The sequence below is a fragment of the Lontra canadensis genome, unplaced genomic scaffold (genome assembly GCF_010015895.1).
Source record: "Lontra canadensis isolate GAN:19392208 unplaced genomic scaffold, GSC_riverotter_1.0 scaffold219, whole genome shotgun sequence".
Taxonomy (NCBI): domain Eukaryota; kingdom Metazoa; phylum Chordata; class Mammalia; order Carnivora; family Mustelidae; genus Lontra; species Lontra canadensis.
This window is the reverse complement of record NW_022631213.1, coordinates 279,648-408,249: the sequence shown is the minus strand read 5'-3', so window position 1 is coordinate 408,249 and position 128,602 is coordinate 279,648. Positions and strand designations below refer to the sequence as shown.

General features: G+C 55.4%; 3 protein-coding genes across 6 annotated transcripts; 2 read left to right on the top strand and 1 right to left on the bottom strand.

The window, feature by feature from the left end:
- The first annotated feature begins 12,487 nt into the window (after positions 1-12,487).
- IP6K3 (inositol hexakisphosphate kinase 3) lies at positions 12,488-31,445 on the top strand. Its single transcript, XM_032849140.1, has 6 exons — positions 12,488-12,553; positions 20,497-20,831; positions 26,192-26,396; positions 27,590-27,765; positions 28,923-29,098; positions 30,845-31,445. The coding sequence occupies exons 2-6, from the start codon at positions 20,633-20,635 to the stop codon at positions 31,274-31,276; spliced, it is 1,188 nt and encodes a 395-aa protein (XP_032705031.1). The 5' UTR covers positions 12,488-12,553; positions 20,497-20,632; the 3' UTR covers positions 31,277-31,445.
- Positions 31,446-39,875: 8,430 nt separating this feature from the next.
- LOC116862065 (ubiquinol-cytochrome-c reductase complex assembly factor 2) lies at positions 39,876-53,507 on the top strand. The gene is made up of 4 exons (XM_032849141.1): positions 39,876-40,049; positions 49,613-49,687; positions 50,526-50,595; positions 53,322-53,507. The coding sequence occupies exons 1-4, from the start codon at positions 39,912-39,914 to the stop codon at positions 53,447-53,449; spliced, it is 411 nt and encodes a 136-aa protein (XP_032705032.1). The 5' UTR covers positions 39,876-39,911; the 3' UTR covers positions 53,450-53,507.
- A 1,656-nt stretch (positions 53,508-55,163) lies between these two features.
- Positions 55,164-120,465, bottom strand: ITPR3 (inositol 1,4,5-trisphosphate receptor type 3). 4 transcript variants are annotated; one of them, XM_032849136.1, is made up of 58 exons: positions 120,154-120,443; positions 104,874-104,944; positions 94,182-94,303; positions 92,161-92,247; positions 91,415-91,573; positions 91,138-91,236; positions 90,742-90,825; positions 88,436-88,582; positions 88,125-88,220; positions 87,495-87,545; positions 87,177-87,319; positions 86,081-86,180; positions 85,825-85,985; positions 85,092-85,233; positions 82,965-83,126; positions 82,242-82,414; positions 81,811-81,930; positions 81,273-81,455; positions 80,176-80,427; positions 79,942-80,086; positions 79,294-79,435; positions 78,466-78,665; positions 77,192-77,321; positions 76,618-76,675; positions 75,385-75,550; positions 74,327-74,491; positions 74,164-74,238; positions 73,593-73,718; positions 72,363-72,485; positions 72,058-72,258; positions 70,960-71,211; positions 70,595-70,720; positions 70,340-70,465; positions 69,026-69,146; positions 68,270-68,460; positions 67,538-67,686; positions 67,265-67,373; positions 67,038-67,128; positions 66,740-66,909; positions 65,021-65,195; positions 64,718-64,902; positions 64,354-64,554; positions 64,093-64,203; positions 63,567-63,662; positions 63,344-63,445; positions 63,172-63,258; positions 62,503-62,613; positions 62,211-62,403; positions 61,833-61,958; positions 61,204-61,376; positions 60,306-60,470; positions 59,945-60,137; positions 59,346-59,450; positions 59,131-59,258; positions 58,101-58,266; positions 57,303-57,463; positions 56,030-56,191; positions 55,164-55,357 (listed from the first exon to the last, which is right to left on the bottom strand). In XM_032849136.1, exons 1-58 carry the CDS (start codon positions 120,240-120,242, stop codon positions 55,289-55,291), a joined length of 8,016 nt encoding a protein of 2,671 aa, XP_032705027.1. In that variant the 5' UTR covers positions 120,243-120,443; the 3' UTR covers positions 55,164-55,288. The 4 variants fall into 4 exon arrangements, 3 of the variants coding, with proteins under 3 accessions (XP_032705027.1, XP_032705028.1, XP_032705029.1); XM_032849137.1 differs by having other exon boundaries at positions 87,177-87,310; XM_032849138.1 differs by lacking the exons at positions 55,164-55,357; positions 56,030-56,191; positions 57,303-57,463; ... (1 more) ...; positions 59,131-59,258; positions 59,346-59,450 and having other exon boundaries at positions 60,067-60,171; positions 120,154-120,461.
- Between the last annotated feature and the right edge of the window lie 8,137 nt (positions 120,466-128,602).

Sequence of the window (128,602 nt, the reverse complement as noted above, 5' to 3'; positions counted from 1 at the left end):
CTTTCCTTTCCTATGGCCAGGACACCCCTAGGGCAGCCTCTCCTTCAAACTCTTCAGCAAATAAAATGGTCACTCACTCCAAACATCATCAGGGGGAGGGTTAGGGGGATTCTGAGGCTTTGAGAGTGGAAGCCTCAGAGAGACAAAGCTCAGCTCTGTAGGAGAAAGAAGGTCCTCACTATTTTGAGCCTTGGGCTGCCTGGAAAGGTAGTGAGCCTCATGTCACTGGAGGTATGTAAGCAGAGGCTGCCTTAGCACTCAGCAGATATGCTAGCATGGAATGAATGGATGGAACTAGAGTAGTCTGAAAGTGTTGTTCTACCTTGAGATGCTTTTGGTTAAAGTTTGATGAGTTTTTCACCCATGGGAATCCTTCTGAAATCAGGGCTGTTCCTTGTGGTCTCAACAGTGAGACTGGAAAATGGAAGGAGCTTAAGGTGGCACCAGAGAGGAGAGTGCCTGAGCATGATCGAGGGCACTGAGGCCATGGAAGATGGCCAGAGGTCGTCAAAGGAAGGGGGAGAATCCAGAGCCCTGGTAACTAGAGTGTCCTGTGTCCCACTCCCACACCTGTGCAGCTTCTCACCCTGCAAGGGCTGGCTAAACTGAGGAAGCCTCTCCATGCCCCCTCCCAGCTCCTTGTCCTTTGAGAGTCCAGGAATTCTGCACTCCCAGCCCTGCCCTCAAGCACTGACCCACAGAACCTCATGTACCAGGCAGGGAGAGGCCACCCCCATTGCCACCAACCCTGCCGTCCTGCCAAGGGTCCATATGAGACCAGGCCCAGGCAGGCCTCCCAAATGTGGACTCCTGAGGTCTGGCCAGGCACCAAGTAGGTCCTTGACCAAATCTGGCCTAGAGGGGAGAGGAGCTGTAGGAACAGACCCCCTAACTGTGTCACCACAGACTCAGCCACATAGACACGGGCTCCCTATCTCCTTCCCTCCCCTCCCCTCCTCTCACTGTGAGAAGATGCCTAGGGAAGAAGTCTCCTTCCTTACTCCTTTGCTGTCCAGGAGGGCTTCCTGGAGGAGGAGTGAATCTACTTCAGGTTCTTGGGGGAAGGTGGGAGCTTATGTGGGAGAGCAGGGGTTTGTGGAAAAGCAACAACAAGATGGAGCCAACCGGGAGGTGGGGTGAGCTGGGGAGATCCCTGGCTGGCAAGGGCATGGGCTCTGGATTTGAAACCCAGGTTCTGTATCTGCTTGGCTTTGTGACCCACTTAGAAGACATGCTTCCTCTGGACCTCAGGTTTCCCATCTATATAATGGGGATGACACAGGTACCAACCTCACAGGTGTTGGATGGGTTAAATGACATGTTGCACTGAGCCTGGATGCGGGTACTGCACGATGATGAGAATTTACCCATGGCATGTTACTATAAGTAAACAGATGGCTGCCACCAAGTATTCAGACTTCGGCTAACACAAAGAACTTTCCTAAGAAACAAAGCACCTCTGCCTGGAACAGGCTCCTGCATGAGGTGGTGAGCCCCCTGTCTCTGGGAGCATTCAAGCACTAGGGCTCTGTGGAGGGCTACCTGTGTAGGAAGGGGTGTGTGGAGATGGCCAGCAGGGGTCAGCAACACAGCAGGACAGAGGGAGGTATGGCCAGTAAACTTCCCTACCCCCTCCCACACCCCCAGCTCTCTGGGGATAGTAGTGAGAACTGGCTCAGGCTGCCTTGCTTCCAGGCAGACAGGATCCACAGGACCTGGCCCAGTCTGTGGCATGTCCTGCAGGGTCAGGCCAGAGTCCTGACACCCAGTGGGGCTGGGCTGAGGTGATGGGAAAGGCAAGCTCTGAGACTTCCAGTGAGGGGCCCTGAAGCTGAGGTCTGAGCCGATTGGGGAGGTCAGAACACAGTGCTGGCACCCTAGGATCTGAAATTCTAAGTACAGGCCTTCAGAAGGGTCCCTCGGGTGGTCAGAACTGGGGCCTTCTTCCCTTCTGATCTCCACAGCAAGGGCTGACAGGGTCCGTACTGAGCCCTCCCTTAGCTCCACCAGGGGCCTCCCAGGGCCAGGAGACTGAGGATGAGGGGATGGGCCGAGAGGGCCAGGGACTCAGCCGTGTCCCCAGACCCTGCCCCAACTGGTACAGCCAGAGATCCCTACAGATGGTGCTGCTTGGGGAGCCTGGGTGGCTCAGTGGGTTAAGTGTCTGAATTCTGGATTTTGGCTCATATCGCGATCTTGGGGTTGTGAGATGGAGCCCTGGCTTACATTCAGCAGGGAGTCTGCTTGGGATTCTCCCTCTTCCTCCAACCCTTCCCCAAAATAAATAAATAAATACAGCTTTTAAAAGAAAAAAAAAAAGATGGCACTTCTCCCTCTTCCCACTCCTGACTCCCAGAGTGGCAGGGAGGGTGTGCCAGGGCAGGTGGGAAAGGGACAGGCTGAAGGCAGGAGCAGAAAGTGGATTTTCTCCCGCTGGGGGCCCATTCAGAGCCAGAGGGAGCTACTAATCCCCACCCTACCCCCAAATGCTCTGGCAAGTGATGGAGAAAGTGACTTGACCAAAGGTGTCTAGGAGGGAGCCTGGAACAGCAGGGTGGCTCTGGGGACACAGGGAAGCTTCCCTGACAAAATCAAACCAAAGCTAAAACAAATAAAACCTCTCCTAAGTGGAAGAGGTCTGAAATTCCACCATTAAAGATTCATTCCTTTAGCTTAACACTTTGTCCTTTTTAAAAATGCAGACCTATCAGAGCCTCACCTACAAGTAGGTTTGTCAGAGGAAAGAAAAGGGAAAATGCATACTATCCCCTATGAAGAAACACCCGTGAGGAGGCCAGCGGGGAGAGCAGCAGCGGGGGACACTGTGAGGAGGTCAGTGAAAAGGGCAGCAACCGGGGCGGATTTCCCAGGATTTACTTCACCTGCTACACAGCTTTGGCCAAGGGCCAGCTCTAAAGGCACCTGCATGGGAAGGAAGCTGAGTCTCCTGGTGCTGTTCCTGTGTTCAGGGAGTGAGACTGGACAGAACAGACTCCCAACACGCCAACCAAAGACACCATTCACACATGCACCCCACCCCCACCCCGGTACGTGGGAACATGTGTACTCAGGCACTTCTGAGAGACTCCACAGGCAAACATGACCCCGACTCCCACCACCACTCCCACCCTCCAGGTTCTGTACCTGACTTGGAATCCAGAAACCAAGAGGACTCTGGGCCCAGACCACTCCCCACCCACCCCCCCTCTCTGCCCAGCACCTCTCCAGGGTGGTCACCGGGAGCTGTATCCCCACCTGGAGTTACTTTCTGGTTTGGGCTCAAAGCTCTCAGCCAGTGAATATTTACGAAGAGTTTGCAGGAAGCTGCGGAAAGACGCTTGTGACATCTGAGAGGCGCCGCGAAGAACCCATTTGAGGAACCCATTACCAAGGGTGAGTTTTCCACAATCACAGGGGCCTGGGACCTCCCTCGGTGCCCCTCCTGTCCTCCCTGCCCTCTCCAAGCTCAGCCAGATTCCCCTGCACTGAAACTCCTGCCCACGGCTATTTCTTTGTGGGCTTCAGCAGGGAAGTGGGGAGGAGGGAAGGGAGTGGGGCAGGGGGAGGCCCACTTTAGTGCACTGGGCCAATGTACTGGACTCCTTTTCCTTCTTTTTTCTTTTTTAATTGTGGTGAAACACCCTCCCCTTCCTTTGAAGTAAGTTCAATTTTTACAAAAATAACCCAGGGGAATCATTTTTTTTTTTTTAAGATTTTTTTTTTTTTTTTTTTTTTTGACAGAGAGAGAGAGAGAGAGAGCACAAGTAGGCAGAGAGGCAGGCAGAGAGAGGGGGAAGCAGGCTCACTGCCGAGCAGAGAACCCGATGCGGGGCTCGATCCCAGGACCCCGAGATCACGACCCGAGCCGAAGGCAGAGGCTTAACCCACTGAGCCACCCAGGTTAAGTCAAATAGTGTTTCACAGATGGTACATAACATGTGTCCCATGAATGAATAAATGAATGAATGAATGAATGAATGAATTGAATGAATGAATAAGGAGCCCCTCCTGATAGCTCTCCAGCTCCTTATGACAGGGTCACCCAGAGAAAGTGGCAGGGAGCAGTCACATCTTGCTTCACAAGGAAGGAAACTGAGGCCCGGGCTGCCTTGAGTGTTGTTGGATAACATGCAGCAGCCCAGGGACTTGCCTAAGGTCCGTTTCACTTTGGGTCTAGACCCAAGCCCACCCCTGCTCTGGCTGCCAGTGGGCCCCGGGCTGCCTTCCTGGGCCTTGCCCTAGGGCCCCTGTGGCTGCCCAGCCTGGGAAGGTGGACTGGCTTCTCACGTTGCAGGTCTAATTTTATCCACTTCTTCAGAAGGGCCGGGCCAGGCGCCAGAGGACGCAAGGCCAGAGGGCCAGAGCTCTGGTGGCTAGGCTGGTCCAGGGCTGCAAGGGCCTCCTTTAGCCCCAGAACTTGGGGGCCAGGCTTCTAACCTGGTCTTCCCTAGAGGGGGCAGGCAGTCGGGGGCCAAGCGGCTGAAAAGGAGGTGAGAGAGAATGCTTGCTGGGCCCTGCAGGAGCCATCTGGCCAGGTCCTCACTGCATCTCAGCTGGATCATCGCTGTACCCCCAGAACCCCAGTGCCTCCCAGGAGCTTCACAAGGAGAAGTGCCCTGACTCACGAGCCAGGGCCTCAGTCTCCTCATCCCTGAAACGGAGATAATAATGGTGCTTCCATCTCAGCGTGACTGGAGGCTTAACGAAGTTGAGAGAATTCGTGTCTACAACAGTGCCTGGCACCTAACAAGGGCTTCCCATGTACCCGCTGAAGTTGCTGTTACAGACCTCATGATTTGAGCCCCTTCCCTCCCGCACCAGACCACCAGCCTCCCCCGGAGCTCCCAGGTCCTTCCAGCCCCCCTCAATGTCTGCACCAGCTTCTGGGGTTTTCTCCTGGGGCAGAAAAGGGGGCACAGGGAGTGGCCTGCCCAGAGGACAAACTCCCTGACCGCCAACGCCCCTGGGCCCTGCCTGTATAGGGACCTGGGGACGGCTGCCAGGGGATGGGGCGGGGGCAGACCAAGGACGGATCGCTGCTCCAGCCCTGCTTGCCCGACTCAGCAGAAAGCCAGGCCGGCGGTAATGGGCTGGCGGCCCCCGGCTACAACCAACTTCATTTTCTGTCACAATTAAATGATCGCTCGAGTTTGCTCACGCTCACTTATTCAATTACCTCCGCGGCCCTGAAGGACTCACAGAGAAACAGCCATAAATAACCTGCATCAGCTGCCCCCCCAGGCCATCATCCCTGCGCATCAATCACCGGCCCGGGCCGGACTTGCCTGGGAGCACGGGGCCATCGCTGTGGGCAGCCCTGTCTCCTGAGTCAGTCCTCCTCAGCTCCCCCACCCACATCTGGAAGCGAGCCCTGGACGCAGAGCTAGGAGATCTGGTTCCTTGTGGCTCTGGCTGCCCAGCTGTGCACCTCTGGGGGGCCGCATCCTCCGGCAGGCCTCTGGCTCCTCATCTGTGAAATGACAGAACATTCTGTGGGAGCTGGGAGTGTTGCCCTTGCAAAAAGCTATGGACTTGGCTTCGCGGTCAGAACGTGGGCAGGGTCAAGGCAGGGTCAAGGGTGAGACAAGGTGTCTTCCCTACCTGCCTCACCCTCACCTCCACTCCAGGCTTCCAGAAATTCCCTGCTCTTCTAGCCTGCAGGCCTTTGTGGATGCTACCGCCCTTGCTGTTCCCTTTCTTCACTTCCCAGCCTGGGGACTCTCGGCCCCCTTTAAGGTCCAGCTCAGACGCCACATCCCCGGCGGGCTGGAGGTCTGCCCCCCACGGCTAGCGTGTTGACATCTCCCTCCTCAGGCTCCCACAGCATGCTACGTGCCTCTGTGGTTCCTACAGGTTCTGCATTTGGGAGACAGTCCCAGGATCAAATATTCTGGGCCACCGTCCCCATAACCATGTCAGGGCATGAATCTTAATTTGAGAAGTGTAGCCACTGTGGTGTCCTCCCTGACAGTCCCATCTGTGTGAGGTCTTGCTGGCCACTTATAATGGCACAAATAGCCAGTATCGCGGAGGCCTGGGGTCACACACTGTGCTAAATGGTTTTCACCGGCATTTTGTCATTACAGTATTATATTCACCCTAAGAAAATTAATCCGGCTTTAAAGAGGAGGAAATGGAGGCTCGGTAAGGGTAAGATGCTGGTCCAACATCACATCACCGGGGAGCAGCAGGGTGGGGACTCCACACCCACAGGCCAGGCTCTGTGCCTGCCTCTCCCTGGTGGGGGAGAGGGAACTAGTAGTCTTAGGACATGGGTTCAAGTGTGGCTCTTCTACTGGCCTCCACACGGCTCCAGGCCTCCCTCTAACTCTTCCCTGCTGTGAAATGAAAAGATGGTAACAGGTGGCTTCTGAGGGACCCTCCAGCGCCGATGTTCTGGAATTCTGTTTCTTTCTGTAAAGCACGGCTCAGACTAGTGGGACCCACAAAGCTGGAATGGTGGGTTCGTCTCCTGGGGAATGTTCTGGAGCAGAGCCCTGCCAGTGGCCCTGCCCGTAGGCCGGGAAAGCAGGTGGCAGCCTGTTCTGTCAAGGACGGCAGCTCCTGAATCTAGTGGTGGGGGCAAAGTCCTCTGGGCATTTGTGAGCAGGGCAGGGTCCTTCCTCTGGTGGCCTTTGATGGTGGCTGCTGTTACCGTGACTGTGTGGGGACAGAGGAGCCTCGCACTGCGGTACTGACAGCTGGAACCAGGCTCTCTGTGACACACGTCGGCGGCTTCTCCTGGGAGCTGTCTGGGGAAGGCGCCCTCTCCGCGCCTCAGCCAGACATGAGCTGGGGTACTCGGCCAGTAAGCCCAGGCCGCAGGGAAAACCAGTCCCAGGCCGGGGTCCCCAGATGTGTCCACACATGCGCGCAGAAGAGCCAACACCTCACTCCTGCCACCAACCATGCCCAGGGCTGGCCTGTGGGCTTGACTGGGCAAGTGGAGGGATCACCCTCGGCTTTCCCCTGGGGTGTGGGGCTGTGTGCTTGCATCAGCATGTGTCTGGGGGGCTGTCCGGGGAGTGAAATAGTCGTTAGGAATGAGGACCCTGGGTTCAAGTCCCTGCTCTGCCACTGAATAGCTGTGTGACCAGAGGCCTCTCTGAGCCTCCATTTCTCCGCTGTAGAAAGAGAGTAATAGAGGCCCCTCCCTCACAAGGCTCTTGTGAGAATCTTGTGTGTGTGTGTGTGTGTGTGTATAAAGAACAGGGGGCCACAAAATATGTCAATGTTAGCTGCCCCCGTGGAATGATAACCCTGTGGGGGTCTGTGGAGGCTCCCTTGGAGCCCCCCACGATGCTGAGCCAGCACCCTGACCCCCCAGCACCTGGCTGGTGTCTTGGGGGCTCCTGATGCTTCTCCCGAGCTCGTTGATGACATGACCACTGCTTCTTAGACAAGGGAGTCCATTGGACGTACAGAGGGTGTCCTGCCTGCCCAACTGTGTACTGTCTCCTCAGATTCCGGGCTTCCAGGAGGCAGGAGGAGGTCAGTAAGGGGGAAGTGGCTGCCATGGCCGGTGCCCCTCCCCCCTGGGGGGGGTCTCTGAGCATCAGCCATTTGGGAGTCCAGCACAGGTCCAGGCAGGCTCCGGGATGGGATCCTAATGCCCAGGCTAGAAGTTCCCAGGTGGGGCCACTTGCTGGGCGCCGGGTCGGGCCAGCACGCACGCAATCCTCTGCGAGTGGCCAGACGCCAACCTTGAGCTCTCCACCGATGCCAAGGGGCTGGACAGTGGCCTCGCTCTGTGTGTGCTGTATCCTGGGCTTTCCAGGGAATGGGGTGGCCGCTGATGTGGGGGGCCCAGCTCACCGTCATCTGGGGAGGCTCTGGATGACTGGTGGGCAGGTGAGACCAACGTGTCAACCATGAAAGAAGCTAAGGGCCTCCATGCCAGCCGCCTTGCTCTGGGATTCCCTTCAAGGCACCCAGGGCCTGGGTGAGGCCCCCTGGCGCCCAGGTTTCTGGGCAGAAGCTCATAGCCCTGCCCTCCCCAGGGCTCCCATTCCCAAAAGCCCACTAATGAGGACATACTTGTTCAGCCCAATGGGCTCTACCACCTCGAGACCCTCACGCACCCACATGAGGCCTGAACACAGCAGAGTAGAACAGGAAGTACCAGCAGAAACAGAAAAGGTGACAAGACAATGTGAGAGAAAAAAGGAAAACCAGAGACAGAAAAGGCCAGGACAGCACAGGAAATAACCCACAGAAAGGCAAAAGGAGGAAGAAAGGAGATTGTAGAGGGAATTGCAAGATTGAGGTGCTTTCCCTCTCTGAGCCTCAACATGCTGGCCTATAAAATGGGCTCCTCACACAGAGTGGACACGTGGGAGGGCCGTGAAGGGGGCGGTGGACACACTGGGCTTAGAGCGCCCGACCCAGCCAGAGAGCAGAAGAGGGGAAGGAAGGGGAGGGCGGCATGCCAAGCTGGGGTGCAGCAAGAGGGGCCCAGCACAGGGCAGGACTTCTGTGGGAGCCCAGGTGGGTCAGCAGCAACCACGACAGCCATGATGTTTATGCCTCGAGAAGGGGGTGACGACATGTCCTGGAACATGTTGTTGTCTCCAGAGCAAGAAAACTGGGTCATGGGGGCAGTGGAGGGGGAGGCAGAGGGGGAAGGGTGTCCCAGGTCACAGTGACCAGGCAGGGCCTCCACACCTGAGGCCAGGAAGAGAAAAGGAACCCCTGGAGACCAGCTCATGATCCCACACACCCCCAGCTGTGAAAGTCAGGGGCATCAAGAGGCTAGAAAGGGAAGCTGTAGACCCAGAATGAGTTCATACATTTATTCCTTCGTTCAGCCACCAAACAGGTACCAGGCAGTTGGCGCTATGCTACATGCCCAGGGACCCAGTGTTAAGCACAATGATCCAGGTCACCGCCCTCATGGAAGGAAAACATGCAGGGAGCAAATAGTCATACAAGTACAAACTCAACTCTGTCTGAGATCAGTGCTTCTAAAGAAAGGTCTTGGGTAGCAGACCAGGTCCAAGAGGCCAGGGAGGGCTTCTTGGAGGAGGTGACACTTGAGCTAGTGTTTGAAGTGTGAAGAGGAATTAGCCATGCAGAGAGGTGAGGGAAGGGTGTTCTAAGCAGAAGGGACAGCAGGTACAAAGGCCCCCCACAAGGTGTGGTAGACCACAGAAGGTGAAGAGGCACCCCTGGAGATCAGGCTGGGAAGGTGGGCAGGGCTGGGCCCTAGGGAGGGCTTTGGACTTTATTCTAAGGACAGGGAGCCCCTGAAGAGAATTAAGCAGGTAAGTGACATGACCTGAATTGTCTCAAAGCATTGCTCTGGGGAGGCTGGACTGTAGGAGCAGAGGTGTGATGAGAAGGGAAGATGCCATGAGGACCCACTGAAGCCATCCATGTGGGAGATGGCAGGGTGGTGGGCCAGGCTGGTGGCCGTGGAGATGGAGTAAAGGAGTCCAGTTTGGGACTTGAAATTCACAGGATGTGGTGATGGGTAAATTGCCCAGGAATGCAGCAATGAAGGTGGCGGGGGGGGGGGTGTCCTAAAAGTTCAGTTGGGTGGGGAGGGCTGAAGGGGGAACACCCCTGTGCCTTGAGCCAGCAGGCTGGCCCCCAAATAGGTAGCTGTGTGCTTATGAGCCCCAGGCATTTTCTGTCTCCAAATGGTGGCATCCAGGAGCTGGCCTGGAATGGCATGTCCACAGACAAGCCTCATGGGTCTGGGCTGATTGCTTAGAGGAGAGGCAGGATAAGGCCCAGAGGGAGAGCGAGTTGGGAGTTGGTGCAGAGCTGGTCCCAGCCATGGCTGTAGAAGGAGGCTTAGTTGCAGGTATCTGGCAGGGAAAGCTGAGCTTTGGAAAAATGACCAGGAAGAGAACTTGGCCACAGTGGGGAAACAGAGTGGCTCAGGTGATTGCATAATGGAAAGCACCACATCACTGGCTCTGTGACCACAGGGCCCTGTGTGTTTTGTTTACTGCTGTGCGTCTCGAGAGGATCACATAGTAGGGGCTCAAAAATGACATTCAATAAATAGATGTGTCAGAAGTCAGTTTGCAACTTTGCTCTTTACAACAACAAAAGGACACCAGAAAGCAAGTACTGGAATGTGGTTCCACCCTCCTGAGGCCCTGGGTTCAGCCACTCACAGGCCAAATGGCTCTGATGGGAGGTCCCTTCTCCTCCGCCCTGAAGGGCCTGGGCTCAGCCCTGTGTTGATTCAAGGTTTCCCAGAACAGAGCTTTGAGTCCCCCAGGTGGGAATGAGGAGGTGGGGGAGGGCTGGGGGGAAAGGAGGTCACACCCTCTCTTCCAGGGCCTGGTAACCAGAGCCCATCACATAGCTGGGCAGCATGAGAGACCAAGGACACAGGAGGCTCCCAGAACAGCCTGAGCATCCGCCTGTCCCAGTGAAATGCGATCCCCTGCCCTGGGGAGCAAGCAGGGGCATGGGATCCTCAGCCCATTAAACCAACAGCCTCAGGGTGCCCAGGAATCCCTGTCATGCCTGCAGGGCTCTACTCTGTCTGGGTGTGGGGAAGACTCAGGGTGGGGACCGGAAAGGAGGCTGGCCACAGGAAGGGCAGCTGCTGACAGCCCCCAAGGCTGCCGTGGCCTTGCCGTGACACTGTTTTCTGCTGCTAACACATCTGTCGGGCAGCTGGTGATAAGCCAGACCCCAGAGTGGGCGCAGAGCACCCAGAGCACACAGTGACCATGGGACCTCTGGGACAAGGGCCAGGAGACCTGCGTTCCAGTCCTGTCTCACCTCCCACTTCGGCTCCTATCAAAGCCCAGGGCTCATGCGCTCTGTGCTTGAGCAGTGAGGGCGGACAGGCTGTCTGTGCGGAAGGAGTTCTCCACAGACACATGGAAACGGTGGGGTGAGGGGATGGAAAAGCCATCGTGGCTCTCAGTGCTGCAGCAGTAAATCTGGGGGAGCCCTGTTAAAACCAGGAGACAGGTGAGGGCACCCTGAGGGACGCAGGGATCTGGGGGAAGTGGCCCAGAGTCAGAAGAAGGCTGGACCAGACCAAGGGGCCCGGGGAAGAGCCTGTGGCCAGAGAGAAGGCTGAGCCCCAGAGCCGAACTGTAGCCTCAGGGGCCGAGTGCCCACCTTTGGAGAAGCCCGGGAAGGGGCAGGCTGGGGGCCTCAGGCTAGTGGGGCATCCAGGGCCCAAGGGAACTACAACCAGAAGTCTGGGGCAGCAGACTTCAGACCTAATACTTGGTCCAGAGTTGCTGAGACCCGAAGCCTGGCATTGATGAGCCTCTATCTTTTGCCCACACCACATCTCTCCCCATTTACATGTCCCCAGACCTTGTGGAGCCTGTCTCAACATCTCAGGAACTCACCATTCCCTTCCACTCCACTGCTTCAGCCCTGCCACCAGGCTGGGCTCACCTGGAGGACAGCACCTGGCAGCCTCCTAACCTGCCTGCCCATCTTTGACCTGATCTACTCTCCCCAAAACAGAGTGGATGTGCTCAAAATGCCAATCTGGGCCTGGCCCTTCCTGATAGAAAGCCCTTCGGTTTTTCCTGAGAAGCCAAGAGACTTTTGAGGCCCGCATCTCCTACCTCAGGCTCTTCTGTCATCACTCCCCACCTCTCGCATGCTCTGGGCACTCTGAGTGGCTCCACCTCCTGGACTACCCTCTTCCCCACTGCCTCTGGGCCTTTGCACATGCTCTTCCCTTAGCTAGCATGCTCTTCCCACCACCCTCTCTCCCCACCCCAACCTGGATGATCCTGTTTGTCCTTCAGGTCTCTGATGGCTGCTTCCTCCAGGATGCCTTCTCTGCTCCCCCCAGGCTGGGCAAGGTGTCCCCTGCCCCAAGCTCCATGTTTGCCCACGAAATACACTGGGATTGCCCTTCGACTTGATAAACACCCCTTCCTCCGCCCTCACCGTAATTCCCTGACAACCATCACTGGTCAGACAGGTTCCTGGGTCAGCTCAGCTGAGCAAGGAGCAAGTCCAGAACACATAAGGGTCTCAAAAACTACTTGACTGTCTTTAAGCTGATTGTTGACTGGCTGTCTTCTTGCATGACTTTCTCTCTGGCGACAACAGCTTGGGGCAAACTGACAGTAAAATTATGGGGGAACAGGGTGGGGGGAGGGAGAACAAGACTCCCTAGCCTACCCTTACCTCAAGGCATCAAAAACCCACCAGGGGCCTGACGCACTGGGCCCTGGGTGCGCTGGGCCTGACATCCATCCAGGCAGCGGAGCTGACCGCTTCTCCCCTTCAGACCTCTCCTCCTCTGCCTCCTCTTCATTCCCCTCCCTCCTAGGCCCTCAGGCCCTGCTCAGGGCAGCCATACACCAGCTGACAGCTGGACGTGCCAGCCCCTGCCAGCCCTTCCCCAGGGTCAGGTGACCTCCCTATCCAGGCCCGTGGGCAGACCGGAGTCTAGGCAGACCTCTCCAGCGGCACTGCAGTAGACAGTGGGTTCTCGGTGCTGGGACGCTGGGAAGGGCCTGCCATCAACAGGCACAGAACAAGATCACGTCCCCCTGGACCTTCCCTTCCACACGCTCCCTGCCATCCTTCCAGGAAGAAGGCCCTGGTGAGTGCCGCCCCAGGGGCGATAGGGCAGGGAGGGCCTTGCTGAGCCCTTCATGGTGCTGGAGTGAGGGTCCACCCAGGATGGGATGACCCCACTCCTCAACAAGGGGCACACCCTGTGGAGGGGCCAGTCTTTCTGGGGGTGCCCGTACCTCCGTGTGCACCTATGTGTCTGGGGGTGCTGCTGGGTTAGCTCAGGAACACAGAGATTCTGTCGTTCACTTGTCTCCCATCTCTACCCCCTACCCCTGGAGTGATTCCAACCCTTCCTAGGGCGTCCCCGGGTCTCTAACCTCGGCTCCTGCACGGAGGCAGGGCCGGTTCTGGGGAGCTGGGACTGCAGAGGAAGCTGTGTACAGGGGCTGGAGCCAGTGATTCGCACTGTTTAACCCTTCACAGGGGCAGCTGTCCCAGGAGACGTGGACAGCAACCCTGGGGCTCCAGGAACGGCGTGTCCTGTCCTGGCAGCCCCACCCTTCCGCCAGGGGGAGGGGTGCACCAGGCTGGGGTGACGTCAGCTCCTGTGACCAGCCGTCCATGGCCTGGGTACGGGGCGCCCCCATGCAGGGCTGGTAGACCACGGTCACTACCAAGGACCCCTGCCCTGAGCAGCGGCAGAGTTTTGGGGGGCCTCCTCTCTCTGGGCTCTTCTTGGCCCTCAGTAAACCTGAGACCCAAACCTGTCTGAGCCTGGCACGGTCCTTGGGACCCTGGGAATCTAAAAACCTCCATGCCAGATTCCTTCCCCAGAGATTCAGATCCAGTGGGGCAGGACCCAGGCTTCTGCGTTTTTTAAAAGCTACCAGTTTATATCTGAACCTTTTTTACCATGAAAAATGTTAAGCCCACAGGAAAAAGTAGAGGGAGTGATATCACGAACGCTTGCATATCCTACCCCAGGATTTACACGGTTGTTTGACCTTTGCCATACGCTTCATTGACTGCTCTAAGGCTAAAGTATTTGAAGTAATTTTGGGACATCATAGCGTTTCCCCCCAAAGTACCTCAGGAAGCTCTCACATAACCCCAATGCCATTATCCCACTAACAAAACTAACAGCTCCTGAAGAATGGCCACATGGAGTTCATATTCAAATTTCCCCAGTGGCCCCCTGGATGTTTTTTATCGCTTTGTTTAGACCAGGATCCAATCAAGGTATATGGGTCAGTATGTCTTTTAAGTCCCTTTCAATCCAAAAGTGTCTCTTCCAACCACCTCTCTCCATACCCCTGCCCACCACACTGACTTCCTGAATTAAAGGGCCAGCTGTCCCACAGGAGGGTGAGAATATGGCTGAGTCAGACAGCTCTCAGTACAGAAAGGGAAACTGAGGCCCAGAGAGAAAGGGACAGGGAATCTGAGGCAGAACCAGGTCTCCTGGCCCCCTCCTGTGCTGTGCTCCCCCAGAGCCAGTTCCTTATCAGGGATCTGAGAAGCTCGTCCATTGCAAAGGGCCTGTGGCCCCTGGGACCCTGCCAGTGTGCTCTGGGGTGGCAGGCCAGGCTGAGCCAACCCGTGTCTCCCCCTGCATTCTTCTGCTCTGAGCCGGGCACCTGAATAAATTCTTTACGTATGGTTGCTATCTTGTTCACCAGCAGCCACAGGGAACAGCAATCACGTTTATGAGCATTGGTTTGTTCTGGGAAGTGAGATGAGAGGCTGGGAGGAGTCCAGGAATAGGGAACGCAGGGGATCACTGAACGCCATTACTGTTCCTTATCCAGCAGGGCTGGGACTGTGGGGTCCAGCTGCCACGGGGAGGGAGTGATTGAGTCGGGTTGTGGAGGACCATGTTCCCCTCAGCTCGGATGTGCCCTCCAGCTCATACGCCTTGTCCCCTCTTTGGCAAGACCTGTCCCTGGCTTTGGGGTTCCCTCATACTGTGAATGGGGCCAGGCACCCCACTCCTCAGAACATGCCTCCCCTTGACGCCAGCCAGACACTCCTCAGAAAAAGTAGGGTATGGTAAGAGGAGAAGAGAGAGGGACATCAACCTCGACGGTAACTTCTTTTTTTTTTTTTTAAAGATTTTATTTATTTATTTATTTATTTGACAGACAGAGATCACAAGTAGGCAAGACGCAGGCAGAGAGAGAGAGAGAGAGAGGTGGAAACATGCTCCCTGCCGAGCAGAGAGCCCAATGCGGGGCTCGATCCCATCACCCTGGGATCATGACCTGAGCTGAAGGCAGAGGCTTTAAGCCACTAAGCCACCCAGGCGCCCCGCAATGGTAACTTCTGAGCTCTTGAAAAACTGCCCCTCGGAAAGGCAGCGTCCCCCAAGCCACCGTCCTGGGCTCTATGAGGGCAGGCCTGGCCAAGCCAGGTCCCGAATGTGTTCCCTGTCGGGACCAGGGCTGGCCAGCTGTGGGGTTTGGGCCAGGGACTCCTGCTCAGGGCAGTTCTGGCCCGTCTGCTGCTGCCCTCTGCTGGGGGAAGGCCCGCTCGCCTTCTCCCTGAACAGGCGGGCTCCTCGGAGTTGGCCAGTTGCAGCCCGTGGTGTGAAGGACCAGGACCACATGCTCGCACGCACGCACGCACGCATGCACTCAGCTGCATGCTCACACGTCTGCTCCACCCATGACTGCATTTTGACCTTAAAAGGCTGTTTCCTCCTGCAGCCATGAAGTTGCCATGCTAACCACTGCCAAAACCTTCTGTCTCTGGCTCAAAGACCTCTTACGTAAGGCAGGTGGCTGCTGACCGCAGTGCTTAGAGAAAGGTGGGGAGGTGCGGGGAAGGGGGTCAGAGGTTGGGAAACGTGCACGTCTGGATGGTTAGCGGTATCCAAGATCCTGGATGCAGCTTCAAGGGGGTGAGGTCCTGAGGGAGTTGGGCAATGCTGCTGGAGCCATTATTAGCCATGCCCAAGGTCCCCAAGGACCTGGGGTGCTGTTATGAGGTCAAGACAAGGTAAGGGTCAGGGAGGGAGAAGTCTCCAGCCTCTGCCTCACCTGGAGTAGCCCTTCCAGTGGCGCTGGGATTCTGGAGTCATCTTTGCCCCATGTGTCTCCTGCCCTGACAGCAAGCTCAGAACATTGCTGCTGCTGCTGCTGCTGCTGCTGCTGCCGCCGCTAAGGACATTTGTCAGTGGCTGAAGGGCTTCTAAACTAATAATCGCTGTATTAAAATCGCATTTGGTCCTCAAACTGGAAGAACATTGGGAGATTTTAAATGTTAAGAGAAAAGGAGAGAGACAAAAGAAATCTCTCAAAGGATAAAATAAGCCCCAAAAGAAGTCTGTGTGATGGAGGAATATGAATCATTGCTCTGGGGTTGGGGATCAAGCCTTCCCTGGGGAACACTTTGCCAAGCCACATATCTCAGCCACGGCTGAGAAGGTGAGCTGTGACGTCCGCCAGGGCTCGGTATTGATCCTGTTGGGCCGGGAGGGTGGGGAGTGGCCACGCACACAGAGGGCCCACCATTCCACGGCCCTTGAGTCATTTTTAGAATGGATTTTAAAACATGGCTCCCCCTCCCCAGGAAATAATCTCATGCTTTCCCAGCCTGGATGGCCCCAGATGATACACAGGCCTCTGCCACATGAGAAACTCCAAAATCCTCCTGCCCATTATGACCTAAGCAGTTTTAAATGGTTTTTTGGTCCTCTCCTCTTGAATAGATCTAAAAAAATGCTCCCTCGGGCATCGCAAAGACATTGAATGGTACTTGTACCAAACCTCTGGCTCCAGCAGGCCTGCAACATGCACGATAGGACTTCAGAGGCGAGAGGGCAGGCCATAAACCATGCGGCCTTTGAATCTGCAGCCGACCCTGCCTATACGGCAGTCTTCTTTTGATACAAGCTGCTTCTTAATTATCTCTTCCCCAGAACACTTCCCAGCACCCCCCTCACCCCATCAGATTTACTGGGATGAGATGCTGAAGGCTTCCTTCCACACCTCACCCTCTCAGGCAACCCCCTCCTCCCTGGCCTGAGCAGGAGCCAGACAAGCTGGGCAACCCGGGTCTATGTGGCCAGGCCCCCTCTAGGCACCCCCGGTCTATGTGGCCAGGCCCCCTCTAGGCCCACGAGTGAAGCAGGCCAGGCTTACCCCCGCTCACAGCCTTCCCTCTGGTCTCCTGGCTGGCCCAGGCCACTTTCTGCTGCTCCACCCCCACCGGAGACAGCCCCTCCTCAGGCCCTGATGGCCTACCCCCCCGCCAAGACTCCATCCAGAACCCGTGACACCACGCCCACCTTAGGAGACAGCAGTACCTCTGCTAAACTTTTTAGCTAGGACTCCATTTCAGCATAATTTGTTCCCTACGCGTCCCCCTGTGATACTCATTATACTTGTAGTATCCACTGATTGAGAAAATGGATGAGGATTAAAACTACTAGAAGCTCAATAGTGCCTTGAAATGAATTTGTATTTTGGTAATCACAGAAGTGTTCCTGTACATGTGAGAGGCTATCATGCTCTGAGGGTCCTACTGCTCTGGTCTGAGGATGACGCTTGCGGTGGTATAGCGTTAGGAAGGTCGTGAGGGGCCCACGGGTGGGAGCCCTTCACCCTTGGCTCCGTGAACCCACACTACTGAGTGGCCCTCTGGACCCTGTCCACCGGGTGAGCTCCAGGGAGGCAGGCCACAGCGGCACAAAGAGTGGAGAGGGCCTCGGATGGGACCCTGGCCCTGAGGCCTTTAGAGGAGAGAGAATGTTCTCTAGCTCCCAAGTGTGCCAGTGGCCTTTGCCATCTCAGCCCCTCAGTTTCTCCACCAGAGATGGGGACTTCAGAAACAGAGATGGGGACTGCAGAGCCTGTGACCCCAGGATATGCTTCAGAGGAGCGGCTCGCGTCATACAGGGTGCATTTCTGCAGGAAGTCTTTGAGTGCCTGGTTCCAGTGGGGTCCCTTGCAACTTCCAGGCTCCCTGCTGGGCATCCAGCTGTGGGCACGAGGCCGCCAGCCTCACAAACCAGCCCCGAGTCGCAGCGGCCTCTGAGAGCAGAGATGTACCTGTCAGGCTACATACATATCCAGCACGATCCAAGGCAGGCCAGGGAGAGAGGACGCAGCAACGGCTTGCCCTCCAGGCTCCCACAGGCAGTGGCACAGGGCGCTCCCATCCGCATTATGTCAGCAGAAGCAAGTCATGGGGCCGCGCCTACCTTCCAAGGGCAAGGGAAGTGCAATCACACCACATCCCCTAAGGAAAACCCGAGTGTTTGTGAACAGCCCCGACAAGGACCACGGTCAGCCAGCTTGTTTCCAGATTACAGGGAGCTGACAGGATTTCGTAAGACCAGGTTCATGACGAACTTAGTCTAAGTTGGAGCCGGTAGAAATCTGATTGGTGGCCTCATCTGCCATCTTGCCTAAAATGCGAGCAGCAAGCTGGAACAGGGGCTTATCTTCTATAATTTCTAATGAACTCGGGTTCAGCCTGGGGCAAAAGATGACATACACACAGATTCTCAGGGAAGAAAAGGTGCCAGCTGCTAGTGATAAGCCGGAGGCACTCATCCACTTTGGCCTGGTGGCCTCTGTCCCTGTGTCTGGCATCACTGATACCATCATCTGTGCCCACTCTGGAAGCCAAACACAACTGCAGGCCCTGCTGTCCGCGACCTTCCTTTCAGAACAAGGGCAGGCTGGCTGTCACCCGGGCCCCGTGGGGCTGCACAGACACAGACAGCCCCATGGGGCCTCATTCAACCACCAGCTGGACAATGGGGCCCATCAGAAATTTCAGCCCTTGAGTCTCCTGGAGTGAGCCCAGAGTTATTTCATTCAGGATACAAGCCAGTGACAGGATAGGATGTGGGGCCCTGGGCCATTTGTCCATGACTCCTGGGGAAGGGGGCTTCTAGCTGAGCTCTTCTGGCTGGGGGCATCTCACTCTCTCCCCTCCCTCCCTCGCTCTCTCCCTCTTCTCCCTCCCATGGAACACCAGGGCAGGATGCTGAGTGAGGGTCCAGCTGTGGGGCTATGGAGGGAAGTGTGGGCTGGAGAGAGGACATTTGTCTCCCTCTGACGCACTGAAGGGAGACCAGTGTACTTAGTGAGGGTGTCAGAGGGGGCGTAAGGTCCTGTCTCAGGCAGGCACCTCACCTGCCTTCCCAGCACCAGAGCTGAGTCAGTCCTGAGAATAACCCACGCAGTGACAAGACTCAAAGGGTGGGGATGCTTGGGAAAAGGACTCCACAAAGGAATGCTGTGCGTTCTGTCATCTGACAGAGCATCATGACAAGGCTGTGGCAGTGGGTGGGAAACCAAGACTCAGACGAGCATTACCAAGTTCATCCCAGGGGCCTCAGCAAGCTAGGCCACCTGGGTTTTTCTCTCCTACCTTCCTTCTTGCCTTCACCACATCTGCCAAGTACGACTTGGTTTGCCAAGCCACTGGGCTACCTTGTCCTGTATCAGCTTGTTCCTGCACTGATTTCAGATTTGCCTCTGCATCTAGATGCCTCCTACTGACTTCTCAGCTCGTGGAACAGGCTCCAAGTGGGGCTCCCTCCGTGCTATCTGGGAGCAGACTCGGGGTGAGGCCGAGCCTGCTGCGTCAGCACAGCCCCTCGCCATTAGGCCTCAGGCTCCCCCCGCCCTGGCTGCCTGGCCCAGCCACGCTAACCTCCCCCGTCCTGCTCTGGCCACACGTGCAGCTCTCAGAAGCCTCGTCCCGCACCCAGCAGAGCAAATGCACACACCAGGCAAAACACCTCCCCTTTCTAGAGGGGCACTCTGTGGCCTGAAAAACAGTAGCCAGTGAGAGAGAGAGAGAGAGAGAGAAACCCCTGGGGGGCAGCAGGGGGTCTCTCTGAGCTGGGGTCCTGAACAAACTGATAGGCACTCCACGCATGGAGCTGGCTGGCCATGCTCATGGTCTGCACTGAAGGTCATTTAGAGCATTAATCATGTCCAGGGCTGCCTAGCTTGGTGGCATCTTTGGCCGGGAGTCCAGCGGAGGAGAGAGTATTAATAACTTGGCGGTGATGGGCACCCCTGTGGCAATGTCCTCTCAGACAGGACGGGACGAATGTGGCCAGAAGAGCCTCCCCTCACAGTGTCTCCTTGGGCACTCTCCTGAGACAAAGTCAGGGTGTCTTTTGGGGATGTATTCCCAACCCAGGGTTCCAGCAAGCCTGACCTTAGGGAGGAAAAGGGAGCGGCAGGTCGTAAGGAATGAGGCCCCAAGACCAGCAGTCCCCACTTTCCTCCTGCCTTGCCCCTGGCCTGCACCAGAGCCCAGTCAAGGCAGTGCAGGCCCCACTTCCCTCTTGTGCAAAGTGGCGGTGAGAAACACGGCCTTTCTTCCAACCCAGAGCTGTTGGGAAAATATGACCACCAAGGCAATAAGGCTAGAAATAATTACGACAAATCACATTTATTGAGGACTTAGCTCTGGGCCCTCAGCCAACCTTTTCATGGGCTTTATCTCAATGTTGTCCTATGTCCATAAAGTACTATTTCACTTTACAGATGGGGAAACTGAGGCCCAAAGAGGTTTGGTAACTTCTCAGAGTCACATGGCAATTATGTTGTGAAGACGTGACGCAGACAGGTGTGCACAGCTGTGCTGACAAAACCCAAGCTTTGCTGTGCACCCCAGGCCCCTGCGAGAGGCCAAGCACCCTGACACCCTGACACCTCTCCTTGGGCCTGCGACCAATGTTCCCCAAAGCAGGCAGGAAACACGATATGAGGAGTTAAACACAATCTCGGCACTCTGGAAGCCTATGGTTGTGTGTGTTATTTGATTTTTCAAAAAATGTTAAACAGGACGGATTCAGAGAAGTCTATCTCTCATCCTGGCTCCCCAGAGCAACCACAGTACCAGTTTCTTGTAATGGATTACTCTAGAAGTGACGGAAGCCTTTGTACAGTCTTGTTCAACTACCAGTGGGTCGTGGCTGGGAACTGCGGGTCCTTCCACTCCTCCCAGGACCTTGTCTCCCTCACACCATTTCTACCTTCCTCCTCTGCTTTCCAGGGGCCCCCTCCCAGGCCAACAGACAGAGGGACAGTTGCGCTATGACGGGGATCAAGGCCACTAAGGAGACAGCTGAGCCCCACTGACGGCCCCGCCCCCTGTCTGGGAGCTGCCCAGGCCTTCCTCTCGTGGACACATGGTTGTGCAGGACAGCACAGATGCTGGGGAGGCCAGAGTGGGCGTGCGGCTAGAGCCCTTCCTGCACCAGGTTGGGGGGCACCTGAGCGTGATGAAGTACGATGAGCACACCGTGTGCAAGCCCCTCATCTCCCGGGAGCAGAGGTTCTACGAGTCTCTGCCTCTGGCCATGAAGGGCTTCACACCGCAGTACAAAGGTGAGTGTCCCTGACGGCCGGCTGCGGCTCTGTGCGCCATCGTGCTGCCGTCGCAGGCCAGGCTCCTGGACGCCCCCCGCATCCCCCACCGCCTCCCCAGGTTGCCATGGAGACAGGCCCCCTCCCCACAGCTGGCTGGCCCTCGATGTCCTAGTTTCTCTGAACTCTTCAAGCCTCCAGGCCTGGAGTCTAATACCATTTGGCATCCCTAAAAACGAGCTCAAGCTACTAGGCTTCGAGGAATTGAGCGTGGAGTGAAATGATACCCCAGCCCCACCCTGCTCTTCTAGGGAGTCTGCTCTGTGCTTCAGGGGTGCCATGGCTGGGTCCTGTAACTGGGGCTGGGGAAGACAGGGCGGGCCAAAGCCTCCTGCCCCTCCGTGGAGCCTCAGGCCTGGGTCAGGGAGTGAAGGAGCAGGGACCTGACATGTTTAGGAAACGAGAATTCCTCATTCTCACCTAATGGCCAAGCCAGGGCCATGGGCTGCCCTCCAGGTAGAGCTGGGGAAGCGGGGCACGGAGCTGTGTGTGTTCTAGATCTGAGTACAAGGTGGGTTCAGGGGGGTGAAGGCTGGCTGGGGAGGGCCGCCACCTGTGGGGCCCTCTGGGCAGCTGGCCAGCATCCACGAGGCAGGCTTTTTGTCCACACCCAGCCTTCAGTAAATGCGGCTCACAGGGCTCAGGGCAAGACTGCCAGCTGCGAACCCCTCAATGGGACAAGTCCCCAGAGAAAAGATCTCTTTTAAAGGTTTTTAAATGTTGTGACTACAAGCTTCTGCCCTCGAATATGCATCTGCAGTAAAAGTAATGATAATATCCAAATAAGTCAGTCAAAAACTTACTCGCATTTCAATGACCAAAATAACCAGGAAAAATGGGGCCTAGCTCTGTGGGTGTTTCTTAGAGTGTGCTCTGGGACTGACCAAGGCTGGTGTAGGGGTTCACATGCAGATTCCCAGGCTCCCTTCTACCCCTGTGAACCAGAACCCTTGGGGGCAGGGCCCAAGAATCTGTATCCAGCATTCAGACTGAGACCCATTGCTGGGGGCCAAGGACTTGAGCCCCAAGCACCGCTTCAGTGCCAGCTTGCCAAGACCTTCTGAGAGTCTGAGATGAGGCCTGTGAGCACCACACGCTGGGAGAGAGGGGGGCGGGTAACTGGTGTGCTGCCTGTACAGGCCTCCCCTGGGGCCTCTGGGGCCACAGGCCGGGGTTGCCCATCTGTTGTGGGTCACTGCCCATGTCGTCAGAGCACCCACTGGAATGAATGTCCTTTCACAACGGAACTCAACCTAGCAAAGGGGTGGCAGGACCCTGCTTGGGGGGGCCTCTTGCCAGCAGCATTTCATGCCTGTTGGACATGGCTCTGGAGCTGAGACAGATGGCTGGGGCGGCCACAGGCAGAGCAGGAAAGTGAAAGAGGCTGCTTGGTCTCCAGGACCCCATCCCGACGCCCTCCCTGGGTCCTGTCTACAAGTGCCCATTCCTCTGCGGGAGGAGGGGGAGAACAGCACCCCTCCTGGGCACTCTTGGGCACTAGTCTACTGTCCGGACCCCTACTCTAGCCTGCCTCTCAGGCTAGGTCAGGGGGTCATCTAGCCCAATAAGGAGGGGATGTGCCTTGCCCAGAGTCACTCAATGAGTGACCTCAGGTCAGGGGGACTTGAATGCCCACAAGGCTGCCACAGGGGGTTTCCCCCAGAGAGGGGCTGTTTCTGTAGTGGCCACTGTGTGCCATGGAGCACAGCCTCTCCCTTCTCACTGCCCTGCACTGTGATGAAATCAGAGAGCGCTGGGCAGGGACGTCACTCCCAAGGCTAGCCTCCCCATGCCAGGAGCTTGCCCGGACCTTTTGCTGGGCTCCTCGGGCAGGACAACATTTTGGACCTGCATCTCTCTGACTCCCAGTGTACCTGTCAGCTTTGGGTGAGCAAAGACATACTCCTAAGTCTGGCTGGTTAACAGACGAGCCAGATTCATCTTATACACGCCGGCAAATAAATGCTCTCATGAGCTTAAAAATAAATACATGACAGAACATTCCCAGAGGCTGGGGAAGCTGCTTGGCCAAGCCGAAATTGCTGAGATGCTCTGGGCATGGCAATTGTGGCAGTAAGCACTCTTGTCTGCCCGGCTGGTGTGACTGCAGGCAAAGCTCTGGCTGTCCCCCGCTACCCCCGGCCAGGCAGAGGCGGCAGAGTGTGGGGGGCCCATGTCCCTCCAGGCCTAGCTCCCATGGACACACAAAGCAAGCCGGAAGGCAGGCTGGGACCAACACAATCTTGACTAAAAACCAAGCCGAGCCCCAAGGCGTCTGGATTCCACTGACCGGCTGCTTCGGTTTAGAGAAGACAACCTGAGATCATCTGCAAGGCAGAGATCTGCTATGCGTCTTGGGCTTCAGAGCAAAGTCTGGGCTGAGCTGGAGAGAGATGTGGGAGAGGGAGGAAGACAGATAGGTGGAGACACAGAACCAGAGGCGTGAAGGAAGACGAGAGGCAGGGACACGAAGTCTGGCTGGGTAGCTCTGACAATATGAGAAATAGAAATGATTTTTGGATTTTATTGGTTTTTGGTTATTTTGCACCTCTCCTCGCCTCCATTTATTGAGACAGTCAGATCTGATGAGATCAGACAAGAGCTGGAGCCTAGAGAAGCAGGAGAAAGTCACGTTTCTTGTCCTTCCAGGGAGGCCTCCTGGGGCCGGGGCTCCCCAAGACAGTGGTTTCTGGTGAGCGTGTCCCAATCCCACAGTCCCACAGCAGAAAAGGCCAGAGGGTGAGCCGAACTTTACAAAAGACCGAAAAGGGCCATGCCCTTGGCTTGCGCACGGTCCTGGGCTCCCCAGCAGCCATGAGGCTCCAAGCTCCCCAAGGACAAGCACAGAGGCTAGCGCGCTCTCCTTTCCCCACGGTGGAGGGGTGGACTCTGGGGCCAGTGCTGGCTTCCAGGTTGGCCCTCCCCGGAGCAAGCAGAGTGGCCCTCCTGCCTGAGGAAAGAGGAACGGCAAGGGAAACACCATGTCCTTGGGCTTCTTGGCACTCCCACCCCTCTGAACCAATGACCCTCTCAAAACAGGTTTCTCTGTTCGCTCCCATGGAACAGAAGGGCCGAATCAAATGTGATGAGGACACAGCAGGAGCGTTCCTCATCCACACACAAGTAAACACAGCACGACAACGCTGGAGTTTCCCATTAAGTCCCTGGCTCCGTGTTACAGCTTGTTCCCTCTTCCATAGCCATGTCCCCTGTGGCCTTTCTCAGAGCTCCGCCCCTTACTGTGTGACCTTGGGCAAGTCATTCCATCTCCCCAAGTCCCCATGACCACGGGCAAGGGCCTCACAGGCTTGCTGTCACTCAGTGGTAACAGACGAACACGACACTGATTAGCACTACTGCAGTTCCTCCCCCAACCTGCCATCAGCCCCCCATTCTCCCAGGCGGAACCCCGGGGTTCAGGTAAACGACAAAATTCCAGGTTCAAGGACAGTATTATTAGTCGTATCATTATTAATTCACAAGATTCAGGGGCCTGAGATGAGCTGAGGCAACGCAGAATTTTTTTAAGGAGCTGGAAAGAACTGAATGTCACTCTCGGGCTGCGAAATTAGGGCACCGGGAATCTGAGATGACAGGACTAGCCCAGAGAGGCCGCTGAGCTAGGCACAGATGGCCCTGAAGAGCGACTTGCAGAATTAGAGAGCAGCCCTGTAAATGAGCGTCTGCACTGACCAGCCTGGGCAGGGACGCAAGCAGGGAAATCAGCTGCCTTGAGCGCTGGTTCAGCAAAAATTACCACTCGCGCTGAGAAAGTGACCAAGTGGCAGGGGAGAAAATAAATACCTGAGGGGGACCTGATCACATGCAGCCCACCCAGGTCAGAGTCCCAGCAGGCAATGAGCGGTGTGCCCAACGGGCTTTAAATGAAGAGGGTTTTCAAAAGGACGGCTCGTAGACATGCACGTGGGATTAAGGGAACTGGGGGCGATGAGGCACGCAGGGACCAGCGCCCCTGAAAGGCTGTGACCACTCCTAGGCCTGAAGGGAATGGGGTCACGGACCCAGTGAGAGGGAGGCCACAGAGGGACAGGATCATGCTGAGGCAGGGAAGAAACCAGTGGGATAAACACCTCAATCTTTCTCTGGCCCCAGGCCATCTCCTGCCGACATCCTTCATTGGCCCAGCCCCTGGGAAATCAGGGGTGCAGAAGCCACTGGTGCACTTCACAGGGTCAGCCTGGCAGGCACAAAGCAGGGTGGAGACAGGTGCAGGGTGGCCTGGAGGGAGAAGGAGCCACTGGAACAGTCAGGGATCAGCTGCAGGAAGAACAGGGAACCGAGGACTCCAAAGCCACCTGCGGGGCTATCTCCCCTGCCACCGCCAAGAGCATAGCTCCACCTCCAGCAGAACTTGGGTGAGGCCGGGCACCCATTTAGAGCGGATGCTGAGCCCTATGGGGGAAGGCCTGGACTGTGCCGCCAGAGCAAGAAATCCAACAGGGGTGACCACGGAGCCGCTGACACGCGTGCCAGACCTAATTACCCAACCTGGCCCCTGTCCCGGAGAAGCCAATTAGTACGTTTGTTCACTGGGTCTCCTCACACTCTCCACGCTCACAAGCAGCGACCGGAGCGGGCTGCTGTGCCTTGATTACAAACACGATGGGCAGGAGTTACCGTAGCTGGAGAAATCCCACCAGCCTCCTGTTTTCTATCAGAGAACCATGTTCCGTCAGTAATATTCATGGGCTGTGGGTCTAACTGAAGGAGATGGCGGGCATCCGTGTTGAAGCCAGGATGGTGGGTAGGGGAGAGGTCTAAAGGATGGGGACAGAGAGGCTGAGCCCAGGAAGGGTGTCTGAGGCAGGCTTCCTGGAAGAAGCTGGTCAGAAAGAACAGGAAGGGAGAGAAAGGATGATGAAAGAGGCACAGGGAAGTTATGGGATGGACCCCAACTTCCCTCACGGCCTCCCTGCGGAAGACCGGCTCTGATAACCCCGGGTTGGACCCCACTGGAACAGCTTTGTTGTGCCTGGGAAGGTGCCAGTGTGTACCAAGGCACCAGAAGGTGAGAACAAAATGTACGGGACTGGCTTTGTTCAAAGCTTGAAAGGGCAGAGAGATTCAGGGAAGGAGAGCTAACGCCGACCAGCCCACGGCTATTTTCTGTAGGCTCCGCGGCCCTGGGCTCATTTTGGAACAGTCCCCGTAGCTCTTCCTTGAGAGAGCAGTTAGGGAAGGGGGGGGGGTTGATCAGTGCCCTTAAACCGCAATTCAGAAGGATGTCACCCCTTGCAACATGTCCACCAGGTAAATTCCATCTGGTTTCCCCCCTTCCCCTCCCCCCGTGTACTCTGCAGGCACCATCACGGTGCACCTCCAAAAAGACAGCCGAGGCCATCTCAGCCTGGTGGCCACCCCGCTGAAGGAGAACCGGGGGCCCTTCAAGGTCTCCACGGAATCGGCGGCAGTGGCAATATGGCAGACGCTCCAGCAGACCACCGGCAGCAGTGGTGGCGTCCACCCCCTCGTCCAGTGGCAGCTGGCTCACTCACTCGAGGAGAGGTGAGGGCCGCATGGTAGGATGACAGCTAACCTAGCAGGGACCAGCTCTGCTCCCACCTGTGCCAAGGTCCACAGCTTCCTGACAGGGCCGAGGACATGACACATTCCCAGGAAATCTCCTTCTAGAAACATCCAGGCGACCAAAGGAGGGCATGAGTTTTCCTTTATGCAGTTTCAGAGGGAGGATTCCACAATGTCTCAGAAGCTGCCACATATGCAGGGTCCTATAGGGAACAGACATTTCAGCACATACTTGTTTAATTAAATACTTATTTTACGGAGACCGTGCAGTGTCTCCGGGTGGGGGTGGGGGAATACAGAAACCCCAAAAAGTTGACGCAAGGGAGAAATGGCTAATGGCAGTCCGAAGTCACCTTTCCCCAGCAGTCAAGAAGGGACGAGGAGAGAGGTCAACACAATCCCCCTGCACCCCCCACCCCCACCGTGGGATCTCAGAGACCAGGCAGCTCAGGGCACCCAAGTTCCCAGAGAGGTCTCCAGAACCTCTCTGATAATGTTAGCTGACCTTCCTCAGATGAAAAGGACCCCTGGGGACTTATAAAACATTTATAGGAAACAAAAGGGAGCTAATACAATGAAAGTGCCTCCTTTCCCCAAGGAGCACAGCAGATCTAATTACGTCTCTTGGCTCTGCATCAGGAAGCAGGTACATATTATCTCCATTTCACAGATGGGGAAGCTGAGATGCAGAGGACTGGAGAGAGGGCAGACCAAAGATCCAGGATTCCCGGCCCTAAGGGCATTTTGAGGTCTCAAGGAAATAGTGCCACAACACACTCACAGCCTAAAATCCCAGCCTTCTGATTCCAGGCAGGGTTGTGGTCCCCACACTGCATCGCCTTGAGAGTGCAAGAGGAATCCAGATCACTTACAAGTGAACTTAAACCACCTCAGCCCTCTGAGGAGGCGCCAGGCTCTAATGAATTCTTCTGGGGTTTGGAGAGACGTCCTGCCAGGGCTGCAGTGTGGCCTGATCTGGTGCCCAAGGCCTGAATGGGGCAGCAAGGGCACTCTAAGGCCCTGTAGGCAGCGTGGAGAGCAGCCAGGGGCTGTCCCCATCAGAGCCCAGCCCAGGAGAGCCCTGTCCCAGGGACGGGCACCTACCCCCAGCCCTCTGGCCACGGCTGCTGGCCATGGCTGCTCTGACTGCCGTGTGCTTCCCTCTCCCACAGCCCGGCCACGTCGCTCTCGAGGTCCGAGTTCTGTCTCAATGCCCCAGTCTCCAAGCTCGTGGAAGACGCTAAAGGGAACCAGGCCGAGAGGAGGAGCTTTAACCCGTGGGGACTGCAGTGCCACCAGGCCCACCTGACCCGCCTATGCACCGAGTACCCGGAGAACCAGAGGCACCGTATCCTTGCCGGCACTCCCTGCTGCCTGTCAGAGGCCGAGGCGGCGGGGGAAAGTGGGTGACAAAGACAGGCAGACATGGGAGCAGGGGCGGGAGGGGGAGACACAGACATGGGTGCCAGGACAGGGGTGGGCAGGGAGAGACCAGTGCAAGGAAGACATCGAGGCACAAGCCCTCAAATCTGGGACCTAGAAGACATCTGATCCCTCCAAAAAATAAAAAAAGAAAGAAAAAAGAAAAAGAAAATCAGAGATTATGGGGGAAGTCGGACTGGGAATTAAGCTGAACACAGTGCCCATGGCCAGGCCGCTGGCTATGTCGCTGCTCCCACCTGGGCAGAGGGGCTGGGCTGAGGGTGTCTGTTGGCAGACAGGAATGATGACAGCCATGCTGGGTGGGGGTGGCAGGAGGCTCAGAGGGCTGGGTGGGTTCCCCACACCCCAGCCTCCCTTCTAGCCCTCCAAATTCTCCCCGCAGATGTCTCCCTGTGGAGCTAATGGGGTTGGGGGTGCAGTGCCCACTCAGGGCAGTGCCTGAGAGGGAGAATCTTAGGGGAGGCACTCCCCCCACCACTTCAGGCTGCCATGTTCTCAGTGAGTACATTTAGGCTTGAAATACCCCTTTGTCAATGCTAGGCTCCTTCCTGCAAACGGGTGACTGGTTCCACAGTATTTACTAAGACACATCTGCAACCCTAATCCCTAAGAAGCTTTTGCAGGATAATTACTCCACTGAAATTAATATCCCTGCAACTCATCTCCAAAGCTAACATCAACCCACTTCTCCCAAAAGGTACTGGCCCATTCAGTGACTCGAGGTTTTAGCCTTATGATTTTCTGCTGTAAAATGTAAATTGGGCATGGCCTGCCAGGGATTTCGCGCCTGCATTTAAATTTCAACCTCGGAGCAGAAAGGAAAAGGAGAAGAAGCTCCCGGAGTCATAAACTCCCCCTAAATAAATGGACTTTTTAAAGCAGCCTGCTAGGCTAATACTTTGCATTCCTAAGAGGGGCGATGGGCTTGTCCGTGCGGAGCAGGGGGAGAAGGAACGGCACTCCGGAAAGGGGGTCCCGGGCAGTCATGGGGCCGTGCAATCTGCCTCCATGGGGGCCGCAGCCTCCCAGTCCACAGAGCCTTCCTGAACTTAGCCTGAACAGGGTTTCTGCTGCTGGAAAATGTCGTGTCACAGTACAAGCACCCCTGTATCCTGGACCTGAAGATGGGGACCCGGCAGCACGGAGATGACGCGTCAGAGGAGAAGAAGGCCCGTCACATGCACAAGTGCGCACAGAGCACCTCGGCCTGCCTGGGTGTGCGCATCTGTGGGATGCAGGTAGGCGGCAGAGGGTCCGTCGTGGGGCTGGGGGTCCTGGCGTGTCCACTGCGGACACCGCCACCCACAAAGCCAGCCACACAGGAGGGTTTGCGGTAGGTGGAATTTCCCAGGGGCCACGTGGGGCCTGTCCACATGGAGAGCAGACCTCTGGTGACAGTGTGTGAGCAGGGGCTGGGGAGAGAACAGAAAAAGAGCTTCTCTGTGCACTCCGTGGCTTCCTTGGTCTCTGGAAGGGTAGAGCTGAACACTCTCCTTCTCAGGGGCCATAAGGCACTCTGCTCTTCGAATTCCTACTCCATGTCTTCTGGAGTTTTTTTTGCTGTCTGTTCTGGTTAAAGAAGTGGGAAGGTCGTAGCCTGCTCAGCTGAGGCAAAGGAACAGTTAATTTTTTTTTATTGCCCAGACTCTACCCCATTTTTGCAGCTGACGTGGCTCATGGCAGGGGCTGCAGAACTGGAAGAAATCAACTTTCCCCCACTCGTTCGCTCTTACCGTCTATCTCCTCAAAGCAAAACCAGACACTGATTTGATGGTACACGTTGAGGCTTTCCTTAATTGAAACTGCCACCCCTTGAAGCTGGAAGTGGAGTCTATAAATTTGTTGCACAGATGTCCCTCGGAAGGCTTGGAATGCAGTCCTCAAGAGAATGGAGTGTGATGATTCGGGGTGTAAACGGAATCTCTCTCCGGACCTCCAATCTTCTGAAAACGATCTGATTTATTTAGACAGTGACAACTGTCATGTGTTTATGATGGCTAATTTAACAGCCCATCTCCCACCCTCCAAAGCAAGTCTATCATAGCTTTCTGATTTTTTTTTCCTACACTGGTTTTCCATACACATACCATGTAATCTGAAGGCGGGAAAGACTTGAGAAACTGTCTTGGCCACGTATGGGCTGCCCTTCCCAGGTGTGCCAGACAGAAGTAAGCCAAGTCATGGCCACGCCAGCCACTGGCCTCAGTACAGCCTCTGAATGAATGGGAGCAGCTGCCACTGTCCCCCCCATCAGCATCTTCTCCATCTGCTTCCTTCTGGTGGCCAAGACATGACAGGGGAGTTGGGGGGAGAGGAGCTGGTGCCAAGTAGGAGCCACCAGCCCCACAGAGCTGCTGCGAGCCTCCTCCCTATTCCATCCAGGCTCCCCTCAGTGGCACTGGCTGCTGGAAAACCCCATCCCTTCCTCATCCAGCCTATCTTCTTATTGTTTTATCTTCAGTCAACCCTGCTCTACCCCAAAAGCCGTGACGGTTTCCTTAGAATCTGCAGAGAAAGGACTTTACAAACTTTACTGGGGAAAATTGAATCTAGTTGGCTTTCCAAGGCCATTGGCTGCGATCTCAGATTCCTGCTAAAGCGTTCTAGCTTGGGTTTGCTAATATTTGAATTGAAGGAGGCCAGGAGCCAGGGTTTAAATCACGATTTGGAGGATGACACTGGAAATTCACAGCAAAGGCGATCCAGAGCTTTTCGTTATGGGTGGAGGGTCACCTTCATGGGGTGAAGGATATGTAGACCTTGGATTCCTATTAAGGGCTTGCAGAGAAAGCATTTTAAAATGTGAAAGTTCCCCTGGCGCTTGATGGAAGATCATCCTTCCATTCATTTCAGCCATTCCTGCCCTGCATCTCCCAGAAATCTGTTTATATATCACGCTAGCTTGTAACCCTGCAACTACAGCAGTGGCAAGCTTTCTCTTGAGTTGGCAATTTTTCACGTTTTCTTTCTTTTTTTATTATCAGGTTTATCAAGTTGATAAGAAGCACTTTCTCTGCAAAGACAAGTACTACGGAAGAAAACTCTCTGTCGAGGGCTTCCGACAGGCCCTCCATCAGTTCCTGCATAATGGAACCCGCCTCCGGACGGAGCTCCTGGAGCCCATCCAGTGCCAGCTCCGTGCCCTCCTCTCGGTCATTAGGAGCCAGAGTTCCTACCGGTTCTACTCCAGCTCTCTCCTCATCATCTATGATGGGCAGGAGCCACCAGAAAGGACGGCCCATGGCAGCTCTTCTGGAGGTGTCAGCAAAGTTGACATCCGGATGATCGACTTTGCCCACACAACATACAAAGGCTCCTGGGATGAGCACACCTCTTACGACGGACCAGATCCAGGCTATATTTTTGGCCTAGAGAACCTCATCCAGATCCTGCAGGATATTCAAGAGGGAGAATGAGGCTTGTTGGGCCTATCTGTATTTTTCTAGAGTATAGTTCTCACAAGGGACCTAGTGGTAGCCAGGGTACTCCAGACACGGTCAGACGTCTTTTTGTGATAATGCTAGCCACATTCAAGAGCCACACAGGGCAGAGGATATTAATGGTTGCTACAGAAACCAGCTCTGGAGGTAATTTCACATCCGCTGGCATCTTCTGCTAATGCCGGTCATCCAAGGCTGGACAGCCAGAGTGAAATGGCACCATCGTGGAGTACACTGGAGGGCTGTGGCATGAGGGAGAAGCCAGCGTTACAGTATGATTCTAGAGAATTTGCGTTGAAAAATGCTTTTTTGTTGTTGCGCTGACGTCTTGGCAAGCTGTGAGGCAAAAAACTCTACTTGAAGAAGACCAGAAGAGTGAGGTCATGAGTGTATGTTTTTTTTCTGCTCACACAGGCAGCCCACCCCAAGAGCAGACAGAGCTCACGAATGACTGTCTCTTATCTTCCTAGGAGGCATTTCGGTGGGGCGGGAACACATGGGACTGATCTGCCCGTCTCGCCAGCTTCCTACCCAGGGTCTGAATGGGCAAGGGCAAACCACACACAGTCCTGGCAAATCAAGCCCCTGGGTTCTCCATTTCTGCCCGAGGAGATGAGGGTATCTTTCTAGACTTCCGGTACCTATTGGAAGTGATGCCTCTGTCCAATTCTGGCCACAAACCAGCTCTAACCATAAACCGCAGTTCTGGTGGGGAGGGGGCTGCTGAAAGGATGAGCCATGCTGTTAAATCACACTGTCCGCTTTCTATTTATTTATTTTGGGGGTGGGTTGGGGAGTCGGGAGAGAGAAGCCTGAAGGGCCAAGCAATCCAGGCGCAATGTTTACAAGACTGGTGGACAAGTGTAAATATGGAACAAAGAGCAAACAGTTCCAATTAATTCCTTCTTCTGCAGTGTGGAAACCTATTACAATGCCCTTGAGTCGAGCACTAAGATATGTTACCCAATTAGGGAAATAAATTTGTTAATAAAATTGCTGAGGTCACCAGTGATTATTTGGTGTACCTTATTACCCTTTCTGTTTGTTTATTCTGATCATCACACTGTATGGCATTTCCACTTTACGGGTGACTAGAACAGTTCACCGATCTCCTGCAATCCTTTGGGGATCCCGGGGGGAAATGGGAGCTAATCAAATATTTCCATGTATCTACAAGGCAGGTACCAGACCTCATAAGTTGTCCTTTTATCTGAACTTTCTACAATGCAAAGTCAAATAATTTTTATATTCTCCTGGCTAATTACAATCAACCTTCGAAAAAGCCACACTTACAGAAGGAAAGAGTCCTGAATTTAAAAAAAAAAAAAATTTTTTTTTTTTTTTGTTTAATTGTAGGATACATTATATGGATTTCGAAGCAAGTTAACTTCCCTAATTATGTTTGGCTGAGGTAACGGCATGATTAATTTGCATGTTCTGCACCCATGATGGGAGAACTGAGTCAAAGTATGTTGGGTGGCAAAAAGGAAGTCAGCCGAAAACTAAGTATTTGCTAATGACAAAATGGAGCCCTAAATATTGCTTTTACTAGGCTACTTCCTTGCTTGAAAATCTGCTTCAACTAAGTCCAAAGCTTCTGCTTCCTGGCCCCGTTCTCAGCCCTGGGTGCTGTGGGACCTACCTGAGGATGGGGGTGGGGGGCAGCGGGGGGCAGGGACGAGCGTCAGCTAGAATGGAAGTCTTTTAGGGCTGGCTGGCCCATGTCCCTAACTGTGCCACACTCACTCTCCTGGCCCCATCCATGTGACCCATCTTCGCTCAGCCCCTCCTTTATCCAACAACGCCCTTCACAGGAGCCCTTCTCCCCACTCTGCCAATCCCTCCAGGCCCAGACCAAACCCCCACATGCCCCAGAGGATTTCGCCAACAAAAGTGCAGTTTGCTACGAGGCGCAAAGCTGGTTCTAGGCTGTGCTTCCCAGACCCCTGGGCTCAGAGGGGTTGCTGCTGTCTGGAAATGTGCACAAGGTTTTCCTGACTCAGCTGAATGAGTCCACCCAAGCACTGCAAACCCAGGCCGAGGGGGAAGAACAGAGAGGTACGAGAAGAAGAGAAGATGGCAGGCATGGATGTATTTGATCTTCAGAGAGAGTTCACGTTCAAATGGCAAAAGAGGTGAGGGGGCCCTAAATATCCAGCACCCGGCAAGTATACACCGAACTAGGCAGCTCTCCCCTGCTGATCTTTTTGCCAAGCACTGGCGAAGATCCAGCACTTGGGAGTGAAGATTCTAGGCAAGGAGGCAAAGGTTCCACACATGATCTGATAACAAACCACACAGAGACAGTACCCTGGGATACAGAGGACTCATCTGTGTGGTACAGAGGATCAGTCCCACACGCAGAAGAGGTCGGCCCACAGCCAACAGAGAAATGCACATCGCCTGACAGCCAACCCTCATCACAGAAACTGTTGGAGGAGGTGAGACTTCACTTAGGCCCTGAACAGTGACAAGAATGGAGAAGGGGCTGGCTGAGCGGAGGGAAGGAGAAGCCCAGCCTGCTCAGGAGTCTGTAGACAGACCAACCCACCCAGAACGGGCGTTTGGTGGCTGGGAGTAGTAGAGCAAAGAAGAGAGAAACAGAGTGAGCCCAGAGGGTGGAGACACTTGAAAATCTGGCCGAGGAGCTCATGTGTTTGTGATTACGTTAATCTGTCCTTCCTTCCCTCCATTCATCCAACCAAGGAATATTCTCCGAGCGCGTGGTACATATGGCCCAGTGCTGGGACCTAGGCAAGAAACAAGGAAGGGTGAGGGTCAGGTCATTATCCTGAAAAAACCTTATGACTTAATGAGAAGATGAAGACCCTCATGTGAAAATATCAGAGGTGCTTCAACAAGGCCTGGGGGCCATTTGCTCAGCCATCCAGAGTGCTGGCCAGGAGAGACAGTGAGGGCTCAGTGCCACATGGGGAGATCACAGAGGCGGTGTCTGAGCTGTGCCTTGAAAGGGAGGCAAGACTGAGAGGTGATCAAGAAGGCGAGCATTAGGGACAAGCACAGCAAAAGGAATCAAGTATTTTGCTCAGGGAACAGCGGGGTCGGGACTGGCCGCAGGTGTTGATGTGAAGAGGCACCAGGAGAGATTAAGATGAAAATGGAGAAAGCCCAGCACTGAGGACTGTCAGGGACCTCCGAACCTTCCGCTTCTACCACTCCCTCTTGTCTGGAAGCCTGGAAGGGCCTCCTCCCGCCTGGCCTTCCTTCCCCCAAACTGGGGAGCTCTCTTCTGAACTAAGAAACACAAGGGTGTTAGTCAGGGTGGGCTAATTGTTACAACAAACAATCCCCAAGCAACAGTAGCTTTGTATTCCCGTCGGGTTGGTCAGCAGAGAAAGAGCCTCAGCTCTGCACGGTCCCCCACGGACCTTCCATCTCGTGACTCCAGCACCTCCAGTCAACCACGAGGCCTGAAAGTCAGACGGCACTCAGGAGGCACACCCCCATTCCAGAGGCAAGAACCAGCCATGGGCCCTGCCCAGATGCCAGCAGGCTGAGATGTCGTTTAACCATATGCCTGGAAAAGGAAATGGGTTTGATGAGAAGCTAGCCAGTCTGTTATAACCTCCTAAATCCTCAAGTCAAATCGATACCTGATTTAAGGAGGGAGAAGGAGAGACATAAAGAGTGAGTGGGGACGTGGAGGGGCAGAAGCAAGGGCCTGCCAGTGCCAGGGCTGTGGGCTCTGACGCAGATCCTTCCCCTTCAGCTGTGTCCTTTGACGTTCCGCGTGAGTCCAGAGAGCTGAGAGACTTCTTCCCGTCTCCCCACCTCAGTTGCCCCATCTGCCCCCCAGGAACTCTCACTTGGTCCCTAAGACAGGTGCTGAAGAGCGGCAACCGCTCCTGCCCTCCCCAGCAGGGAGGCCAAGGACAGCCAGGGAGACAGTCACCCAGGCCTGCCTCCCTCCCTCTGGTGCTCCCGATTCGAGGGAAAAGGAGGCTGGAGAGCAGAATGTTATTACAGCTTTTCCATGACGCAATGTCATCAGGAAGCCCTGGGCCTCTGGGCAGCACCCTAGCAGGTCCCATCACTCTTCCCAGCTGCACGGAGCCTTGTAGCCCATGCTGGAAAGGGCAGGAAGCGGACTCATAAAACAAATGGCAAGGCAGGACCACTCATCAGCAGCTCTTCAAAATGATCTAAACTCTGACTTTTGATTTAAATCTGCATCCACTGTGGCCAAAAACATAAAATAGAAGATGAGGGAAAGAACTAGAATGAAGGCTTGGGTGCCAAGAACTAGAGGGGAGGGAGGGAGGCATAGACAGTCCTGGGACAATACCAAGTTGAGTGCCAGCCAGGCGGGCTGACTTGCAGCCAGGTTGGGTCCTTTTCATTATGCATCGCTCAGAACGTCTCCCTTCTGTTACTAGGCTGCCGTAAAATGGGACAGGAGCTTCGAGAGCTAATCCGAGGACCAAATCCAGACATCTACCTGCTCCTGATGGCCCTTCACCTTTCTCCCTCAGACCTCTAGAGAGGAGTGTCTCACGGGGGCAGGTGGGGAGACCCGGGTCCAGACTCTGACGTGACCTGTTCTCTTCAGAGGCATTTAGTGGGAAAGCCTCTGTCAGGGCCTGTTGTCAGAGAGTGGCGAGTGTTCTACAGGGACCCAGAGTGGCAGGGCCACTCCTTGAAATGGGTGACAGGGAAGGCCTCTCTGAAGGGACATCCACTAGAGCGAAAGGAGCGAGGCAGGGCCTAAGGCAGATGACAGATGTCTCCAACAAGTGTCGGGGCTTTGGGTACGCTGGGCTGAGCTTTAGGCCACTGTGAGCCTAATAGGTTCACTGGGATACCGTGAACACCTGTGAGTCTTGAAAAACAGCTCCCCTCCAGACAAAGGCAGCTATCTCCCACCGGCCTGCTCCTTCCGGTTCAACTTTATGCAGGGGCATGAACCTAACTTCTCCCTCACCAAGTCCAGGCCCACTTTTTATGGTAACATAGCTGGGATGGGCAGCCGATCATTTCCTCCGGTTGAATAAGTTGAAAGAAGAAAAATCGGGCAGTCGTGCCCCACAATACAGCTAAGTATTTAATTCGTTTTGAATGTTTACATTATTAACACCAGCATTACAAAACGGTATTTTTACTTTCAATGTGCAATGATTTAAATGTGCAATTCAGTGTCTCAATTACTGGGATCGTTAGAACTTGAAACACTGAAGCCGTGCTCCCTCCCCGAGGTGCCTGTTTCTATAAAGAGCTACCAGAGGACTCCGCGGAGCTGAAATACCCGCCCTGTTCCAAATGGATCCGGAGGTACAGCCCTGGTGGGGGTTTTCAAGAAGCCGGGGGAGCTTGCATTCAGTGTAGAATGAGTGACAGTCAGCAGGTGGGTGTTAAATGGTCATCAACTCCCTGGGGACTGGCCCCGCCAAGTCATATTCCAGGCGGTGCCTATTAATGTGTCCAGAAGGGCACTGGGTGACTGACAAGCCAGTGGGCCCGGACTCTGGCTCAAAACACCCACACACATGAAAAGGTGGGGGGGCACAGGTAACACAAGACTGGAGAGGACCCTAGAGCCCCTTAGGAAACTATAATGCATCCCAAAAGACGCCATGCACGCAGCTCCTGTGATAATACTGAAGGGGCATCCTGATGGCGGGGGTGAGAGTATAGGCTCTGGAGTCAGTTGGCTGGGGTTCGAGTCCAGGTTCCGCCACTTACCAGCTAGTGACCTTGGCAAGTCCGCATCCTCTCTGTACCTGAGTCATCACCTCTGTAAAATGGGGATAATAGCAGTCCTTCTCTCTGAGAGCCATTCCAAGCACGAATGAGTTACTACTGTATGAGGCATTTAGAACAGAGTCTGACACAGAGCAAATAGTCAGGTGTCACTTTATCATTAGAATGCCTGTTTTTTAAGACGAAGAACTGAAGATCAGAGAGATTAAATTACCTATCATATGCTGGCTGTTCTGAAGGCTTCTGTTCTGCCAGGAAGCCACTCTTGCCCCTTCTGTGACTAGGGTCTCTCTCATACACAGGCCTCCTCCAGACCACCCAGAACCACCCCTGCCCCAATCGCTGTGGACCCAGCACCCTGCTTTGAATCTCTCCCTAGCACTTATTGTACCCGAAATTATCTTACTCATTTACTAAATGACTTAATATATATAAAACATTGTTATTATCATTATTACATGTCTGTTCAGTTGTTGTCCGTCTCCACCCACTTACATGTAAACCCCACAAGATCAGGGCCCTCGCCTGTCCTGTCCACCACTGGGAAGGAGCTCAGGGGCTGCTTCATGGGTGTGTAACCTCTGCAGTCACACAGGGCCCTGAACTCCAAAGAGCCCCATACTTGGCTTAATGCTCCATGGTTACTGTCTCAAATTCCTTTTTTTTTTTTTTAAGAGATTTTATTTATTTGAGAGAGAGAGCACGCAAGAGAGCACAAGTTGGGGGGGGCGCGGTGCGCAAAGGAAGTGGGAGAGGGAGAAGCAGACTCCACGCTGACCAGGGAGCTCTACGCAGGGCTCAATCCCAGGACACCAAGATCGTGACCTGAGCCAAAGGCAGACGTTTAACTGACCAAGCCATCCAGGTGCCCCTGTCTTGAAATTCTTACTATTTTAACAAGGAGCTTTCTATTTTCACCTTCTACTGGGCCTCCACAAATTACACAGATAGTGTAACCAATGAATGGATGAAGGAATGAATGAATGAATGGGCAAGCCCACATTCCAACCCAGGTCTGTAAGACTCCAAGGCCTCACTCCTGAACCACCAAACCAAACTAGCCTCCAGTGGAGATAAGAGAGGTGGGCAGGGCAGTCTGAACCAGGAACAAACACAACCCACCTAGAAGAAGCTGTTCTGGGGAGGGGAGAGCCTTAGAAGGAGACACTGATTTGAGTTTCCTGGATGTCTAGTTGTTATTCTCAACCTCTCATTCCACTTGCGCCTCAAGTGGGGTAAAGACCATTTGCTGCCACCTCACGATACTCTTCCTCTCACTGAAGACAGAGGGACCTCAGTCCCTGCGTCCTAGGGACACTGTCAGCCAACCAGGTGCTCTTCAAAGCCACAGCTGTGGTCAGGCCTCAAGCAAATGACAAGGCCTCTAGGCACTCAGCACAGCCCTAGGCGCCTGGAACTTGACAGTAAACAGATATAATCCTTGACCTTTAGGTCTCATGGCAGCCATCAAAACTCTGTGGCTAAATAGACAGCTGATGAGGAGGATAGAGCTGGGAGGTACTGCTGGACTGGGAACGAAGGGGGGGGCCCCAAAAGCCTCATTTTCCACTCCTCCTGAGCTCTCCTAACCTCAGGCAGGCACTCCCTGAACTCATTTACCTCAAGTGGACATTGCACACCCCAGATCCCCAGAGGTTCTCATTCAATAATAGGTCTTTACTCTTACCACCTTCAGAACACTTCAAAGCTGATCCTTGTTAAAACCACCCATTTATCTTTCCTCAGATTAAACCCCTTCCTCCTCTTCTCTCTCCCATTCCTCCCCCAGGCCTGGCTCTTGCTGCTCAGGAACCTTTCATTCCCACTTATCCAGATCCTAACCATCCTTCATGGTCTGGCTCAAATGCCATCTCCTGCAGAAGCCATCTCTGATCTTTCTCCCCTTATTCCCCTGAGCAGCTAGAAGTAGTATTTCTTTCTCCAAACTCCCCAGCATTCTCTGACATTTCCATTAAAGTCCCTGTCAGTTTGAACTTGTATTCGGGTTGTGTACACTACTCAACAGTCCACTCCTTGAAGGCAAGAGTCTCCTGGATTTACCTTTACAAAGTAGGCGGGTGAGAAGGAAGAGGTTTGGGGGAAGCTGGGTGTTGTATGCATGGGATGGTCCTGGCTCAATGCAGGATCCTGAAGACAGAGCCCGGCTCAGCTTAAGGAAACTGGTGGGGGTATCTTGAAAAGAAAAATGATGACATCCCACATGATGCTGCAGCTGGAGATGTATAAGAAAAGAATTGGTAAAACAAGTTTCCCAGGCTGAATCAACCCAGCTGACTTTGCTCAAGCTGGGAAATCTGTGCCTCCCAGGGACACGTGCCCGGTGTGGGGAGGGGAGCTCTGAAATGATACTAAAGGGCTGGGGACAGAGGAGCTAGAGCTAAGGAGCAGTACCTAGTGCTAATGACAAGCACAGAGGCTGCGATAGGAGATGGGGAGGCGAACAACTTGCGCGTGCTATGTGATTAAATTCATACATATCTTCATCGAATAACAACCTGTATTTACATGCAAATGTATTCGTTTATGTAAATTAGCAGAGGTCTCGGAGGAAGTTTGTTAGTCTGGAGCTCGTGCAAGCATTGAAAAAAGAGAAGCAAACCTGTCCCTGGGGTACACCGCGTCTGACGGGCCCCTGGGAGATGAGCGGGTTCCAGGAGGAGGAACACTGAACTAGCTCGGCTCGAAGAGACAGGAGAGCAGCGCCCCACTCCGGAGAGCAGCGCCCCACTCCGGACAGCGCGCGGGCGCCCGCGAACTCGCGCATGCTCACTCCTCCCTTCCCTCTTCCCCGGGAAACTGGCGAGCCTATGTGCGCAAGCGCCAACTTTCGCGCCAACTCCTCCCTCAAGGGCGGGGACAAACGGGGCCCAAAATGGCGGCCAGCCGCTACCGGCGTTTCCTTAAGCTCTGTGAGGAATGGCCAGTGGACGAGACCAAACGGGGCCGGGACTTGGGCGCTTACCTGCGGCAGCGGGTAGCACAGGCCTTTCGGGAGGGAGAGAACACCCAGGTGACCGGACTGTGGGGTCCGCCTGCAGCGGGGTGGCGGTTGGGGCGAGGGGCGGAAAGGACGAGGCACGGGCGGGGCCGACGAGCGGGCGAGCAGTGGGGTCCACGCATGCGCGAGCCTTCCCTCCCTGGCCGCACGTGCGCGCGGACCCTCCTGTACCCCACCACCCCTCCCGGAACTGCAGAGAGCGACGACCCAGCATTTTATTCAGTGCTCTTCTCTGGCTGCACTTTGGAATTACTGAAGACGCTTTTTAAAAATCTAGGTGTCCGGAACCGTACAGCCTTATTGAATTAGAACCTCTGGGGTTGGGGCCTTGGCCTCATATTTGGTAACTTTCACCAGATGATTCTGGGTGCAGCCAGAGTTGAGATGGCGTCAGTTACAGGCTTAGAGCTTCCCTGACATGGTGCTGTTACCTCGCAGTGTTGTGCAGTGACTGAGCCGAACCTCAAGGACCTCTGCAGGGCCCCAGCTAAGCCTTTGTGTGCTCTCTGGGCCCCTGTAAGTCCATGCAGCAGGTTTGGACCTCAATCCCCGCCCCTGTGTGAGTCATAGACCCTACCTTCTTGCTCTCCTCCAGGTTGGTGCTAGGGCGGCTGTGGGGCTCAATCATATACAGCTCATACTCATCGATCACCCACCATGTGCTGGGAACTGTGCCAGGTGCTGGGGGAGACAGCAGTGAATTAGACAGAAGAGGTCGTGTCCTCTTCTGTCCTCTTCAACTTCAACTGAAGTTGGAAGTTTACATTCTCGTCTGGGACACAGTAAGCAAGTAGACAGTGGTAAGATAGTCCAGGTCAGTCCTGTGTTGGATGTCAAATAGAGTAGCATGATAGAAGGGTAATACTGGTTCTGATACAGAAGGCCTGGCCCAGAAGGTGACACATAGATGAGACCTAAGGGAAGAAGATGAGCTGGCTGTAAACGTGGTGGGAAGGGCATTCCAGGCAAAGGTCCTAGGCAGGAAGCAGACTGGCGTGTTAAGGAACAGAAAGGAAGCCAGAGTGGCTGAAGGGGAGTGAGTGAGATGGAGTTGCTAAGAGTTGAGGTCAGAGGAGGACAAGGGCCAGGCGCAGTAGGGTGTTAACAGGCTCTGGTTAGGAGTTGGCTTTTATCGTAAGGGCAGTGAGAAGCCATTGGGGAGGTTTGTGAAAACTGACGTGACCTAATTTATTTGTTTTAAAAGATCATTCTGGTTGCATATGCTGAATGGATTATAGCCGGCAAGGATAGGAACAAGGCAGCTGGAGAAAAGGCTACTCTGGCAAGAAATAATGGTGGTTTGGATGAGGGAGGCAGCACAGGAGACGGAGTGGTGCACTGTGAAGGTTGCTTCAGTGAGACTTGCTAATATAGTGGATGTGACGTAAAGGGGTAAAGAGAAACCAGTGAGAGCACCTAGATTTTTTTGGCCTGAGCAAGTGGGTGGGAGGAGGTGCCGTTTACTGGGACGAGAAAGACTAGATGAGGAGCAGGTGTGGGAAGAATGTCTTGAGTTCGGTGTTAGACATGTTAAATTTGAGATGCCAAGTGGACTTACCTCCAAGTGGAAATGTCAAGGAGGCAGTGAGATATATTTGAGCCTGGGGCTCAGGCAAGAGGTCAGAGGTAGGAACACACAACCTGAAGAAAGGACTTTTGCCAAACTTGGCCACTACCTGTCAAAGCAGGAACATGTTTTTTTGCAGCTTAGCCCAACAAAGAGCCAAGCCAGACCACCTCAAGGAGCAAGAACATGCCCAGTGGTATCATTGAAACCAAAGTTCAGACTTGGGGGAGGGCATGGATGAAGTGCCTGGCTCTGGGCTTGGGGAAGGAATGAGGGGCCACTACGCTGATACACCTTTTACAGTGGTCTTCACTGTTCTGACATAAATCAAGATCTTGAAGGCAAGAATTGTATCTAGTTCCAACTTTACAAACTCCATAGACTTTTCTAGGGCTCTGCTCCCTACGTATTTTTAGTGTGAGCCTCCTGGGAATAGAGAGGGTGCCATTTATTTTCTCCCCCTACCCTAGTGTCTAGCATGGTTCTTGGCACATAAAGGACAACCAGTAAATGTCTGGATGGACAGATTGAATAAATGATCGGTTATGACTCATGATACAAAAATCATTTGAATACAGTTGCAGGTGTGGCAGAACTAGGTGGAGAGAAATAGCTAAGAGTGAGAAGGAATAGTTCTGTGTCCTGAGTGGTGAGAATTTGAGAGCTTGCTGTGTGGGGGGAACCTTAGGAACTCCAGAAGGGCGACAGAGCCTGGTCCTTACCGTCAAGAAACTTACCAGTCAGGTAGACCTGCAATTTACTGGACTGACATTCAGGTGGTGAAAGCAGCCAGCAGGGAGGCAGACAGAGACCGGAGGAGGTGAGAGAGTGTGACGTTTGCCTACTTGACTTAGTGTTAGAGGACCCAGAAAAGCTTTCTCTTTTGGAGTTGTCATTTTTTGTCATCACCTGGGGAGATAGTTCTAATCAGCCGAAGGCCCACACAGATTTGAGTCATAGTTTTAAATGCAGGTCATGGCTTTGTCGATGGTTCTGGAGCCGCTGATGAATGCATCCCTAGTAGAGCGAACCAGTATATCATGGGGGCAGCAAGCACATTACTCAGGACCATTGTCATAGTACCTCATCCTCGTGGCACCTGAGAATGCTCCTGGGCTTAGTAAATCTTGGTGATAATTTGTAGAGGGAGCAGCCCCTTGCCAGAACGGAGAACAGCACTGTGAGTCACTCCCACTGACACCCCGATCAAGCTTGAGAAAGAAAGGTGGTTCTGGTAGACTCTTCATGAAGCTGGCAGCCGGCAGCGAGCGTTAGACGCAGCTGGCCGATGGGTGGGGAGCTCCCCCTTGGTTATGCCAGTTGCTAGAAAGATCGGACTAGAGGTGGATGCAGCTCTGCTCCCCAGCCTCCTTGTTCCTGTTGAGGAGAGAGGCAGGCAGTCCTCTCAACCCTCTGGCTTCCTGCATGATAACAGTACCACTGAACACATGGCCTGGCATGCTTTTGCAGGCATATTCTCATTTAATTTCATCCTCAGTGCAGCTGAGGAAGGTGGCCATCACTTAATTCCCATTTTACAGACAAGGAAACAAAATCAGAAACCTAAAACAACTTACTCAGGGTCCTCGGGGAGTCAGTGAGACAAGTAAGCAACAGAGCCAGCTGTGCCAATCCTGATCCGGCGTTGCCTCCTTGGTGCCTCCTCTCTTTTCAGCTGCCATTTCTTCCGAGTTCTTTCTTGCTGAAAAGACCTCTCGTTCCGTGAACATGAAGCCACCCCTTTTCCCTCATGCCCTCTTCAAGCCAATGACAGGTTTGCCAAAGAAGTAAATATCTCCTGCTTGTTTACCTACCTGCTTTGCTTTGCCCCAGCCACGACCCCCCTCGTACGGATTGGAAGAAAGATGACCCTCAGGTGGGATATCAGTGCAGAAGGGCCGGACTCACTAGAAAGCAAATCAGTCATTCAGACTTGAACGCAGAGTACAAAAACCTCCGCCTCCATTAATACCACTTCACTTTGCCCTTTGGGGAGCCTCACGGTCCACCCAGAACCCACCAAGAGGGAGGCGATGGTGGGAAGCAGGAACGCACTTAACACCTCTTACACCCTCGGTCCTTTTGTGCAGTATTCTGAAAGTTAATGGTTATGGGTTTTGCCCCCTCTGAATGCAGTTTCTTCAAGGAAACACGTCCCCTGCAGCACCAAGCGCTCAATAAAAGAATCACAACGTGGGGGCAGGTGGAAAACAACTCTGATTGTTGACTTAAGTACAGGGAAAGGGGCCAATCCTTCTCGTGAGTTCTTTAGGCGCACAGGCAGCTTCCTGAAAGATCCCTGACTGCACACCCGCACCCGCTAATCTAGCATGGGTCATGGCTCTGGGGAACAGCCTGGAAACGCGGCCACCCAGGAAGGGGCTCACCCACCACTGAGTTCTTGCATCATACCTGGGTTTAAATCCTATCAGCCTCGTTTGAGAAAAGTTGAACTGTGTCTTGGGTTTGCAGTAATGTAAGTGATAGTTTCAGGTCTCAGGGGAGAGTATAAAAGTTGTATGTAATTCTGTTGTCTTGGTCACCTGGCGGAGCCCTGGACTCTGGCTTTCCTCAGTGTGGCAGGGAGCCAGCTCCATCCACCATTGCCTGGCCGGTGCTGGTCGCCAGGACAGCACCTCAGCCATGCCCATGCCCCGCTCTGTGGGGCCCCAGAAGGCCAGTGTCCGAGGCATGGCCTAAGGACAGATTGTGCTATTTTTAGCTACAATCTGGAACCCACTGCAAAATAGGAGTTGTGAGGAAACTCATCTGTGAGAGGGAATGCAGACGTCTCCATCTTTTTCCTCCTCTCCCAGTTCCAGGCAGAGCTAGAGCGACTCAAGGTAGTGTTTAGGCCACGGGATGGCAGCTTTCTGTGCTCAGTTAAAGATACAGGTGCTCGTCCTCCTAGAGGCATAAATTAGGGACCCACCTAAAGTGGTCATGGCTCTGGGGAACAGCCTGGAAACGCGGCCACCCAGGAAGGGGCTCACCCACCACTGAGTTCTTGCATCATACCTGGGTTTAAATCCTATCAGCCTCGTTTGAGAAAAGTTGCTTTACTCGGAGCCCTGTGGGTCTGCCTGTTGCCTCCCCGATGAGTGGCAGGCAGGTGTGTGAGGTCTTCACTGTCCTCCGATCATTGGTGCCATCCTGTGTTCTGCCTCTCACGGCACGGCAGCCTGTGCCCTGGCCTCCCATTGCCTCCCAAATGGGCCGCCATGCAAGTGGTTCTTAACCTCAGAATCTAGTGCACCGTGGACACCACCCCCCAAGATGCACAAGGCTTGCCAAGATTTGTTGCCCCCCCCAACCCCAGCCCTTGAAGCACTCCTTGGCTCAGCTTAAGACCCTGCTTTGCCTAAAACATCCTTGTCCCCTGCTTTTTCACACGTCCTCCAGCCACTCCTCTGATCCCCATTCCACCCACCCCCCGTTCCTTGCCTCTGCACACTGTGGGACTCTGGCTCCCACTCTGAACTGTCATTGCGCTGAAACTCAAGACCTCTGCCACCCCTGCCCTGTCAGCCAGGCCCGGTGACCCGCTCCCACCCCTGATGTCCTGTATCCTGGTGCTCAGTTACACGCTACCCCTGGGGCCATGTTTGATATTTAACGCATGCCTGACTTGTCTCCTCAGCTTGATTTCCAATTTCTCCAAGGCCGAGGCTGGGTCTTTATTGTCCCCTTGCAGCCCCCCAGCAGAGCACTCTGCCTAGTAGGTGCTCAAGAAATAGATTTGCACTAGAATTGAAGGGGGCAGGCTCCCATAACGGAATGAACTCATTTCAGAAGTTCATTACCAAGCCATGAAAACCTTTTTCATAGATCCTCCTGGACCGAATCCAGCTCTACCTTAATTAGCAAAGCAATTTGCAACACCCTTTCCCAAAAGTGCTTATGCGTCCCTTTGTGTGACTAGAATCCGGGCCGCTGTGTGGACCGATTGCAGTCACCACCCAAAATTCAATTTTGAAAATCGAAATCAGTGCCTGTGGCACTGATGTAGATTTGTATGTATAAAAGTTTAATATGGTAAAGAGAAATTTACTGACGACTGAGCAGGGGAAATGCAAAAGGAGCAAAAATAGAGCCATAAAGGACACTATGTCAGTTGAACATCTATTTCATTCACATTTAGGGAGCAGAGCTGAATTTTTCATAATGTCGCACGGCTGCCTTCTTCAAACCCAGAGCTGCTATTAGTCCTGAAATGTCCGTAATCTCATTAGGTGTGAATGCAAAATCAGGTAATTTAAAGCTTGTATATAAGAATATTTCTAAAAGTGCACAGAACATTTCATCAGGCAAACTGTATATTTCCAAATTCAGAAACATTTGCGCTGGAGTCTGTGAATAAAGTGTAGGATGTAGGAGTGTGACAGGGCTTCTGGAATCAGATATTTCTACCGATAATCCTTTTAAATGGTAAATAAGACTTTTTTTCGTGGGGAGCTTGGGTTGGATGTGCCCAGGGCAGGAATTAGCTGGAGCCGCATCTGCCCTTAGGCAGTCACACCTGGCCAGAAATTAGCACTCTGACCTCTCAAAATCACCTCCTCATCACCTCCTTGGAGCTGCTCTTACAGCCTCATACACACACCTTCTGGCCTCAGATAAGAGGTTGGGTGACCAATTCATTTTTTGGTGTTTGGTTCTTGTTAGGTGTTTGGTTCCTTCTCGGATTGTTAATGGAGCACAGGGCATTATATAAAATATCTAGGAGGCTGTGTCGTAAATACTGAAGGAATTTTAAGAGGTTGAGGGAGCTCAGGCCATCCCATTGTTTTTGCATTCAGACCCTATGCTCTTTGCCCTCCTGGGAGCAGTGCTCTACAGGGGTGACCCCGGCCTCCCTCTGTGCCCCTGCAGAGATGGGAAGGAAGAGGACACCTCATTCTCTCAAGGCTTTAGTAGGAGGTTGCCCAGTTGCCCTGTGGTCACCATTAGAGAAGTTGGAGGAGAAGCAGGAGGGGAACTTATGTGGAGTGATCTCCCATGCCTTCATTACTTCCATGCCTAGCCACACCCCAGTGGTCACATCGGCGAGGGCAACACTGATCTGCTGAGAACACCCCCATTGCCTCATCCCCCCAGGGTGTGTGCTTTCCAGCCAACCCCCTGCCTGCAGAGCCCCCACTTCCCTCAGGTAGCCCCTGCTCGTCCTCAGCCATGATCCTCCCGCTGGCCGGTCTCCCCTGGCAGTGTCCACAGCAGTCCTCATTGCACTGCCACCAGGATTACCTGTCTCCAGGGCTGTCCCGAACACTTCCGCTCTTCCCCTTGTAGTCCGTGAGGTGGAGACCGGCATTGCCTACCAGAACTGTTCACTACCAGTAACACTAAGAAAAGCAAATCACTCACATCGATCAGAGTCCAGGCCCCAACTTCAGAGCAACCCAGGCATCGCCTCGTTTTTCCTCGCACCGCCCTCAGAAATAGGGACTATTATTATCTTTCCTTATAAAAGAAAGGTTAAGTTGGCGGGTATGCTTCAAAAATGTCAGTGCTTGAAAGACAAAAGGCCGGGAAACCGTCCCGGCTGAAAGGAGAAAGCTACATGACAGATAAATGCCGTTGGTAATCCTGGGCCAAAAGGAAATTTTTTTTTTTTTAATGTAAGGATTATAACGGAAACAATGGACAGAACTGGAATATGGATGATGAACTAGATCAAAGTGTTGCATCAATGTCAGGTGTCCTGAATTTGATCACTGAACCATGGTTATGTAAGAGAAATGCCCTTGTTCTCAGGAAACCCACGGAAATATTATGGCACGAAGGAGCGTCACGCTCCAACTTACTCTCAAATGGATCAGAGGGAAAATACGTATATATAGAGAGAGTGATAAAGCAAATGTGGCAGGTTTTTTCTAAAGTGTGGGGGACGGGGAGATTGCATGATTTGCCCAGCATCCTGGGTCTGATAAGTGAAGGAGCCAAGATTCCAAGGCAGGAGGTGTGACTCCACTGCTCTCCACAGCCACGGAGACCTGCTCATACACAGGGCCGAGCACACTGCAGGTTCTTGGTGCATGATTTTTTTTTTTTTAAGATTTTCTCTCTTTCCTTTTTTTTTTTTTTTTTAAGATTTTATTTATTTGACAGATCACAAGCAGGCAGGGAAGCAGGCTCCCACTGAGCAGAGAGCCCGATGCGGGGCTTGATCCCAGGACCCTGAGACCATGACCTGAGCCGAAGGCAGAGGCTTAACCCACGGAGCCACCCAGGCACCCCTTGATGCCTTATTTTTAAATTTGTAAGTGAGCCCATCCACACAAGAATGAAGACCGCAGGCAAAAGATGAAATGCACGATTTTCTTTTGATAATTGACACAATATTTAAAACTTGGTGCTGGCGTTATTCTCTGTTTCCTTTTGTGTCTCGCACACTCTGTTCTCCCTTCCGTGTTAGCTCGTGGTTATGCACGTTCCGCTGAAACCATAACGTTTGAAATGCTTTCCTCTGAAGTGTGTGCTGCAGAATTCAGTTCCAGCTGGACTTCCCCCTTCCCCTGCCCCAAGAACGCTGCCCTGCAGGGCTCAGGACCCAGTCCCAGCCTTAGGTTTTTCCATCCCATCCTTCTGTTCAGCCCTCAGCGCCAGTCCACCCAAGTAATGCCTTTGATTATTACTCAGCGAACCCTGGCTACCTCCTCAGCCCCAAATCCTCTCTCTTCTGATGTGGCTACCTGGGCCTTGTTGTGATGAGTGGCCTGAACCCAGGGACAGATCAAGTAAAATTACATGATGGATTGTCTTTTTTTGTTGGCTGTGAAGTGGGGACCTCATATGACATGCGCACAGAGGCAGAAACAGAGCGACCTTATTAAAACACTTAACCACCGATTTATTTATGCTTTGCCTTCTTCGAGAAAGGATTTAAGTTGGAAAAATCCATCATTTGAATTCTAGGGAAAAACATAAAAAAACATAAAACATAAAAAACATCATTTGAATTCTAGGGAAAAACACCTTTGTTTTTTTTTTTCCAGGGGAACTTTCAGAATTCTTGGTGGAATCATGCAAGGAACCATAGGTAAAATAATAGTGAGGGCAGAAGGAAGGGAAAACTAAAAAGTGGGATGAACAGGGGCAAACCACCTCACGTCTGCGCGTGTCCATGTTTCTTGCAGTTTCCAGCAAGGGCACCAGGGTATCCTGATTTTTCTCCCTCTATTTGCAAGGCCTCAGTGTTTGTGCCCTCTCCTTTCTAGCAGGACCTAATTGGACTCTCCCTCTGGATTCTCAATTCAACTATCTCATCTTTAACTATAGCCTTCGTCATGTTTCTTTCCTTGTAAAATTGTAATGGCTCACCAAGGATGAAAGCTCAAATGATTTTTTTTTTTGCCTTTCATAAAAGAGTATTTAATACATTTCATATTGAAGGTTTAACTCAAAAAACTCTTGCTCATTCTTCCACCCAAGCTCTTACTGCATATTCAGGCCATCAGCCAGACTGATCTGGTCTGAAACATAGACATCATCCGGGTCTCTTGCTCACACCATCCCTCCACCTAGAAGGCCTCTCTGCTCTTGCTTCTGCTCCCCAACTCCTATGCATCCTTCAGAACCCAGCTCAGTCTCACTCTCGCCATACGCTGAGCCTGTGAATCACCCCTTCGCCCCCCCACCCCGGTTTTTTCCCACACCACCTGAGGTTCACCCTTCTGATACTATGTTTTCATTGCCGTGCCTCCTGCTGCCGCTGGTATGGTGGTCCACTAGTCACAGATGCTCAACAAGCATTTGTTTGCCAGTTGATGGAGTTTTTCCGCAGGCTGGGGAGTGGAGGAGGTCGAGCCATCACAGAAGGGTGATTTCTAATAGCTTTCTCATCACTGGAGCTGGAGGCCAAGTTGGATTCCCACGGAGGGGAGAAGCTGGTGCTAAGTGGCAGGCTGCTTCATTTGCGTTGTGGAAGCGGGGTCCTTCCTGGAGGTGCAGACGCAGGGTGGAAGACGGCTTGTTTGCTTACTTCCTTGGGGGGCTCTGTGTTTTTCAGATTGCAGAGCCTGAGGCCTGTGATCAGATGTATGAGAGCCTAGCACGACTCCATTCAAACTATTACAAACACAAGGTGAGTGGGCCAGTCTTTTTTATATCCCCAGCCCTCGGACTGGAAATGACCAATGAGAGTGAGTGAAAAATCTGATTATACAGTGCTTTGTAAAGAAGTGTGGTTTTGTGCCTTTTAAATGCAACCAGTAATTTCAACCAAGCCAACAAGGGCGCCTGGTAGAGGCTTTTAGGTCACCTAAATAAAAGCTATTTATAATTTTGAGTAACAGCCATATGTTTTATAGACCAGTGTGTGCTCGGGGTGTATCTGACGCCTGTTGGGCCTTACCCATTATTTTCCCATCTTCTCTGATGGAGCTGGCATTTCCCCACACTCGTGATAAAGACGGATGCTTCGGGAACGTCCTGTCAGACAAAGCTGGGCTTTTCCTCAGCCCTGATGTGATTACTGTCAAATTCCGTTCAGCGTGGTTTTCCCCAGGCTGGAACAATGTGTTCAGTAACTAGAGATAGACACACCCAAATGCCTAGCCTACAGGGAAAAGGGATTTCTTCTAAACCCTCACAACTCAGTGTGGGGTCTGTGAGCAGCCATGCACGCATCGCCCTGCCCCCGCCCCCAACTGGTTAGAAATGCAGAATTGGGGTGACCACACCCAGACTTCCTAAATCACACAGGCTACTTTTCCCCCAAGGCTTCTTGGGTCGGTTCAGGCGAGGCCAAGTGACCTCTAGGTGGCGCTGCTCTTCTAGCCCGGCCCCTGGCTTGCGGAGGCTCATGTTGGGGAACTGTGCAGGAAGAGCAAGGCTTCTCAAGGATCATCAGGTCTCTGATGTTGTGCTGCAGAACTAATCTCTCCCCCACCTTCTCTGTCCCCTCTGCCCCGTGTGACCAGTACCCTCGGCCCAGAGACACAAGCTTCAGTGGGCTCTCCGTGGAAGAGTACAAGCTGATCCTGTCCACAGGTATTGACAGCCCTGCTGCCCTTTCTGGTCGGTTTGCAAATGATTCTTTGAGTTTGAGCAGCTAAGGGGAGTTGTCTAATAAGACCGCGCTGCATGATGGAAAGTCTTGTGGAATAGCCCAGAGGAAAATCTGAAGCTTGAGGGCTCATGCTTTTTGGCCATAGAATATGAAGAAGGTCAAAGGCATTATATTAAAAAAGAAAATCCATCTTTAGAGCTTTTAAATTCAAGCCTGGGCAGCAGGGAACAGGGGAATACATATTTGCCAAATGGAAGTAGTTGAAATCAGGATGGAAGGAAAATAATTTTATTTTTATGGTCCTAAGGGGGCTTTATAAACAATGAGGGTTTTAATTAAAACAAAAAGCCATTCAATAAACTTGTATGGGGATATCCGTTGAAGAGTTATCTGACCCAGGGGACGTGGTTTGTGGGTTAGATATGGGTTTAACTAGGTGTATTTGGGAGTTGTTGACAAACCTCAATTAACAGGAAAGGAAATACCTTGCCTAGCCGTCCCCTCCTTACTTCCCCATCTCTATTGTCACCAAAGGCGGAGTTGAGGGTAGTGGCAAGGGGAGCCTAGGTAAAAGTAGGCAGGGTCTGGAAAATTACTATTTTTATTGCCAAGGATACCATATACAAAAATAGGCTAACCTTTTCTGCAAGGGCACGGCCCTGAAACATTTGCCTTCTGGTACCCTAGAAACTTCTCTTTCCTATTCCTCTGGCAGCCTTTCAGCAACTAAGTTTTGGGGATTTGGCCTTCCAGAGAACGCTTAACCTTCTGAACAGAAGTGGTATCACCTGCTATCGTATGTCAGCTCTGATCCTATTTTTGTTACAGTACTCTGGAAAACTGGGGTAAAGATATTTTGGCCAGGCAGAATTACTTTATCGACAGTTTTTAAAAATACGTACATAAATGTATTCCCCTGTCCCTAGGCCCATGCAGTTACCAGCATTGATGCGCTGTGTCACTCTGAGGGCCCCAGAGGGTTTGAACAAAGTTTGAACTTGAAATTAGAATGGAAATAAGTTCCAGAGGCCCAGCCTCCGCCCTTAGCCCCTGGACACCTCTGCGAGTGGGGCGGGGGGGTGAGGAAGAAGCAACAAACTCTGCAGCAAAGGAGGGGGAGTTGGAAGACTTCCACCACTGGCCTGTGGTTCCAACTTGTTCTGGCTGGGAGCTCAGCTCTGGGAAATTTGCTGATAATTTGTTTTCACAATAAGCCTCATATAGTTTTGTTGCAACCGTGTGGCACAAGCTCCTGATTGTTTCCTCTGACAAGGCAAGAATACACACCTTACAGTGTTTGAGGGCCTGGCGAGTCCGAAATGTGGCCAAGGTCTCGGGCCCAAGTGTGTTCCCCTGGGCTTGGGGTCATGGTAGACTCTGAGAGAGTCCTCGTGGCTCGCAAGTGGGCGGGGACCCCTCAGCCTCCCACTTTGTGCCCACAAGACAACCTAAACTTCTGGAAAGATTTCAGGATGGGATGTTGGGTTCATGGCTGAGGTAGAGCGTATGTCCTCGTTTAGTCAAGAGCCCACCGACCATAAATGTAAGTTGCCTTTTTGTTCAGAAAAGCTCTTCTTTTTCTTCTCCAGAAGTTTTGTTAACCAAGGAAAATCTAGGCTATGAAATTAAAACAATACTATGTGAAAATCTAAATTTAAAGTACAGATAAAATTAGGCAGCATAGAACTTTAGCCCTAGAGAGCCTTTAGACGGGTGGTTGGTTGGGGGGTTGGGTGGTGCAAATCTGCCACATTGCCGTGTGACGACGTCTGGAGACATTTTTAGATGTCCCGGCTCAGGGCCGGGTAGGGGGGCTGCTACTGACATCTAGTGGGGAGAGGCCAAGTTGCTGCTAAACGTCTTAGAGTGAGCAGGTCAGCCTCACAACAAAGGACTTGGTGACCCAAAATGTCAGTAGCACCGAGACTGAGAAAGCTGGTTTTGGGGTCTCTGGGATGTGTGTGTGTGTGTGTGTGTGTGTGTGTGTGTGTGTGTTGTGTATGTCCTTAAACAAGGGCCCCACTAGCTCTCATCGACCAGCTCCTTGCCACCTTCATAGCTGAGAAGATGGCCAGCTTTTCCTGAGTGCAGGCCAAGCGCCAAGCAGATTCTCCTCTTACTTTCTTTAGTCCACAACTTTGGAGGCGGGTGTTTTGACCTCCGCCTTACAGATGAGGATTCTGAGGCTAACAGGGTTGAATCATTTGTTGCCCAGTGAGGAGATGATCGGTGGGGATCCCGGGTCCATCTCCCGCTGCCTCCCCGCCCCGGGCCTGCTCAACCCCACAGCATATGGTGGGCCCACACTGCCCGGCTTCATGTCCCAGCTCTGCTGCTTCTGAGCTGTGTGACCTGAGCAAGTTACCTGGCCTCCCTCAGCCTTAATTTCCACATCTAAGAAGTGGAGATGGTAAGGCCTGCCAAGTTTTGAGAGAAGGCCTCTGGGCCTGCGGGATGTGTCGCTGATGGGACAGTGCCATTCCTTTGCTGGTCCTGTGGAACCGGGCAGCGGGGGGGCCCGTGTAGATGTGGGCAGAGGGCACCATAAGGCACAGGGTGCTTTGCGTGGGCCTGCTACGCAGGTACTCCCTCTCACAGACCACGCTGTGTAAAAATCAAGGTGCGCTCAGATGGCAAGAGCCCGTGAGGCCAATTTACCTAATCATATTGCCGACTTCGGTCTATTTCTTGTCTTCCCCTCTTGCAGACACCTTGGAAGAGTTTAAGGAAATGAATAAAGGTATGTGGAAGAAACTGCAGGAGAAGTTTGCCCCCAGGAATCCCGAGGAGAAGCAGAAGGCCTGGGCTCGGCCCTTATCTCGCCCGCGCACCTAAGTGTGGAGTCTTGTACAGTGTCATCATAAATAAAACTGCCCTAATTTCCCCATCGTCACAGTTTGGGAATCTCCTCAGCCTCACAAGAAGGAAGCCCTTGCTGCTCTAAAGAAAGCTGCCTGAGAAGGGATGCCGTCGAGCGTCCGCCCCGCCTGCCAGTCAGGGTAGGGAAGTCTCCAGAAGAGAGGAAATGCGGGTCTCTGTCTGGGCCTGAGAAGGGAAGGTGCGGGGACCTCTGGGCAAGGTGCTTCCTGCGCAGCCACGGGAGCCCCACCTGCCAGCGGGGGTCTGGCTGGCTCCTGGCGAAAATCTCAGGCTCGCTTTTGTTGTAAGAGCTCCTGGGGGAGAGCCAGAAATAGCAGTAAATATCGAAGGCGGCATCCTGTTGCCAGCAGAGAGCAGCAGGAGGTGGTGTGGCGGAGAGATGAGAAGAGCCGGCTTGGCCCTCATTCCCACTGACTGACTCAGAAGGACGGAACCCAGTCCTCTTCCCCTGACCTTGCAGAAAACCCATGTTCCTGGTTGGCTTAAGGGCCAGAGTAGAGCTATGGATGGGCCTTGGCCACGCGGGGCCTCAGATCACTGTGGGCTTCAGCACTCTGGGCAGGTTGTGTGGAAGGGCACGGGACAAAAAACCCTGGGGCCTGAGCCACACAGGGTCACCTTATTATTCCACAGAACCTTAGCTCTTCCGTAAATGTTCATGTTCCCCACTTGAGCTTTCTTCTGTAAAGCACAGAGCTCAGAGAAGGGGTAGGGCAGGGGCTGACGGCGCCCCTCATGGGAAGAAGTGAACGTGAGCTCTTAACCCCATCTGTACCTAGACTCCTCTGTGTGTGCTGAAGTACAGACAATAAAATACACCCAGTTCTCCTGCAACACAGTTCTCCGGCAGTGCTGCAAGATGGGATGCACTCAGGTATCTACCAAGAGCCCGAGGTGAGGCTGGGCTGGTGGGCAAGGGCTCATATTCTGTCCCCTGCCCGTGTGCCGCAGGAACCCCCACAGCCCCTGGGGAGCATAGGAAACAGCATCCCTTCCTCACAGCCTAGAGTTCTATAAATTTATTTAAGGCAATTAACATATTAGTTCTTAGGCCAAAGGATTTGTAAAATGTTACACCAAGAGATAAAACAAGCAGTCCAAAACCAGCCACTCAAACACACCCAGGCCCTGTCATGCGGGCCAGCGACTGTTGTCAGCAGGCCTACTAGGAAGGGGCAGGTCCCAGGAGCAAGGCTCTTCGTCTTCAGGTCAGTCTCCCTGGGGCCGAGCCAGGGGGGTGGCCTGAACGATGAGGTCTTCGTGCTGTCCACAGCAGATCCGAGGCCCAGGCATGGCCCCCTTTGAATAAGTTAAATATCAGCACTAAAATCACTAGCAACGACAGCATTACGGCACCTCCCCGGGGCACGGGCGGAGGCCAAATGTAGTGCTTAGAACAGAAAGGGAGCCCCACTCCTAACGACCCCCACAAGGAGGAACACAGGAATGTCAGTTACTGCTTTAAGGGACAAAGCGATTGTCTTTCAAGACAGCTTCTCTTCCTCTAAGGCATTAAGGTAAGCGGAGTCCCAGCGACATTCTGAGTTGTCTCTACTGGCTCTAGGCAGGACTGGCAGCCCCATGGCCCCCCACACCGTACCGGCCAGAGCCTGGGATGGCGTGGGGGTGTCTGGCAGAGTGGGAGCTGGAGGCCAAGTGGGAGCTGGAGGCCAAGTGGGCCCCTGGCCTGGAGAGGCTGGCAGACTGGCCGAGCCCCCCGACCCACAGGAAGGGGCAGCATTCCAGTCGCCGCTGTCCATGATGACCATCCCCCATCGGGGCTTCCAGCAGCTCTCAGCGGCTCATGCAGTTCTGGACGTCCACGAAGCCCAGGCGTTGCCTGCGTTTCCGCTGCTCTGTCATCTAGGATTAAACAGGGGCCCACGCGTCTGGTCAGGGAGCCTGGCACTCCCTCCCTCTGTGGGTACTGGGGAGGGGCCAATGCCCACCCCCCGCCCCCTGCCCAGTGGGCCCAGCTGCTGTTCAGCTCTGGCAGCAGGCCAAGGCCCCACCAGGGTGCACTGAGGATGTCCGCCCCAAACCCTTGTCCTCAATTAGTGCATCACGAACCCCTGATGTGGTGCAGCTGGGGAACTACCCCACCTAAAAGAGGGGCTGCCTAACCTCGTTTAGCCACTGCCAGATGGCAAGGAGAATGCTCTGGGCAAGAGGGGATCTTGACAAGTGGAAGGATGCCCTGACCTCCCTGATCACCGGTGAGCCCCTCAGACAGCCTCCCTAGCAGCTGCCAGGGGTGAGGTGGGGAGTGAGGGGGAAAGACCTCTCACACCTCTACCAAGTGTCCACTTGGCCCTTTCTTTCAGGGGCTCACAGACAGGAGCTGCCAACCTCAAGTCTGGCTTTCCATGGGGAAGAGAGTGTCTCTGAAACCCGTCTTTCACCCCAGACCCAAGAAGGAAAGGAAGGGGTGTGAAGGCCCCAGTACCCCCCCTCCCCCGCGGCAGGCTGGGCTGTGACCCCCCTCCCAGTGAGGCTCTGAAGCTGGGGACCCCAAGGGTGGGACTGGGTACACACCTGCTCCTTGAGCTCGTTGAGCTGGGCGGTGAGGTGGGACACGAGCTTCATGGTAGAGTTGAGCTTGTCCTGAAGAATCCGGATCTCATTCTGCTCCCCTTCCCCCTCGTTGCACACTAGCGACATGGCCCTCATCCGGGGGAACCAGTCCAGGTTCTTATTCTGAAAAAGGTCCCCCGCGGGATGAGCAAGCTGGGCCCAGCCTAGGAAGGCCTCATTTAGAAAAGCAGTAAGGGAGGGGGAGCCTGCTGTCACACCCTGGACAAATTACTCCCCGGGGACTTGTCAGGAGAAAATCTGAACCGACTGGGGTTCTCTCTGACCCTCGGCAGGGCGTAGAGAGGCCAGTGCCCTGGGACAGGCTAACTTCCATTCCACAGCCTCAAGTCTCACTGCTATCAGCACCATCTGTTTACTCTCCTGACACCCCACGAGAGGAGGAGGGGGGCCTCTACACCAGACCCTGAAGCTCCTTCCTTCTGCCCTGCCCCGCCCCGCATGCTCCACACCCCAGGAAGATTCGAGTCAGACACATGGCTCATCGAGCAAGGGGAGGGTCTGCCGAGGACAGCTGGCATTTGATGTGTCTGAGGGGCAAGGCCACATTTCCCGGGATGGGGGAGGAGGGGAAGGGGGCCACCAGGTGTCTGGCTCCTTGTCACAAGCTGGGAGTTCTCAGACCATCAGATAAACCTGTACTCAAAGATCAAATTATAGACTTAAGAAATAGTAGAACTCCCCCATTTCTCCCCGACTAAATAGGTCTTTCCTTTTAGCCTGCAATTTATCCATTGTGCGGTGATTAGAAGCTGCACTACATCTGATGGAATGGACGGGCTTCCTTTTCCCGAAACACTACGAGACCTTTAATTATTATTATTTTTCACTGCCGTCACTGCCTCCCTCACTACAGAAATTGGACAGATTATCTCTGATTCCTCCTAGATCTGATAGTTGCAAGTTATCCCAGCCTCCCTCTCAGCCTAGACCATCCAAAGCTTTTGGGAAGTTGCCATTCCTCTCGCCGAGCTGGAAAAGGCCCCTTGAGAACGTCCTCAGAGCAGCAGCCGGGTGGAATCCCGATTCCTCAGTATCGGGCACCCACGGGCCTGGGGAACCCCGTGCACGTCCTTTGGGGCTGATGGGTTTGCTGTGGGCTTTTCCCAGACAACTGAGCCTGTGCAGGAGAGCTCAGAGGCCTCTCCAGCCTTCCCACAAGTGTTCCCAGCTGTCCCATCCCAGTGGCCACGGTTGCTCGTCCCCAGGACCACACCTTGATCATCTGGGCCACGTAGCTCTCAGGCCCTGTGTAGTCTGTCTTGTTTTTCACACGGACTAGCACGATGAAGTACAGGTAGTTCCACATGTTGTGTTCAAACTTGATGTGCTCCTCAAAGGACACCGTCTTGTTATCAAACTTGTCTCTCTCCAGCCCTGAGGGTGCGGGGGGTGAGGATGAGACCGTTAGCCTCCCACAGCCATGATGGGGCTCCCTGGTCGAGCAGACACCACCTCTGGGTGCGGTGGGGGGACATCTGGTCTCAGGCTGATGGGTCTGGTAAACACAGGGGATAGCCCACCCCGGCCTATGTAGATCACTTCTATTTAAGGCTCCAGCCACTTAGCCGTGGAGAGCCCCCACCCCCACCCCCCGCCGCCACAGCTGCAGCCCTCCACAGGCCGAGGACTGAGGCAGCCAGCATTCCGAGCCCAGGGGGAGGAAACACGGAGAGCTGAGAAGGAATCTTGTCCTGCAGGTGCCACCGGCTCCTCGGCCTGGGGTGAGGGGACTAGCACCTCAAACCATGAGTAGGAAAAGCTCTGGACGGAGACCAGAGAGCTTCGGTTTCCTCTATACACTGAGAAGGTTCGAAGGAATGGTTTCTGAAGCTCTTTCCCACTCCCTTCTATTAGCCCAAGCTCAGGCAGGGTCCTGTTCTCCCCAGTGATAGGAGGAGCAAACTGCCATCAAGCTGTCAGCCCCCTGGGGACCGTGGGAACCAAGGAAGGGCCCAACTCAGGCCACCCCAGCCCTGCCTCGGCCCCCCGAGGGGCAGGAGCAGGGCCTCACCACAGATGAAGCACGTGGTCTTGAGAATCTCTTCCTTCTTCTGCTTCTCGCTGCGCAGATCAGCGAAGGTGTCGATGATCACTCCGAAGATGAGGTTCAGCACGATGATGATGACGATGAAGAAGAACAGGAGGTCGTAGACCACCCGGGCTGGGAAGAGAGACTCCTGCAGGGGGCAGGCAGGGAGGCTGGGCCCAGTTCACCCAGGCAGGCCAGACTCAGGCTGGGAGGGGTCAGGGCCGGACGGAGGGGAATGACGGCCTCCAGCTCCTACAGCCCTAAAGGCAGCAATGCTGACCCAGCCTCACTCCCACACCCTCAGCACTGCAGCCGCAGGCCTGGACTGCAGGTCAGGAAAGAGCGGACTCAGGATACCAGCTAGGCCTGAGCCCTGTGGACAGAGCTTGGCGTGGGGCACTAAGGTTGCAGGTGGAGGCTTGTCTCTGCCCCCAATTTTTGCATGGGGGCAGAGCCAGCTCCAAACTCCTCTGCCCTGCCCTGGGGATGCCTGGCCTCACACATTCTAGAACTTTCGCCAGGAAGCGGCTTCTCGCCCCCACGTGACTGGGGCAGACTGGCTACTGGTAATGCCTGGCTGCCTGAGTCAAACCCTGAGGCCTCCTCATGGAGCCGACTCAGCTTCCCCGCCCTGCCCACCCCCCTGTGGGTGAGGGCTCTGCCTCACAGATGAAGCCAGTGTAGCCGGGGATCCGCCCGACATCTGACTCACACCTTCCCTAGCCTGGGCAAAGCTTGATTGCCAAGGTCTCTCCTGAGAGCAACCATGGTGAGCTGGTGGGATGTGGGAGTGGGGAGGGGGGGTGCTTCTCAACATCCACATGACTGCACGCTGACTGGTGGGAGAGCAGGGAAAGTGGACGCCTGACGGGGGCTTGAGACACTGAAGACTGGGTGGGGGCGGGGACCAAGCTGCTCTGCCAGGCCATGACCCGATGGCAGGACCTCACCGCGGCTGACTGGGCCAGGGCTTGGGCCGCATGGATCCAGGAGCAGGGCAGGGGATGCTCACGTCTTTGGAGGGCTTTCGGAGAATGTCACCCACGCCGCCACCATTGCGCAGCCCGTGATTCATGACAGTGACGATGCACATCAGCAAAGTGTCACAAGCCCGCTCCGTGCTCTCCAGCTCTCCGTTTCCTACACACAGAGCGTGTGCTCAGACCCAGGCCGAGCCCCCTGCCTCTGCGCCCCCTTCCCCAGGCTCCTGAAACACACCGCCCTCACCTTCCATGACCTCAGGCACTGAGACCCCCGAGACACAGTTCAGCTTGTCCCCACTGCATGTGTCCATGAGTGTGGCAGCTCCATGTGGCATCCCCAGGGGGCTGGCTAGAAAGGACACAGAGGAGGTTACCAGGATGAGGACACAGCAGGCCTTACCATTCCCCTGGTTGTGTCCCCAGCATCATACCCTCCGTGAACCCTTCCATCCTGTGAACTCCCAACTCTGCCAGGTGACAAGGGAAGGGTCTTCGTGCCCTTGCCCCCACTGGGCTGTGCACGAAGGGCAGAAAAGGGGGGTCTGCACCCCTGAGCCTGGCACATAGGCAGTCCCAGCAAATACCGAGTTGAACACGAATGCTGGGATCTGTAAGCAAGAGGCTCCTAAGGGAGCTGAAGCCCAAGGCTCTCCCACCCCCTCAGTCTGTGCCAGGCAAGAGGGAGGCAGAATGGTGTGAGCTAGACCTCTCTGGAACCCAAGAGGAGAAACTGAGGCACGGAGCCTGGTGGAGAAGCACTCCCAGGGCCTGGGCCTGACATAGGTCATTCGTGGACAGCCCCCCCTCAGCCCCCACCCCCGCCAAGGAGAGGAGCCATCAGACCTCCAGAGTGATTGCCCGGCAGCCGGTCGACCTCGAGGATGAAGTCGTCCTTGAGGAAGAGGAAGCCAACAATGGAGAAGAGGTAGACGAGGATGAGGGCCAGTAGGGCGGTCAGCAGGATGGAGCGGCCATTGCGAGTCACGCTCTTGATGACATTGAACAGCGTCTCCTCGCGGTAGATGAGGTCAAAGAGCTGCCGGGCAGGGACAGGGTCATGGGACCTGGGCCTGTGGGACCGCAGGTGCCGCTGCATCCCAGGGCTGTCCTGCTCCCGCTGGTTTCCCACGGGCTCTTCCAGAAGCTTGAGGGGAGCCCCGATCACTCCCACACCCCTGCCAGCACCCGCCCCCAGCAGGCTCACCAGGATACTGTAGAAGAGCTCGTGGACAAAGAGGCCCAGGACACTAGTCAGGATGTAGCCCACATGGTAGAGGAACTCCATGTCCATGACCATGGCCTTATAGCCCCGGATGAAGGTACCGCGGTTGCCCACGAAGCTCACCACAAAGACAATCTTGTTGGTCAGCTGGGGGCAGGGACAGGGCGGTGGGATCAGTGTCCCACCACCCACCCCGGATCTCCACTCCCTGCTGCTGGGCCCGCCCAGTGCCCAGCTCTGAGGCTGGCCCTTCCATGGAGCAGATCTGAGCTGGTCCTGCTCAGCCTGGCGGGCTCGGCATTAATGAAAATGCTTCTAGAAATGTATCTGGGCTCCTGGGATAGAAGAGGGGAGAAGCCCCTGGAGTCCGGGCTCCAGGAAGAAAGTGAGATACAGGTAACAGAGGGTAGAGTCGGACAGACCAACCTTGGCCCTGACGGTGACTTGGTAAGTTAGGGAAAGTTGCCTGCCCCCCAACCCCTGCCACCCTGCCTTGCTCCAGGTATGCTTTATTTCCAGCTGCCGGGAACTGTCATCACATTACAAATCTTTGATGTCTACGGTGTGAACAGTGCCTCTGGGTAGTGCCCCACTAACCCCATGTACACAGCAGCCCTGGAGCTGGGGCCCCACAGTGACTCCCCACAGCGACTCCCCACAACTGGCTCAGAGTGCCAGTTGCCCCAGTTGATCATAGGCGACGGAGGAGGCACAGAACAGCCCCACCCATGGGTCTTTAACAAACTTGGCCCCATTCACAGGGATAGGGTGGGGGGTAGGGCAGAACAGTGGACTGTGGGGAGGCAGATGGACAGCATGAGGTCCTACCGCCCCGTGAGCACAGGGGTGGGGTGGGGTGGGGGCTCCCTCCAGGACTCACATTGAGGGTGCCCAGGATGTTGAGTGTGGGCCCAATGCCCAGGTAGTAGATGGAGCGCAGGATGAGCGCCACAATGAGGGGGCGGATGCTGTAGCGCTTGGTGAACAGAGCCGCGATGGAGAAACATATGAGGATCCAGAACAGCAGCGAGATGAGTGGGGAGCCCAGCACGCCTGGGGGCCGGGGTGCAGGGGTGAGCCCTGGGCAGTGAAGCCCAGCATAGCCCCAGCCCCAACACATCCCAAGAAGCCACCTCCTCCTGGAAGCCTTCCTTCTAACGTTCTTGGTCACCTGGTTTTAGGCACCCCCCTCCCATCACACCTGCCCATCCAGGCTTAAGGCAGGAGGTCCTGTTCAGCTGCTGCTACCGTGTCCGACCTCTGGCTCATGTTTGTGCGTTAGAGAGACGGCAAGAGACATGCACTGTCTCCAAAGATTAAGGAAGCTGTCCATCGCACGGGACCATGACTGTCTCCCACAGGTGCAGAGCCCAAAGGGCAGTGCAGGGTGATGTTCCCCACTCTGCATCTGGTCCCCGCAGAGCCTGGCCGGCACCGAGGCTCTGCCCAAGCCCAGGGAGGGGGCATGGTGGACTCTGAGGCCTCAGTCTGCCACCCTTGGGTCCCCACCTGTGGATGCGCCCTCCATGTAGGGGTAGAAGAAGGCGATGATGATGTTGATAAACACCGCCAGGTTGAAGGAAATGCTGCCCCACAGGGTCATGCGGCGGGAGAACCAGTAGATCAGTGGCATGCCTGGGGGAGCAGGGGGGAGGCAGGCTGGCGTGAGGGGTTTCTCACCTTCATATTGTTCTCCCCTGCCACAGGGGCCCCTAGGCGCCAGCACAAGCTCCACGTCCCACTTGAGCAGCCATGACCAGAGCCCTTCTAGCGGTGGGGCTGAGGTGGGGGCGGAGTGCAGCAACCAGCCGCAGGCTGGAGGCGCGGGGGGGCGGGCACTAAGCAGCTCCAGCCCTGCCTCCCTGTCCCGCCCCGCCCGGTCCTCACTGCGGAGCTTGCGCTGCCATTCCATTTCGTTGTGCAGGAAGGAGGACTGGTCGAAGAAATCGCTCACTTTGCTGCCCTGCTCATCCTGCTCGGTGGTGGTGAAGAGCCGATGCTTGGTCTCCTCCGTCAGGAATTGGCAGATGCCGGGCACGGGGAACACGATCTGCTCCATGCTGCGGTCCTGCCTCACGATCTGGGCACGCACAGGCACAGGGTCACACCTAGGCCACTACCACCAAGGGCCAGGGTCACGGCCCTCACCCACAGTGCCCCTACTGCCCTCTGGCCCTACCTCTATCTGGGACGTGTGGTTCTCGTAGTAGGCCAGGGGGTCCTCCTCCTCCTCCTGGGCGGGCGCTGAGGACTTGAGCATCTGGGACAGCTGCTTGTTGTTGAGGCTGAGCTGGGAGTAGAATGGCCACTGCAGTAGGTCAGGCCCCACAATTTCCCACTGGTAGGCCCGCCACCCAGCCCTACCTAGGTGCTCGAGGGTTCCCCACCCAGACCAGACGCAGCCCAGCCCAGCCCAACTAGGGTGCAGCTCCAAATTAAGAAAGGGGTAGTGGGAGAGCAACGTCCAGACAATAAGGACATAAACCGTCCTCCGCTATCCTGCTCTAGGCTTCCAGAACAGCCCCAGAGCTTCGCTTCCACTTGTACGTCTAGGTTTTTACCCCGGCCACCGGTGTGGCTCTTCCAACCCTGAGCCCCGCCCTCCACCCCCCAATTCCAGCTCTTTACTCAGGTTCAGGCCACGCTCCCGGCCGCGCTCCGCCCAGAGTTCCGGGCCCCGCCCCCAGGCTCATCCCGATTCCCACGGGCCATCAGATCTCCGCTCTGCCCTCTTTCCCGCCCTCCCTCCCTAGCCTTGCCCCCAATACCAGCCCATCGAAACTCTCGCCCCGCCCCGCCACTAGATCTAAGCCCCGCCCCGCACCCAGGCTCGTCCCGGGGCCCCCACCATAGAAGAGATGCCCTCGGCCTCTTCCTCCTGGATGCGCTTCACCGGCTTCAGCAGGTGCTGCAGCTGCTTGTTGTGCCTGGAGAGCTGCGTGAGAGGGCGGTGCGGAGTCACGGGGCATGGTCACGGGGGCGGGGCGTCAGGGGGCGGGGCCACGGGGCGGGGCTGGTACCTGCAGCGCCAGGATGTAGATGTTGTGGCCCACTTCCCGTGGGCTCACCTCTGAGTTCTCCCGCTCCTCCTCCTGCAGGTAGGCTTTCTTGATGACGTCCACCTGGCGGGGCACTGCCTGTCTGAACGCCGTTTTCCCGGGGCGTAGGGAATGCCCCAATCCCCGTCCCCTCCACACCCCACCCATTCACTCCTTCCCAACCTGACCCTACGCCCAGCCTCACCAGCTCTTGGGGCCGCAGGCTGATGAGGATTCGCTCCGCGTTTTCACTGTCGTGCCGGCTCTCCATCAGAGCCAAGAGCAGCTTGGACGCATTGTCCTGCGGGGAGGTGGGAAAGGGGGACAGGTCACAGTCTGAGGGCCCCCACCATGCCCCCCAACAACCCCTTCTACTCCACAACAGCCTCTCCTGGTCCAGAAGATATGCCAGGGCCTTCCCAATCCCCACTATCCCTCAGGACTCGCTAAGAAGCGTCCTGCAAATCCAGACCACCCCCAACCGCCCCCACTGCCTTCACCCCCACCCCACAGTGGGCGCACACAATCCCCCAGAGAGCAGACACACACACAAGAAGCCCTGGGGGAAACCCAGAATCCACTTGCTCCTGGAGCGTACGTGCAGCACACTTGCTCACACACTCATCTGTGTGTGCATATTAAACCCCCAGGACGAATGCTCGAAACCCACATCGCCTGCGCACATGCCCACCCTTCGCACGCACATGCCCGTGGGCTGCCATGGGCCCCACCTTGAGCTGCAGCACCAGGTCCATACGGTACTTGCACAGGGGACTGATGTCATTGAGAATCAGGGCTGTGATGATGTCGATGCCATTGGACTCGTGTGTCACAATGCAAGTCTGGCAGGGGGCAGTGGGGGGGACATGGGGCCCAGGCCCTTCAGACCTCTGGTGGCTCCCAATGCCCCTGGCTCTCCCCTGCCCACTCTGCTCCCTGCACCCACATGTCCACACTCCCTGTTGGCCACGGACACCGCTGTGACCACTCACCTGGTTCTCGTGGCAGGGGCCCTGGCAGTACTCGGTGAGGGTCTCCAGGGTCTGGATGACAAGGCCCACGTTGTCCTCATTGATGTAAAGGCCCAGCAGTCCCAGGCCACCTGTGGTGCTGCCGCACATGATGTCCAGAAACTGGAGCGTCTCGCACACCAGGTTGTAGTTGGTCTTGTTGTTCTGAGAGCGCAGGAAGTTCTGCAGGGCACAGAGGGCGGGCATGGCGAGGCTCTCACGGGGGCTAGAGGCCAGGCCTGGGGGCCCCGGCCCTGTGTAGGCACAGAGCAGTGGCCTGCGGGCAGGCGGCAAGGGTGGGGATCCACACACTGGCCAGGGGGGCGGGGGCAGGGCTGGCACACACCTGCAGGTCCCGGTTGTGATTCTCACACAGCAGCTGCAGGAAGCGCAGGATGGGCTGCATGATGAGCACGGATGTGCCCATCTCGTTGCTCTGTACACGCTCGCCCACCTCGTGGCCCCGGCGCAGGCTGGGGCCCAGCGAATAGCGGGATGGGGAGCCCGGCATCGAGAAGGAAGCTACGCGGCCTGCAGGGGGAGGCCTGCTGAGGCTTGGGGCTGCCGGAAGGGACCAGACCCTCACCCTCACCCAGCACCCTCTGACCCAGGCCCGGCACCCCGATCCTCTATGGCCATGACCTCTGACCTTTGGTGGTGGGGTCGGCCGGCTCTCGGTCCTCCCGTGGCTGGCTGCCCAGGTCGTTCATGTTGACAGCCACTGTGGACTTGGTCTCCTGCTGGGCCCGCTTCATGCGGTCGTGCAACACTTTGAAGAAGCGTTCTGACTTCTTGTCACTCGTCATCAGGTTGTAGAAGGATTTCTGGGCGAGGGGATGGCGGACAGCCTCAGCACAGGGTCAGGTGCTAAGCAGCCCTCGGTAAGTCCCTGGAGGGCTCTCTCCCATGGTTCAGGGACAAGGCTGGGCTGCAGACAGGTCCCTGGACGTGCCCTGGGACTATGACTGGGGCAGGGGCGGTCAGGACTGTCAGAGGCGGAGGGGAAGGGTCCATAACTGCCGTCACTGTGATGCTAGGGGCCTGCACGAGTGTCCTCACACCATCTACATCTGCTCTTGCTCCTCCATCTGCCCCCCACACAGCCGCAGAGGTGCCCTTGGAAGTCTAAATCTCATCCCTCCTCTGCCCGCAGTGGCCCCATCTCACCCACAGGAGAAGCCCCACCTCCCAGCGCCCATGAGGCCATCTAACGGCCTGCCACCTCTCTTGGCACCAGTTGCCTGCTCTGCCTGGTGCAGCCCGCCCCTCCTGTCCACAGGCTTACCTTGGGGCTCTCGCTGCACTGGCCCCTCTTCAGGGGCCTTCCCCCATCCCTGCCCTGGCACCCCTAGGCCCCTAGCTGGCATTAGCACTGTCCAACACTCTCCACACCACATAGGGGTTACAGTCATGGGCTGTTATACCACTAGGCTATAGGACCAATTCAGAGGATACGTGGATTTTGTCTTTTCCGTTCACGGCTAAAACCTTAGTGCCTTGGCACATGAAAAACACTAAGTGCAGACTTATTAAAACAGGGCATGAGGGGGGCACTTGGGTGGCTCAGTGGGTTAAGCCTCTGCCTTTGGCTCAGGTCATGATCTCAGGGTCCTGGGATTGAGTCTTGCATCCAGCTCTCTGCTCAGCAGGGAGCCTGCTTCTCCCTCTCTCTCTGCCTGCCTCTCAGCCTACTTGTGATCTCTCTGTCAAATAAATAAATAAAATTTTAAAACAAACAAACAAACAAAAAAAAAAACAGGGCATGAGGGGCGCCTGGGTGGCTCAGTTGGCTAAGTGTCCAACTCTTGGTTTCAGGGTTTCAGCTCAGGTCATGATCTCAGGGTCATGAGTTCAAGCCTCTGATCGGGTCCTGCACCCAGTACAGAGTCAGCTTAAGACACTTTCTCCTTCTCCCTCTGCCTCTCCCAGACTCTCTCACTCTCAAATAAATAAATCTTAAAAAAAGAATAACAGAAACACAAGTCATGAATGAAAGAATGGGGATAAGGCAATCACAGGGGACTTTTCAGAGGAGGCAGTCCTTCGACTGGGGACCAAAGGCTGAGGAGGATAGGGGAGAGGAGGGAAGGAAGCCTGAGCAGAGACTGAGAGGCAGGAATGATGGACGCGGTGTGGGCAGTGTGGTGGGGAGTCAGGCTCAGGCCTGGCTTGAGCAGAATAGTCTGCGTGGGCAGAAAAAAGCCACATGACACGGGGGAAGGTAGACATGCCCACACGTAGCCGGACTCGTGCAGGCCACCAGCACCTGGCCCGGCAGCCTCAGCAATGTGCCGCCCCATACCTTCTCCCAAGCACAAGGCACCCGCCTCAAGGAGGTGAGCCCCCAGCACCCCCAGCCCCTACACACCTGGATCTCGGTGTTGCCGCCGTCCAGCAGGCGGATGGCCAGGCCGATGCTCTCCTGGAAGATCTTCTCATTCTTGGTGCTGGTGATCAGGTCGCATACCAGTTTGGTGGCCCCCTCCTTGTCCAGCCGGCACTGAGTGGCCGCAATGGCTGACCAGTCTTGGTCCAGGCCTGGAGTTGGGGAACCCACATTGAAGGGAGCTGGGGGTAGGGGGAGGCAGGCGAACAGAAGGGCAGGCCCAGGGCCTAGGCACATGGGCCACACAGAGGCACCGCGGCAGCAGGGAAATGGTACTGACCAGCGCCCACGGGGTCTGGAAGGTCCCCCCGCGAGCTGGACTTCCGGTTCTGGAGGTAGTTCTGTAGCAGCATCTTGCGCAGCTGGTTGCCCTGCGGGGGAAGGTGCGAGGCCCCACGGTGGCACGGTTCACCATCAGACTGACCACGGGCCAGCCCACACTGGCCCCGAGCCCCTGGCCCCCACTGGCCCGTCTCGCAGGGCATCCGGCTCGCCACGGACACTCACCCGGTCCCCATACTTGGTCTTCTTGAGCAGCATCTGCTGCAGGGTCCGAAGCACCTTGACACACAGCTTCTCCTCTGACTCCATGAGGTCCTTGGTGTGCTGGATCAGCCTGGCCCGTGAGGGAAGAGGGAATGCTGGGGCCAGCCACGGCCACCTCCTTGCAGCCATCTACCCTGCCCCGGCTCCCTGCCCTGTGGGCTGTCCGGTCCTGCCCTGCCCCCAACAGCCTTGCCCCGGCCACCGCCCCCTGCCCGGGCCTGGCGTCCAGCTCACTTGGACAGGAAACCCCCGCTCTCGCAGCGCTGGTAGGCCTCACTGCCCTCCAGGAAGAGCAGCTCGGGCCAGTGCAGGACGTCCACCAGCACCGACAGCTCGGCCTGTACCAGGGGCCTCAGCCGCTCCTCCAGGGCTGTGATAATGTCCTGGGGTGGGCAAAGCAAAGTCACTACAGGGCCAGGTGCGGGCCACCCGGGCCCAAGAGATGAGTGGGGCTGGACTGCCAATCGGCCTGCCCCAACACCAAATGGCCCTGTGGATTTCTCCGAGCCTGTCTGAGGGGCCCTGCACCCACAGAACCACCCTGAACCATGCAGGTCGTCTGCCTGCTCAGAGCACCTGGCGGGTAGCCACAAGCCAGGGCTTCTCTCCCAGCCCCTCCTCTAGCTGTGTGACCTGGGGCAAGCTCCTCTCCCTCTCTGAGCCTCGGTCTCCTGCCACGTGGGTATAGTGAGCCACCACATCCCCCTCAGAAGTGTGTGACAGTGGCCAAGAGCGTGTCACATAAACAGGACCGTGCTCTCAGGACTGAGAGGTGTTCTGATCCCCTTCATGAGCACTAACCCTGCCTAGCGGAGGCCTGGGTTCTCCTGGCTTCCCCTGGAATGAGGCCTCTCAGTCCCCTGCCCAGGGCCTGCCCTAAGCAGGGGCCTCTTTCCTGGGGAGTCCAGGCAGCATGGGGAGGTAGGCTTCCCTGTCGTGGCAGATGCCGGGCAGCCCCGCACCCACCTGCAGCTTCTCGATGATGTTCTTGTAGTCCCACTGGTTGGCGGTGGGCGTGACACGGGGGAAGGCCCGTGTGGTCGCCTTGTAGTTGGAGGCGTTGCGCTGGGCAGCGGCTATACAGCTGGTCCCACTGCTGAGCAGCGAACTGATATGTGCATCCAGGTCCATGGGCAGTGAGATGGCCCGGCCTTTAGCTGGAGGGGAGAGACAACGGGGTGCTCGAGGGCAGGTGGGGTTGGGGGAGCTGGGCCAGCCAGAGCAGTCAGGCTCCAGGCTGCTGAACTGGGAGACAGGGTGAACTCCCCAAGATTCTGGGGTATGTGTTGGCCCCCACTGGGACTGGGGTGCCCCCTTCCACTTTTGGAATAAAAAGAGGGAGTTTTTGCCTCTTTGATTCTACCCTGGCTCCACCCTGAATCCTCTCCTCTCTTTCCCACCTGCTCTCTCCTCTTCCCTGATGCTCCCTAACCACCTCCAGGCCTCCCTTCTGCCTGCAACCATTTGCAAGCGCAAGAAACTTTGGTTGGGGGATGTCCCCCAGCATTACCCTCTGGGAAAATGACTCAAAGCTCAAAGGAGAAAACAGCTTCTCTCAATTGCTAAGATGCCAGTGAGACACCAAGAAGGACTTACTGGGAACAACCTGGGAGCAGTGATGGGCAAGCTTAGGAATAAGGTGTTTGTGTTGAGGGCAGGTGGTCCTGCGGAAAAGGGAAGGGAGGGGTGGTTGGAGCTAACCAGTGCCCCTGGCACACTCACCCACCATGGCGAGGGTCCGGATGCAGGCCTCCACGGAGCCCTTGTGCTGCTGCTGCAGCCACGGACACTCGAGCAGCCGTGTGGTGGACTGCAGCAGCTGCACCACGATCGTCTGATGTGTCTGCAAAAGCAACATGCCTACTGCTATAGCCTGGCCCACCCTCCACCCTAGGCAGCCCCAAGCCCAGTGACCAGGGCCCCCTGAGGATGGGCAAGGTGGAGGAACAAGGCTTCCAAGAGCTACCACGTATCTTTGTGCCAACTGGAAAAAGGCACTGTCTTTCCTCTCGGCAGTGCGCAACCTGCCCAACCATACATGGGCGAACTCCCCCAAAGTTCAGACCTGGGGCTTATAATCCTGTATTGCTAATCCTTTCCTTCCTTTAAAAATTTTTTTAAAATAAATTAATATTGTGAAAAGGTGATATAGTTCCATGGTTCAAAAACTGAAGTATGCTATAGAAAGGTGGGCTTTGAGAAGTCTCACCCCAGCCTTGATCCCAGCAGCCCATTCTCCCACCTCTGCCCTGGGACTGATGAAAGGTGGGAAAAGCTTATACAAATTACTCATAATCCCAGAGAGGTCCCAGGGCCCAAACGCCTGTGTGTCAAAACGAACCTACCCTTGCTGAGACCAGGACCCACTCTGCCCCCAGTTCCTCTACCTATAAGTAACCCCTTTGTTGGGCTCTTGTGTCCATCCAGTGGTTTATGGTATTATGGTTTAGGTATTGTCTCAGGCTCCCTCCTCCAGGAAGTCTGCTTCTCTTGCCTTCAAGGGGGTCTGGGCTAGGAAGTCTGGGAATTGGAACTGACTGAGTGTCCAGGACTCTTCAGTGATTTAAGGCCAACTTCTGTTCCCTAGCGCAGAGCTTCTCTGCTGCAGTAGGACTTTAGTCCTAGGGGTACCTGATTGATTAAGCTGACACCACAGCTCTCTGGGCCTTGGAACTTCTGGATTACTGCTCGGGCTCTGCTAACCACTGTGGTACGCATGACTGTCTTGTCTTCAGGAAGTAAGGGCTACTAGCCGTCCCCTGCCACCTTAGGACCTGTCACACCAAGTCAATTTAGGAATTCCCGTTCTAGGGTACTGTCCCCACAGTAATTCCTGACCTACAGAAGTACTAGGAGAATAAACGTTTGTTGTTTTAAACCGCTAACTTTGGGGGTAATTTGTTACACAGCATATGTGTAACTAACACACTTGTCTATGTCCTTCCGCTATATCTCTATGCACCACAAGCAGACAGGAATATATGTTCTCCTTCCCTCCCTCCCCGCACAAGAACTGCACATGCAGGACAAGCGCACCTGCAGGGAAGTGCTGTTCTCAGAGAATGGGGAGCTGAAGAACGCGTTGATGGTGTCCAGCACGACGGTCAGCACGTACTTCTCCAGCGTGGGGTCAGCCAGACGCTTCTCCCGCTTACTGCACACCTGGGGCAGGAGAGAGCGATGCCTTGGGGGCCCCTCCATGCCCAGTCCTTGGCAGGCTAACTGGGCTCCCAACCATACTTGTGCCCAGCACGGTGCACCCACAAGCCCACGCCCTCCCAGCAGACAGACCCGAGCCATGTCCAGGGTGAAGTTCTCAAAGAGCGTCCAGATGTGGTTGCTGGTGTAGATCTCCTTCATCTCCACCTCTGTGTCCACATAGCAGTGATTCACAAAGTTCACGTACGCCATTTTCACCTGCGCAGCCGGGAGCAAGGTCAGGGGCGTGAGCCAGACCACTGGCCCAGGCTCTCCTTCTCTGTGCTCCACCATTCTCCTGACCTCCAACCTGTTCCTCTGCCCACACCTTCCATTCCCCCACTTTTCTTACCTCCCCCTTCCTGCCCCACCATGCAAGACTGATGGCTGCCCCGGCCTGGCTCCACCAGCCCTTACACCCCTCCCCCCACTCCCACCAGCTCTCCCAAACCCCAGACCTCGGTGATACAGTCCTCATGTGTCACCACAGACACCACGTCCTCCAGGGGTAGCAGGGAGGTGCACTTGATCTCCGTGTAGACGTTTTTGCCCTCGGCACAGGCAGCTAGCAAGTCCACCAGGGAGATGTGGTACATGAGGGGGCTGTGGTCCTCCACGCCATCCCGGGCAGCCTTCATCATGTCCAGCAGGTGGGCCAGCGAGGCCTTGTCATTGTAGAACACCACCACGTCATCACCCGCGTTGGTCAGCTGCAGGGAGGAGGGGTGCCTGATCAGACGCCCCCGTCAGCAGGGAGAGATTGGGACTCTGACCCCAGCCCTCACCTGACACTCAGGAAAGCCCTCCCCTGCCTGGCCCTTGGGGCCATAGGCTGATGTCTCAGGCCACCTGCCATCAGAGCCGATCCCTGGACTGACAAAAGTGACCCCTTCTCCCCTAAGGAAAAAAAAATCCCACACTCAGTCTTATTTCACAGGTGCTTCCTCCAGGAAGCCCTTTCTAATCCCATGCCTGCCTGCCTCCCCTGTGCTCCCACTGTGGAACTTAAAGCCTCCCAGAGCACTTGCTGCACCCTCTCGTGTCAGTGATTATGTTATTCACGGTAATAATAATAACAGCAATTAATAATTCGGCCTATAGGGCACGTCCGGTGTAGGGCACCCCATTTGTCAGGTCCCTCATCTCCACTTACTGAGCTACCCATCCCCCCACGGGGCAGAGACCACCTCTGTTCCGGATTTAGACTCGGCCGGTCCTCCTTCATGCCTCGGCTAACAGGCTTACCAGGCACCTACAGTGCACCAGACGCTGGGGCCCATGCAGAAGCACACCGGATGTGGTCCCTGCCCCGAGAGTACACCCCACCCGTGTCCCCCGGGGTACACGGGCTCCTTGGCCCCCCAGCAGGCGCCTCACGGTTTTGAAATGAGTGCAAATACAAGGATAAATAGTGGGATGGGGCCGTGAGTTCTGCCTCTGTAGCCTCTGTCCTCTCTCCACAGGCCAGGCCCCTCTCACGACTCTCTGACTCGTCTTCACTCTGAGTCCCGCTGCCTGAGCCCCCGGTGCCCCCCTGGCCCCGGCCCCGTCCTCACCTCGGTCATGATCATGTCCTGGCACTTCTTGACATACTTGCCCTCGGCCTTGATGACGGTGTGCAGGAAGTCCAGGTACTGCACGTGGCGCCCGTGGGTGGCCAGCAGGTGCACGAAGTGCTGCAGCACCGGCTCGCTGATCTCCGAGCACAGCTGGTAGTTGTTCAGGAAGATATGCTGCATGGTCTCGGCCTCCAGGAGCTGCGGGCCGGCGGGCAGCAGTCACGCAGAGGGATCCGGGCCCGCCCCGCCCCCCTGCTGCCAGCCGCACACCGCCACCCCATCCCCCGGCCTCACGCCCTTACCCCCGGCGTGAGGAAGAGGTGCAGGTGCTTATGCAGCAGGGCCTGATTGCCCGGGTTCCCCGCGCAGAACTTCTGCAGGAACTGGTGGGTGTAGCGCAGGATCTCCATCATCTTGGCATCACCCTGGGCATCCGGATGGGAGGAGGAAGGTGACACCGGGCCTCGTGCCTGAGTTCCAGCGGGCATGGCGGGAAGGAGGGGGCAGGGCTTGGGACTGGGACCACGGGAAGGCCAGGTTCAAGGTGAAAGAGGGCCTCCAGGTCAAGATAAGAAAATGTGTCTTGGGCACCGGGGGTGGGGGGGGGGGGTCAGCCAGTTAAGTGTCTGAATTCAACTCAGGTCATGATCCTGGGGTCCTGAGATGGAGTCCCGCATCAAGCTCCCTGCTCAGTGGGGGGTGGAGGGGATGCTTCTCTCCCTCTGTCCCTTCCCATGCTGTGCTCTCTCTCTCTCTCTCTCAAAATAAATAAATAGGAAATATGTGAAGGGCTGAGGGGCAGAGACTGATGGGAGGCCAGCCTGGGGGAGCTAGGCTGAGGGGTGAGGGGTCAGGGTCAGGTGAATGCTGGGTGTCACGCTCAAGAGCCAGTGTGAGGCTTGAGACATATCAAGATCATGGTCAGGTGAGGCAAGGTGTGGAGGATCAAAGGTTGAAATGATGCTAAAATTGGAGTCTGCCACCAGGATGTGCCCTGGGGACAGGTCAAGGTAAGAGGTCAGAGTGAGGCTAGAGTGTGAAATCAAAGTCTGGGGTCAGCATGAGGTCCGAGTTGAGATCAAGAATCAAAGAGAGGCAGGGGTCAGTTAAGGTTTAACATGGATCAAGATAAGGAGGAGACAGGGCACCTGGGTGGTTCAGTTGGTTAGGCGTCTGCCTTTGCCTCAGGTCATGATCCCATGGTCCTGGGATGGAGCCTCACATAGACCTACCTGCTCAGCAGGCAGTCTGCTTCTCCCTCTACCCCTCCCCCCTGCTTGTGATCTATCTCTCTCTCTCTCAAGCTCTGTCTCTGTCAAATAAATAAAATCTTAAAAAAAAAAAAAAGACAGAAAGATGAGGAGGCAACAGTCAGAGCTTACAGTGAAGCTAAGATAATTAGGACGAGGCCAGAGAGGGCAACAGAAGCTGCGGTCAGGGTGAGGCTGGGTTAGGTCAGCGTTGGGGATATGTGTGTGGTTTGGCTTGGGCCAGGGTTAGGGGGAAGTCAGAGGTCAGAAGTCAGAGGTCACCTTGTCATAGGGGATCTGCAGCAGATCCAGCATGACCTTGTGGGCGTCCATGTTCTTGAGCAGCCTCTGCTGCTTCTTCCTCATCTGCTCGCCAACGCCACACATCTTGTTCAGCCGTTCCAGGATCTGGGGAGCGTGGCGGGTGAGCCCAGAGCCCCTGCCCCTTCCCTCCTCCTCCAGCTGCCCCGCTGCCTCCCTCAGGCTGGTGGGAGTCCCCGGCCAAGCCCAGCCAAGCTCCAGCTCACACTGGGGACAGGAAGGGGGAGGAGGCCACGCTCACTGAGTCAGATCACCACAACAAGGCAGGCAAGCACTAAAAACCCAATTCTGCCCATAAAAGTAAATAGAACAATATGACTGTGAAATGGAATTTCATTAAATTCCTTCAGCTTTAAAATAATTCCATCTGGACCTGGGCAGGAGTGTCTTTAATGTGCAGGCAAAGCCAGAAAATGTGTATTTTGAAGGCAAGTGGCCAGCAGAATGGGGAGGCAGGAGAGGCCAGGCCCCAGAGCCTCCGGTTGGGGGGTGCAGGGCGCGGGGAGTTGCCTCAGGGCCCCAGGCCACTTACGCCCTTGACGATCTGGTAGTTCTCACTGCTCTTCTCCCCGGGTGGGTGCAGAAAGCCCTCCTCGTCTGTGGGCCGCTGGGGACACAGGGAAGGGGGCGGGGGTCAGCCAGGCCCAGCCCTTGATGGCAGCCCTGGCCTCCCAGCTCCCTGCCACCCTACTCACCTCCTTCTTGTCTTTGGAAGCACCTGTCTCCACCTCCTCGCCCTTGCTGCTGCCCTTCTTGTCCACCCATAGCTCCGACTTCTCCACCATGGTCCGAAGCCGGTCCAGCTCCGACTTGATCACCTTGTAGTTCTCCACATCCTGAGCTGAGATTAGCAGCTGCACCTGAAGGTTGACCGTGGGCATGCCAGGTGAGATGGGCACCCCCGGTCCACTGCCTCACGGAGACCCCAGGTGCCTGCCCTGTTCTAGGCCTCTGCTCCTCCTCAATGCTGGCTATGGTCCATCACCTCCAGGAAGCTTTCCCTGATGGCCAAAGGCCTCTCCACACCGCCTGTCATGAGCTGCTCCATCAGTGGGCTTCAGTTGCTCATTGACTGATGCTGCAAAGGCTGTCAGGGCAGCACAAAGAGTCCTGGCAGCGCTGATTCCCCGTGGCAGGAGAGCCTCGGCTCCCACCGCACTCACTCTGGTCAGGGTAAGGCAGGAAAGCTTCCCAGGCCTTAAGGCTCCCCCCCACCCGATAAGACAAGGCCAAGGCTCTGCGCCTGGCACGTGCTCGTTAGACAGCAGGCGTGTTTCACAGGGCGCTGTCGATACCATGCGACATCATGGTCACAGAACCAGTCACCTCAGTGCAGGCTGACTGTGTGCCAGGCGTGATCTGAAGCACCTAGCAAAGGCGCACATGGTATCGTTTATGAAACCCTCGAGTACTGTCCACTTCATGAAAAGTGACAAGCCCTGAGTCAGGCGGAGAGGTCCTAAAGGTGGCCAACACTTGGTCTTCACCTTTCAGGAGCTCGGCAAGGCCAGGCCGAAAACCCCCAAACCAGCCTCTTGAGCTCCCCTGAGCGGCAAGCTGCCCCCAACCCCCCATGGTTAACCCCCGTTAACCCCCCAGTGCCCAGCACAGGCCGAAGCCCCGCCAGGATACCGACCCACTCAGGCCTGGGCCGGGTGGTCCTCAGAGTCCCCCCCACACACACTCCGGAAGCCCCCCGAGGCCTCTGCCCCGCTCCCCAAGGCCCGTCCGGGGGCCCAGGCAGGAGCAGCACCTGCTTGAAGGTGTGCACGGCCTCCTGGCGCTGGCTGAAGTGCTTGAAGAGTAGCTGCAGGGCTCCCGAGACCAGCGGCGCATAGTCGTGCATGGTCAGATGAATGAGCACGCGCAGGAACGTGCGGCCGCCCTCGTCGTCCACCTCCAGCATGCTGCTGGTCTTCCTGCAGCACCGGGGTCCGCCATGCTGGGCGCTGGGCACCGGGCTCCCCGCCGCCCACCCTGCCACCCAGCAGCCGACGCCGCACCCCGTGGAACTCGCACTCGGGATAGTGACCCCAGCCACACCCCGAACCTCCGAGGGAGCCCCGTGTTCCCGGAGATCCCGCAGGACTCCCCTTGATCCCGCAGCTGAAGTGGGGACTCTTTGCAGGGGACCCGACCCACAGGACTCCCCCGACCCAGGAGTTCGTGGAGATGGGCTGGGGGTCGGGAACGGAGGTGGGGAAAATTCCCGTCGGTTGTACCGATCTCTAAGTAAAATACAGCCTTTCCTTCAGCGAGGAGAAGCTGGGGTACCGGCGATTCTGTCACCAGTGCCAGTCACAGATGTTCGCGCATCGCCTTCAGTGGTTACAGAAATTGTGAATCCCGTTCACATGCACCGTTCCTTTGAAGTCACGGTACTAATTACCCCCCGCCAGCTCAGTTGGTTACTTAATGTGTTAATAAAGATCCACAGATCTAACTGTCACTTCAAATTTGTTTTCTTCAATATTTTGATAACTGCGTCTCAAAGCTCTTGGTTTCCTTTGTAACTGACGTGCTTTATTTTATGAATTTAAAAATGTCCTTCTGAGTCGGGGTCCCTGGGCTTCACTAAATGCCAAGGGCACGGCACAGAGACGGTGCTGCCCCCAGCTCCCAGGCGACCTCTCCCCACCCCAGCACTGTGTACAGTGGGCTGTCCCCCACGCCTTCCCCTGCTCCCCTCCAGCTTCCTGGGCCAAGTCCCAATGTAGATAGAGCCACAACTGCTCTGGGTGAGGGCAGGGGAATGACCGAGGTGACACAAGGGCCCAAGTGGCCCCTATGTCCCTGGGGCTAGGTAGGCGTGAGAGGGCAAAAGCACAGAGCCAAGAAGACTCCCACCCCACAGCCCAGTAAAGGTCCTGCAGACCCAGGAGGAGGGGCTGCCCTTGGAGACCCCCAAGGAGGGGAGTTTGCACACCTGTGTCAGCATCACCCACCCAACCCCACACACCAGCCCCCAACTGAACCCTGGCCTCACCCCACTCCGAACATGGCCTCTGCCTGCTCCCCGATGCGGTCCAGGTTCATGTTGGCGGCTGTGGGGAGCAAGGGTGAGTGGATGGGGGCAGGTGGCAGGTCCGTGCCCAGGAAATATGGGGAGCACAGGGGTGAGGGAGCAGGGAGGCACCCGAACCACCCTGTTCCATGCACTGGCTGGGTGGCAGCCGTGCCTTCATGCTCCTGCCCAGGGTTGGGGTAGAAGCCAGCCGTGGCGGGAACCATAGCAGCCCCACTACCCTGCAGGGCCCAGCAGAGTTCTGAGCTGGCCACCAGGGGACCTGGGTCCTGCTCTGGTTCAGCACCTGACGGCGTGACCTCGGGCAAGTCCCCGCCTCTCTCTGGGCCTCAATTTCTCCATTTAGGAGATGGAGAGAATGATGTCTGCCTCTGCCGCTCACCATGGCAATTAAATGGGCTGGATGGGAAACAGAGGCAGGGCTGGGGAGCTGGACCTGAGACGTCCCCCCAGCCCCCACCCCACTAATGTGTACCCCTGGGTGAGTTACACAGCCTTAGCCTGAAGGTGGGGGAAGGCAGGGGTCAAGGCTCACTTGTGGAGTCGAAGGCCGGAGCTGTGCCGTCAGCCCCACTGTCCTGCATGGGAAACACTTCCACAAACTCCTTCTTGAAGACGGACAGCAAGTAGGAGATGCGGTAGTCCAGGCGGACGTTGAGGATGAACTGGAGAAGCGGGGAGGGATGGGGTGAGGACTGGGATGCAGTCAGAAGGCCAGTCGCTCCCCAGGAAGGGGGAAGGGGTACCCCGAATGAGCTTCAGCACTCAGGGGTCTCGGCATAGATGTCCCGGCTACCGTAGGACATCACAACCTAAAAAATCAAGACTCCTCTCCCGGGGAAGGCCCAGAGTGCCCTCTGCTCCTCTCCTGCCCCAGTGATGAGGGATGACACCTATTCTCCAAATGAGGCACAGATCACTCAGTCCCTCCTTCCCAGGGAGGATGCTGACAGGAAAGAAAATGAAGCTCCCTGGACCCAGAGGCCAGCTCTCATCCTCCTCCCCTGCTCTGCTGAAGGACAGGGGGTTGTGGAACTGAAGACTAGCAGGGAGCAGGAGAGGCCAGTTTGGGGTGGGGTGGGGTGATGAGGACAGAGGGTTTGCAGACACCCCTCACTGGCCTCTATCCTTTGGCCACACCCCAGGATGTAGATCCGGAAGCCTTTAGCTCCTAGAATGAACCGGAACCCTCCAACTCCTTGACCAGGCCCTGTCCAGACTGGGTCCCCACGGAGGTCACTGCATTAGCCCTCCCGTCCTCTGGTGAAAGCAAAGCAAAAGCAGGCATTCTGACCACCCCCAAGGTCCTACCAGCCCCTTCTTCCAGTGTTGCTAGGGGGTCTCAGACCCAGAACAGGAAAGACCGTGTCCGCCTCACCAGGGAATGAGCTCTCAAAGCTCTACTTCTGCTCTGAAATTTCCATAGAAGGGCAGTTAATCCCCTCCCCCCTTCCCTTCCTCATCTGTACAGCAGAGGGACGGAGCTAGGCTTTAGTGCCCCCCAGAATCACCTGGGAGGCCTATCACAGCACAGACAGTGGGCCTGCCTCGGGTGCCTCTGATCAGTATGTGGGTCTGGGACGGGGCCCAAGAACATGCATTATTGAGTTCCTCGGTGAGGTCCATGCTGTTGCTGGTCCAAGGGCCATGCTTTGGAAACCACTGGGCTACATAGCCAATCACTGCAGAGCCCCCAGTACTGGATACTATGATCTGAGCAGGGATTCACCAACCCCAACCTCCCTGTCCCAGTCCCCCACTCTCCTGCTCTATTCCCAACACTCTCCACCACTGTCCTGGCCCAGCCACCTGCAAGATTTCCAGGATCTTCAGCTTGGTCTCCATCACCACAATGTCCTCATTGTCCTCGAACTTGCTTCTGTCCAGTGGCTCAGTGGCACCAGTGCCGGCAGACAGGCTGGGGGCCCCAAAGACAGACTGCTTGCGGTTCAGCACCATGGTGGACATCATATGGCCCACGCCCTGGATGGACCGGCGCACGTTCTTGCCTGCGGAGCGAGAAGCACCAGGGGGTCGCAGGGTGCCCGGTAGGAGCCCTGGGTCTGGCTCTGGCTCTGGCTATCAGAGGCAGGGCTAACCCAGAAAGGCTTTCTGTGGGAGGTGAGCTTTAAGCCAAACCTGGGTAAAGAGGGGCTGGCCAGGGCAAAGCTTAACTGTGTGGGGAGAGCAGTGAGAATTCTCCCATGGGACATCCTGAGAGCTGCTACAGAGCCTGGGAGACACAGGGGACACCGTGCAGGGAGCAGGATACACCAGGTGTCAGACAATGCACTTTTTGATTAGAGGTTTTTGTGCTACTCCTGGGGGTGTCCCTGAGGGCCGGGCTGTGTCTGTGGTCACATGTCTCCTGCCCACTCCTCTGTCTGACTGGGAGCTCCTTGGGCAGGGCCTGTGTCTCCCCTCCTCCCGCATTATCTCCCCTCTAACCAAGCTGTGTTGGAAGGCAACTGCCCGGGGCCCCAGGGTCTCCACGGCACCGGGAAAGGGGCCCCTCTGGTCCAGCAGAAGCCAGGAGGCAGGCTGCACAGGGTGCTGATCAGAGTGGACTGTAGTGCTAGGAGGAAGGCCCCGGCTGGGTGAGGGCGGGGATGTGTGGCCCTGGCCACTAGGTCTCACCGCCTGAGTCATCGTAGGCCTGCAGCATGGCCGGGGGGCCCTGCACGCAGTCGATGATGCCCAACAGCGTGCGAGTGAGCCGCAGCAGCTCACTGAAGCTGTAGAAGCCGAAGTAGATGAGGTTGTGCGCCAGGCTGACCACCTGCGGGGGGAGGGGGGAGGAGGCGGGGCCCCAAGGTGAGCGGGGGCGGGGCCTCGCAAGGGGCGGGGCCAGGATGAGAAAGTAGGGCTGAGCGGATGTCAGGAGGGTGTGACGGGAGGGTGTGACGAAGTTCCTTGGAAAAGGCAGGACCTCTAGGGGCATGGGTCTGAGAGGAGGGCAGCCGCCCCCAGTGGGCTACTGAGGAAGCGAGGCCTGCAAGGAAAGCTACTGGGAGCTTGGAGGGAAAGGGCAGAGAGGCAGGAAGGCGGGGGTGATCCTCGCAGGGGCCTGCAGGGGTGAATGGAGGGCCCTCCCAACAAGTCCTCTCTCAGGTGGCCGGGGAGAAGCTTCCCCCTTGGGGAGTCCTGGCGGTCTATGTGGGCTTCCTGAACTGGCTGGGACACGGTGGCAAGTTAGGTCATGGAGCCCTCAAAGCACCCCTGGGGGCAGCTGAGGCCTAGAGCCCCCCAACGCCAACCCCTTGCCGCCCCCCCCTGCCCCGCAACCTCGAAGGTGAGCTTGTTCTTCTCCTCGTTGGCAAAGGGCACGGCCTCGCTGACCACATTGTTGAGGTAGTCCTCCACGAAATCCATGGTGCTGGCAAACTTGTTCTTCTTGTCGTCTCGAGAGGCGTTGAGGTTGGAGTCGTAGCTGGGGGTGGGGGGAGGCAGTGAGGTATAAGGGTCGCTGAGATCCCCCCAGCCAGCCTTGCCTGGCCCACCCTCTGCTCCCCATCTCACTCCTTGATGGTGATGGCTGTGGGGATCTCGGTCCAGAGGCGGGCGAACTTGACTGGTGTGACCAGCTCCTGGGGGTCCCTGTCCACGTGCACGTGCAGCATCAGGTGGCAGAAGGAGGCACGAAGATCAAAGGGAAGCATCTCGTCTGCCATGCACAGGAAGATGAGCTCAACGCCCAGCTGCTGGGAGATCTCATCGATGGCCAGGTACTGGCGGTCCAGGCACATGCGGGCAAAGAGCTTCAGCTGGTACCTGCAGGGCGGGTTGGAGGGTGAGCCCGCGGCAGGCAGGTGCCGGCGAGGGCCACCAGCACTTGGGCTCCGGCCGGGCGGAGGCCTTGGGAGAATGGTAGAGGGACTTAGGTCACACCAGGCCCCCACCAGCGTCACAGAAAAGACACAATTCTGAGCGAGCGTTTGCAGCCCTCCCCTTCCTTGCGAAGAAAGAAACCACTTCTGGCTCAGCCAGGACAGGTGTTCATGGGAGGAGAGCTGGCTGAGCGAGAGGCTGGGAGAGGCTGGCAGAGGCTGGGAGAGGGAAGCACAGTAGGGGGACAGGCCTCCACAGAGCAGTGGGTACAGAGCCCCGGACAGGAGAACGGCTGAAAGGAGGCCTGCAGATGGCCCTGCTCTGCATGGGGTGCTGGTCTGCCCTCAGCTTCTTCCTCATTATCCGCTGTGGTCCTGGCACCAGATGGCCTGGGTTTGAACCATGGCCCCTTATGAAGGAAGTGTGACCTTGGGCAAGTCCTTTCACCTCCTGTGCCTATCTCCCCAACTCTGAGGGTGACAGTAGTCATGGGGCTGCGGTGAGGCTTTCGTGAGTGGCCAGGGGAAAGACTTTGAATTATGGCAGGCACTGGCTAAGTGGTTATCTAGTAATCTTATTTTTAAAATAAATATGCGTGTACACAGGTTCAAATTCATTCAGGCCCTGTCCCTGGGCTGAGCTCTTTGGGCGACACTCAGCCTCCCCAGGGAAGGCCACGCAGCTGCGGGGGCTCATCCCTCAGCCGGGATTGGCTGCCGGCCTTCCAAGAAGGCCCAAGGGCAGCGGAAGCGCTGGGGACGGGGAAGGAGCTGGGCCCCCAGAGGCACCTGTAGTAGCTAAGCACGTTCTCGTCGTGAGCATTGCCCGCCCGTGCCTCCTGCGCCAGCTGCCTCACGCTCTTCTCGTGGTGCTCGTTATTCTTGTCCGTCCACGTGAGCCACACCTCCTCCTCTGAATACTCGATGCTCAGGTACTCGTGGGACTGAGCCATCTCCTTCACTGGCCGAAGCCTGTGAACCAGGGCCGTGTGTCACAGCAAGTGGGGGTGGCGGGGGGCACGGAGGAGGGGGCGGCTAGGATGCCAGGCCAGAGCGTCCCCGCATGCGTGCCCGGCCACACAGACCCCCTCCTGGAGTTTGGCTGAGTGCCAGCTCAAATAAACACACTCCTCAGACCACGGAGCTTCTCAAGGACAGAGGATCTGGCTCAGTCCCCGAGGCGTCCTTGCTCTCACAGTGCGGGCACAGAGCATAGACAGCCAGAGGGACTGTTTCAGTCTGCACCTGGGGCCCAAGCTCTAAAGGGCCTGAGGAGCAGGGCAGGGAAGAGGCGGGGCTGTGGGCAGGGGACAGCGCAATGGCTCACTCGGTCTGGATGAGAATGTCGCTGTTCTTGGGGTCCAGCACGCACTTGCAGATGAGCTCTTGGGTGACGGGGATGGCGATGTGGTTAGACACACACAGGTCAGAGAGGTAGTCCAGGAACCTGGGGTGGGGGCCGTGGGGGCGAGGAGGGGGCTCAGACACCAGTCCCTGGTGGGGATGCACCCCACCCTCCTCCAAAATATTGCACAACTGGTTCAATACAGGCATCAACCCTCTGGTTTTGAGATTGGGCCACAATCAGGAGGGGTCCCCAGGGAAGGGCTGCAGAGGCCAGGACCTCAGACACGTGGCACTTTACCAGTGGAGGCAAGGGTCTTTCACTGTTTGAATGATCACGGTCAGCGCCCGCCACCCCTATACCCTGGGAGAAAGGGGGCGGGTGCAGCGCGGGAGGCGGGCTGGTGGGCTCACCGGGGCTCCCGGTTCTTGCGCACGAGGCTGACGAAGGTCTCCACCTCGGTCTTGGTGATGTGCTTCTCCAGCAGTTTACGATTGTTGTGCAGCAGGGCGGTGATGGTGTCCTCCGCCAGGATGTCATAGCCGATCTGAGACTGCATCATCCCGAACTGTTTGGCAATGTGCTCCTGGAGAACAGATGAGCCGAGTGGCAGGGGGCCCGGCTCTGCTCCCGCGAGCCCCCCCACCCCAGGGCCTGGGAACTCCCAGGAGCAAGGCGGAGGTCCAGGGCAGGAAACCCACTCTGAGCAGCAGACTGGGTTTGCCTAACAGACTTCTTCAGCTCACACAGCCTATCTCCCGACCAGAGCAAACCTCCGTGAGGGGGGAATTGCCTGGTGGGACTGGCTGCATTATCTGTGGGGCCCGGGCCAAAATGAAACAGCAGAACCCTTCTTCGAACATCGGGACTTTCAAGATGGCCACAGCAGAGCATCGAACCCAGCTCGAGGCCCTTCTGGGTATGGAGCCTGACTGCACAAAGCGGGCCCTACTGTCTGGGTCCCTGATGTATCCCCAGAGCCTAAAACAGTGCCTGGTATACAGCGGGTGTGCACCCTGCAGCAACTACCTGCAGAGTGGGGGGGGTGGGGAGCACGAGGGAGCAAGCTGGCGAGCGGGTGAGCATGAGGGGGGCCACCCCAGCCGGGAAGGCTCAGGCCAGGTGTGGCAGCACACCTGGTTCTTGCGGTAATCCTCCTGGGAATGCCGCAGCACCCGGTAGCAGAGACGGAACATGTGCTGGTAGGGGGCATTCTTCTGGTCCGACAGCTCTTCCAGTCGCACCAGGGGGCCCTCACCCCCCTTCTCACGGAAAGGGGCCTTCAGAATGCCAAAGATCTGGGGGAGAAGAGAATATGAGGAGCGATCCCCCTACACCTGTCTGCACCCCTCATTATCTCAGGAACCCTTGGCCCCAAAGTCACCCTGCCCCAAAGCCACACTGACAGGAACCCCAAGCTGATTCTAAGCTGGATGGAGACCCGAGCCCACCAACCATCAGCCCCACTTCCAGCCCCCACTCCCTTCTTCTGGCTGGGATGCCACTGCTGGCCTCAGCCCACCCATCCCCATGTGACTAATGCCAACTCAGATCCTGGGCCTGGCTCAGAGTCTGGGGGAAGAGCTCAGGGCTACCATAGCTCATGCATCTGAGGTTAAGAGAAAAGGCAGGCCGGTGTGGCCAGAGCCTAAGAGACCAGACGCAAGCCAACCTCATTAAAAAAAAAACAAACAATAATGTAGGGCACCAGGGTGGCTCAGTCATTAAGCATCTGCCTTGGGCTCAAGTCATGATTCTGGAGTCCCAGGATCAATTCCCAAGGCAGGCTCCCTGCTCAGCAGGGAGTCTGCTTTCCCTTCTGACCCTCCCCCCACCTCAAATAAGTAAAATCTTTTAAAAAATGTTTATGTAGGATGCCTGGGTGGCTCAGTTGTTAAGCGTCTGCCTTCGGCTCAGGTCATGATCCCAGGATCATGAGAGAGAGAGAGATATGGACTGGTATTATTACTAATTTTCGTATTGTACTTACGGAGGACAATACCCTTATTCCAGGAGATGAACACTGAAAAACGTAAGGGTGAGGCTCACCCCGTTTGGAAATCCACAGATGCAAGGACGGGTGTACAGACGCACAGTTACGTCAAGCCAAACGGGCAAAATGGTAACAAGTGGATTTGGGCCGTGTTTGTACAGTGTTCACTGTACTATTCTTGCATTACTTTCTCAATATTTGAAAAGTTTCACAATCAGGGGCACATGGGTGGGTGCCTCAGTAGGTTAAGTGTCTGCCTTTGGCTTGGGTCATGATCCCAGCGTTCTGGGATCTAGCCCCACATCAGGCTCCCTGCTCCGTGGGAAGCCTGCTTCTCCCTCTCCCACTCCCCCTGCTTGTGTTCCCTTTCTCTCTGTCAAATAAATAAATAAAAATCTAAAAGAAAACTTTAACTTAATTTAAAAGCGAAATAACAGTTTTACAATCAAAACTTAGCAAAAGATATTTTTTTAAGTTATCCCCACACCCAGTGTGGGACTCGAACCCACAACCCCGAGATCAAGAGTCACACACCATGGACTGGCTCAGCCAGCCAGGTGCCCCAGAAATAGTATTTTTTAAGGATATTATTTATTTATTTGAGAGAGAGAGAGAGGGAGAGACAGCGGGAGCTGCACGAAGTGGCAGAGGGAGAGGAAAAAGCAGCCTCCCTGCAGAGTGGGGAGCCCGATGTGGGGCTTGATCCCAGAACTCCAGGATCATGACCTGAGCCAAAGGCAGACACTTAACGACTGAGCCACCCAGGTGCCCCCTTTTTTTTAAAGCACAAGTTCTGGGGGCGCCTGGCTGGATCAGTCTGTAGAGCATGCAACTCTTGATCTCCAGGTTGTGAGTTCAGGCCCCACACTGGGCGTAGACCTTACTTAAAGAAAAAAAAAAAGAAAGAAAAAAAAAAAGAAAGAAAAAAAAAAAGAAAAAAAAAGAAAAAAAAAGCACAAGTTCCGGAGCAGACATCCTGAGTTCAGATCCTGACCCTGCACGTGTCAGTCTCCTCACAGGTAACGTGGGATAATAACAGTATCTCCCCCAGGTGGGCAGGATCAACCAAGCCAATAGGTGTAGGGTGCTTAGGGCAGTGCCTGGGGCATGTGGCCAGGGCTCAACAAATACTCAATTTCCAAAGAGAGGTGAAGAGAAGCTGCAGAGAGACAGAAGCTCCACTGCGGATGGGAAAAGGTTCCTGTTCTGGACACCCGGCCCCTCCCGCAAGGCCCAGGCCCGCCCCTCCCCCACACAGGCATGCACACACCTGTTTGAGGATGTTCTGTTCTCTCATCAGCTTCTGCCGTTCCCGGTTGGGCTTGGTGACCATGATGTCCAGCACATTCTGCCCATTGTTGGGGACGTCGCTGACGAAGAACACCAGGTCCTCCAGCAGCTGGATGACAAACCTTCATGAAGGGACACCAGGGATGACAAGTGTGAGGCACTGACCCCGGGAAACACCCCTGGGACCCAGAGGGCCACATGCCCCTCAGGGGCAACTAGCCCTGCCCCAAACATGATCTCATCAAGCCACTCGCCTGCCCTGCTATCCAGAGCACAAAGCCCATCATCGGCTTTCAACTTTGCTCCCCAGCTTCACCCCAAAAGGCTCTCAAAACACACCCCTCACCCCACCCACCCTGGATTCCAAAGTGCCCCCGGGACAAAGAATCTCAGTGTACTCGGATCTGGAAAGGAACAACAGAGCACAAGGTGTCCAGGGTGAAGGGCTCTGCATTTCTGTCCGGATCCTGCCACTTACTAGCTTTGTGACCACTGACAATTCTCTTAATCTCTCTGAGCCTGAACCCTTCATCAGGGTTAGTTCTGGGAGCACATGAGCTATGAGGCAAGGGCCAGGGGCCACCAGAACTTGTAGGAACCGGTCCCCACCTCTGTCTCCTCAACCCCAGCCAGCCAAGACTGCCCAGCTTCTGCTTTGTGACTTCTTGGTTCATGAAATGCAGACCCTTCGAGGACCCAGCCATGTGGCCCACCTGCGGTCATTTTGGCTGATGAAGCCCTCATTGAGTTTCTCCACAGCACTGGCCAGCATGGAGCTGGCATCGTTGGCAAAGTCCAGGTCTCGGATCTCAGACACGGGCACGGACACGATGGCAAAGGCCTCCTTGTCCTCCTTGGTGGGGCAGGTGCCCAGCTAAAGGGAGAGAGGTCAGCCAGGCACCGAGGGACAAGCCAAGGACCCTGCCCCCGTCCCCCAGCCCCATCCCAGCAACCCCGGGCAGCTCGCACCATGAGCCGAATGGGCCGCTCCTCCTCAATATCGATGGGCACGTTAGTGCTCTGGATCCACGTGTTGGTGCAGAGATGCCGCAGCCGGACATAGGAGTTCCTGGAGGCGGGGCCGGGGGCGGGCCTCAGAGTGAATCCCAGCAGCACGCCCCGCCCCACAAGGGCACCACATCTCCACACGACTCCACGGGGCAATGGGACAAAGGAAACGGGTCCCCTCCCAGGAGAAGCGCAAGCCAGAGAAGAGTGGCCAGCAAATGGCCCCCAGGCCCTGTGCTCCTCCTCCGCACGTGCCTCTCCTGCACCCCCAAACCCAGAGCGTTCCAAAAGCCGGAGCTTGTTTGTAAACTTGAAACCAAGATTCATTTGGACAAATGAGACTACTTAGATATTTATCCCACTTCACGTCAAGATGCGTGCATCTCAGAGCAGAAACATTCTTGTCTGATTACGAAATGTAATTACCTTTCTGAAATGAAAAACAATCTGAATCTCAAAACACACCTGGCCCCAAGAACTTCAGGTGAGGGCTGGTGGGCCTACAGTGAGGGACGCCATTACGTCTCCCGTCAGCCCTGTTATGGGTACACTTGATACGCCCACTGTCAGATCAGGCAGTCAGGGCAAAGGGCCTGAGGTCAGACACCTAGTAAATGCCAAAGCCTGATTGACACCTGGGGAGTTTCTTGACGTTACGTCCTAGCATCTAGGGTTGGGGCGCCTTAAAGATCGGGGATCCCGGTGCCCCCCCGCCTCCCACCCCGTGGACAAACTCGTGCAGCCTGTGCTTGAGTGTGCAGAGAGCGAGGGGGGGCAGGTAGCTGATGAAGAACACTGGAGAGAAGGTATTTTGATGAAGCAGCCAGCACAAGGCAGCACCCTGTGTGACCAGAACCCAGGGCCAGGCACACGACATGCATTAGGTATAGGATAGATGCCTACCACTCTGAGAGCTTGGTCCCCAGAGGGGCGGGACAGGCAGGTCCTGAGGCCAGAGCTCAGGAGGACAGAGGAGCGTGGGATGCAGGGAGCCCAGGGACAGGACAGCACAGCCTGGGCACCCCCGTCAGCCCCCAGGCACACGGCACCTACTCACCGGGGCACAAAGGAGTCCGTTTTCTGCAGCGTAGTGGGGTCCAGCTCAAAGAGGGAGGCGATGTCATTGCCATGGGGCACAGCCACCAGACGGTACTTGATCTTCTCTCCAGCGTTCCGGCGACCTACACGACTCTGGGCACCCTGGGATGAGGACCCCAGCTCAGGCAGAAGCCCCTCCCTGCTCTCAGGCCTCCCCAAAACCATCTGGGATCCCACCCGAGAGGACTTCTCCCTCCAGTTCACCTCCCAGGATTTCCTGGCCAACCCCCACGGACCCTCCCCACTGCAGGCCCTGGAGCCCTGCTCTGGTCCTCACCATTCCTGCTGCCTTGGGATCACAGGCCTCACCCTTGTAGCTGGGGTTCTCCTGGACAGACACAAAGGATGGGCGCAGCTACTGGATATGGAACTATGCTCACATGACCCCCACCCCAAAACAAGGTCCACATAGGGCCCTATGTCGGGGCAGACGGTCCCCCACCCTTCTGGAGGTGCCCACCCCAGCGCTAAAGCCCAAGTCACTCCTGAGGAAGCCACCAATGAGAGCCCCCAGGCCCCGCCCTTCTCACCCTTTTCATGGACCCACAGATGAGAACACACACACACACACACACACGCAAACGCCCCAGTATACACAAGCCTGCATATTATGGACAGACATACATGTGGATTGTAAGTCATATGAGGGGTGGGAACCTGGCTTGCTGGTGACTCCCCAGTGCCCAGAGGAGCTCCTGGCAGAGAGCAGAGGCACAGTAATATTCAACGGACTTATTTGCAGTCACGTACTTATTTGATAGTATTTGTTAAATGCAAGGGTGCGGCTAAGCCAGGGTCCACAGACACATGTGTCCATGCATGCAGATGTGCGCCCGACTCCCAGGCTCACACGCGCCCACGTGCCCACACACCCGAGCTCGCAGGCGCCCTCTCCCTCCCTGCTCACCTCGGCAGCCAGGTAGTTGCCCGTGGCCAGGTGCTTGAAGCGGTACAGGCCGTTCCAGTGGCCAGCTCCTCCACGGCAGGGGTCGTGGTGGACCACCTTGGGGGGGGCACAGGGGTGAGGCAAGGAAGAGAGACTGGTGGCCAGGGAGGGGCACTCAGACCCCAGGGAGGCCTGGAGAGCTCTGGGTAAGTGGTACCCGGACCCCCACCCCGGGCTCTACACATCCTACCCTCCAGGGTGATGGGGGGAGAAGGGGCGGGGCCCACGGCTGGCAAGGAGGGCTGGGTCCTGGGTAAGAGGCAAGCTCTGACCTCCACCTCCCAGAGGGCATTGGAGCTGGTGGCCGAGGTGGCAGACTGACGCAGTGTGGTACGCAGAAACACCTGCAGCTTGCCCTTGTACTCGTCGCATGTCAGGAACTTCTCCTGCTCCGCGTGGAACAGCCGCACCACATCTCCCTGCAGCCATGGGCCATGGGTTCAGGATGGGTCAGGACCTCCCTGGGGGCCAGCCCCCCCCTTCCCCAGCCGACCTCAGATGTGGGCGCAGCTGGCACGGCCCCTTGTGCTCCTTGCAGAGCCAGCAAGCAAAGGGCTGGACGTGGGCCGAGCCCCCCCAGAGGGTGGCCAGGGCCAGGGGGCGGACCCTCAACCAGGCACTCTGTCCAGACCCCAAACTGAGACCCTCCAGATGACTAGGGCAGGGCATGCTCTTATCCAGAAGCTTCCCCAGCTTCTTATGTCAAGCCCACCGTTGACTGTCTCCTTCCCTGATTTGTAACTCTAGGGACCCCACCTGACCTCTAAGGGCCAATCTCGAGTCACCCTCTCTATTAAGGCTGGAGGGATATCACCTCCTGGGGTCCCCCTAGACCCATGGCTGCACCTCCCTAGGTGAATATGGGTAATTCTTGCCCATTTCTTCAGCTCCCATGGGCCTAAAACAGCTGGAGTGCAGAGACTGTGGCCTATTCATCTCCAGAGCTCTGGACACAGAGATCAAGTGCGGACCCTGGTTCTGCTTCCCAAGCTGTGTGACCTTGGATAAATCCCTTAAGATCTCTGAGCCTCGGTTTCCTCTCATGCAAAATGGGGATATTAGGACCTCCTTGCAGAAACTGCGAGGGCCATGATTTGTACGATGAAGTAACCCTGCCCATTTCTCACGTGCCGGCCGCCGCGTGAGCCCTTTACGGGGACTTCCTCACCCCATCCTCACCCAAACTGCCTGGGTACCTATATCATTGTCCTCATTCTACAGGTGGAGAGACTCAGGCAGAGAAGGTAAGTAAATGTCCTGCCGAGGGTCACACAGCTAGTGGCAAAGGGGACATGAACCCGTGGTGCAGCTTCGGAACCCTCACCTTTCCACCACACTTTCTCTGGCAGCGGGCCTGCAACCGGCAGGCTCTCGGGGCATGGCTGCCACCCCTGTTCCTGTCCCTAATGACATTCTCTGGCTTCCCTACCCGGCACCCAGCTGTGCGTGTGAACGTGCCAGGGAGCGAGCGGGTGAAGATACACAGATTAAACCCGTTACTTTGGCAGAACCTCAGGACTTCTGTATGCACACGGTACAGGGCGAGAGCCAAAAACGGGATGGGCTCTGTGAACTCGAATCTCACTTCTAGGCTGCCTGACCTCCAACATCCAAGCCGTGACCGGTTCACCGAAACCATGGGGTTCAGCCCAGTGATGCTTCACTGTCTAAAGGCCACACACAGGTTTGGGGGCGGGAATGTGTAATCAGAGAAAGCTTCCGGGAAGAAGTGGCGCACAGGCTGAGGCTTGGTTGATATGTGGATGATGTGCAGGCTTAAGGGAGGGAGAGAAAGGCCTTTGGGCGTGCCTGGGTGGCTCAGGTGGTTGGGCGACTGCCTTGGGCTCAGGTCATGATCCTGGAGTCCTGGGATTGAGTCCTGCATGGGGCTCTCTGCTCAGCGGGGAGTCTGCTTCTCCTTCTGACCCTCCCCCTCTCTTGCTCCTCTCTCTCTCAAATAAAAAATCTTTAAATAAAAATCTTTTAAAAAAATAAAAAAGAAAGAAAGAAAAAAGAAAGTTATTTGGACAGAGCATGGGTAGAGGGGGGAGGGGGAGGAGCTGAACCCCTCGGCACCTGCCAACCCCTATGCCCCAGCACCCATGCTAGCGGGTCTGGAACCAGGGCACAGGCCCTGACTCAGCAACCTCAGGCCCTTGCCTAAGAGGGCACAGGGCAAAGGGCAGGGTGTCTAGCCTGGCTCCACAGAGCCAGCGTGGGGGAGGGGACAGGGTGCTCAAAGGATCTGGGCTCCATGGTGAGGGGATGGGGACCCCTAGTCCTCTGGCACACCCTTAGCAAGAGAAAAAAAAAACGGAGGCTAGCAGGGACCAAGAAAGGATGCAGAGGGAGGCTCTGAGTCCAGAGACAGAGAAGGGGTGGTCCAGCTTGTGGGGGGAGCGGGGGTTTGGGGTGCTGTGGGGTGGAGAAAGGCTGAAGAGGGTGCAAAGCCAGAGAAGGGGTTGCATAGAGGCGGAGAGTCAGACGAGCAGAGCTGGGCAGGGGGAGGTGGGGGAAGGGGGCCCCCCACCGGCAGGTGGCAGCGGGGGTGGGGGAGGTGGGGGGCGGCAGTTCTTACCCCTTTCAACACCTCCTCCAGGTGGTCTCGGAACTGCATGAACAGGTTGATCTTCCAGCTGGTGTTGCAGTTCACGGAGTTGACCTGGGGAAGGGCAGAGAGAACGCTGACGCCAGGTGGACCCCCGGCGGGTGGAGGCTAGGGCGTGGAAAGGCCCGGGGTGAGGGGGTGAGGGGCAGACCAGCCCAGCTCCCATCAGAGCACAAAGAGGAGGTGCCATCTCTCAACCAGGGTCCACCCCCCACCCTGAAGTCCCAGCCCAGCTGCCCTGGGGCTGCCGGCCTGGCGGGTAGAGAATGGGGCAGAGGAGCGGCAGCAGGCCAGGCAGGACTGGAGGCCAAGAGCAGAGTGAGGAGGGGATGTCTATGCCCTCAGGGCCCCCCCCCAGTCGCTCACCTCCTTGCAGCCCACGTTGTCACTGAGCTCGTAACTGCTGGCATGCAGAGGCTGCCCGGCATTGACAGGGTTCAGGATCACCTTGTCCCCCACCACTACCTATGGGCACGGGAGGAACAGGGGGCAGGTGGGAAGGGCACCTCTCTGATCTCAGTCTGCCCCTCTAAGAAATGGGGACGACCTCCCCCAGTCCCCCCATCGGAGGCCCCATAGAAGCCCCTCTGGAGCTGTGGCCTGCATCTCCCACCCGGCCCCTCCAGCCCTGGCCGGTCCTTACGTTGTCCCCATTGCTCCGCAGCTTCCAGAAGGGCTGGATGAAGAGCCAGGAGCCCTCATTGCCTGTCGCATCCAGCGTCACGCGCATGGCGTTCTTCTCCAGCAGCGCTGGCAGCCGCTTGTTCACGGTCAGGTACTTGTTGCTCTTCATATGCAGGAGCTGGGGGGCAGGCGGGGTGCAAGTGAGGGTGCTGGGCCCGGGGAGGCCAGTCCCGCAGGGACTGGGCTCTTGGGACCCAGTGGACACTGGTCACAGCTGGACACACATACGGTGTCAGTTATACAGACGTAAACACCCAAACTGAGACACATGCAGCCAGGCACACGAACACACGCCCCCGCCCCCGTCAGGCACCTGGGTGATCACAAAAGAAGCCAGCATTTCTAAACACTCTCTTTTGTTCGTTCATGTAATCTAACAACAACCAAAAGGGAAGTGCTATCACTGGCCTGATTTTACAGATGGGGAAACAGAGGCACTGGGAAGTTAAGGAACTTGCCCCCGAGGTCCCAGAGCCAAGACTGGAACTCAGATTCCAGCATCCACACTGGTGACCGGTGAGCCGAGAAGCCACCCATGGGCACAGCTCCTCAGGCCATGCAGTAGGAGGCACGGTATGCAGTCCCAGAGACAGTGCCGGGGCCACCCGCTGGGGACAAAGCCCGCCCCCCCGCCGCCCCAGGGTGTGTCAGCCACCAGCCACCCCAACACCAGCCCAGCGTCTCCAGAGGGCAATGCGGTCTCACCTGGATCACACTGCCGTACTTCACCACGTCCCCGTGCACCTTCTTGTTCTCTGTGTCGTTCTGCTTCTGCTCCATCTGGGCCGCATGCTGCGTGGACACATGCAGAGGTGGACAGCAGGCTCAGAAGCCTGCTCCTGCGGGCCACATCCCCGACCCGCACACGCATGTGTGCACGGATGCACATAAACACAAACACTCACAGGCATAGCTCCTGGCACTGTACCCAAAGTGACCACCCAGAGACCATTTGGCCCACTCCCTCCCTCTATTGAGAAGGGACTGATCCTCAGAGTGTGGAGGGGCAGCCTGAAGTCAGACAGCAGGAGGCCCAGGGGAACTGAATCCCGATCCCCTGCCCCCTCCCCCCACCTCCTCTGGAGGGGACAGGCCAACAGGCCCGGGAGCTCCCTATGCCCTTGGACAACCTAAGCTGTACCTCACTGCCCCCATCTTAGCAGAGTCCCGATGCCCCCAACACGGGACACCTGCCCCAGCCCAAACCCTGACAGATGCGCCCAGTGCTCCTTCCTCCTCCACCTCCTCCTCCACCCCTCTCCTCTGTGACCCTCCCTCCCAAAACTGTATGTGCTCCTAGCCACTGCCTCCAGGGAGCCCCCACTATTGGACCACATCCAGCTCTGACAGATCCAACCCCAGTGGCCCTCAGGATTTGGTTGGCTTCCCACTAAGGACCCTTTTTAGGCACTTCTGTCACTTTAGCCAGGAAGCTGCCTAAGGATAGACTGACTCTATCTCCTCCATCAGATTGGGGGTTTCTGGAGACAGGGCTCTGTCTCCTCCATCAGGCTGGCATTCCCTGAAAGCACTGGCCCCTCCGTACCTTGCTTCTCCTCAGCCCCACCCTCCAGGCCTCATGACTGAGGCGGGGGCAAGGGTGGCTGTGAGGGAAACTGGCCGTGTACCACGTGACTTCCCACAAACCTATAGTGTGTGACGACATGACTCTGTGTGTGTGCTTGCGTGTGTGCGTGCGTTTGTGTGTGTGTCTGCGTGCATGCATGCGCACATGGAAATGCCCTATACCCAGGCCAGATCCCCAGTTCCGCCGCAGGAAGGATGCCGGTGACAGCCCCCAACCCAGGAAGAAAGATGGGATATTTATGACAGAGCTCTGGCAGCCCACCCCTCAACGCCCTCTTTCCAGCCCAGTTCACAGCTGTGGGGTGAGGCCCATCCTTCCCCATTTCACACCCACCTCCTCAGGGAAGGGGCCACAGGGAAGCAAGTCTCCATGAGAGTGAGGGGTGCACCAGGCCTGAGGAAGGACCTCAGAAACAGGCTGTGAAGCTGCTGACCACAGCCAAAGCCTCCTATTCGCTTTTTCATGGGGACTGGGCTCAGGGCCCTGAAAGTCTGTCCAGACAGCACTGCCTAGGATGTCCACTGAGCCACTGCCCCCAAGAGACCCATGAGCAACCACCAAGCCCTTCCATGACGCACTATCCGTGTGTCCAACAAGCCCAAGGTGGGTCAGAGACCTGGGGGCCATTCGGGGCCTAACACAAAGTCTCTGGATGAGCATGGATAGCCCAGCCCCCTCTAAGGGCGCCAGGATCCAAATCTATAAAATGAGGGAGGCGGTTAAGACTGGTTGTCAAGTCAGGTTCCCTGGAGCCACTATCACCAGGAACTAATGGTAACTTCCCGTACAGCTGTACAGGTTGTTCACTGCACCATGCTGTCCAGCTGAAGGGCTGGATGGGAGGTGAAATCTAGTCTACCTTTCACTCACTGACCCATGTGCCCTGGGCAGAGGGCCACGCCAGCCTCCTTCTAATTGGCACAAAGGGTCAAACAGACAAGTGGATCACTGGGAAGGCACACTACTTCCCCTCTCTCGCCGCATTCGCACCCACGCATACCACTCTTTTGCATGCTGGGCTTCTGGACTCAGCCACCAGGCCCCTTTGTCTCTGATGAACAGCACCCACCCCCCGACATCCACGTGCGCCTGGCTCCCTGACGCGAACACACAGGTGCTCTGCTGTGCACAAACCCACCTGCAACTTCTGGAGCAACACCACGTCGGCGATCTTCTCCTTGTCCTGCTTGGTCTGCTTGGCCTTCCAGTACTGCTTCTGGGCCGAGTAGCGGTTCATGGGACACACCTTGAAGAGGCAGTCTGTGGGAGAGCAGGCAAGGGCGGGGGGAGATCAATTCATGCAGGGCTCGGCCTGCCACCCGGCCCCCAAATCCTACCTCCGCTCTCCCCATCCCTCCCCACCTTCCTGCCCCACTAGGGCAGAGAGGTAGTGGTTGGAAGAACCCCAAAGAACGTGGAGAAGGCGCGAGGGCAGGATCTCACTTGGGAGGCAGACACATGCCCTCCTCCCTGTGGCAGATTTATCAGAGACCCTTGAGTCCCGACCCCATGCCCATTCTGTGCCCACTTTTGTGGCTGACAGCTAATACCTACATCCTTCTCTGACTCACTGCCATCTTGCCCACAGATGCCTGGGAAGTTATATCCCACCCCCTCCCCCCCCCCCCCCCCCCCCCCCGCCAAGAGCAGCTCACTCCGAGCTGCTGACACAGAATCATCGGGCCTCTGGAGGTGACCTGTGTGTGGGGCTGGTCATTCCCCAGCTCCCTGCAGCATCGCCCTGAAACCACATCCTTGCCTGGGACTTCCCCGGCCCTAAATGAGCAAGGCTCCCTCACTCTCTCCTCCTGAGACCCCTCCTCCATAGGCTCTGCTTCCAGGGAACTAGACCTAAGACCAAGCCACTCAAGATTCCATGAACACGTTCACTGTTCCGATTTTTATTTTCGAAAGCAGACAAAACACCTATGATTTTCGCAAGCCCAAAATCCAGAGAGGGAGCCAATGTTTCTACTCATCTGAAAGAAGCAGGAGTCGGAAAATCCTATTCTGAAGTGGGGCAGGAGGGGATGGAGGATTATGGGTCATGGTCAAGTGATGGCTCAGTGGCTGGGCTGGGTTGCCAATGGCATGGGTTACACTCCGAGGCAGTGAGTTCCCCATCACAGGAGGGAATCACAGCCTGGACAAGGGACTGGCCTCTAAGATGCTCTCATGCTACAGGCTGGGCCTCCATGACTGCATAGGCTCCAGCGGCATGGCGCCCAGGAGCTGGGGTGGCTGTGCTGGAGCTCCCCTCCTTCAAGTCCTTTTCATCTGCCCTCCAAAGGAAGGCTAGGTGCCCACTGTGGTCAAGGCTGGTCATCCAGCCCCCAGAAACTAAAAAGCAAAACTGGGTGCTCCTGGGTGGCTCAGTCAGTGAAGCGCCTGCCTTCAGCTCAGGTCATGATTTCAGGGTCCCAGGATCGAGCCCCTCATTGGGCTCTCTGCTCAGCAAGGAGTCTGCTTCTCCCTCTCCCTCTGACCCTCCTCCCCACTTGTGCCCTCCCTCTCTCTCTCTCTCTGTCTCAAATAAATCTTTAAAAAGAAGCAGCAGAAGCAGCAGCAAAACTGGATTTTCTAACTAGCCCATGAGCACGCAGCCCCCTAGTGCCATCCGGAAGAGAGACAGTTCAGAGAAGACAGAACTTCCTTAAAGGGAGAGGGGGAAACAGCAGTTCTATAAGTGGATAGAGTCACCAAGGCCTGCCCTGCCTGGCCCACCTTGACACCACCAGCAGGAGTGGGCACTGCTTCTAGAAATAAGCACTCAGTTTGTTGGACAGAGTAGGTCTTTACAAGGATCTGCTTAGCCCTCAAGAAGCAACTCAGGTGTCACCTCCTCCAAGAAGTCTTCCTGCTTCTTCAGGCTGGGCTGGAGCTCTCAGGGCTCCCCAGACCCCCCGCTTACCACACCAATCTCACTGCCTTGTTAGAAGCTGCCAGTTCCCAGCCAAAGTCAGAGCAGTGACCCAAGCCAGGGATTGTCTGGCAAAGTGGGGGGAGGAGGTGGTCCTGAGAGAGGTACAGCTGGCATTTAGTGTGCAGGGCAGGGATGCTGGACATCGGCACCATAAAGATTGTCCAGCACAACTCCTACCGAGAACATTCTGCCACACACTTGTGGGTGGACCGCTGCGGGCAGTGCTCTGGGCCCAGAGTGGCACACAGAAACACAAAGGATTTTTTGCCTGGTTTCAGCAATCAGTGAATTTTTCAGGAATGCAACTCAGATATAAGCTGAAGGAATCTGTGTTGTCCTTTGTGTTGTTCAACCTTTACCAGGAGTTTTTTTTCCCTTTTTTTTTTTGGCTGTTTCAGAGAATGCATCAATCCTGGCCATGCCAGATGCTTGCATTTGTGGCTGCCCTAGTCATGATTCACAGGCAAGCTCTGACTGCGTCCTTGGGCCTTCTAGTTGTGCCTGACATCGACTTCTAAAGCGCCTATTACTTAATTAGAAATCGCTTTCCTTTTACGTCTCTTTTTGCTCACACTTAGGACATTATACTGGCCTCATTCCCTGCCCCCCCGCCAGCTCCAGGCTCCCTCAGACCCTGGCCCTGCCCCCCCCCATTTTATATGACATAAATATAGATATGCATCGGTTGTATTACTTTTGAATTCCACTTAAGAATATCAAAGCACGCTCTGGTTCTGACAAGCTCATGTGCAGGTGGGCAGGGCCACGTGGAGCTCATCCCCTTGTCGCCAGTGCCTAGCCCGGGGCTCAGCAAATACCTGCCAGATGAACGCATGAATCTAGAAACGACTCTCTCTCTCATGGGGATGAGATGGGACCTGAATTTATAGCCGAGAAGAGAGGAAAGGGATGAGGCACTGCAAATGGAAGGACAAGAGGGTGCCACGTGGAGGGGGCAGTGAAGTGATAGCAGCCAGTCACTTTGGGTCTGGCGAGCTGGGACAGGAAGGGCCAGGCCAGGACCCTGAACCTGAGTGAGCCTGGAGCCACAGGCCTTGGCAATCATGAACTCTCTGGTCTCCCTACACCTCCACTCTTCTCCCTTACCCCACCACTCCCAATCCAGAAAGGAGAACAGAAGGAAAGAGAGAGGTGGCCCCAGGTCGCCCTAGAGCAGAGGTTCTCAAGCTTTTCTGAATTGACTCCCCGAGGAAAGATATTTTTGGATCACCATTTCATGAAATAACATGGGGGGCTTCCGCCCCTGGTAAGTGGGGCAGGCTCTGACAGGGCTGAGAACTGTGGTTATAATATCTTTTGGACCAACCCAACCAGAAAACAACTAACACAACTGGATTTTTCAAATGGGTATTATTTTAAGACTTCTGAAAGAGCTGACAAACTAGCGAAGAATTATTGGGCCTGAGGAGAGGATCAAAGGGAAGTCAGAAAGCTATAGAGACACCCAACTTTTCACCCTGAGAATAGTCACTGATTCCAGAAAACAGGCTTTTTATGTGGATGGCTTCATCAGGGGAAGGGGGTGGGGTGCAGAAATCCAAACCCAGGCCCATGGAAGGTAGGAGTCTAACAGGAGACACTCCGCTCAATAAGCTGGGACCCCAAAGGGCTACACCCCCAAGTGAAGGCTGAACCCTAAACAGAACAGCTCCTTCCAGGAACTAGAACCCTGTTGGAATCCTCTGGATGGTTCAGGAAACCCCAAATCTGAGCCTGGCCTCGGGCAGCCTTGGACAGGTGGAGCCCCAGGAGTCTGGTAATAGGATATGCAAACCCACTCTGGAGGAAGGTACCTCCCTCCTGGCCTACAACCACTTGTACCAAATTCTTCAAATGCAATGGCCAGCGTACAGTCAAAGCCAGCCAGGAACTCTCGAGAACTAGCTGTCATGAGAGAGAACAAACCCACCAAACAGACAGTAGAAACAGACTCGAAGAGACTCCAGACACAGACGTCGGTAGAACAGATATGCCTACTCTGCTTAAATCCACAAAAGCCCGAGGATCCCCGCAGAGAAGAGGAAACTGTAAAGAGTAACATCACAGACTGAAATAGAACCAAATGGAATCTCTAGAAATAAGAAAGCTTCAACAACCACATTTAAAACTCATTGAACGGGCACCTGGGTGGCTCAGGGGGTTAAGCCTCTGCCTTCAGCCCAGGTCATGATCTCAGGGTCTTGGGATCAAGTCCCGCATTGGGCTCTCTGCTCCGCAGGGAGCCTGCTTCCTCCTCTCTCTCTCTGCCTGCCTCTCTGCCTACTTGTGATCTCTCTCTGTCAAATAAATAAATAAAATCTTTTTTAAAAAATAAATAAATAAAACTCACCTAACGCCTTTAACAAGAAGGAAGGAGCTGAAGGAAGAATGAATGAAACAGGAACGACCCCTACTATCATGACGCATTCGGATTCCATTGTGTCCAGGTCTTTAAGGGATGGTGGAGCCCCCCTAAAGGGACTTCGCACAGCCACAAATGGGTCAGAGCCTGTGTCTGAATGAATCACTGCTCCGGAGTGTCCCAGGAGAGGGAAGGAAGCCAGACGTGATCTCTCCCTGCTCCTGACTCTTCTGTCTTTGTCTTGGAAATGGACTCCCTAGCACTTGTCAAACTTTTCTTTTTCTCTCTCACACAGATCGTCCCTTAGAGCCTGGTCCATAGTGCATGTCGGGAAATGCTTGTTGAATGAATAAATGACTTGAGTCCTCTCCAATATCTGTGGCACACCTCCAGGCTTTTACGGGGCTGTTGGCCTAAAGGCAGCACTGTCAGAACCCCAGAAGGGACTGGAAACTTTCTTCTCCCCAAAACCCAGGGCAGGAGGGCAGGATGGGAGGAAGAAGGATGGAGGGTGACCAAGAGACCGGGCTCACACAGGAACAGCAGCAGCAAAGGCCAAGAGAAAAGTCTGGGTCCGGGGAGGTTTCCAACAGTCAGGACAATGTGTGTTGGGGGACATGCACTCATGGCTGAGGGGGTCCAGAGCGTGGGGTGGCAGACAAGAGGATATTCACATAGTAAACAAAGTCTAGCGACATTCCCTGAAACTAAAGTTCCTAACAGTTCAAAAAGCCACTGCCACTGGGGAGCTACAAAAAACACAAAGTCCTGGGGCACCAGGGTGGCTCAGTCGGCTCAGGTCATGATCTCAGGGTCATGAGATCGAGCGCCCAGTGAGGCTTCACGCTGAGCAGGGGCAGGAGGGTCTGCTTGAGATGCTCTCTCCCTCTCCCTGTCCCCCTCCCCAACCCCTTGAGTTCTTTCTCTTTAAAATAAATTAATTAATTCAATCTTTAAAAAAAAAATATACAAACTCCTAGGTTCCGCATCAATTCAGCAGGCTGGAGCAAGGCCGGGCAAGGTGGGGGGGCGGGGGGGGGATATGCATATATAAAGGCACCCTGAACCCTAAATAGTTCTGCCACTCCAACAAGGTTGAAAAGCACCAGTGCCCAGGACTGGAGGTGAGAACGCAGCACAGGAATAAAATTCTACAGCCACGGTAATGTCCAAGCTCCGTGTAAATCGTGTAAACATCTGCTTCTAACTATTTTCAACATTTAGACTCTACCTACTGAACAAAACAAAAGACTTCATTGTGGTTCCAGAAGAGAAGGCAAGGTTATATGGTCTTGATGTAAAACTGAATGTGTGTCTGGCAGCAGAGGGAAGGGGCATGGGGCAGTGCAGGGGCTGCTGGCCTGCTGGGGAAGCCAAGGTGGAACCATGCCCCTCTCCCCGGGGTTTATAGCAGGTGACAACGGAGAATCGAGACAGGCTGCCCCCAAGACAGGCTGCCCTCGGGAGGACAGGGCAGAGGAAGCGGAAGAGTGGCCCAGGGGAGCTGAATTCTCCTGGAATAAGCAACACAGGGCAAGACCTGGGAGCAAACAGTAGAAACAATGAAGAGCTTGAAGGGACCGCCTTCTCCTATGACATTGATATCGCCCCCCCCCCTCACCGGCTCCCTCCCGCGGGAAACCTCGCAGCTGGCCTAACCTTCCGGGAGCACACCTGCGTTTGTTCAAAATGTCAAGGGACAAGGGTCTTCGATGCAGCACTGTCTAGAAAGATAGAGATTAGGAAGAGCTCAAGTGTCCATCAGAGGGGACTGGTTAAATACATTCCAACCGATCCAAATAATGGAATGTTCTGCAGCGGTAAAAGGGAGAGGTCAGAAATTCCCACACGTGCTACACGTGAGTAAACCTTGAGGCCATTATGCTAAGTGAGAGAAGCCAGTCACAAAAGGACAAATACTGGATGACTGCACTCGTGGTGTGGGTACTTAGAATAGTCAAATTGATCGAGGTGAAAGTAGCATGGTGGCTGGGGAGCGGGGCAGCGGTGGTAACTATTCAACAGGTTTAGAGTTTCAGTGTTGTAAGAAGACGAAATTTCCACAGCTGGATGGTGGCGGTAGCTGCCTATCGGTGACAATGTGCTTAAAGCCACTGAACCATATACTTAAAAATGGTTAAAGATGGGAAACTTTGTGTTAGAGATCTTTACCACAGTTTAAAGATAAATAAATATTTCCTAAATGTTTCAAAGCAGCTAAGTTGTAGAAACACTATTTTCACACAGTTGTCCAGGACACAGAACAAAAATAGTGTCTAAATGAAAAAAACAAGAACAAAACAGAGTCCAAGATCTCTATATGCTAATATGAAAAAGTCTCCAGTAGGATCTGTAGTAAGATTTATAAAGTCAAAACAAAACAAAACAAAACAAAAAACAGAAGAATGTATATAGAATGCTACCTTTGTGTAAGACAAGGGGGAGGGACCCCGAATATATGTTTGTATTTGCAAACCCTGGAGGATGCATAAGGAACTCAGGAAAGTGGTCTCCTGAAGGGATGATCATAGAGGAGAGGACTGGGGGGACCAGGCAGGTGGGAGCAGACCCTGTCCACCTATCTGTACAATGTTTTGATATTTTAATCATATGAATAAATTACCTAGTCTGTTTTTCTATATGGTTGCCCCCAGGAAGGGGGGACAGAAGGTCCAAGAGAGTGAGGTGGGACACCACGGCTTTCACCTTGAATCTCGAGTCTGTATTTGCATTACTTTTATAAAATGGGGTGGGGGGGGATGAGAACAAAATTTTAAGGGGCCAATAAACATAGAAAAGATGCTCCATCTCACTAGTCCTCAGAGGAATGCAGATTAAAACCTCAGTGAGATGCCATTTCACACCCAGCAGGCTGGAAGATATTTAAGTGGGATAGACCCAAGTGTGGCATGAATGCAGGTGGAGGGGCGCCTGGGTGACTCAGTGGGTTAAAGCCTCTGCCTTCGGCTCAGGTCATGATCCCAGGGTCCTGGGATCGAGCCCCACATCGGGCTCTCTGCTCAGCAGGGAGCCTGCTTCCCCTCCTCTCTCTCTGCCTGCCTCTGCCTACTTGTGATCTCTGTCTGTCAGATAAATAAATAAAATCTTAAAAAAAAAAAAAAAGAATGCAGGTGGAAGCGGTGGGGGGGGGGCGCACCCACAGTCTGTGGGGGGTGAGCACGCACAGCCCCATGGGAAGGCTCAGAAGAGCTTCCTTGCAGCAGGACTCCCCTTTCCTGGGAACACACCCAGGAAACTCTTGCCCGGAGCCCAAGGACGTGGATGGGACCGCTCACCACAGCATGGCCGGCATCGGCCAGAAGCTGGAGATGACCTAAGTGGCCATCAGCGGGAGAACCGATAGAAGGCTTGCTGCTTATTCACCCAATGGAATATCGCATAGCAGTTGACAAGATGAACTAGACCCACATGTGTCAATGTGCAGAAATCTCACAAACGGTGCAGAATGAAAAATGTGCAGAAAGATTTTAATATATGGGGTTATAAAAACAGGAAATAATACCTTGTATCACTTGTGAATGTAGCCCTGTGGATTAATAGCAAAAGTATAAGAAAAGGCTCCTGAAATATACACAAATTTCTGATGAGGATTTGCCTCTGGAGAGTGAGGGAGAGGAAAAGGATCAGGGAGAAGACCTAGAGGGCTTCAGCTACAGGCATAAGAGGCTTTAAAAAAGACAGAGTCTGGGGGCGCCTGGGTGACTCGGTCAGTTGAGCATCTGACTCTTGACTTTGGCTCAGGTCGTGATCTCAGGGTAGTGGGATGTGGGACTGAGCCCCACATCAGGCTCTGGGCTCAACGCAGGGTCAGCTGGAGATGGTCTCCCTCTCCCTCTCCCTCCCCCTCTGCTCCTCCCCGTGCCTGCACCTGCAGGCTCTCTATCTCTCACTAAGGGAAATAAATAAAATCTTTTTTAAAAAATGACAAGGTTTGAAATGAACATGGCAAAAAGGATTTTGACAGAGCTCTCTTTACTTCTGTATAGAGTTGAAGTATGTCTTAATCATAACAAAAAAATAAATACATAAACGGGGCTCGGAAGGCGGGGCAGGTAGAGCGGAAGCATAGGCTTGGGAGAGGTGAGGGCACCCTGTCATATAAATACAGGGAGGGCACCTGATCGGCCTCCTTCCCTGGCACTACCCCTCCCCCACACCAGTCTGGCCCCTGCATACACTCCTGGGGTCGTTGTAGCTGGGAGTAAGGTAGACTGGAAGGCTAAAGCTGTCCAAGCCCTTCACTGGGTTTCCCCGGGCTCCATATGGAAGAGGAGATAGAAAAAGGGCTCATGGGAGGGAACATGCCCAGACCCCAGGGCCTGACCAACAGCTCACAACTCAGAGCAGCCATAACCCCAAGATTCCTATGGTGAAGCAGAGGTTAGGGATGGTGGGCTGGACTGGGTTACCCCACGCATTGGGGAACCAGTAGCCTGGGCCTCCCCAGGCCCAGCACACTCTGGAAAGAATTCCCAGAACATGTCAGGGCTTGGAATGGCCTTAGAAGATGGCAGAGCTGAAATCACAAACGAGAAGCCAATCAGGGGCTTATAGGTTGGCTGGGAGCATCCCCGGGCTTTGCCAGCTCAGCCTGGGGGTCTCCAGAGGCAGCAAGTGAGAACAACCAAGCTGCAGGGGGAGAGAGGGAGAGACCAGGGTTCGCAGCAATAGCTGGGCCCACCCAAGGATGGCAGGACAGCACTTGGGGGGGCCTTAGGACATGGCCATCCCTGCCAACTTCTAGCCCTCTTCTAACATGCCTCCCACGGCCACCGTGCCCTTGCCGGGACCTCCTTCCAGTGCCAGGGTATTTACAGGAGAGAACCGGGACTCCCAGGTGGGAAGCCAAGCTCTGCTTTTCTTTTTCTCCTCTGCCTCAAAATGAAGAACTTTGAGGCCATGTCTCTTTGTCCCAAATTCTAGTACTCCGGCTGAACCCACCAGCCCCTGGGCTGCACAGAGACCTTGTCCTGTCCCAGAAGGTCGGCTCTTCTCAGGTCCAAATAGGGCCCCAGGGAGTTCAGAGGGGCCTCTGCCTGCCTCCCCCAGACACCACAGGCCAGGACCTGGGGCAGAGAGGGCAGGGAGCAGGCTGGAAGCTCTCTGAGTTGGCTAGGCACAGGGAGGCCCCTCCCTCAGCAGCCTCAAAGCTCTCCTACTTCGGGCTCCAGGAGAGGCCCAGGCGCTGTCTCCGCCTTCAGGGCCCGGGGAGCAGTCAGACCTGAGCCAACAAGCAGGGGGCCCGCACGAGTGCCCTGAAACCCCTAAAGCCTGGGCCCAATGCCTTGGAGGCTGGGTCTGACTGAGGGACTCTGGGACGGGTCACATCAACGGGAACTAGAGTAGCCAGGCCTGAGAGAGGTGGCAGGGGTGGGAGGAAGCCTGAGGAGGGGCCTATGCCCACGTTTATTCCTCAGCTGTGTAGCAGGCCCCCACTCTGAGGCAGACACCACACAGAAAACAGTGAACAAAACAACCAGAATGGAGGTGAGAGAGGCAGCGGGGCCTGATGGCAGGGCTGAGGGGTCCACAGTGGTAAGGGAGGGAAGTCCAGGGGCAAGGCCCGACCTAAGACCCCCAAGCAGAGCCCATGACAGAAGCAGAACAACAGGTGTGGGGCCCCTCTGCGGGCTGGGGGGACCCCCTTCCATCTCCTCCACCCTCCCATGGATGGGTAAGGCCCCGGCAGGCCCGACAAAGGCTGAGGATGCCACAGGATTATCTTAAACCCCACTTCCCTCCCAGCATCCCCCCTCAAGGATAATCCCGGCTAATCTCTCCCCAGAGGAGCAGCCCCATGGGCAGACAAGGCGGCAGCTGCCTGGCATGTTCCTGCCTGCTCCCACCCTGCCCACCACACCCGGGATCTATCTGATTGTCTGTCTCAGCCTCGCAGGGCATCACAACAATAACACCATGCCTCGGCTGGGCACGGTGACAGCGGGAGAGCATTTAATTCCCTGGGCGCCCCTGGGCCTGCAGGGTGGGGCTGAGGGGCCCCCCCTTGCCCAAGGCCCCTCAGCAGAGCCAGGCCGGGGCTCCACCAACTCCCCTAGGGCTGGAGTCATCCACGGCCTGGGCCTGGGGACACACTGGGACGGGGATCACGGGTCTTAATCCCCTCACCACCCCTACGGAAGCACATGGAAGAGCTCTCCCCCACACCCCGGGACCTCCCAAAGCCTGAGGAAATTCTCCCTCCCCTGCTCCCTCCGAAAATGCCCCATTGTGCAGACAGAGAAGGCCTTGTGGCTGGTGGGGAGTTGTGGGGGCGAACGGCTCCCAGCCAAAAGTGGGTGTGCCCCTGAGAAGTGGGGTGCAGCCCCCAGAAAATGAAGGCAGAGGCCGTCTGTGCCAAGATGGCAGTGGAAGCCAATGGGGGGGGTTCCCACCGACAGCAGTATGAGGACTGCCGGGGCAGTCTGACCCGGCCCGTGGGCACTGGACGGGGTCAAATGGGTTCTGTTCCTGGTCCAGGACTCCGCAGCCTGGGAGGAAGGCTGGTGTGGAGGTGGGGGTCTTACCTCGGAACTTCTTAGGCGGGTTGTCCAGGTCCCCCGCCGCAGGCTCCACCACACAGCGGTCATCCACCAACCTGGGGGAAAAGGTAGCCCAGTCAGGGGGAGAGAAGAGACCATCTCCCCAGGTGTCCCTCCCTAGGGGCAAGGGATTCAGGGCATCAGGGAGGCCTCCCCCAAAACCCCTCTCCATCACTGTCCAACTCCCAACCCCTCAAGTCTTTCCCTTTCTTGGCACCACTGTTAAAACAGATGGGGGAGTCCTAGGAAAAGCCCAGAGACACACCCAAACCCCCCCCCAACCCCCCCCCCACCCCCCCCCCCTCCCGGCCTAAGGGGGCTAAAACCGTCTTGTGAGGGGGTCTGCCTCCAGTCTGGGCTCCCACGCACTGCGGATAATAAGTGTCATGAAAGCCCTGAGACCCTGCTGCCCAGACCTGAAAGGGCAGTGGGCAATGCAGGAAGGAAAGGGAAGAGGACTAAGAGAAACAGAGACAAAGTCAGAGAGACTTAGAGAGGGTGGAGGGGAGACACAGAGAGAGCAGAAGAGAAAGATAAACAGACAGAAAAATAAGTAGGATACAAACAGAGGCACAGAAAGACTGGAGACAGGTGGACAGATGGGAGAAGCTTATGAAACACCAAACTAGGAGGACCATCCTTTGATCTCAAAGACCAGACAACAAACCTAACACCGTCTCAACCCCAGTCAGGCCCCATTCCACACCCTCCTTTTTGAACTACCCTAGGGCCCCAAATCCCCCCTCTTAAGCCACAACTGGAATTAATCCTGAATCTCTGGAGGACAACCACCCACTGACGCATTCAGCCATCCACCCACCCACTCACCCACCCATCCATCCATCCACCCACCCATCTATCCATCTACCCATCCATCCATTCATCCATCTACCCACCATCCAGCCAGCCACCAATCCATCCATCCGTCCATCCATCCATCCATCCATCCATTCCCGCATTTAAGTCTTTAATGCCATCCCAGGTGCTAGGATACCGTGATGATCATCCACCCTTTCAGAGGCCAAGTCTATCTCAGCACTTCACAGCTGTTCCCTCTGAATTCTCACCAACTTCCCCACAGGGTCTAATCATTAACACCATTTTTTACAGAAGAGGAAACTAAGTTTGAAGGTGAGATAATTTGCCTGAAGTCACAGAGCTGATTCCAAAACCCCCTCCTCCCCTCCTTGGGTTGGCTAACAAGGTCTTTTGTGATCTGACCTCTACCCACTCCCCAGCTAGCCTCACAACTTCCTGTGCAAACCATGCTAAACCCCGCATTGATTCCAAGGTCCCTGGAGCTCTCATCCCTACCGAGGTGACTACCTCTGCAGTGACAGTCCGTGATGCCCTTCATGCCCAGCCCACCCTGGCTCCCCACCAAGACCCAAGCCTAGCAGACCTCATTTATTCTTCGGCCCTCAGCCCCTCTCTCTACTCTATGAAACCTCCCCTGGCCAGTGCCCTCCCTCCCACTGGGCCACCTTCCCCCGTGTTCCCACAGCACTTGGTCCTGGCCTCTCCTGCTGCCGTGTCTCTTCCTACTGCCACTATTTGCCCTATCTACACTCTGGGTTCCTTGAGGACAGGCCGCTGTTTTTTCCTTGGGCACCACCAGCACTTAGCTCCATATGATCCATCAGAATAACAAAAGCAAGCAGGATTTTGAGTCTAATGTTTTCATATATTGTTATTTAATTTTCTAAATCTATTTTGTTGTTGTTGCTGTTGTTTTAAAGATTTTATTTATTTGGGGCGCCTGGGTGGCTCAGTGGGTTAAAGCCTCTGCCTTCGGCTCAGGTCATGATCCCAGTGTCCTGGGATCGAGCCCCACATCGGGCTCTCTGCTCCGTGGGGAGCCTGCTTTGCTTCCTCCTCTCTCTCTCTCTCTGCCTGCCTCTCTCTGCCTACTTGTGATCTCTGTCTGTCAAATGAATAAATAAAATCTTAAAAAAAAAAAGATTTTATTTATTTGACAGAGAGAGACACAGCTAGAGAAGGAACACAAGCACGGGAGCAGCAGGCAGAGGGAGAAGCAGGCTTCTTGCTGAGCAGGGAGCCGGATGCGGGGCTGGATCCCAGGACCCTGGGATCATGACCTGAGCCGAAGGCAGATGCTTAACAACTGAGCCACCCAGGCGCCCCTAAATCTATTTTGTTATTATTGTTATTATTTCCATTGTTACTATTTCCATTCTCTGCCCCACATTCGGGCAGAGAAGCCCAAGTCCAGAGAGGTAAACCATCTGGCCAGGGACACAGTCAGCAAGAAGGGTTGGGTTTTGAAGCCAGGCTGAGCAGCGTCAGAGTGGATGTTGGGCAGGACTTCACAATGATGGGGAGGGGAAAGGCAGCTTGCTCTTTGAGGATCCCCCCCACTTTGGTCTCTTTCCCTTTCCCTGGCCCCCAGTACCAGATCAGCACTTGGCCCTCTGCCCCATTCCATCTGCTCGAACTCCCTTAGGCATCTCAGCCACACTTGTGGGTTCAAAGGCCTGCTTTAGACACTGACCAATGCCTCCCACATCCACATCCCCCACAAACTCCAGACCGCAGCTCTAAACACCTCCACCTGGATGTCCATGGGCATCTCAGACTCTGCAGGTTCAAAACTGAGTTCCTGATCTACCACTTAAATGTGCTCCTCTTGAAGCTCTCTCCATCTCAGCTGACAGCAATTTCATTCTTCTGGTTGCTTGGGCCAAAAACCTTGGGCCAATCTTTGGCTCCTCTTCCATCTGCTTCTCACACCCCATCTGTGAGGCAACCCTGTGGGCTCTATCTTTACCATATGTGCGGAATTCTACCCCTTCTCATCTTTGCCACCAGCATCTGGCCAGCTGTCCCCTGGATGTGGGTAACCACCTCCTCATCGATCTCCAGATGTCCCCCTTGTCTCCATAAGACCCATTCCCCACACAGTACACATACCTTTCCTTTAAAAGGTGAGTCAGATTAGGGCAGTCCTCTGCTCAGAACCCTCCAGAACTACCCATCTCCGTGTAAAAGCCAAGAATTCACAATGGCCTGAACCCACATGATCCAGCCCTCACCTCTCTGACCTCATCTCCCTCCCCTGCCCCTTTGCCCACTCCGCTCCAGCCCACAGCCCTCCTCCTCCAGGCTCCTCAAACCTTCGAAGATACTTGGTGCTGCTTCTTTTGTCTGCCCCCAATCACCCTCCTGGCTCCCTCCCTCCCTCCCTCACTTCCTTCAGATCGCTGCTCAAATGACCCGCCACCCTGAACACCCTCCTTTTTAAAACTGGGAACTGCTCCTTCTCACACTCCGTAGGGTCCTCCCCGCCTCACTGTTCCCATAGTACTTCTCACCACCTGGCCTGCTGTATTTTTTACTTATTTATTTTGGTTACACCCCCCAGCCCCGATTTGGTACGGAAGAGCCATGAAGACAAGGATGGGTCTGTTTTGCTTCCTGCAGTATCCCCAGACCTAGACCAGTGCCTTGCATAGAGCACATACACACGGAACACACAGTGAGTGAATTAATTCACTTTACCAGCTTCTAAGGAAGTAGATGAAAAGCAAAAAGTAAGGCCCCTGCCTCGGGGAGTTTCAAATCTCATTGGGAAGACAAGTCACACGCTCAGAAGAGTTTACGATATAAAGAATATGTATGAGTGCCAACTGGTGGTACCAGCTGTGGATTTTGTCCGAATCCAGGGAAGGAACAGGTCAGAGCTTGGCCAATCAGAGGAAGTGTGAAAGAAGAGCCAGGAGCTGTACTGAGCCTTGAATAATTCATAGAATTTCCTGTAAGACATTAGTGAATCAGATTAGCTGCTTGTCTCTTAGCAAGGCCCTGAAGGGAGGAGACACGGGATGGATGTGTTTTGATGGGGGAAGGGAGGAAGCACAGGCCCTGGCCTGGGACCCGCACTGCCAGGGGTGCTGGACAGCCACACAGCATCATGGAAGTCAGTGTGGCTGAGGACAGGCTGGGGCCATCCCCAACAGCCCCTATTAACAGCACTCAAGGCCTTGGGGGAGGCCACCTCCTCAGAGACTCTCTGAGGAAAAACCCATTTTCACCCTGACCTCACCACGGCTCCCCTGGGAGCTCCTCATCTGGGCCACACGTCCAGGAAAAACACACACAAATTCAGATGCCTGGCGTGCTTTTCCTAATCCCCCTGGCACAAATCTGCCGGGTCATTATGCGGATGTCCATCTGTCCCCACCCACTCTAACACAGCTTCTGAAGCCCTGATGTCTCCAACTCAGCCCCTCCCTCCCCCCCCATTGCCCCAGTGTGCAAAGCAGGGCACATATTGGGAGTGTGAGCTGAGACAACACAGGGAAAGGTAAGGATTGATCAGGAGGAGAAGACGGCCTCCAAGAGAACTTCAGACAAGGTTGAGAAGAAAAACCTGCAGGCTGAGAGGGGACAGGAACGGTCTGTAGGAGGGACCAGAGCAAAGAAGCAAGCCAGGTAGGAGGAGAAAAGAGGCAGGGGTGTTTCCCGAAGGTATCAGGGGAACAAGGTCAGTAGATCGGACATTCGGAGGTTCTCCTGGCTCTAACATTTCACACCCTCCGTCCTCCAGGTGTGGGTCCCGGCCTAGCAGAATTAACATCGCCCACGAACGCTGGGCTACATTCCGTACATCCTCCCAGAAACGTCTGAGGGGTGGCACCTTGCCCTACTCATCGTTTTATTTCCCGCCTGGTGCTTAGGGCAGCTCCCCACCTAGCCCGTAAGCAAAGAAGCCATCGGCAGGGTGTTCAGAGTCCCAAATGTCCCCAAGCGCCCCCGCGAGAGCCTCCCTCCATTCCTGTGCGTGTACTCATGAAGACTGAGGCAACCCAGGAAGGTGCTATTGGGCGGCAGGGGCGGGAAGGGTGCCTCAAGAAACCATTAATAGATAAGCAGGGAAACGCTTATCAGATGGGCTGCAGGGAGACCTGAGGCCAGAAGGAGGCCCAAGATGACCGGTTAAGTTCTGATGGAGGCGGCGCCTCAGGGGGCAGCCCAAGTCAGGGCAGCCATGGTGGTCGCCCAGCGCGGGCTCCCCTGGGAGCCCTCCTACCCCGGGTGGGCACTGCGCTCTCACCCGCCAGGCCCCGGCCGGCCCCCCCCCCCCCCCGGCAGGCCCCCCCCCTGCCCCCGCCCCCGCCGCCAGGCCCCGCCCCTGCCCCGCCCCCGCCGCCCAACGAAACTCGCCACCCCACGTGCAGCCGTCGCCCCGCCGCGCCGCCTCGCCCCTGCCTGTCTCGACTGCAGGCGCGCGCGGGGGCGGGAGGGTGACGTGCGCCGAGTCCGCGCTTTCCTCCCCTCCGCGACTCGACCTGTTCCCCCCCACGTGGCACCCAAGTCCCGGGCTGTACCCCTCACTCTCCCGCACGGGGACATCTGGGTTTATAAAACTAGCTGGATACGGGTCACAGGTGCTTCGGGTAAGCACCTGGCGCTGTAACCAGAGCCGAGCTCTGCGGGCGGGGGGGAAGTAGCCGCGTCGCTTCACTCCACCCGGACCCCTCCCCTCCCGAGCGCCTCCGTCTCCTCCCTAGGTCCGGGGAAGGGCCGACTCCCACCCTCTGCCAGCCCGCTGATCTCATCGTCCCCACCTCCAGGCGTTTGCACACCAGAAACCCTGTCCCAAGTCCTGCCAAGTCCTGCCATCTTCAGGGACGCGCTTAGGCTCCTGCAGAGATCCCCACCGACACCGCCCCTCATCTAAAAGCAGGTACCAGCCGATACACGTCCACAGTAGAAAAAACAACTTTCCAGAGTGCTGAACGTGTTTTAATTTATAAGCTGTTTTTACATCCAATACCTAATTCTATTCTTACTACAATTCAGTGTGAGGTTCACTGAGTAAAATTAAAGGCCGCCTCTGCCTCCCCCATCTCAGCCCACAGAGCTGGTGAGTTGATCTGATCATACGTGTACAAGCTAGGTCTCCATCCATTCAACAAAAACTTACAGGGAAGCCATTATGTGCTTGGGTGGGGTCAGGAAGCTCATACCCACCATGCTGAGTGCCCTAAGGACAGGAGCCATGTCCTAGACCACCCCAGGGCCAGCCCAGAGACTGCTAGGAGACTTCCATCTGCTGGGAGCCACAAAGCCAGTTTGAGCCTGGACTTTTGGGGCCCAACAGGGCGTGGGCAGAGCGGGCAGTGGGATGAGGATTAGTGGGGAGGGGTCTAGCAGGAGGCCTGTGGGCAGGGCTACCCTGGACCCTTTGAAGAGGAGATGGTTGACAATTCTGCTCTACAAAGTTGTGGAGGAGGGTGCTGTCCCTGAAATGCCCATAGGGTCTGCACCCCAAGACCTTGGTCAGAGGGAAAAGAAGAAGGCAGATGTGTCCAGGGACCTGCGTGGCCCCATTCTGCCCTGACTGGACTTTGAGATCCAGGTAGGAGTAATAGAAAAGGCAGTGGGGCGGGTCGCTGCCGTCTGGAAAGATTAGATAAGGGAGAGGAAGAAGGGAGCTAGAAGTGGGCAAGTGACTATCAGAAGAGCCTGAATCAAAGCCTGCACCCACCATCAGAGTAGGCACAAGACTGGGAACCCTGGACTGGGAAATGCCTGAGGGACTCTAGACATTCCCTCCCCAAGCCAGCTTGGAAACTGAGGCATGGAGGGGAAACTGACCGGCTCAGGTCACACAAGTTAAAGGAACAGCCAGTTCCAGACCCCAGGTCTCTGACTCCCAGCCCAGGACACTGGCCACCACCTCACAAATCTAGTCCAGGCCCAAGAACGGCCATTCCCAATGTGGGCAATGTTAGAATACTGGGATTGGCAGGTGGTTCATATAGGCCTTGGAGTCCCTTTTGCCAAATACCAAAGTCACACCCACTAGATGGGGGCGAGGAGGGATGTTGGGACAGGAACCCTGGTTCATTGGCAGGGATCCCTTCTCATCAGAGAAAAGAAATTCATTTCTGCATCCCTGAAAATCATCCATTTACTTAACCTCTACATATCTTTCTGTACCAAAGATCCACCACTAGCCACCAGAGGGACCAGTATACAGAACAAGCCTGGATGACTAAATGTTTGTTGAATGACTTCACGAAGTCTCATGAAGGCTAAGAGAGAGAGACTCTCTGGACCAAAGGGCAGGCAGGTAGGCTTCCTCTTCAGAGAGCTTATGTCTAAAAAGGACAGTAAGCCACACACTCAGAGAACCTCGAGAATCTTCCCACTGAAGCACGGTGGTGGCAAAAATGAATGAATTTGGGGCCCACTACAAATAAAGATCCCTGGCTAATGTGCATGGCTTCAGGACACTGCCTCTGTCCACAGACCTGGGTTTTTGGCTCTCAGGATTGGTGGGCTCTGGCAAGTGCTGGAGTCTCAACAGAGCAGCTGGGTGCACCGGGAAGTGCACCCATTAGGCTAAGAAGAGGGACCGGGGGAGCTGGAGAGACAAGAGGGAAAGCTGAGAAGAGACAGAGAATGTGAAAGCAGGGGCCGTCCAGCTGGCTGGCCCTCACCTCACCTTGCCAGGCCTAGGCCTTTCTCCTGCTCTCCATAACCCGGAACTGGACTCAGCCTGTCCTGCAAGACAGAGTAACTCAGGCCTCCGGACTCCTCAGAGCAGGCCCTGAGGCCCAGCCCACCTGGCTCCAGACTGCTACAGAGCTCTCTGGGAAACAGCAGCAAAAGCTGCCCTGACAAATCCATAAAGTGAGACCGTCTGTAGCATAACCAGCCCTGTCTTGTCAGGAACTCAGTATCATCGCGGGAAAGAAAGAGGTGGGGGGCTAAGAAGCAAATGTGACATGTGGACCTTGACTGGACCCTGAACTAAAGAAACCATTGGTTGAAGACAGACTGAGAGGGGAATCTGGGTCGTTTGGTGGGTTAAGCGTCTGCCTTCAGCCCAGGTCATGATTTCAGGGTCCCGGGATCAAGCCCTGCATCGGACTCCCTGCTCAGTGGGGAGCCTTCGTCGCCCTCTCCCTCTCCCTCTCCCTTTCTCTCTGCTTGCCGTTGTCCCTGCTTGTGCTCTCTTTCTCTCTCTGTCAAATAAATAAATAAAATCTTTTAAAAAACAAACAAAGAAAGAAAGAATGAGGACAATGGGGCACATCTGTGTGCAGACAGGGCATCGGGTGCCATTAGGAAGTTATTATAGGGTGGGATGAAGGTACTGTGGTTACCCAGGAACATATCCTTATTCCTTACAGCTGTGTAATGAAGTAATGAGAGGTAAAAACATGCAATTATATAATTTACCATAAAATACTTCAGCAAAAATATAGATACATCATGTATGGCAAAATGTGGGCAATCATTAAGTCTAAGTAGTAGGCATATGGGTGTTCTAAACAGTTCTTTCTACTCTCCTTGGATTATATGTGGCGAGGGGCCACAGTGACACGTAAAGGCGAGAGCCACCCACCATAAAAGCTCAGTGACGTCTACCCATTGTGGCAGCAGCCGCAGCATCTCTGAGACACAGACTTAATTCTGCCTACCATGACCTAGATCCCCCGTCACCCATTTCTAAGCTCATAGCCTGGAGAGGACAGCACTCCCGCAGGCTGGAGGAAGGGGTGCTAGCTGGCTGGCTGAGGGGAGGGAGGGATTTGTGAACCAAATACACACAGGTGTCTCCCCAGCACCTGCAGCTGCCCAGCACCTGCACCACGGGGTGGCGGTTGGGGGGGGGGCCTCCAGGGCTGAGATTTCTGTTCACTGCCTCCTCAGGCTCTACCCACCTGCCAGCCCCCAAAACACCTACATTCACATGCCAACACTAGGATCATTTTAGTCCCCTGCCAAGTCCCTCCTGCCTGTCTCCCCAAGTGTCCCCACCCACACCCTGGGCTCTCTGTGCTGTCAAGGCCTAGACTCATCTCTGCGCCCACCATCGCTGGTGTGAAGGGCCCTGCAGCCCCTGCTATGTGACCCCGGGCAAGTCCTTTAAGCCTCGCTACACCAGCGGTGTCCACTGCAGGGAACTGTAAGTGTGGGTGCCAATGCCAGGGGCCACCGCCGGCAGGACCAACGTGACACACTCACGGTGGCTCAGAGCTCAGTCTCAGAGGCCTGTGATGAACTTACCATAGATCTGGGCTCTGCCCTCCTCCCCTCTCCCAGACCTCCTCCCTTCCTCTCTCACAGCCCCTGCTTCCAGGGAGGAGCCCCCCAGTTCCAAAGAGGGGGCGAGGAAGCATGGACCACAGGTCCCAGGAAGACTACGGGGCCTTTTAGGCCCCGACTCAGGGACAATGGAAACCCAGACCCCTCCCCTTAAGCAGACAGCAGAAGGCCGGTGTGGCCCCACCTGAAAATCCAGCACAGCGCCCCACCCCCAACCCAAGCCACTGCCCCACCCACCCCACAGCCCCATCAGGCCAAGTCGGGGAGGGGAGGTAGGGTCAGGAATGTAGGGCAGGGCAGAGTGGGAGCAAGTGACTACAGCAACATTCTTTAGGGCTGGGGAGGGGATGCAGCCTGGGTCCCTGGGTAGCCTGGGAAGCCTGGGGCTGACTGTGTCCTCAGGCAACCCCCACCCAGCTCCTCTCCCTGAGTTACCCCCTCTCCATCATAGTCACCAAGCCCAACATCAAGGGCGGAGGCTGGTCTTTCTCCCCACACCCCCTAGGACAACACTCTCAAACTGAGGATATGAAGTGGGGTCAGGCCCCCTGGGACGCAGGGTCACTTCAGCAGGTCACTTCTACCACCAGAGAAACCAGCAAAGTCCAAGCCTGTGAGGGAAACAAGGTTCCGCTTCTGGAAGTTTAGCCTGAGAGGGTAATTGGACAAGCGTCCGGGCATGTATGGACCTGGATGTTCTGGGCAGATTGTTTATAATGCAGAAATTCAGAAACAACCTGAATGCCCAATACCAGAGTCGCTTGAATAAATGAGGATACATCCTACTTTACCGTGGGATGCTATGCGGCTCTAACAATGGCCTGTCTGGTGTAGGAAAATACAGCCTAACGTATCTCCCAAAAATGACAGGATACAAGGCCATATTTGCCATCTGACATCGTTTTGTAAATGTTTGTGTAGATAAAACTAAAAACACACCAAAAAAAACAAAAAACCACCCCAGAACATCCACATAAAGAATGTCCATATATGATGAGTGCTGTGAAGTGTGTAAACCTGGCGATTCACAGACCTGTACCCCTGGGGATAAAAATACATTATATGTTTTTTAAAAAATTAAAAAATTTAAAAAATAAAAAAAGAATTCCATATAAGTCACAGCAGTATCAAACAATTTTTATTTGCATTTTTCCAGTTTTCTCCATGGGACATACATTATTTTTGAGCAAAAAAATATGTATTTTTTTTTTTACGTCTGTGTTTTTTGCTTTTGTGTTCACGCCCTGGGGCTTGAACTCACCACCCTGATATCAAGACCTGAGCTGAGATGAAGAGTCAGACACTCAACCGACAGAGCCACCCAGGCGCCCCCCCCCCCCAAAATATGTATTTTTAAAGATTTTATTTATTTATTTGACAGAGATCACAAGTAGGCAGAGAGGCAGGCAGAGAGAGGGAGAAGGAGGCTCCCTGCTGAACAGAGAGCCCGATGTGGGGCTCGATCCCAGGACCCTGAGATCAGGACCTGAGCTGAAGGCAGAGGCTTTAACCCTCTGAGCCACCTAGGTGCCCCCAAATATGTATTTTTTAAAAAACGAGCTGTGTGACTAGGCCTAGCTGCAGTCAAGACCCTGCCTTGGGGCACAGGACAGCGGAAGTTCCATCCTCTCCAGGGAAATCACAATGAAAAGAAAGCCAAGGACAAGTCTGAAATTTGCCCCAGGAATGCAGTCTACATGGAGGGTCAGTGCCCTCCCCCACACCCTCACACCTAGCTGTGGGATTATATGTGTCTCAGGGACTTCAGGCTCAAAGGGCCCTTACAGACCTCCTCACCCAGCTCCCCTGTGTAGAGACTAGAACGGGCTGGAACTCTATCTTGGTTACTCCAGATTCCCCCATGACTAGAAAGTAGGTGCTCAGTTAATGTTTGTTGAATGACTTACTGAAGTCTGATGAGGGCTAAGAGATGGGCTCTCTGGACCAAGGGATGGGTGGATCCAACAGGTAGGCCTCCTCACAGCCTGTCAGCCACCGAGGGCCCTTAGATCAGGAAGCGCCACCCCAGGTAAAATCACCCGGGAGCTTTTAAGAAACCCAACCCTCAGAGCCCTAGAAATACTGGTACAGTTGGTCAGACCTGGGATTCAGAAGCTAAAATTTTTTTAAAGATCCCAGGGGGTACTCAGTGCAAACAGAGCACCTCTAGAGGACATCCAGGCTGAGGGAAACACACTCTGAGAAGGCAGGGCCTTGCCAAAATCACCCAGCGAGTTAGTGACAAAGCAGCAGAGAGCCGCACCCCTGGGGCTATTAGCTCAAGGGTCCTGACCCTGGGGACCCAAGGCTTCCTCCACATTTACCACATTTCTCCTCTTGGGTGGTGGCCTCCAGGGCCCACCCTCCTGGGGAAGTGAATCAGGCTGGAAGGTGAACAGGGAAGCCCAAGGAGCGGGGGACCCTTCTGATCTTATGCTCTGTGATCACCCAACCCTTGGGGATACAGGCCCAGAAGCCCCGAGAGCCTCCAGATGGTGCTCCGAGGTACTCTGACAAATGTTGGGAGCTCAGCCTCAAAACCCAGGTCACCTACACTCCCCAACTTATACTCTGTGGGGTAGGGCCCACCCCTCTGGCCGTTCATCGAGAGAGGCCTTGAAGAGAAATCTTCAAAGAACTAGGTATCAGACTCTGAGGAGCCCAGTCCGCATATTGCACACAGATGTGGCCAGGAGCCACACAGAATCCTCCACTTTTCCTTGGCCCCAATCAGTGACTCCAGCCCTGGCCTCTACTGCCTTCCACCCATGGTGAGGTGTGAGCCAGTGGCCCTGGCCACACTCTCCTGCCAAGAACAGGCGTGGGCCTGCTTTCCCTTCCCCGCCGAGGTCTCGACCTGCTCCAGGATCTACTGCCCAGACCCTCCCACCCTTCCAACCCAGAGTTAATGTACAATCTTCACCAGGAGCTCGAATTATTCAGGCAGGTTGAACTGGCTGGCCTCCTCCGCTTCTCCCCGTAGAGTCTGGCCAGAATCTGAAGGCTGCTTCAGACTCCCTGCTCCACCAACAACCCCCTTTCCATCTCCCAGCTGACCTGCCCCTCTGCCCACCAAGGCCACCCCCCATCTTCAACACATTCATTTCATCCAGCCCTTATTGGGCACCTCTTGGACACCAAGTATTGGGCTAGCCTGGGAACTCTGTCAAATCAGCCTCTAGGGTTCACAGACAAGCCAGGATGAAGGCCAATGGGGACCAGAGTTAAGGATAGAGGCAGAAAGATTCTGGTGAGTGGGGCACCTGGGTGGCTCAGTCAGTTAAGCGTCTGACTTCAGCTTGGGTCATGATTCCAGAGTCCTGGGACTGAACCCCACATTAGGCTCCCCGCTTGGTGGGGAGTCTGCTTCTCCCTCTCCCTCTGCCCCTCCCCCTGCTTGGGCCAAGGCTCCCTGGCTCTCATAAATAAGGAAGGAAGGGAGGGAGGGAGGGAGGGAGGGAGGAAAAGGAAAGGAGAAAAGGAGAGGAGAGGAGGGGAGAGGAGAGGGAAGGGAGGGGAAGAGAAGGAAAGGGAAAGGAAGGGAAGAGAAGAGAAGAGAAGCGAAGGGAAGGGAAGGGAGACATGCTGGCAAGGATGGGGCAGAGAGTTTGACTTAGAGCAAAGCAGCTCACACTTTAAGGCACCAAATCCCACAGGGATCAGCGTGCAGGTTCTGAGGGATGGGCACAGGTCTGAGATCCTGACTATTCAGCAAGCTTCTAGGGAATGGTAATGCTGCTGGACTGCAGACCACCCCTCGAGTAGCAAAGACTCAGCAGGGCTTAGAAATCGTTCTCTCATTGACTCTAAGTTCCAAGAAGGTGGGACACACTATTCCCTCAGTCGCCACCAAGTCCCCAGTGCCCAGTACACTGGCTGTGGACATGCTGAGTGGATGAATGGTGTAATAAATTAGTTAATCCTGGCAAATGGCCCAGCATTGGACGGCCCTACAGAGAAATCTGCAACTAACCGTGAAACAACACAATACCAGAGAGAAATCTGTACAAAGCTGTGCAAAGCACAGAAGAAGAAGGGTTAACTGCTGGGTTGTGGGAGGAGGAGCTGGATCTCTCAAAAGAGGTCACTTAGTACTAGGTCTTACAGGGTGGGTCAGATTTACCCAGGTGGAGGCTGGCTAAAGGGCGGGGGCAACACGGGAGCAAAGGTAAAGAGACCTAGAGCGTGGGGTAGGTTCCGGGAATCAAGAGTAGCCTCACGCACCTAGAGCTTCAGAGGCTGTGAAAGGGAAGGTGGGGGGAAAAATAGTAAATTAAATTAGAGTGCTAGAACTCTAAGCTGGGAGACAGGCATCCGTCGATGGAAAGTCGGGAGCTGTCGGAGGTGTTTGCACGGGGAACAGGCACCCCGGAAAGAAGCTCTCTCAGGGGTCACCAGGTCCTGCCCCAGGGTCAAAATGGACCGGAGGAAGCAGCTTCCGGGGGCAGGAAGGGCCAAGGCAGGAAGAAGCTACGTTGAGAGACGACAGAATCTCCCGTGCGTCTCCGGATGCTAAGAGATCTCACGCGTACTTAAAAAACCACCCACTTTGTGCTCAGCCCTGACCCAGGCTCTAAGCAACAGAGAAGCTGATCATTTCCCAAAAGCCCCCAGTGCTGTTCAGACACTAGGAGGGAGGGCGGCTTCCACCATCTCCCCGCATTTCCCCCACAGCCCCCCCCCACTCTCTCCTGCTTCCTTCAGCATAGTCAGCGGGGTTACTGTGTGCCTACTGTGTGCCTGGCAGCGGGACCCCCTGGTCAGTGCTCTGTGGGAGGCCTGCACAGATGCTGGCACAGATGTGGTTCCAGCCCTGTCCTCTGCGGAAACGAGCCAGATCAGTCCAATCTAATGGGGTGCAGGGGATGACCTGTGGCTGGGGATTCCACATCTGAATTGGGAGGCGAATGAGAGAGTCAAAAAGGATGCTGAGATAAGGAGAGCAGGTATGCTGGAATTCCCAGTCAGAATCCCCTGCTGGCAGAGCCAGCCCTCCAACCCCCACAGGCTGGCTGGACTCCCTTTCCATCAGGACTAGAACCAAACTCCCAACAACCCTGGGAGAGACCAAGAGCCAGTTGACTCCCACTTCTCAGGCTCAGGGTGAGGACCGGTCAGGTCCAGACTCAGACTTCTGGTCCTCCAAAGCCTCCCCTCCCCTCCCCCCACCAGAGGACGCACCTTGTGACTGGCTGGTGTCCTGATGAGTAGGGGGAACAGAAGAGGATGGGTTTATCCCAAAGGACAGCTGGGTGTGGTGGGGTTGAGACGATTTAACCCAAGTCCCCAGACTGAAAATGGGACAAAGGCAGCAGGCTGTGCCCTGGAGCTTGTCTGGAAAGGTAGAGAAAGCACTCTACCCCCACCCCCCAGCCACTCACCCAACTGCTCCAAGATAAACCTATTCGCTCTGCCTAATTCCTTTCCTGCCCTAGGCCTGCTTCAGGCCTAGCCCTCTCCAGGGACTTGAATAGATTCCCTGCTAGCCAGACCCTGGGGGGTGATGGCCAGAGTTAATTAATGTTTGTAAAGTGCTCGCTAGATCCTGGGGCTGGGGACCCAGGGGCGCCAGATGAGCCGCGCAGGAAATTGACAGGGAGAGGCGGGGAGAGGAGCGGCCGGCCAGGACCTGGGACTCCTGCTAGGGGAGGGCTAGAGAAGGCACTCCTACTGAAGAGGGGGCAGGGTAGCAAAGAGCTAAAAGGGAAAGGTGCGACCCTTAAAAGGTGTGACGGGACCAGACCATAACTTGAGGATTCCGGGCTCCGGGGTGAGCCTGCCTTCCCCCACAGCTCCGCCCCACCCCCAGAGCTAGTCACGTCCAGGCCCGGATGCCTTTCCCCAACTCAGGCCCCAGCCACCCACCTGCCCCGCCCCGGGACCACCTGCAGAGGAAGTCTCGGCCTCCCCTCCAGTTCTGAAGAAGGGCGAGCGTGCGAGGGTGGAGGCTTCGCGGAGGGGTGTCCCCTACCAACTCCCGCAGGGTCCCCGACTTCTACCTGGGCAAACACTGAACTTCCTCTCTCTAAAAAAAGGAGGCGAGCCGTTACCCCGCTCCTTGAAGTTGGGGACTTCCAGGTTCTCTATCCGGGGGGGGGCGGCGGCAGGACGCACGCAAGTGGCACCAGGGCCCACGGCGCCCCCTCCCTGCCCGCGCCCCCCCCGAACCCGGCTCACTCACCCCAAAGTGCTGATGAAGCCATTGACGGAGCCCTCGGCGTACAGGGAGACGATGTCCCCGATGTGGAGAAAGCTAGACATCTCGCTCATGACTGCGGCCCGCCAGGGACCCGGGACGGTGGGGGCGCCAAGGGGCGCGCGGCCAGGCTCGGTGCAGAGGACGGAGATGACCCCGGAGGCCGGAGGGGCGCGCCCCCACCCGCGAGCAGGACGCTCCGCGCGGCCGGGACGGGCTAGCGGCCACCGGGGCGGAAGGCGGCGCGGGGCGGCCCGGGAGCCGCTGGTGGCGTCCGGGTGAAGAGGTGCCCGCGTCTCGGCGCGCCCGCCGCCCGCCCGCCCGGCCCGGCCCGCGCGTACCTGCAGCGTAGAAGGAGCAGGAAGTCTGGGGCCGCCACACACACATGCAAATCCCGCCCGGGAGGCGGGGAAGCCACACCCCGGCCCCCCCGCACCCCGCCGCAGCCGGCCCGCCGGCACCCATGTGCGCCTGCCCGCCTCCCTGTGCCCTGCGCCCCTCGCGCGTCCAGGGCCAGGCCTCCCGGGCACGGACGGGCCTCCTGACCCGCGCGACTCCGAGGAGCCTTGGGGCTCCTGCGGGCTCCCGGGTTCGGAGTTCCAGCTCCAGCGAGTTCCCAAACAGACTCGCGGAACCGCCATCCCCGGGAAACCCAGCCGTAGCGGGGGGCTCTCTGCCATCGGGGTTCCCTGGGCTCTCTACTCCTCTGCCCTCGGGTCGGTGAGAGCCGGTGCGGGGTGCGGGGTCCGGAGCCCCCGCAGGCGCTACCTCCAGCCGCGCGCTGAAGACCCGAGAGCGTCCCAGCTGAGAGCCGTCTCGCACGGAGAGGCGCGCTCATGCCTTCGCAGCGCAAATCGGGATTCATTTTTCTCAACGTGAAAAAGCCCTTTCATTGCACAATAGAAAGCGCTGGGGCTTGGAGGGGAAATGAAGCAATGGGGTGGGTTTTGTTTTTTTCTCTCCGCATTCCTGTGTACGAAGAGATCCAACTTCCGAATCAGTTCAGCCGCTCCCTCTCCAGGAGTTGGCTCCAAAACTCTTGGCTCCTTCTATCTTTCTTTTAAAGGGAGGGGGGGGGTGGCGAAAGAGAAAGCTACCTTCGCTAGTTAATAGCGAACCGAGTGCCAACAATGACAAGGCCGGTACTGGCTCTCTGGCAGTGACCCGCTGCGGTGTCGCCGCCGAGCTGTGGCTCACGAAGTCCTGCCCTCCAACCCACGTCCCCAGCTCGCCTACTTTCCGTTCTGTCCCCCGGGTGCTTGGGTGTTTCTTTTTAGTCCTTTTATCTTAACTCCTGGGACAGAGTGCCCACGGCCACCCGGACTGGATCACGTTCACTGTCTTCAGAAACCCCCACCCGGACTTCCTGGGAAGGGGGTGGGGGTGGGGGGGGTTGTCCCTGGGAGAAAGGGAGGAGGGGATTGGATTGAAGCAGGAAGAAGAGAGACCCAGGGACGGGTGGAGGCCGCTGAGAGCCAAGAGACAGCTGCTAACCCAAGGGAATGAAAAGACCCTGGGTGTGTGGCTCTTTCACAGAGACCCCTAGACGGTGGGAGGGGGGCCACCTCCGGGAGAGCTGAGCTCCGTGTTTTACAGTTTCTTACCAAGACCCACAGGAATAAATACATGTTACAATAGTTGCACAAAACAATGCTTACCCTTATGACCTGCAGGCAATGCACTCTGATATTTTCTGTTCTATTTCTGTATTTTGTTTGGTTTTTCAATACTGATTGTGACCCATTTGATTGCTTTTTAAAATGTGCCAAACATTTAACTGCAGTCTGAAAAACCTCATCCAGATTTCTCTGCCAAAAAGAAATGACAAAAGCCTAGAGAAGGCGCACCAAACCTCAAGGTCACACCGTATATTCACCTCACCGGGAGTCAGGAGCCCAGCCGGGGACTGGCAGCCCAGTACTCTCCCCAGTACTCCCACACCGCACTGGAGCTGGCTGTATCCATCCCTGGAGCCCTATGGGAACAGCTTCTCTTGCTCCCAAAAGTCAGGCCTCCACAGATAGAAGGGAACAATCCGCATCTGGGCCCTCTGCGAGCATCAGGCTCTGATGGAGCTGCAGCCATGGCCCAATTGCCTTTCCCCCTACCCTACACAGCAAGGATGGAGAGGAATGTGCTAGAAGCACCCTCTCCAGGGGCCACACTCAGGACATGTGCCTTCCTTGCCCCAGCTACATCCAGGAACCCATGTCTCTCCCCTCCTGAGATTCAGATAGATGGTCCATAATTTAGCCAAGGTCTCACAGCCAGGAAGTGGAGGTCAGGCCTGTCTCCCCCGGAAGCACATGCCACTGGTTTTCCCTCCATATTCAGCCTGGGAGTGCTCAGTACCTCTGTCCCTCCACCAACCAGGAGGACTGGGGGGAAGAGGGAGGAGAACCCAACTCTCACCCAACTGAGGAGGGACACCTCTGCCAGCCTCCTGCCACACACACTGCTTCTAGGTATTTTTCTGGAACATGGCATGCATGCCATGTTCCCAGAGGAGCCCTCTCTGGGCTTTAGGCCCCTGTCACCTGCTTCTGCCAAATCGACTCCACTGTAAGCTCTTTTATTTATTTATTTTTATTTTTTAAATGTTTTTTATTAAGATTTTATTTATTTATTTGAGAGGGAAAGAGAGAGAGAGAGAGCACAAGTGGGGAGGGGGTGGAGGGAGAGGGAGATGCAGACTCCCGGCTGAGCAGGGAGCCCAGTGCAGGGCTCCATCCCAGGACCCTGAGATCATGACCTGAGCCAAAGGCAGATGCCCAACCTACTGAGCCACCCAGGTGCCTGGCACTGTGAGCTCCTTTAGATTCTGAGTTGAGTTAGAGTTTGTTTAAAGACAGGTTCGGATGCTGTAGCTACAATGAGTTGACTCCCTTGTTCCCCTGCTTGAAATCCTCCTGAACCTCCTCATCATTGACAGAATCCAGTCTACACATCACAGCTCCTGTCTGTCTCCACCCCTCCCCACCCCTGCACTCTGGACGGACACAAAGCTTGCTCCTTGAGGAAGAACCATGCTCAAGAACACAGGCTCTGACTCACAGGCCTGGGTTCAAGTCCCAGCCTCTGTTTCCATCTGTTAAATAGGGAAGGTGTGGTGCCAACACGGGAAGGAAGTGGGATAAAGCCATCAGCATGGTGTCCCCACTTAGGAAGGACTCGGTGTTCATTCTCATTACCCAGGACCTCACCCACTCCCAGCCCTGTGCCTGGGCTCATGGGCTTCCCTCTACACTCCCCCATCTCTATTCCCACAGTCAGAAGAAAGTCTCCTTCCCAGATGTTCTGGAACATCGTCCCCTAAGTATTATTATGGAATATTTTAAGAAATAAAAAAATAGGGGAGCCTGGGTGGCTCAGTGGGTTAAAGCCTCTGTCTTCAGCTCAGGTCATGATCCCAGGGTCCTGGGATCAAGCCCCACATCAGGCTCTCTGCTCAGCAGGGAGCCTGCTTCCACCTCTCTCTCTGCCTGTCTCTCAGCCTACTTGTGATCTCTGTCTGTCAAATAAACAAATAAAATCTTAAAAAAAAAAAGAAATAAAAAAATAAAATAATACATTAAAAATATTGTGAGTGCCAGGTACCTTTCCTCCAGCTTTGTCAAATGCTCATATTTTACAAAATTTAGTTCCAATATATATATTTTTAAAAACTGAACCCTAAGGGGCACCTGGATGGCTTGATCAGCTAAGGGTCTGCCTTCAGGTCAGATGGTAATCTCGGGGTCCTGGGATGGAGCCACATTGCTCAGCTGGGAGTCTGCTTTGTCCGCTCCCTCTGCCCCTCCCCCTCTCCTTCTCTCCCCACCACACTTGTGCTCGCTCACTCTCTCTCACAAATAAATAAATAGAATAATTTTTTAAAGATTTTATTTATTTATTTGACAGAGAAAGTCAGTGAGAGAGGGAATACAAGCAGGGGGTTGTGGATGAGGGGAACAGGCTTCCTGCAGAACAGGGAGCCCAGTGCGGGGATTGATCCCAGGAGTCTGGGATCATGACCTGAGCTGAAGGCAGATGCTTCAATGACTGAGCCACTCAGGCGCCCCAAAGAAATAGAATCTTTAAAAAAAAAAAGGACAGAACCTTAAAGCTTGAGTTGCAGTTCCTTATACAACACCCCCACCAGCCCCATTCCCCTCCTCTCCCTCCAGAGATAACCCCTATCCTGACGTGGGTATCATTTTGTGCAGGATTACACTTACGCCACTTCAGGACGTAGTCATAAATAATATGGGCATATAAGAACCATAATCATAATATGCCACCATTCTGCAGAGCTTTCCGTCCAAGATGGATCTAGACAGTGTCCCCATGTGTGTATCACAGCATGATAGTCCACTTCCTGACCAAGTCACAATTTCTTTATCCATTCTGCTGGTAATCACAAAAGCCCCATTTCAGTTTTTGCTGTGACAACAATGTTGCAGTAAGCTTTCTTGTCTCCTGTGCATGCAAGTGGGAGCACGGTTCCCAGGCTTGAGACCTAGCAGCGGGTCAAATCGATTTAGCGGATGAGGTGAGCATTTTTAAAAACTCAGAACTGATTCGAAAATAATGTGCCTCACACGTCCTCAGGGTAACTGTCAGGTGGGAGTTGTATCAGTTGTGAGTGTGCAGTGTATGCTTACTGAGGATACTGTCAAAAATTTTGAAATATTCTACTTGAGAGTGAAGACTTAGAAAGTGAGTGAAATTGTTGGATCACAGAGAAGATCTTCCTAGACTTGCCGAATTACTCTCCAAAGTGGCTGTTCTAACTCACCCTCGCACCAGCCACTGGAAGTGTGCCCACTGAACCACATGCTCACCAACACTCGGCATTGTCAGATTCCTTTTATTTATTTATTTATTTGACACAGAGAGAGAGAGAGATCACAAGTAGGCAGAGAGGCAGGCAGAGGGGGTGGGGAGCAGGTTCCCCACTGAGCAGAGAGCCCAATGCAGGGCTCAATCCCAGGACCCTGAGATCATGACCTGAGCCGAAGGCAGAGGCTTAACCTGCTGAGCCACCCAGGCGCCCCTGTCAGATTCTTTAATGTGGGATTTAGAATACCCAACTCCCACCAAGGTGCATGGGCTATCTGGAGCTGGAATGATCGCTCTCCTTTCTGGCCTCCCCTAGGCCACTGTGAGCTCTTCACTGGAGTGGGCATGGCCCCTTCACTTGGTGTCCCCAGGCCAGCTCAGGCACACAGTAAGTGCTTAACAGGTCCATGTGGGTTTTTTTGTTGTTGTTGTTGTTAAGTAAGCTCTGCACCCAGCGTGGGACTTGAACTCACGACTCCGAGATCAAGAGTTGCCTGCACTGCCAACTGAGCCAGCCAGGCGGCCCAAGTCCATGGAGATTTGAACTGTCAAGGAGAAAGAAAGAGGTTGGCAAAAGTATATGAATTGCATCAGGAGATGAAAGGATACTGGGGTAGCCCCAGCTCAGGGTGTCAGGTGCCTGGGTCCCCTCGGTGGAGGGCAGGGAGCTTCCAGGGATGTGGCTCTAAGCAGTGGAAAAGGAGAAACAATGGGCCCCACCCCTCCTGAGTGGCTCAAGCAGGATGCTGTCAAGCTGGGGCCAAGTTCAGACCCAGGAAAGAGGTTACCACCATGCCAAGGCAAATGGGTGCCTGGTCCAGGCCTGAACGTCAATGCTGGGCATGTCCTTGTACCCACCACCCACGGGAGCCTCTCCTAGAGGGAAAACAGAGGAGATGAGAAGCTCTGACTCAGGATTCACAGGGAGCCAGTGATCACGGGGGCCTCTAGAAGGTGGAGCGGGGTGTGGGGTATGGGCTACGTTGGGGGGAAATTGCCTTTTGCCATCTCTTTTCTTAACTTTTTAATTTTGACTATGTGAATATATAGCCTATAACCCAAAATAAATAAAAACGAAGATGTTCAAAGCATCACCCCCAAGTTCCAAGATCCAGCAAGAAGACTTCCAGGAAACCCACCTCCATTTACTGTCTGACCTGGGCCTGAAGAGGTGAGGGAAGAAAGGGTGGTGGTACCCAGACCCTCTCCCTGGACTAGAGGGAACACCAAGGAGTTGGGGGACAGGCAGGCAAATGGACATAGGAGAGACTACCAGCTGTGAAGCCTAGGCCTCCTTCGCAGGATGCCCCCACCCACACCTCAGCTGCCTCCTGGCCACTCGTTCCCAGCTCTGCTGTGTGACTTTGCTCAGAGTACAGACCTCTCTGGGCTGTACAGACCATCTGAGCTGAAGGCAGACACTTAGCTGATGGAGCCACCCAGGCGCCCCTTATAAACAGAGTTCCCATCCCCCTCCCAGATTTCACTCTTGGCTCTGACTGCTCTTTAACCTTTTTCTGGCCCTCCATAACTGCAGCTGGGAGGGGTAGGAATACCACCCCCACGCTTTCTGTATCATCCTGTGGTTTGAAGCAAATAACAGGTAGTTCTGAAGGGCTTCCTCAGCCCCTCACTCCTGACAGGGCAACAGGACCCGGAGAGGAGGGACAGAGTCGGGCCAGAAGGTCTGACTCAGTGTAGCAACCACCCAGCTGGGTCACCCGCCGTGGGTGGGGTGCCAGCCCAGGCCCTCTGGGGTTCCCAGAGAATTCCTTCCCCATGCCATAAGCTGCCCTGGGCGGGCACCCCAGCCCATAGTAACCACTTAGCCGCCACCAGCGCTGCCGCCCCAGAAACCGTCACTCACACTTGCACTCTCCCTCACACACACCACTACTCCCCTCACACATGCACTCACAATCACACACTCTCCCTCACGCATTCATACCAGCACTCTCCTCACATACTCACACATGCCACAGTCACACACTCTCTCTCACAAACCCACACTCTCCCTCACACACCCACACCAACACTCTCCCTCATATACTCATGTCCTCTCCCTCACACACACCAACACCCACCTCACACACACACTCACAGGGACACACTTTCCCTCACACATTCACACCAACACTCACACATGCCACAGTCACACCCTCTCCCTCACAAACCCACACTCTCCCTCACACAACCACCCCAACTCTCTCCCTCATATACTCATGTATGCTCCCTCACACATGCTCTCTTACACACTCTCACACATTCTCTGTCACACACACACTCACACCAACTCTCTCCTAACATTCACATACTCTACCTCACACACTCACACCAACCCTCTCACACATTCTCTCCCACATACTGACACACTCTCCCTCACACATTCACACTCTCACTCCTATACTCTCATCCACACCCTCACACAACACTCACCCTCTCAGGAAGCCTGAAAGGAAACAATACTTGTTCTGTTTGCCTTCACCCCACCCCCACGCCCCAGTCATCAATGCCATATCTATTTATTTCAGACATGGCTGACCACCTTCACATGCAAGGGACCAAAGACGAAACAGACTGTAAGAATGTGGACCCCTAACTTTAACACGTGCTCCTGGTCTGGTGAAGAGGGAGAGAAAAGAATCTTCTGGGATTCCCTCTTGTCACAGAGGGAAGGGTGATTCCTTCTAATTTTGACCTCTTGAGAGAGGAGCACCCTGGCTCTGGAGTCTTGAAATGGGGGGTGGGGCTACCCCAGGTCTTCCCTCCTCCTGTGCCCTGAGGTGTGCAGGCAGGAAAAGTGGGACCCCCTCTGCAGACACCTCCACAAACAGAAGTGGAAAGCAGAAGTCCTAGAGCAGGACCACTGGAGTCCTAGCTCTGCACACTTGCCAGCTATGCGGAGAAGCTGCCCAGCCCTCTGGCCCTCCATGTTCTTGGGTGGAAAATAAGGATGCAGGACCGTATTAGTGAGATCCTGGCAGGAAACTGCCAACACATCCCCAATGAGGGACTAAAGAGAGGTTAACAAGTGGGTCCCCCCACAGAGGTGCAGGCAGGGTCAAGGGCCCGGAAAAGGGATGGTACAGAGCCCTGGAGCCATCAACTACAGAGAGCTGTTACCACTCCAAGCTTGAAAAGTAGCCAATGGAACAACCCCCCACACTGTCTGTCCTCCTGCCTTCCAGTCTTACTAGTGCCTCTCATTGCTCAGAGGCCGAGGGAGCCAAGTACTTCAGGCCACAGAGATCAGCTTCCCAGAGCCCAGAGCAAATGCAGAAGAGTAGGACAGTGGACCTGGAGGGGTGAGTGGAGAATGTCTAGGATCAGGAACTACTTTGTAAAGCCCTTAGATCAGTCAGCAAAATAACTGTCTTTATTTGCATAGTCCTGAGAGGTCTGAATAAAGAGAAGTGCTTATGGATCCAAAGAAATGACAATCTAATGGTGGATTTTGTTTTATGGGATGACCAAGGAGGGAACATTGATTAGGCAGAAGGTTTTATCAAGCTTTCCACAAATCAAGCCCGAGTCCCCTCCCCAGCTGAACAATCAATGGTTGAATGCTCATTACACACACTGGCCAGGAGGAGGAAGTACAGGAGCCTGGACT

Coding starts and splice junctions, on each gene's coding strand:
- IP6K3 (XM_032849140.1), top strand. CDS start 20,633: ATGGTTGTGCAGGACAGCACAGATGCTGGGGAGGCCAGAGTGGGCGTG. Junction 26,397..27,589: donor GCTCACTCACTCGAGGAGAG/GTGAGGGCCGCA, acceptor CCTCTCCCACAG/CCCGGCCACGTCGCTCTCGA. Junction 27,766..28,922: donor CCCGGAGAACCAGAGGCACC/GTATCCTTGCCG, acceptor TAGCCTGAACAG/GGTTTCTGCTGCTGGAAAAT.
- LOC116862065 (XM_032849141.1), top strand. CDS start 39,912: ATGGCGGCCAGCCGCTACCGGCGTTTCCTTAAGCTCTGTGAGGAATGG. Junction 40,050..49,612: donor GGGAGGGAGAGAACACCCAG/GTGACCGGACTG, acceptor TGTGTTTTTCAG/ATTGCAGAGCCTGAGGCCTG. Junction 50,596..53,321: donor CAAGCTGATCCTGTCCACAG/GTATTGACAGCC, acceptor CCCCTCTTGCAG/ACACCTTGGAAGAGTTTAAG.
- ITPR3 (XM_032849136.1), bottom strand. CDS start 120,242: ATGAGCGAGATGTCTAGCTTTCTCCACATCGGGGACATCGTCTCCCTG. Junction 92,248..94,181: donor TGTTGCTCCAGAAGTTGCAG/GTGGGTTTGTGC, acceptor GTGTCCACGCAG/CATGCGGCCCAGATGGAGCA. Junction 59,259..59,345: donor AGTGCCTGAGGTCATGGAAG/GTGAGGGCGGTG, acceptor CTCTGTGTGTAG/GAAACGGAGAGCTGGAGAGC.